This window comes from Artemia franciscana, chromosome 3, assembly GCF_032884065.1.
Source record: "Artemia franciscana chromosome 3, ASM3288406v1, whole genome shotgun sequence".
In the NCBI taxonomy this organism is placed as follows: Eukaryota; Metazoa; Arthropoda; class Branchiopoda; order Anostraca; family Artemiidae; genus Artemia; species Artemia franciscana.
Genome location: NC_088865.1, coordinates 10,264,263 through 10,372,602, shown reverse-complemented (window position 1 = coordinate 10,372,602; position 108,340 = coordinate 10,264,263). Strand labels below are relative to the sequence as shown.

Below are 108,340 nucleotides of genomic sequence, written 5' to 3'. Positions count from 1 at the left end.
ACGATCGTATATTTTAATTCCTAAGTCTAAGTCTTGATAAACTATAGAAAAATTCATTTTATAAGCCAATAAAAAACTTTGGTACTAAAACAAACCGAAATTAATTTTAAACAATTTGCACAAAAGATGTTATTCAAAAAAAGTAAAGAGCCATATGAAACTCAATACCGGCAGGAATTAATTCCTAATATAGTTTAAACTCAAAATGACGAGAAATAACTATTAAATAATAAATAAGACCCAAAATAGACAAAAATTTAAACTAACAATTATAGAAAACTTAAAGATAAAGGGTGCAAATATACAAGAATAAACAAATATTAAATAGTGTATATACTTTACTATTTATTTAATGGAAAAACCTTTTTTCCCAGAGGCATTTCATACAAATGGGATGGTCATATGAACTTCAGCGGGGGCTCATTCAATTAAAAATTGGAAGTTCTAGTACCCTTTTTAAGAGTCAAAAATGAAGGAGGATAACTAGCCCCCTTCATATCCTCTTTTACTAAAAATGGATCCGATCAAAATTTTGAGATAGCAATTTTGTTCAAGATTGTCTAAAGTTCAGAAATTTGCCTCTGGGGTTGACAAAACCCACCCCATCTCCCCGACCAAGGGCTATAAGTTATGCAAGCTGTCCCTTGTTAATGTATAATGTTTTTATGGAAAAAGTCTTTGTGTAGAATTTCGAGAAGGTTCATTCAATTTCAAATCGAAAGTTTAGTTCTTATTTTAAGAGTCCAGAGTGATCGGAGGACAACCAGCCCCCGAGGCCTCTTTCCCCCCAAATGCTTCCGATAAAAATAGTCCAAAAGTCAAAAGTTATAATTCAGGGGTTGACAAATCCCCCAAAGCCCTGGGGTAAGGAATGAAGCTTATATAAATTGTCCATTATTAAAATATAGGGTTTTTGGAAGAGATAGTGGTATTAATTTTATCAGGGGCTCATTTGTTTGAATATACAAAATTCTTGTTTTTTTTTAAGACCAAAAAATGATCAAAGGGCACCAGCTTCGGGGAGGTACTGTAAGTTATGGAAGTTTCTTAATGTTGCTTTTATACTTTGTTCATCTTGATATTTTGATGTTTTCTTTACTTTGACTCTTTGTTACCTTGACATTGTTACTTGGATGCTTGTTTTCATACTTTGAAGAAACTTTGATGTTGAAAAAAACTATTTGATTCTAAAATGGGGAAGATTGAAAAACTTGAAGCTTTGGTAATAAGAAATAATATGAAATTATTTAAAAATATTCCAAACAAAAGTTTTTCCAAGAAAAGTGAAGGCATATTAAACGTTTGACCAACAGAAAGAAATTTTCATAATAATTCAAACTCAAAACTATCAGAAACTAATATTAAAGAATAAATGAGACTCGAAACGAACGAAAATTAAGTAAGCAATCATAGCAAAGAAAGATATAACATGTGCTAATATAAATGAATAAATAAACCTCATAAGGAGTAAAACTCAAATCGAATGTGAAAATCAAGCTTAAAACGATCAAAAATCACTACAATCAATAGATTGGCTGCTGCCCCTTCCCTGACTATAAGACTCTAAAGCTCCTTGCGTCATTGTGACTTTACTAAAAGCTATTTGTGTCATGAATAGTCTTGGAAAGAACTAATAAAATGAAAATGAACAGTTGATGTATAATGATATTAATTGTTGGAATCTAATCAATTCAAGATTTTATTTCACTGTAATTTCTATTTTTATTGTCAGTGTTGTAAGTAAAGAATAAAATACTTATAATACAGTCAGTTTTCAGTAAAGCATCAATGACACAGAGGGTATTAGACTTTTATAGTTATGGAGGGAAAAAGTAGCTAAACTCTTGCTTCTAGCAAGTTTGATTCGTTTTACGCTTGATTTACGTATTCAATTTAATTTTTAACTTGTTTTAAGATTCTTTGTTTCATTTATATTAGCACCTGATGTATGTTTGTTTGCTAGTATTGTCTACTTTAATTTCTGTTCGTTTTGGGTTTCGGTTACCCTTTAATGTTAAGTTCTGGTCATTTTAAGTTTGAATTATTATGTGAACAATTTTTCTACTGATCTCAAGTTTAATATAGCCGTCACTTTTCTTTGAAAAACTTCTCTTTCTGAAAGTTTTTTTTGAATTAATCAACAATAAAAGTGTAATTGACATCTAAAGTTAAAATTGGTCATTTTATTTTTTTAAGATTTGTCCCTGAGACGACAGGCGGGATAAAAAAAAGGTGTATAGGTGATCTAAGCTCAAATAATATCCGCGCGGAAAAACTCAAGAAGGTTCACGCAGATTATAGCCAAGGTCTCTCAAAGACAGCACAAACAAGATTGCATTCCTGTCATCCATAATTCATAATCATTGACATCTAAAGTTAAAATTGGTCATTTTATTTTTTTAAGATTTGTCCCTGAGACGACAGGCGGGATCGAAAAAAAGGTGTTTAGGTGATCTAAACCCAAATAAGAGCGGAAAAACTCAAGAAGATTCACGCAGATTACAGCCAAGGTCTCTCAAAGACAGCACAAACAAGATTGCATTTCTGTCATCCATGATTTGGATGACTTTTCAAAATCTCTCCAGACTACAGGCTGACACATGATCAACAGAGCTTCGTCTTCAAGGAAGAACTTATATTCAATTGCCTTAAGAACAATAAGTATACTTCAATGGAACCATAGAAACCACACCCAAAAACAGAGTAAATACTATACATTGTAATTACTTAACTTTTTACAAAAAGTTAAGAAATGCTTGAAGATTAGATGAAACCCGAAATGAACATAAATTAAGTAAACAATCATATCAAACAAACATAAAAAAGGTCCTAGTATCTAATCACACTAAAAACAAACAAAAACACTACAAACAAGAATTTGGCTACTGCCCCTTTCCCTTTCCCCTAACTGTAAAAGTCAAAAGCCTACTACGCTTTGCTTTGCTTAAACAATTTCTTAGACCGCACTGCTTTTCTTTTCAAAAAAAAAATTAAGATAAAAAACTAGTTTAACTTAAATAAAGTAGTTCCACTGCTTTATTCTTAAACCTTTTTTTCTCTCTCAATTTTCTGTTTTGGTTTACTGAAAAGGAATTATACTACAAATAAATTTCTTATGTAATTAAAATTATACCAAAGAAAATATATAAAATAATAGAAAAAATATAACAGATAGTACAAAACAAAATATCATTATATATCAAATATTTACTTTGCCTTTATTAATTATTTCCATGAACAATTCTAGACATATAGTTTTCAACAAAACACAAATGACGCAACAGGCGTTACACTTTTACAGTTAGGGGAGCGAAAAGGGGGGAGTAGTCAAACACTTGTTTGTAGTGATTTCGAAGTTTGATGTGAATATTCATTTTTCGTTTAAATCATTTTAGGAATTATTTTTTCATTTATATTACTGCCTGTTGTATGTTTGTAGGCTAAGATTTTTTATTTAATATCTGTTCGTTTTGGATTTTATTTGTTCTTTAATATCAATTTTTGGTTATTTTGAGTTGAAATTATTATAAGAATTCCTTTCTGCTGAACATCAGTTTAATATAGCTTCAACTTGTCTTTGAAACACTTCATTTTCAGAAAGTGTTTTTAAATATTAGTTTCTTTTGGTTTTTGATTGCCAGAATTTCAAGTTTATCAACATTCCCCATCTTAGCACCACAGTTATTTTATGTCAAATTTGTATCCAAGAACTGAAATATCAAAGTGATGCTTTTTTCAACATTAAAGCTTCAAAGTTCAGCATCCCCCTCAAAATTGCTTGAAAGTATTTGCAAATGGATGTAGTAGAAGCTTCAAACAATCGGACTACAGGTTTAATAAGCGATTTCAAGTTAAAATGCTTACCAATTCCAAAGATATTGCAACTACACCTCTTTGATAACTTGGATACATAAGCTTCTTTTGATTTAGCTCACCAAACCCCTCAACATTCCTCAAAATTTTGCCTCAATACCCATAGTATTCTTTAGTTCATCATCGTTCTAAGATCTTACAGCTCACTGATGTTCGCAAAAAGTGTGAAGAATGCTATTTTTCTGCCAGAACAATGATGAGAGAATTTTGATGATATATTCGTCATTGTTCTCAGACCACTGATCCGTACAAAATTATGAAAGATGTTTGCAAAAGAAAAGCCTAAGAAGTAAGATCTTAGCCCTAAGATTTTACGTTTAAGGATTCTTTGTAGAAAGATGTAAGAATTTAGCACAATCATGAGCAAAAAACAGCCTTTTTGTTGTGCTACAATCTCTTTCATGACATCAAATTGGCAGTGATGTGATAAAACGAGAGCAAGAGTTCCAAAAATTATGTATAACAAATTGCCCCTCCCAACTGGCCTTCTGTCTTATTTCCTGAATTTATAGGTACACTGTTTCAATTAATCTATACTCATTGGATTCCCTGTAAATTATTAATTTTGACAGATATTTACGAATTGTTTATTCAGTGTCTGCAGTATCATTATCCTGTATTAGTAAATTGTTCGCTTAGCAATAACCTAGAGTAATTGCTGGATTAATTTCCAAATAAGGATTTAGTAAATAAACACGATAAGCCGATAATGGCCAAGAATCGATTCTTATCTACTTACAAAGTTTCTTTATTCTTCTGAAAATGAATGATGGTAACAGCTACTATTTATAACTATCACTACTAGTATATCAGTTACTACTACTGAATGTTTTTAATAACAAGTATTGCAATTTTGTAAAAATAATTAAATAAAAATACAACAAAGACACAAACTAATGCTCAACATGAAGTAACTATAACTTGATAAGCCGTCCCTTTGTGTGTACACCTAGTACCATGTTGTTTGTAACTAGATTATTGTACCTAAGAAACTATGGTATTTATTACCAGTGCTGTTTCCTTGCCTTCTGCACATTTACCAAATCTGAGATATCATTTATGATTTATTCCTATTTATATCAAATTGGGCATTGAAGTCGCCTGATTCACATAATCCTTTGTACCAGGGATGTTGGCTCGCTTTGCTCGGGTGATTGCTCCTGTATATGTCCTTATATTTTAATGTTCCGTTAATTAAGAGTCTAATCCAGATTTCCGTCATGTTTTGTTTTTATATTGTATAATATAATCGCAGAAAACTGCAAAATTACATCTAAAAAGAAAAACTTGGGTGATCAAATTGGTTGTTCTATGAAAACTAATGCCACGTTTTTCCTTGTTTTTCCAATTAGCTATGACTTAACCTGCCCACAACTATTCCATTTTTAATTCAAAGCAGGTGGATCCAGGTGGGATTGGTGGGATTTTATTGGCAAGACGCCGAAAATATTTTTTTTGTAATATTTGCAAGTAAATTTGAATTTGTGTTCAAATTCTTTGACTTTATAAACCGCAACTACCCTGAGGATATCTGGTTCTAAGGGTATATACGAATGCATTTATTTATTTGAACGTGAAATCTACAAGGATGAGTATGCAGTTGGTGGATTCTTGACTTGGGCAACTTCCTCCCCTCTTCAGAAAATCATAAATTTCATAGAATTTCTGACTCTTCTTATTCGAATCATCCAAAAAATCGCGTCATAACCCCCCTCCCACCCAATTTTATTATCCTTCCTCTCCCCCCTCTATCTCATCGTTTACAGAAAGCAAACCTGACCTGACGTTGGCTAAAGTTCATAAAATAAACAGAAAGGAAAATAAAATGCCGATAAAACTAAATTTAGAATCACCATTATAAAATGAAAATATGGAAAGAAAGTAAAACACCCGTACTTACTTATAAGGTATTCCAGTGCTCCAGTGTTATCAATGTCTTCACTTGCCTTATGAAAATTTGTTCCATGGCTGTTCCCTCCTCAACGCTCCGCTCTTTAAACTAAAGTTTTTTACTGTGTTAAAAAGTAGATTTGAGAGAAAGAGGCAAGCATTAGCGTAAAGAGCGGTACGTTGAGGAGGGAAGGAGCCCCTTTCATATACGGAATAATTTCCCGTAAATACCAAACGGCACTTGGTATTTACTAAGTCTGTCGATAATAAAGATCCACAATTTATGAGTGGTTTATTTTCTTCCTTGATTTTATCGACACATTTTAACAGAAAATTAAAATAGCAAGAAAAGCTTGTATCAACACTAATTTATTCCTAATGTCTACACAGCCACATTTTGTATCTGTTACCGGTTCTTGTCACAATACAGGAAAACTACTACCTTAAATTTCCGTATTGTTCGTAATAACATAAAATACTTCTTAAATATTTACTCGGAATGGTTAATCACTAATTTTACACTTAAAAGTTGATCGACACTCAACACACCAAATTATAAACAAGATATATAATTAGGGCTTTAATCTGGCGTAATTTCGCTTTCACTCAAAAGTATGGCTATAACGTGGCCCGTGCATAAGATCCAGCCGTCATAGATGATGAAATTTGGCTTATTTGAATATAAAAATTATCTAATGTGAGGAATCATCCATAATGGCTCCTCTTATAGTCCTAACGCAGCCGGCTGAACTTGAGTTTTGCTATAATTAGTTTTAGCTTAACAATTATTGTTAACGGGTTCGGATTCGACAGAACCCCGAAGATTTAAATAGCGAACATCAGTGTTTGCTAAAAAGTGTCCGAGTATCAGATAAACAATTATTGTTAACGGGTTCGGATTCGAAAGAACCCCAAAGATTTAAATAGCGAAGATCAGTCTTCGCTAAAGAATGTTCGAGTATCAGCTTAACAATTAATGTTAACGGGAGAACCCCAAAGATTTAAAAAGTGAACATCAGTGCTGGGTAAATTGTGTTCAAGCATCAGCCAAACAATAATTGTTAACGGGTTCGGATTCGACAGAACCCGTTCGCTAGAGAGTGTCCGAGTATCAGCTAAACAATTATTGTTAACGGGCTCGGATTCGACAGAACCCCAAAGATTTAAATAGCGAACATCAGTGTTTGCTAAAGAGTGTTCGAGTATCAGCTAAACAATTATTCTTAACGGGCTCGGATTCGACAGAACCCCAAAGATTTAAACAGTTAACATCAGTGTTTGCTAAAGAGCGTTCGAGTATCAGCTAAACAATAATTATTAACGGGTTCAGACTCGACAGAACCCAAAAGATTTAAATAGCGAACATCAGTGTTCGCTAAAGAGTGTCCGAGCATCAGCTAAACAATTATTGTTAACGGGTTCGGATTCAACAGAACCCCAAAGATTTAAATAGCGAACATCAGTGTTCGCTAAAGAGTGTCCGAGCATCAGCTAAACAATTATTGTTAACGGGTTCGGATTCGACAGAACCCCGAAAATTTAAATAGCAAACATCAGTGTTCGCTAAAGAGTGTTTGAACATCAGGTAAACAATTATTATTAACGGGTTCAGATTCGACCGAACCCCTAAGATTTAAATAGCGAACTTCAGTGTTCGCTAAATAGTGTTCAAGTATCAGCTATGCAATTATTGTTAACGGGAGAACCCCAAAGATTTAAAAAGCGAACATCAGTGTTTGCTAAAGAGTGTCCGAGCATCAGTTAAACAATTATTGTTAACGGGTTCGGATTCGCAGAACCCCAAAGATTTAAACAGTTAACATCAGTGTTCGCTAAAGAGTGATACTCGAGTATCAGCTAAACAATTATTGTTACCGGGTTCGGATTCGACAGAACCCATAAGATTTAAATAGCGAACATCAGTGTTCGCTAAAGAGTGTTCGAGCATCAGCTAAACAATAATTGTTAACGGGTTCGGATTCGACAAAACCCCGAAGATTTAAATAGCGAACATCAGTGTTCGCTAAAAAGTGTCCGAGTATCAGATAAACAATTATTGTTAACGGGTTCGGATTCGAAAGAACCCCAAAGATTTAAATAGCGAACATCAGTCTTCGCTAAAGAGTGTTCGAGAATCAGCTAAAGAATAATTGTTAACGGGCTCGGATTCGACAGAACCCCAAAGATTTAAATAGCGAACATCAGTGTTCGCTAAAGAGTGTCCGAGTATCAGCTTAACAATTATTGTTAACGGGAGAACCCCAAAGATTTAAAAAGTGAATATCAGTGCTGAGTAAATTGTGTTCAAGCATCAGCCAAACAATAATTGTTAACGGGTTCGGATTCGACAGAACCCGTTCGCTAGAGAGTGTCCGAGTATCAGCTAAACAATTATTGTTAACGGGCTCGGATTCGACAGAACGCCAAAGATTTAAATAGCGAACATCAGTGTTCGCTAAAGAGTGTTCGAGTATCAGCTAAACAATAATTGTTAACTGGTTCGGATTCGACAGAACCCCAAAGATTTAAATAGCGAACATCAGTGTTCGCTAAAGAGTGTTCGAGTATCAGCTAAACAATTATTCTTAACGGGCTCGGATTCGACAGAACCCCAAAGATTTAAACAGTTAACATCAGTGTTCGCTAAAGAGCGTTCGAGTATCAGCTAAACAATAATTATTAACGGGTTCAGATTCGACAGAACCCAAAAGATTTAAATAGCGAACATCAGTGTTCGCTAAAGAGTGTCCGAGCATCAGCTAAACAATTATTGTTAACGGGTTCGGATTTGACAGAACCCCAAAGATTTAAATAGCGAACAGCAGTGTCCGCTAAAGAGTGTCCAAGTATCAGCAAAACAATTATTGTTGACGGAAGAACCCCTAGCATTTAAATAGCGAACATCAGTGTTCGCTAAAGAGTGTTCGAGCATCAGCTAAACAATTATTGTTAACGAGTTCGGATTCGACAGAACCCCATAGATTTACATAGCGAACATCAGTGTTCACTAAAGAGTGTCCAAGTATCAGCTAAACAATTATTGTTAACGGGTTCGGATTCAACAGAACCCCAAAGATTTAAATAGCGAACATCAGTGTTCGCTAAAGAGTGTCCGAGCATCAGCTAAACAATTATTGTTAACGGGTTCGGATTCGACAGAACCCCGAAAATTTAAATAGCGAACATCAGTGTTCGCTAAAGAGTGTTTGAACATCAGGTAAACAATTATTATTAACGGGTTCAGATTCGACCGAACCCCTAAGATTTAAATAGCGAACTTCAGTGTTCGCTAAATAGTGTTCAAGTATCAGCTAAGCAATTATTGTTAACGGGAGAACCCCAAAGATTTAAAAAGCGAACATCAGTGTTCGCTAAAGAGTGTCCGAGCATCAGTTAAACAATTATTGTTAACGGGTTCGGATTCGAAAGAACCCCAAAGATTTAAATAGCGAACATCAGTGTTCTCTAAAGAGTGTTCGAACATCAGGTAAACAATTATTGTTAACGGGTTCGGATTCGCAGAACCCCAAAGATTTAAGTAGCGAACATCAGTGTTCGCTAAAGAGTGATACTCGAGTATCAGCTAAACAATTATTGTTACCGGGTTCGGATTTGACAGAACCCATAAGATTTAAATAGCGAACATCAGTGTTCGCTAAAGAGTGTTCGAGCATCAGCTAAACAATTATTCTTAACGGGTTCGGATTCGACAGAATCCAAGAGGTAGTGTTAAAATAACGAACATCAGTTTAAGCTATTGGTCAGGTGAATTTACCTTTTCCGTTGGCACGTACGCGGGGGGGGGGGCTTCGGAACCTCCCACCCCCACCCAAAATTTTGTGAAATGTTTAATTTCCCCATTGTTTCTTGGGATTTCTGGCAAAAGTATGAGATTTTTTAGGAGTCTAGATACATGTGTGAAGCTGAAAACTGCATCGCACTTGCGCAATTGCATCGCAGTTGCATCACAGTTGCAAAACTGCATGCGCACTTTATCGCAGAAAACTGCAAAATTGCATCTAAAAAGAAAATCCTGGGTGATCAAATTGGTTGTTCTATGAAAATTAATGCCACATTTTTCCTTGTTTTTCCAATTAGCCATGACTTGACCTGCCTACAACTATTCCATTTTTAATTCAAAGCGGGTGGATCCAGGTGGGATTGGTGGGATTTTATTGGCAAGACGACGACCAATATTTTTTTTTTGTAATATTTGCAGGTAAATTTGAATTTGTGTTCAAATTCTTTGACTTTATAAACCACAACTACCCTGAGGATATCTGGTTCTAAGGGTATATACGAATGCATTTATTTATTTGAACGTGAAATCTACAAACATGAGTATGCAGTTGGTGGTTTCTTAACTTGGGCAACCTCCGCCGCTCTTCAGAAAATCCTAAACTTCATAGAATTTCTGACACTTCTTATTCGAATCGTCCAATAAATCACTTCATAACCCCCCTCCCACCTGTTTTTTTTATATCCTTCTTCTCCCCCCTCTCATCGTGTACAAAAACAGATCGTGGACCTGACGTTGGCTAGAGTTCATAAATTAAACACAAAGGAAAATAAAATGCCGATAAAACTAAATTTAGAATCACCATTATAAAATGAAAATATGGAAAGAAAGTAAAATACCTGTACTTACTTTTAAGGCTCTCGAGTGCTCCAGTGTTCCAGTGTTATCCATGTTTTCACTTGCCTCATCAAAATCAGCTCCATGGCTGTTCCCTCCTCAACGCTCCGCTCTTTACGCTAAAGTTTTTACTGTTTTAAAAAGTAGATTTGAGAGAAAGAGTCAAACATTAGCGTAAAGAGTGGTACATTGAGGAGGGAACAGCCCTTTTCATATACGGAATAATTTCCCGTCAATTCCCGATAAGATGAAGAAACGCTCCTCATTTCAATTTCATATATATATATATATATATATATATATATATATATATATATATATATATATATATATATATATATATATATATATATATATATATATATATATATATATTGAATATATCTAAATGGGTACCTAGAAAAATCTTAGGAAGGTAAACAGGAAGGGTGTGCGAAAGCACAGGATGGCTGGCCCCCGACCCCCCATTGCACTTCCTGGCTGAAGGGCCAAGAAACGGAGATCAGCACCGCCGGCACGGACTGTAAAGTCTAATGCTGTATCTTTTACCTTTTTTTTTTTACCTTCCTTAAACACAATCACAGGACAACAGTATAGACTACTTTGAATTCAAATCAAATCACAATGCGCCTACAGATTCTTTTTTTGAACTCTTGGCAGTCAAGATGAGGTTGATAATGAAATAGAACTAGAACAACTTGGAAACAGAGCCAGTAGAAATATATAAAAAAGATTCTTTTGTAGTTTTACAATGAGTTTCGTTGAAATAAAACATCTTTTAGTTTTATACAACATTTTAGTTTATCACAGATAAAATCATTTTGGTTAGGACAATTGTAGAAAACGGTGTAAGTTTTTTTATTTATTTTTATATATTTATTTACTTTTTATTTGCAATAATTTTAAACATACAATCATAAGCAAACACAGGAGTCTCTTGGATATTTTTTTTTCAGTGGATACACCTATCTTCACTTTCCCACGTAGTTTTGGGAAAGACAAGAAAACGATTTCTCAGTATGATTTGAAAACTAGATGTTTAAGCTAAAAGTTAGGATCAACTTTTAAACTTCAAACAAACAGAAATTACTCTGTATTTAAGGGGGGTGCCCTTTTTACTCTCACTTTTTACGGTGAAGGTTGACTTTTTGTCCTGACTGTTTAGGAAAGACTCTTAAAACACAAGGGGCGTTCATATTAAATGATAGAAAATTTTTAAAGAGCTTTAGGAATTTAGCGTAAAGAGCGATGGTTGGAGATGGGGCAGCTCCCTTCATATACATACAAATTTGTGCTCTTTTTACTGACAGTTTTGCTGCTCACTGACAGTTTAAACGCTTGTTTTCTTCTTTTTTTTTTGATAAAAATAACGGGCTAATTAGAAGCTTAAAGTCAACAAAGTTACTACTTCGCGGCTTATGCAACATATTTTTAAAAACTGTCTCGTAACTTTTTTTTTTTGTATTTTTAGAATTCTTAGTAGCTAACTCTTTATCGAAAGTTCATTTTCTTGGGAGTTTTAAGGTTAAAATTAACCTTTGTGAAGTTCTTACACAGTTAAAATCGTGTCGTGTAAGTTAGAGATTTCCTGACCGTTTCATGAACTTTATATTTCTCTATTATATTTTCTACTTTCTATGTGGTTTCTCTTAAGTAAAACATCCTTTGGTTTAATACAATACAATTGGTTTAATACAAGTTGATAAGGAGAGTGATTGATAAGGAGGGTGCAGGTAAAACATTTCCCGAATTAAAAAAAATAAAGCAGTGAAATAAAAAAAGGGATATCATTCAAAAAGGCTTCCCACCCAAAAAAAAAAAAAAAAAAAAAAAAAAAATAGGTCGTTGGTGGCTTGGGTGGGAGGATGCTGTAAAAAAGATTTAAGGCAAATGTAAACTTCCTTGGAGGGTGTAAAGCCTCAGGTAGCGTGGTGCTGCGGTGAGTTGTTAGTAGTAGTACTTAAGGGTTTTATTGTTTCGATTTTTGTTTTGTTGCTTTGTTTCTGAGTTTTTAGTAAAGTGGTAGTTTTTCAGAATTCCACAAATAGAACAAAGTGAAACCTCAGCCACAAACTGGGATATAACTTATTCAAACTTCAAATCAAAGGTGTAAAGGATGTGGTTATGAATCCTCATATGAAGAGACAAAACTAGTAACTTCTAAAAATATTGAAATTTGTATTATTTTTTGTTTCTTATTTTTTATTTCTGTTCCTTAGGCCTTATAAAAAGACTTATTTTACGAACTTGTTTAGTACTTCATTTATTTCTCTTAGGTTGCAAACTTAAATCTTGTTTTCAGGGTAGATTGGAAAATTATGAACAAGGTACCGAAGTGTATAAAGTAAATAAAGAAATATCTTGGCGATTAAGAGCTGCAGAATATTTCAGCTTCCACTAAACCGATTTGTTTCCCCAATTTTTATTTCTGATATAGTATCCATAACAAATGATGGTAGGAATAAGGAGAAGGCATATTGGGTCACCAATGAAAAGTTCTAGCGTCTTCTCTTCTCATTTTGGAGCTTAATATTACTCTTTCTTTTCATAATAACAGCGTAGACCGGAAATATTCCCAGAAATATAGAGCAATTAAACATCAGTTTCACATTTTGAAGTAATTTTTAAAGTTTTTTTGCACCTCCCCCCCCCCAAATAAAAAGCTCCTCCCCCAAAAAGCTCTGGATATGGCCCTATGGAATATAAATCAATTTTCACCCGTATCCTCCCCTTGTCTCTCCCTTAGAGCCAATTCTGTATTTATTTTAAACGCTCAATGAGAGTTGGGATGTTTTGGCATTGAAATGCTTCCTTTAAGGTATCTCTGTTCCTACCTTACTACATTTGATCTCTCTTTATTTCTGTGAGATATTTCTGGTTTATGCTGTTATTATGAAAGTAAAGAGTAACATTATGTCCCAAAATGAGGAGAATTTATTCTGTATAGGAGGGGGCTTACCTTTCCCTATCTCCACCTCAGTGCCACAGAAACTTTAGACAGTGCTCATTACATCAAAAATTGAGAGTTGTAGTCCTTTTTTTGTAAGTCAAAAGTGGCTGGAGACCATCTAAGCAAAGGAGAAGGTATTTTCCGGAGGTTTAAAATCCAGCTCCCAAGGCCAACATCTGGTCATGTGTTCTCAAAAATAAGAAGCACATAAGAAACATGAGTCAGCTCACTCATGCCTCCTCCAAACTAATGTTTGTACTATAGCATTTGCAGACTTGACGACAGATCCGATGTTTTAATCTAATCCAAGAGTCGTAAATAGTGAGGGTGACCAGTGAGAATATTTGCTGAATGAACAAGGAGGAAATATATTATATTGGTTTTATGTTATATTTTTAATTCATAATCGCTTCTGCTTTTATGATATTTTTCTTATGGAAAATTTAAGCTTCAGCTTTAAATTTGCTCTTTTATTTACATGAATTAACTATGTCAATTTATTTAACTATATTGTCAATTTATTAAAGGTAATGATTTTGATAAGACACATTATATTTAAGTTTGTAAGATCCGTATCAATAGTAATCAAAACAGTAAAAGCAAAATTTATACAGCAATATATGCATCAAAGGATTTAAATCAAAGGAAAAACATAAATATTAGCAAGGAGAAAAAAAAAATTTACTCTGAAGAGGAAGCGAAATGATTCCAAGATTTCTAAGAATCTAAGGAAGCAAAAACTAACTTATCCGTGGTGGCAAATATTTTTGTCAACGAAAATAAAAGTTTCAATACCGTTTTTATTCTTAGAATTTTATCTATGTTTATTTACAACTATTTACTAACATTCATTTTTATATTTACATTACATTTAAATTTATGTATATTTCGGTCAAAATTTCATTATGTTATAGTTTTCTTGATGGCTTTTGTAAAGTTATACCTTTCAAGTAATCTTCTTTGCGATACTGTTTGTGGTAACGAAGGAGCTACATGGGCTAAGAGAAACAGTAACCTACAAAAAGGGTGTTTTAATAACAATACATACATCAAAAGAATCGTCTTTTAATGGTGATTAAATAAAAAAACAAGTTTTTTTAAATGAAAGTAAGGAGCGACATTAAAACTTAAAACGAACAGAAATTACTCCGTATATGAAAGGGGCTTTTCCTCCTCGACACCCCGCTCCTTACGCTAAAGTTTTTTATTGTTTTAAAAAGTAGAGTTGCGAGAAAGAATCAAACTTTAGCGCAAGGAGCGGGGTGTCGAGGAGGAAAAGCCCCTTTAATATACGGAGTAATTTCTGTTCGTTTTAAGTTTTAATGTCGCTCCTTACTTTCATTTAAAAAAACTCGTTTTTTATTTAATTTCTGAAAGTTTTTGAATTAATATATGTCTGATTTTGGCTCTCCGTACATAAATTATAAAAATGAAATTTGCATATTAATTCTTTTTTTGGCTAAATGGCTTTCTCTTAGTTTTGATCAGACGATTTTGAGAAATAAGGGGTGGGGAAGGAGGTCTAGTTGCCTTCCAATTTTTCGGTTACTTAAAAAGGCAACTAGATCTTTTATTTTTAACGAACGTTTTTATTAGTAAAAAAAATACGTAACTTAAGAATTAACTTACGTAACAAACTTTTATATTCTTATATTTTTGATTATATATATGAGGGGGTTGGTCCCCTCGTTAATACCTCGCTCTTCACACTAAATCTTGTTTTATCCCAATTCTTTAAGAATGACCCCTGAATGAGAAAGGCCGTAGAATAAATAGTTGAAATTATTTTAAAAATTTTAGCATAAAGAGCGACGTATTTATCTCCTCCTAAATACCTCGCTCTTTATGCTAGAGTATTTTTAGAACCCCTTATATGCGTAATAATCTCTGTTCGTTTTAAGTTTTAATGCTTCTCCTTACTTTCAATTGAAAAAACTTTTTCATGTTTACATTTTCATTGTTTTTTTTTTTATAGTAATGCTAGAAAGTCCTGCGCCCTTTTCATTGAATTTCTCTTCCCCCATGAAACATTCCTCCAAGGAAAGATCCTCCCATATAGCCCCCTCCCCTGAACCCCACACCCAAACCAAAAAATCCCCCTGATAACGTCGGTACACTTCCCAGTAACCATTACTGTATGTAAACATTGGTCAAAGTTTGTAACTTGCAGCCCCTCCCCCAGGGACTGTGGGGGGTAAGTCATCCCCAAAGACATAGTTATTATGGTTTTCGACTATGCGGAACAAAATGACTATCTCAAAATTTTGATCCGTTGACTGTGGGGAAAATATGAGCGTGGGAGGGGGCCTAGGTGCCCTCCAATTTTTTTGATCACTTAAAAAGGGCACTAGAACTTTTCACTTCCGTTAGAATGAGCCCTTTTACAACACTCTAGGACCACTTGGTTGATACGATGACCCCTGGGGAAAAAAAAAACAAAAAAAAAACAAAAAAACAAATAAACACGCACCCGTGATTTGTCTTCTGGCAAAAAATACGAAATTCCACATTTTTGTAGATTGGACCTTGAAATTTTTTCTATAGGGTTCTCTGATACGCTGAATGCGATGGTGTAATTTTCGTTAAGATCCTATGACTTTTAGGGGGTGTTACCTCCTATTTTCCAAACTAAGGCAAATTTTCTCAGGCTCGTAACTTTTGATAACAAAGACTAAATTTGATGAAACTTATATATTTAAAATCAGCATAAAAATCCAATTCTTTTGATATATCTTTTAGCATCGAAATTTCGTGTTTTAGAGTTTCGTTTACTATTGAGCCGGGTCGCTCCTTACTACAGTTCGTTACCACGAACTGTTTGATTTCGAATAAAACAGATTGATCAAGGTTCAAATTTATCTATGAAATTTTCTTGCTATTGTGTAAGCTGAGGGGGGGGGGAAGGGTGTGTGTGCTTGATGTCTTTAATGTGCAATTTTAGGTCTAATGTTTTTGAATTCTTTAACCTTCAACATAAAAGAGGGTTTGAAAAGGGGTGGTTTAAAAGATTTGGTTTCAAACATTTGGTTGACTTATTAAACTGCTTTCATTTGGACTTTACCAAAACATAGGTGATGTGTGGTGATAGCTCCCTTGTTCTAGAAAAAAAATTTCTTTGCTACTCAGGTTTGTATTCATATACTTGCCGGTACAAAAGGTAGAGAGGACTGTCGTGAGGAAATTTACCAGAAAGGGGGAACCAAGTGTTACCAGACACCTTTTTTTCATCGATGATTAGATGAAGATATTGGGTTTTGTATTTACTTTTGTATTTCGAGCAATTTTTGAAACAAACTATATGTAAGGAATGACTTGTGGCAATAGCAGCCAAAACTCTAAAAATAACAACTAGAAACTCTAAAAAGGAAACAAATATATACACTAATGTAATTAGTTTTTTATGATAATTATAAATCTGCTAGATTTAGACGAGCCTATATATATACAATTAAGACCAAAATACACGAGTCTTTGGAAATTCGTTTTATCTTCGAAAAGAGGGAAAACATTTCTAAAAGGAGGGGGAAAATTGATTTTTTTTAGAAGGCTGATGACACCTGCCTGTTCATTTGTTAGTGTTTTTAGGGCTCATCGTATCGAATCGTTGGTTGTAAAATATTGGGGGTAATCTCATTAGACAGAAAAATTGAAAGTTTCTCTGGCGTTTTTCAACATACAAAATAATTTTTGCCCTGGCTAAGTGTTATTTCTACTATTATGTGGGGAAAACAACAATTTTGGCCAAATGGGTGCCAAAAAGCAGTAGACTGAAAACTCTGAGATGGCCAATCGGTTTTAAGTTCCTGAATAACTTGTACTGAGTTTTTAATTTTTCGCTGAAGTATTTGCTGCTGAAGATGCACGTAGTCTTTACTAAGTAAACTATTGAGATAGTAATTGATTTCACAGTCTCATTTTACTAAGTTTTTTATTTTAATCTAGATATAAGTACTTAAAATGGCGTATAATTGCGCATCAGCCATCATGGAGGGTGCAGGTGGATCTTTGTATAAGTTGAAAGAGTGTACCAAATCTTTTAACTCCTGAACTTTCAGAAAATATATAAGGAGATTCGGTGAGAGGGGTAGGGTAGAAATTAGCCTCTAATCCCTTTTGATTTTTAGGATTGTTTTCGGCTACATCATCAATGTACGTGCTGGGGTGATAGCTCCCCTCCAACTGCATTCAAATATTTCCTATGTAACATAAAAGATCACATTCACGTGCCAACGGGACCATAGGTAGCGAGGTCAAAAGAGGTGCTGCTAGAAAATATCTCAAAGAGAGGAGAGTAAGAACTGCCAAGAGCTTCGTCTTCACTAAGTTTGAAATGAAAAAATTTTTCATTTTCCTATATATATACATTGTTTAATGTTTTCTTATTTACCAAGGACTTTGCACCAATGAGGATTATTCATATAAAAAAGAGCGGTTCAAAGAATTTGCCTTGAAAACTATGTAAATGATGACCTGCGTAATTAAATTTTGATATTTCACCCATTCCACCTTTCTATTTAATATTTTGAGGGATATATATTTTTTCAGGGGTGATTGTCATTCTCGAAGAAGTATTTTATATATATTAAATGTACTGACAAAGAAAAATCGGTGGAATTTTTAAAATTTGGCAGTGCTGATAAATTTTCTTGATGAAGGTTTTGATTCATAGCAATGGAACTCATATATATTGAAACCTATATTTTTAAAAAGTGCCTGAAATTTCACCACTGGGATACTGTAATAAGTAAAAATCCAACATTCTCAACAAAGGGCCATAGTTGGCTGTCTCTTACATGATTATATCAATATTTCAATTCAGCCCCTTAAGTTTAAATTTGTCCCAAAACTTTTATTGGACTATGAGAAACACATTGTCTTATGCGTCCCTGTACATCACTGAATTGCGTATTGGTAAAACTGAATTTTTTAGTTTTGAGTCTCTTATTATGCTGCTATGTAGTTGACAACTTATTCTTCCTTTTTGAAACAACCACTTATTAATTACTAGTAGGGCCTACTAGTAACAACTAGTTAGTACCACTTATTAACTTGACAATTCAGTGAAATATTCTGCGTAACTCAACGGATTGCAATAACTTTTTCGGGGGCTTTTCCAAAATAAATATTATTTACAAGGGCTATTTGACCAATGGTTAGGGTCAATAGCCCTATTTGACCAATGAAAATTTTGTTAATGACATTTTCTTCCACTCTCTTTCTTTCTCCATTCCTTTGTTTTCCTTTCTTTTTTAATACAGTACACATGTTCTTGACATTGATTGAAGAAATTATTCGGAGTAACGTACTACTACAGTAAGATTTATACCAAATGCCAAACAAAAATTCGTTGTTTTACTGCCATTTATGACTTTTTTTTAGCAACGCCCTGAAATTCGTCCTAAATGAAGATTTAATACAAATCTTCGGTTAAAATAGAATTTAACCTTGTTTTGCTATTGTTGTGTCATATAGGGTTTTAATAAAACTGTGACGATATTTATTATCTAGTATATGAAAATCAAATTTTTTGTAAATATTGATTTTATTTAAATTTTTTTCATTACAAAAGCAAGGTAGATGTGAAATATTCCTGATGTTAATAACATAAGCTAGTACAGTGTTATAGAAAAGTGTAGTTTTTGTACAAAATTGATTTTTTTTAAAATTATTTTTTTAATTATACAAAGTTTTTAAACTTATCAGTTTCCTTTAAAATGAGCCATTAAACAACTCTCTACGATGTTCCAGTGCTAAGCTATCTGAGGAGAAAAAAAGAGAAAGAAAAAAAAAGATGCCGTATATGCAGAATATCGTTGTTTCAGTCACTTATCTTGATTTTCAAGCCAATTTGTTTCCCTCGTCTTTCAAACTAAGGGATAGTAAGTTTGATATCCAGGGGTCTCGGGTAAAGTGGTTCCATGGGATATAATATTTCGTACTGTTCTTCATAGGTTGCTAGGTATGGTGTTGAATGGAAGTACACAAGATCAATTGTTTGCAGGAACCAAATAATTTTCAATAATCAAATAAATAAAAATAATTTCAAAAAAAGGATAAATTACTCACAAATGAATATAAAAAGGCTAAAATCCAATCTTAGTAATTTACACTGGGTTGGAATTATTCAAAAAGTGATGATTGTTATGCTCTAGATAAATTTCACACAGGTGTGGATTCAGCGAGGGAGGGCAAGGGCATCTTCATACCCTATAATGTTCAAAAGTTGCACTAATTATGGTGGTTTAGAAATTAAAAAAAAAAAAAAACTGGGGGAGAACAATTTTAGCTGGAGCGCACCTCTCAAGCATAAATTCTGTATCAACTCCAGATTTTTTAATATTTTTACGGAGAATCTTTATTGCCCTTATAAAACTTTGCATCTAAGGACTAAAATCTAGAAAAAAAAAATCAACTTATACAATAAGCACAAGATACCCTCTGTAATAGTGAGTTTCAAACATATAAAATATGCAAAATAAAATTCCTATAATAAGTGAAAAAATCTTTAATAAAAACCAATTTGATAAACCAAACTTACTTAAAGCTAGCTTAAATTAATAAGAAACAAACGATGATACTTGACAATAAATAATGGTGATGCTGAGTTATAAAAGAGCAATAGTATTGCTGAACTTCTTTGACATTGCTTTCCTAGTTTCAGGTCACATATTAAAGTTGATTTCCTTGAAAGACCATATTCGAAAAACTCGTGGTAATGAACTGTAAGTAAGGAGCAGCCCGGTTCAATAGTGCCCAAAATCCTAAAAAACAGAATTTTTGTATCAATAGATACATCAAACAATTTGTTTGGCATGCTGATTCCAAATATATAACATTCATCAAGTTTAGCTTTACCCATCAAAGGTTTCGAACCTGAGATATAACAAAACAATTTTCTTATTATGCTGATTCCAGAAATCTAAGATTCATCAAGTTTAATGTTACAAATCAAAGGCTTCGAACCTGAGAAAATTTGGGGTGGTGCTACGTTATAGAAGAGCAATAGTATTGCTGAACTTCTTTGTCATTGCTTTCCTAATTTCAGGTCACATATTAAAGTTGATTTCCTTGAAAGTCCACTTTCAAAATAATCGTGGTAAGGAACTGTAAGTAAGGAGCAGCACGGTTCAATAGTGCCCACAATTCTAAAAAACTGAATTTTAGCATTAATCTATGTACCAAAACAATTTACTTTTCATGCTGATTCCAAATATACAACATTCATCAAGTTTAACTTTACCCATCAAAGGCTTCGAACCTGGGATATATCAAAGCAATTTTCTTATTATGCTGATTCCAGAAATCCAAGATTCATCAAGTTTAACTTTACACATCAAAGGCTTCGAACCAGAAAAAATTTGTGTAATTTTGGAAAAAAGAGGGAAACATCCTCTAAAAGTTAAGAAATCTTAATGAAAACCACAATATCAAACCCAGCGTATAAGAGAATACTGTTTAAGTAGTTTTAAACTCGAATTATCAAAAATGCAGAATTTCGGATTTTTGGCCAACACAGATTACTTATGCGCCTTTATTTGTTGGTTTGTTTACCCCATGGGTGATCATATCGAACCAATATCCCTAGAACATTGAAAAATGGTTAATTTGAACCAAAATTAAAATTTCCAGTGCCCTTTTTGAGCAGCCAAAGAGATTGCATGGCAGCTAGCCCCCTTCATCACCCATTTCTCCCCCAACCCGTTGGATCAAAATTTTAAAATAGCCATACACTGTTGAAAGTTTGAATTACTATGAATAATTCTAGTTGAAAGTTCAATTAACTATGCCATTGGAGACAACATGACCCCTCGCAGCTCCTGGGGAAAGATTTTTAAGTTATGAAATTTGCCCATTGTTTATGTATAAAACTTGTTATTGAGAAGTATGCATACATTTCTGAGTGGGGGTAGGATGAATTTTGTATTTTGGGATTACCCACGGGGAGAATTTCACATAGGGAGATAAATTACTGGGGTAGGGGTTGATCTTTTTAGGGGAAATCTTACACCCGGGGAATTTGCCAGAACTCCTAAGTGAGTTTTTTGTTATTTGTCTTACTTTCCCTTTGCCAACTCAATTGCACACGAAGAAATGTTAATGATAATCGTTAGGGATAAATTTTGACCAGGATTGAGCTGTCTAAAGGATCTTTTCCAGGAGAGAGAACCGGATATCCCGGCATTATTTCAAAAATGATTTTTTTTTTTTTTACTTTTGTCCCAATTCTTTAAGGAAAACTCCTACAACTCCTCTAGAGTCGTTTAAAAACTCCTCCAGGGTTGTTTAATTAGAACAACAAGAATTTTCTTTAAATACTAAAAAACTTCAGCATAAAAGGTGAGGTATTATGGAGGAGAATGCCCTTTAATGTGCAATAATTTTTGTTTGTTTTAAGTATTAATATCGCTGCTTACTTTGAGTTGAAAAACTTGTTGTTTTTTCTTAATATTCCTTTAAACGCATCTTTCACCATATGAAAGCTTTAGAATCCACCTATCACTCCTAAACAACTTCTGAGTGCAATAATGAAGTTGAAAAGCCAAATTCTCTTAGGTCTAGGCAAGCTCATAGAAATTGATTTATGTATTTTATTTATTTGAAAACCCGTCAATAATACGAAATGAAATAGACGGAGCACGAACATATAAATATAAGAAAATATATAAGAACATATCAGAAGAGTCATAACTAGAAAGAGACTTAACTAGTAAAAGGGCAAACACAATAGCACTAAAATGAATAAAACGAAATCAGATCTATTGTAAAAGGAGATTATACCAAGCGTAATCTACTATTTTAATATTGTGTCTTTTGATTAAACTTTCAGCTGCAACTTGAGGGTCGGTTATGTGATACTTTTTAATGAGGATTGAGTTTCTGTACCAGGGAGGAAAACGTAGGAGGTATTTAGCAAAACAGAAGAAAAGTGCACGGATTTTAGACAATTCAGCCTTCGAGAATAGTTTCCAAAACTGTGCCAGGTAAATAATATGAGGTAAAACAGTAGTTATATAGTCTGGCAAGGAGGAGGCGGCTAAAACGGAATTTAGCAGAGACTATGGAAGCATACGAGCCGGATATTCTTCGATTGAGGTGTTTGATCAGTAGAAGACGTGTATGCCCTAGAAACGAGCCAATAAGGACTCCGAGGTAATTTATGTGGTCAGCAGTATTCACGAGATTTTCACCAAAAAGGAGTGAAGGCATGTGTGGTGTTTTTTGCCAATTGAAGAGAACTATCTCGGTCTTCTCAGTGTTAAAACTAAGGCCAAGTTTTAGATATTCGGTTTTAAGCGTTTCAAAATTGTCAGAAGCTTTTTGCAATGTTCTACTTAAGTTCAAGACGTCATCGGCGTAGCATACTAAGGAGGCGTCTATAGAGGAAAGAATGCATGAGGTTGGGCCTTTATCTTGTGATTGAAGAACATAATTATTGAACAAATGAGGAGAGGAGACAGCTCCCTGGCGGGCATCTTTCAAAACAGGGATCAATTTTTCATGAGGCCGGGGAGGCAAATTTTTGTCGGGAGGAAGCTTTAGGCGAATGGACAGCCTAGAGTACATATCACGTAGGGATCGAACTATGCAGGGATTCAGACCTCGTTGTGAAGCTTTTAATAACATTGCAGCGTGTATGAGTGAATCGAATGAACGGCTGATGTCATAGAATAGTTTACATAAGGATTTGACGACTGTTATGGGGTGGAAAGACGAGCATTTGATGTCATTTTTCCCTTTCTTCGGAATGGGGGTAAGATCCCCTACGCAGAAGGATAAGGGAACAACATCTTGTGTGAAGATCATCTGCATAAGAAGCGAAAGATGCCTAGCGAGAACCGAACCACCATGTTTAATATGGATAGCGCTAACACGGTCAATTCCGTAAGAAGACTTATTTTTCAACCGACAAACTGCTTGAATAACGGAATCTAAACTGACAACAAAATCACCGTGCGGAAGCTTATCAAGGAGCTCATCCAATTCTCTCTCGTACATATCTTCAAGCTGGGGTTTAGGAGCAGCAAATTCACTCGTATAATAAGAATACCAATCCTCGACAGGGATTTCAGACGGCGACAACAGAGGGGTAGGCTTTGCCAAAGATACAGACTTGAAAAGAAAATTTCGATCGTGTTTTCCACGGGCGGAATAGCTATCAACGAGAGATTTGCGGTGGAGGGAGAGCTCCTTCGAGAATCAACGCTTCGTAGTCAGTCTGATGCTATTAATGATACCAGATCTTGGGCACCCACAGTCTATCCATAACGAAAACCAGAATTTCGCTCGATGATGAGCGGCTACCAGCGAATGATTTTCGGGCCATTTTTGCACCATCCCTTTACGAACTTGTACTTTAGGTACCACCAACCTCTCAGCATGAAGGAGAGCGTGATAAATTTCAGTACAATAAATATTGAGACAAATTCGGACTTCTTCTTTAGAGAGATCTTTCGGTTTTTGGAGATTAAAGGGAATACGGATTTTATTAAGAATTTCTTCTGTCGCCAGAGAAAAAACTTGCTTATCAGCCTTAAGCCAATGAAGACGAAATTTAGGCTGTTGAGTTTCCTGGCGGGTTTGGTGACAATTTGAAGAGACAATATGTACAGAAGACGAGAAAGGAAGGTCGTCAGAAATTTGATAGTCCGTTACTACCCTAAAATTTTGAACAGTTAAATTTTGAGAAATGGCAATATGGTCTAGGTTTGACACACTGGAGGAGCTGTGAATATATGTAAAATCCCTATCTTTTCCTACCTCAGCTAGGTAATCACCAAAAAGATTCTTAATCAAAGAGGTACGAGATGATTGTAGAGAAGAAATCTTAGAAAGGTTGCAGTTGAAATCTCCAATTACTACACAAGAAAAACCCTGGCGCTTCATTTTAGGTATACAAGAATTTGTTTCTCACAAGAGAGGGCAAAAAGACGTTCTGAACGCTCATTTTTAAAATCTGTTGGCAAATACACGTTAATAAATACACAACTTTCAATTCGTAGTGCGAGAAAATTTTCAGACTTTTCGAATAGACTGGACCGAACACATAATCGAACAAACGTAGCTAGGCCACCTGAAGGTCTTCCTCGGCTGTAGCTCTGTTTAGCTGGGACTATGTAGGCTCTCGTGGTATTATTCAGTTCTAGCAGATTTTCACTTTGCACGGTAATAGTGCTCTTGAATGAACACTACATCATGTTCGACACTTAAATCACTAAGGATCGGGAGCTTCTCAATGAACGAGCCATTGATCTTCTATGAGATGAAGCTATAGCACTTGCTCTTGATTTCCGTAGTTGCCTGTTTTTGGGACAACTAATACTGTAGCAGGTATGACCCGGCACTTTAAACTCTACACAAAAAGGAAGTTTTGAGCAGGGAGCTTCGTGCGTGGAAATGTGCTCATGCGAGCCACATTTTGAACATGTTGATTTATTTTCACAGTTGGAAGTTAGATGGCCTATCCTGTGGTAGTTAAAACAACGGCTCGGAAGGAAGACCAATTCTTCGGCTTGTAATCGTTTGTAGCCAATTCAAACCGAGTTTTCAAGGAAAACTTCAAGATCACTCCGCGTCTGAGAATATACTTTATATGTTCTCGACTTTCCACACTGGGTTACCTTCGTACATTTTGGTATTAATTATTCGAGCTTCAAGTGATCGATATCCTCCGGCACGCGCTTGACCACGCCGATATAAGCAGATTCTTTTAATGAGGCATTTAGACTTGGGCTTGATGTTTTCATAGTTTCAACTATTTTCGTGGCTGCTGTCTTAGTTCGAACGACAAGTTTCCACTCCCTTTTGGTGTGCTTTAATTCCGTAACGTCCTCCACAGAGTTCTGGCATATGGAGTCCAAGAAAACCTTGCGTTTGTTTGGGACTTTAAGGTCAGTTGGTGGGTTTTTCACTATAACAGCGTATGACGGCTTTGAAGGGGGTGCACAATTTAAGGATTGTTGAGAGGGCTTAGGCAGGCTCATTTGAGGGTGGGTTAGCGTTGCTAGAGTACCGTCCAACTTCCTAGACATTTCGTTTATTTTAGATATAGCTGCGGCGCTAACGGCATCGCCTATTGCGGGATTTTCACAGGGGCTGAATATCACAAATTTAGGAATGTTCACTTTTTGCTTCGCGGCGTTTACTAAAGTTTTCGACATTCCGAGAATATTGTCCTCATGGTTGGCACGGATTTCTACTCTATTAGGCTCATAAAGTTCTGTATGGAGAATTCTTTTAGCTAGTATGATTGTCTCATGGTCATAGTAGCCTACCACTGATTTGATAATCAGTGATGAGTCCCAAAGACAATCCAAAAGCATAGTCTGTTAAACGGGTTCTGACGTCAAAATCTTGATAGTTTATTGTAGGTCCGAAATTCACTGTAGGTATTACCAAGTTTAAAGTCCCATATTTAAGTATTGATTTCAAATTCACGTAGTAAAAATGTCAATAGCAAATAAATCCAAACAATCGGATAATAATGTCTCTAGGGAAATCACACAGGTTGAAGCCTTATAATACTTAAGAGGATCATATATTTGTAATTTGTGTCTCATCGCTTCATATTTTTAATGCATCAATAGCACTTTGAATTTTCCCAGAAAACTAGAAAAATGACCGATTTGATTCAGTTTATAAAACAAGACCTAAGCAGCTATTCAACCTGTTTCAATTTATAAAACAAAGAGTTTAAAAAACACGCTTATATATTTTATAAAATGTGTCTCTAAACACGTATTTAGATTTAGGTATGATCTTTCAATCGAATATTCCTTTTCAATCATGATTCTCACGTATTAACGAATAGAACCAACCTTGTAAAGAACGAACCACAGACCATCTTAGCAAACAATTAAAAATGCATTAAAAAATTGTTCAATGAGAAAACATTTTCATTTATAGCGGATTTAGGAAATGTAATTATCATGTCGATCAATCTTAACTGTAAAACGTTATTTTGAAAAGAAAAAACAACAAATGAGTTTCACGAAGAGAAATACAAATTGCAACAAGTTCCACGAACAATCTTCAGCAGGCAACACCTTTTATGAATAAAAATCCACAAGCAGTAGGTCCCATGAACATAGTCGCTTTCACGAGGAGAAAAATCATTGTACAAATTTCAAGAAGTGAAAAATCAACATGCAAGCAGTTTCACAAACAAAAAATTAGCATACAACTTCCATGAGCAGAATCAGTTACACGATTAAAAAATCAATTTGCAAGTCTCACAAGGGAAAAATCAGCACACAACAAAGCTCACGAACTAAAAACTTTTTTTCATTGAACTTGTTGCATCCTTATTTTGTTCGTGAAACTTGTTGCAGGTTGATTTTTCTCTTCAGGGATCTTGTATTATGATTTTTCTCCTTGCATGCCGAATTTTTTTTCACGAAGAGAAAAATCAATATGCAACTAGTTTTGCGAACGAAAATTAACATGGAACAAGTTCCTATAACAAAAATCAGTACGCAACAAGTTCAACGAACAAAAATCAGCACACAACAAGTTCCATGAACAAAATTAGTTTCATGAGGATAAAAATCAGTGTAAGAATTTCACGAAGAGAAAATTCTACAGGCAACGAGTTTCACGAACAAAAATCAGCACGCAACAAGTTGCACGAGCAACAATCAGGATGTAACATGTTCCATGAACAAATTCAGTTTCACAAAGAGAAAAATCAACATACAACAAGTTTCGCAAACAATAATCAGCACGATATAGTTCTATGAACAAAATCATTTTCCACGAAGAGAAAAATCCATGTACAAGATTCACGAAGAAAAAAACTCAAATACTAGAAGTTTCACTAACGAAACTCAGTACGCCATAAGTTCCATTAACAAAATCGACACGCGACAAGATCCATGAACAAAAACCGTTTCATGAAAAGAAAAATCAATATACAAGATTTACGGAGAGACAAATCAAAATGCAACCAGTTCTATAAAAATATTCAGCACGCAACAGGCTCTACGAACAAAAAACAACCTCTAAAAAATTCCACGAACAAAATTAATTTAACAAAGAGAAATATCAACATGCAACAAGTTTCACGAAAAAAATATCAGCACACAACAAGTTCCACGAACAACAATGAGAATTCAACTAGTTCCATAACTAAATCAGTTTCACTAAGAGAAATCAACATGTATTAAGTTTCATAAGAAAATATTCGGCACAAAAGAAGTTTCACGAACTCAAAAACAGCATACAACAAGTTCCATGAACAAAATGGGTTTCACGAGGACAAAAGTCAATGCAAAGGAATCATGAAAAATATTAACATATAACAAGTTCCACGAACAAAATCAGCACGCAAAGACTTTCATGAGCAAAACATAACACGCGACATTTTCCGTAGACGAAAATAGTTTAACGAGAAGAAAAATCAATGTCAAAGTTTTTAAAAGAGAAAAATCAAAATGCAACATGTTTCACGCGCAAAAATCAGCATACAGCAGGTTCCATGAACAAAATTTGTTTCACAAGCATAAAAATAAATTTATAAGTTGCACAAAGAGGAAAGTCAACATGGAACAAGTTTCATAAAAAAATTACCACGCAACAGCTTCCACGAACAAAATTAACACACAACAAGTTCAGTGAACAAAATCAGTTTCACGAGGAGAAAAAAACAATGTACAAGTTTTCCGATGAGAAAAATAACATGCAACAAGTGTCACGAACAAAAATCAGCAAGCTCCACGAAGAGAAAAATTGTTCAAGTTCCATGAACAAAAACAGTTTAACGAGAAGAAAAATCAATGTACGTACATGTTTTACGAAGAAAAAAATCAACGTGCAACACGTTTCACGAACAAAAATAAGGATGCAACATGTTCAATGAAAAAAAATTGAAATAAAAAAATAAATATATAAGTATAAGGAAGAAAAAAAATCAACATGCAACACGTGTCACGAAAAGACTACGCACACAACAAATTCCAAGAAACAAAAATCAGCAAGCAAAAAGTTCCACGAATAAATTTAGTTTCACGAAGAGAAAAATGAATATAAAAGTTTTATGAAGAGCAATAATTAGTAAGTAAGAAGTTCTAAGAACAAAAATTGGAACGCAACAAGTTCCGTGAGCAAAATTGGTTTCACGAGGAGAAAAATCAACAAGCAACAAGTTTCACGAACAGAAATCCACACGCAAAAAGCTCTATGCACAAAATCAGTTTCACAAGGAGAAAAATCAATGTACAAGTTTCAGAAAAAGAAAAATTAATATGCTACAAGTTTCACAGACTAAGATGAGCATACAATAATTTCCACGAACACAAAGCAGCACGCAACTAGCTCCATGTATGAAATCAGTTTCACGGGGAGGAAAATCAATATACAAGTTTCAAGACGAGAAAAATCAGTATGCAACAAGTTTTGTGAAAAACAATTAGCAGGCAACAAGTTCCATGAGCAAACTCAGGTTCACGAGAAGAAAAATTAATGTACAAGTTTCACGAAGAGAAAATCAATATGCAAGAAGTTAGAGCAAAGAACAACACTCAACAAGTTACATGAACAATATGAGTTTTGTGAGGAGAAATATTAATGTACAGGTCTCACGAAGACCAAAAATAATTTGCAACACGTTTCACGAAAAAATCAGCACGGAACAAGTTTCATGAGCAAAATCAGTTTTACGAGAAAAAAAATCAATGTATAGGTTTTACGAAGAGAAAAAGAAAGATTTAACAAGTATCACGAATAAAAATCAGCACGCAACAAATTCAATAAACAAAACCCAGTATGTAACAACCTCCAGGAAGAAAATAAGTTTCACGAGCATAAAAAATTGATGTTCAAGTTTTACGAAGAGTGAAATCAAAATGCAACAAGTTTCATGAACAAAATATCAGCGTACAGCAAGTTCCACGAACAAAATAAGTTTCACGAAGAAAAAAAAAATGTATAAGTTTTGCAAAGAGAACAAAGAACATGAATAAGTTACATGAACAAAAATAAGTTTCATGACATAAAAAATAAACGCACTATAAGTTTCTGGAAGAAAACCTATACAACAAGTTTCACGACTAAAAAATTAACATGCAACAGGTTTCACGAAGAAACAGTCAACATTGAACATATTTCAAAAAGAAGAAAAATCAACGTACAACTATTTTCATGAAGAGAAATAAAGTAACATATAACAAGCTTCACGGGAAAAAAATCAATGTGCAACATGTTTCACGAAGAAAAAAAATTAACATAAAACAACTTTCATGAAGATAGAATGAAAATAAAACGAGTTTCAAAAAGAACAAACAATTAACATACAATCAGTTTAACGAAGAATAAAATTGACATACATTGGCTTTGTTTGAAAATTATGAGATAGTCAATTGATTTGAAAAACTATAGATACATTGAGCTTTAAGTTTCAGAGGCTTCAATACCGTACGGTTGCGCATCGGTTTTAATAGGTACAGGTAGGCCTACAGAATTTTCTGGTAACATAGAACTTTATTCTAGCCAAAAAGACTGTCCCACAGCAAAGTGGCTTTTTCAGCCATTGTGTGGTGTAAAAGAAAAATTCTAGCCAAAGAAGTCTAAAATGCTATTTTGGGAAATTTTGAGATAGTCAATTCATTTAGAATTATTAAAAATCCACACTCATATTGAGCCTCGAGTTTTGGAGGTAGCAATGCCGTACGGTATTGCATTTGTTTTTAAAAGTGCTTTTGGTCCTAAAAGATAACGGTTAAAATAGACATGTATTTTAGCCAAATAAACTGTCCAACAGCAAAGTGATGTTTTCAGCCATTTTGTGGTGGAAAATGAAAAGTCTAGCCAAAAGAAGGCCAAAATGCCACTCCGTGAAATTTCAGAGAGAGTTTGTTGTTATAGAATGATTGAAAATCTATGCGCATAATGAACCCTGAGTTTCAGAGGCAGTAATGCTGTACGGTGATGCATTCATTTTTTAAAATTGTAGGTAGTCATATGTAATACTGGCTAATCTATATATTTATAAGCCAAAAACATTGTTCCTTAGTAAAGAAGTTTTTTCAGCCATTTTGGGGTGCAAAACAACAATGCTAACCGAAACAAGGTCAAAATTCTATTGTGTAAAAGTTCTGAGTTTGCCAATTGATTTAGAGCTGAATAGTACAAATTTCACGAAGAGAAAAATCAACGTGCAAAAGTTTCATGAACAAAAATAAGTATACAACAAGTTCAATGAAAAAAACTTTTTGAGATAAGAAAATAAATATACAAGTTTCAGGAAGAGAAAAATCATCACGCAACACGTTTCACGAACAGACTGCGCACACAACAACATCCAAGATAGAAAATCAGCAAGCAAGAAGTTCCATGAACAAAATTAGTTTCACGAGGAGAAAAATTAATATAAAAGTCTTATGAACAGTAAAAATCAGCTTGCAACAGGTTTCACAACAAAAAATTAGCACGCAACAAGGTCTAAGAACAAATATTGGCACGCAACAAGTTCCATGAACAAAATTAGTTTCACGAGGAGAAAAATCAACATGCAACAAGTTTCACGAACAAAAATCCACGCACAACAAGCTCCATGCACAAAATCAGTTTCAAAATGAGAAAAATCAATGTACAAGTTTCAGAAAAAGAAAAATCAACATGCTACAATTTTCACAGACAAAGATGAGCATACAATAATTTCCAAGAACAAAAATCAGCACGCATCTAGCTTCATTTATGAAATCAGTTTCACTAGGAGGAGAATCAATATACAAGTTTTATGACGAGAAAAATCCATATGAAACAAATTTCATGAAAAACTATTAGCAGGTAACAAGTTCCATGAGCAAACTCAGTTTCACGAGAAAAAAAATCAATATACATGTTTCATGTAGAAAAAAATCAATATGCAAGAAGTTTGAGCAAAAAACAGTACTCAATGAGTTACATGAAAAAAATGAGTTTTGTGGGAGGAAATACTAATGCAAAGCTTTCACGAAGACAAAAATTACCTGCAACATGTCTCACGAAAAAAATCCGCACGGAACAATTTTCACGAGGAAAATCAGTTTCACGAGAAAAAAATATTCAAAATACAGGTTTCACTAAGAGAAAAAGAAAGATATAACAAGTATCACGAATAAAAATCAGCACGCAACAAGTTAAAATAATAACAGTTAAATGAAGACAAAAAAATATCATATAACAAGTTTCACGGGAAAAAAATCAATGTGCAACATGTTTCACGACAAAAAAATTAACATAAAACGACTTTCATGAAGATAGAAAGAAAATAAAACGAGTTTCACAAAGAACAAAATATTAACATGCAATCCGTTTAACGAAGAAAAAATTGACATACATTGGTTTTGTTTGAAAATTCTGAGATAGTCAATTGATTTGAAAAACTATAGATATATTGAGCTTTAAGTTTCAGAGGCTACCACGCCGTACATTAGCACATTCGTTTTAAAAGGTACAGGTAGTCCTACCAAAATATTCTGGTAATATAGAACTTTATTTTAGCCGAAAAGACTGTCCCACAGCAAAGTGGCTTTTTCAGCCATTGTGCGGTGTAAAACAATAATTCTAGCAAAATATGTCTAAAATGCTATTTTGTGAAATTCTGAGATAGTCAATTGATTTAGAATTATAAAAAATCTACAAGCATATTGAGCCTCGAGTTTTGGAGGTAGTGATGGCGTACGGTTGTGCATTTGTTATTAAAAGTGCTTGTAGTACTACAAGATAACGGTTAAAATAGACATTTATCAAGGAGGCACACTCGTGCCTCTATAAAGAGGCGAACCACGACAATGTTAAGCGATCTTCGGTTCCAGTGGTCGCAGAGGGATGGGGAGGGATGCTTTCCCTGTTTTCCAGAAACCACGCATAGCCACTTAATGTTCATTTAATTTTTTTCTAGACGCCTACAGGTCACAGCCGACATCGGATCTGTGTGTACGAAGACTCATTTGACGCGGAATTCTCCGAGTAATTTTCCTGGAAAGTTTCGTAGGAAAATCTTAACCCCCCGAAAGTTTCAACCCCCCCCCCTTTTAACGTTGTCCGATCGGGCTGAAACTCACAAGTTTAGGTCCCCTACGGCCGAAATACTTATCGGCGAAATTTCAGCTCGATCCGATAACTCCTTCCCTGTTTTCCAGAAACCACGCATTAGCTACTTAATTAACGCATTTCTCCATAAGAGCCCATGTTAATTTGAAATTTTTTAAAGTTATTTAGAAGTTATATTTACACACATGCAATTGATTAGCTCTGTTGGTAGAGCGTGGGACTTTTAATCCTCGGGTCAAGGGTTCAAGTCCCTTACGGGTGGTTTTTTTTCACAACATCAAAATAAAAGTGTATAATTTTGATAACACCTGGACAGCTTATCATTTGAGAGATAACAGAATATTAGCTTCTTATGAGCAAAAGAAACATTTCGGTCATTCTATCTATTTTTTTTTCTATTTTATACAATGATTTAAAAGCGGGGGGGGGGGGGTTGGGGGGGCGGCAGCCACCTAACTTCCACTCCTAATTCCTGTACGAGGAGTACAGGAATTATTAAATTACATCCACCATGGATTGTAGAAAAACCTACAGAAATAATATGAAAAAAACTTCGTTTTCTTAAAGAGTTAAAGAGGCTGCGTCCCAAAGTCGAACCTTAAAACGTACAGGAATTAGAAGAGGCAGTTGGGGGGCTGCCGCCCCCCCAAACCCCCCGCTTTTAAAGACTCTTTTGTACAGGTTTTTTCTTTTTTTGCTAACCCCCCGCTCTTGGCTTCGGAAAGGCCCTCTTTTAATTAACAAAAAATTGAAATGAATGAATAATGAAATAACTTCGAAAAATGTTAAACACAAGAGGACAGGAGAACCATTGCGCTGAAACTAGTAATTAGTAACAATGAAGTCCCCCCACAAAAAACCTGTACGAAAGAGTCTTTAAAAGCGGGGGGCTAGGGGGGCGGCAGCCCCCCAACTGCCTCTTCTAATTCCTGTACGTTTTAAGGTTCGACTTTGGGACGCAGCCTCTTTAACTCTTTAAGAAAACGAAGTTTTTTTCATATTATTTTTTAGCCAAAAAAACTGCCCCATAGTAAAGTGACGTTTTCAGCCATTTTGTGATGGATAATAAAAAGTCTAGCCAAAAGAAGGCCAAAATGCCACTCCGTGAAATTAAAAAGTGTTTCATTTTTAAAAAGTGTGAGCAGTCATATAAAATACTGGCTAATCTATATATTTATAAGCCAAAAAGACTGTTCCTTAGTAAAGCAGCGTTTTCAGCCATTTTGAGGTGCAAAACAACAATGCTAGCCGAAAGAAGGTCAAAATTCTATTGCATAAAAACTCGAGTTTGCCAGTTGATTTAGAGCTATTGGAAAACTCTTCTCAAACCGAGCAACAGGTTTCACAGGCAGTAATGCCGTACGGCAATGCATTAGTTTCTAAAGTTGTAGGTAGTCCTATAAAATAAACGACTAACATAGACATTTTTTCTAGACAAAAAAAAGAAACTGTCCTAGAACACACACGCGCCCGTGATCCTCTTTCTAGAAAGAAAAATGTAAAATTCTCTATTGTTGCCTATAGGAGCCTTGTAAAACTTGAAATGAAGCGTAAATAGAACTTTACTTCTAATAATAACCCTCCTTTTCTGGAATTGCTTGCTAGGGTGGGCTAGTCACATATTGTTACGTTGGCGTGAAATAAGTAAGTCTAGGCTAAAAAAAACGCGACAGTTTCATTAAAAGCACTCAGAAAACAAGCTCTTAATAGGGCTTAATTTTATTTTTAATTTCACTCCCCCCTATTGAAATGTTTGCTAGGTTTTTAAAATTTCTTTAATTCATATTTTTTCGCTTATATTTTATGCTTTATAAGCTTTTTCATGTTTTTTTTTCGTCTATTATGGCTTAACTGTGTTTTACTAATGTTTTGGGAATTTGGTTTTATTCATGATATTTGTATGTATAGAAGTCTATGTCTGTTAGATTTCTTGTTTTAGGATAAAATTTCAATATGTAATCGCTTACACAATTGAAGCAACTTGTAGCCCTTGTACATTGGTATACTCGTTCAAGATTTTCCGCTAATATAAGTGCTAAATTTTGTTAATAAATGAGGGCAAGAAAGACTTTTGAAGGTATAAAAAGGTGTACCATATTCCAGCTATAATGATACTCTTGCTTTTATTTCACCGCTGATAGTACATTCAACTTTCAATAGTGAAATAGACTCTATTACAAAAAAATGTGCAACCCGTAATATTACCTGAGGCACTGAAAAAACACAAGTCACTTGTGAATGCGCCATCCTCAATCCGGAGCGTTGACAAAAGTAAACACTCCCAATTATGTAAAAACTAAAGAAATCTTAAAACGTTTTGAAAAAAAATCTTAGAAATGTCTTGCAAGGTCTTGAAAAACGTCTTTAAAGTCTTGAAAATGTCTTGAAGGAAAATGTCGTAAAAATCTCTTGAAATATATTGAAAAAAAATCTTGAAGAAAAAGTGGCTTAATAAGACTCGCCCACTTGACTAGTGGACTCTAATACGTCCTACCATGTACCAAGCAAAGAAATTTGACTCTCTTTGGTCTTTTTAACTCTCTCTATTCAATAACATGCAAAGATTATGACGTAACATGAAAAAGTAACATTCCCTATTACGTAGCCTGCACCTGCATCTTGAAGAGATTGAAGGGGTACCAAGCTGCTTGTATGGACACCATTGGGCTTGTAGCTGGTTGCATTATGGGGCCAAGGCTGAATCGGCAGGATCAAAAATCGTTGCAATATTTCTTAAAAAACCTGTCACCCTCCGTCTCTGACAAGTTTAATTACCTGCATTGATTCTCTTCCAATTAACAGTTTTGGTAAGTAAATAAATTTAAATTCTGTTAATTCAGAATTTTGAGCATTGTATTATTTTGAAGTATTCATTTCTAGATATTAACGTCATGAAGAAAGACGAAAGTATTTAAATATGACAAATTTGAATTTCAATTTTCAACTGTTGTTAATTCAAATAAATTTAATATAATTCCTAATTTACTCTTTAGTAAGCATCACTGCATAAGTGGTGTAATTTTGTCAGAATCCTGGGGGGGGGGGGAAGTTGGAGACAATTTCTCCAAATCAAGTGAAAATAACAGTAAAAACTGAAAAATGAGCCATTTGGTACCATGAAAGTATTTTATAGTACTATAAAGATGCTCTTTAGTGCTATAGAAGTAAATATAAACTAAAGAAAAGAGACCTGTTTCTGTTTATCCTTGAATTATACAGGCTTATGATAGTTTTAACACAATTTTGAAGAAAATAAATTTCTTCCAGGGGGAGGGGGCAAACTCATGACTGGGAGAGGATAGGGGGGCCGAGGTCAGGGAGGGGCAATTACCCCCCTGCCCCATAGCAAATTACGCCCCTGTAATGTATAACAAAGAATCTTTGCAGATTCACTGTATAAACTTACAATGGAATAAAATCGGGGCAGTAAGTAGAGGCAACAATCTGTAGACACATTTAGAGAAAAAAAGACCCCCCCCCCCCCGAACCTAAAATATGAAAGATAAAAAAACTGAAATTGATTAGCTGAAGAAGTAAAAATGATTATTCCTCCAACAAAATAACAATAATAGAGTACAGAGTATATGACAACAAAGTACACGTTATTTAGGTGCTAAAGACCCCAGCAAAATATATTCTTAAGGGGATTTCTAAGGGTAAATTGAACCAAAACTTCTAATATATGTCAGCGAACAAACTTTTACCCCTCATAGCTTTATATTTTGCATAAACCCAAAATAACTTCGGTGAGTCATTAAATAAATTCATTTGTTACCATAGAATCTAGGTTTAGTAATTATCATCAATTTATCAATTATCAATCAACTCATTAATACTAAAAAAAAAAAGAACAATTAAAAACTTAAAGCAGTTACTAAGCCCAAGAAGGTTTGCCAGTAATTTGCTTGTAAACCATGATTTTTAATTTTTATTAAGAGATAAAATAAATAATTAGTAAAATTGTTGGTCTGAAAATTAGCTCATCCCTCACAGGCTCCCATTTTATAGACACCTAAAATGACTCTAGGAAGTCATCAAATTAAAATAGACATTTAAATCAATGATTAATAAAATTAATTTTAAATTCTAAAAGTGAATCACATCGATTAACAATTCATTGGTCTAATAATAATCTAAGATAATCATTGCTCTAAGGTGATATGGTATCCGTTTTTGTAAATATCTAGAATTCCTTAGAGAAAATAATTTATTAAATACATAATTAGTTAATACAAAAATAATCTGCCGATGAGTGCTTGGCTTATGCAGAGCCTCTTAAATAAATAAAACTACAAAAACAACTAAACAGTAACACATACAAAAATAACATAAACATCATCTGAACATATCTGAAAATACCGGATAAACATATCTGAACATAAACATCAAAAGAAAAAAGAAACCAAATACAACTTGAGAATTCATAACCCAAGCATTGTCAATACTTTATCATCTGTTTGTAAAACATTAATAGCATCAATAATAATGTGTTAATATTAAAATTAATAAAATGTGTTAAAATGATAACACGCTTTTGAGATTTAAGACAAGATTTGCCGTCAAAGAGAAACAACAATCGCAAATAATATCTTTCACAACAAGAGCCTTCCAACAGCCCCAGGAAAATCACCGTATCTTATATCCAAGATAAATAACAACTGTAGTTGCGGTCTAGAAAGGTTTTCGATGACCCCCCTCCCAACCTTGTCTGAGCAATTCAAAAGGCAGCATTATACCAGATGAAATATTTATGGGAGTTGAAAAATTGAAATAAATGTGCCTCGTTTTTTTTTTATGTCACTGGTACATGGAAGATTACGTTAGCGCATAAAATGTGGCAAAACCAGTTTTGATATGAAAAGGACCAATTATTTTTAACTTTTATTTTTACTATTATATTTAGAGAAAAGAGAAAACCAAAGTACTTTGGATAAAAACGAATTCAAGCAATCATCAACGCTAATTGAGCACAAAATTTGCTTTCCAAAAAATTAAAAAAAAACATAGCATCTTTTGATTTATAGCAACCTCCCTTACCGGAGGCTATTTTGCAAGTTCACTGCAGCTAGTTTCTTCCTTATTAAGGATTTTTCAAACTCTTGATAGTACCGTCGCTATGAGCGTTTTTTTTTTAAAGTTCAAAACCCGTTTCTTACGTCTACATTTGATTGAGAGTTAAGTTGAATTTGCTCTCATTTTGAACTATTTTTGCTGTCGGTTTAACTGATATGAATCTAATCTTAGGAATAAGTAGATGCGTCATGACGTTGCGCATGCATAAGTCACCTGCGCCAATGCAAAAAAGCGTGAAATAATATTATTCTAAGCGAAAGATCTGTACTCCATCTACTCATCTACATCCTTCTACATCAACAAAAGTGATGATTTTCCGAGTCGAAGGAATAAAAGAGGCATGGTTGTTACAGTAAATGAAGCAATTGCAAGTCGCATACAGAAAAAGAACCGTTTAACCCAGAGTAGAAGGACCCTGTTCTAGTACTACTATACTTCTTTCTCAGCTTTAAGATTCTAACAGAAGCAAGTTTCTAAATCTCATAAAAGTAGAAAAAAAATAAAAGTTTTAAATCTCATAAAAGTAGTATGAACCACGTCAGCCCATAGATACGCCCTCACGACTTTTAATAGTGGACTTGAGTCCATTGAGATTAGTACCAGAGTATCTAGTGCGATACCATTTCAAATCCCACATGGACTTGTGCTTAGAAATTTAAGTAGGAAAAGTAAATTAAAGAGAACAACTATTTAGAAGCGGATATCCTTAGGGGGTCAGTTCAAAGACAATTCAAGACTTATTGCAATTGTCAAAGGAAAGGCACACTTTTGCTCAAATAAATTGCATATTGTCTACACCTACCTATGCCATAAGGGAATAATTGGTGTGAACAAGATTTCGATAAATTATTCTTGTCACCTAAGTTCAAAATTTGTATTCTTCTAAGTCACACGCTTTTAATTGACCAATTTTATGCTGAATTTGAAAATTCAACAAAACCGTCGCTTAACGTAGGATATATTATCAGTATTTCTTTTACTTTTTTTTTGTATTCTTGGCGAAAATCAATAACTCGAAGGGAGAGTACCACTTCAAGAGTGCATCCATAGGACTATTTTAATCGTTCTCCAAAAGGTAGTGTTCAGACCAACCTTGGAGGGAAATTAGGAGGAAGACTACACTGCTTTCCATCATACAAACCAAGATAACAAGTCCTGGCTGAGCTTCTGCAAGGTGAGGAAGCGGAGACTTTTATAAAATTTATTTTATCGACAAGATTTTTTTTAAAGATCGCAGGGGTAGGTGGGGGGAAACAGAGCTCTTACTTCTTTCAAGGGAAAAATAGACATATTTTGGCCACCATTTTTTTTTTTTTTTTTTTTTTGAGGGGATGGAGTTGAAACAGACCATCATCATTAACAAAAGAGCCTGACCCGTGTGTATATGATTATGGTCTTGAAAAATACCAAAAACTCAATTCAGGCGTCTTCCACTCAAGTTTGTATGACAGTTAGGCATTGTACTCACAAACGCTGAGTGAAGCTGAAAACCTACATCAATTAAGTTTCCTCGACATGAAGAGTATACATCGTTCAAACAATTATTCAAATGAATTTTATTTTGTATTTCGCTGATGACGGCTGTTGGATATTTAGCCAAAATATCCTCTTGGGTTTGAATACACTGCGTTATTTACGGCCTTTACAAAATTTCTTCGTCATCTTCTCTTGTCTTATATAGCCTTGGAGGGGTTCCCGTCCACCCCTTACCCCTATATGGATCACATGAAAGACAGCTGCAGTGAAAGGAAAACCGGCAAGCTCATCTCAAACTAATAACACTAGCATGACTCTTGTTCTAATGGAAAATTTAATTCTTTCAGCAAAAAACCTCGCCTCTATAACAACTTCTTTATATAGCAATAATAACCAAATATGATAATATATAAATGATATAGGTTAAACACAAAGACACATAAATAAGGTTAAGGCGTATCTAATTACACATTCCCACTATCTAACCAAGACAAATCAACAAAAGTCAAACAGACGAATCACAAACATTTTAGTCTGAACCAAAGACAATCCAGACTAATATGATGGCCGACTTTCATTGGTCTCTTTTAGATCAACAATATGCTGCCATCTATCAGTAATGACTAGAAAATATTCAATTTTTTGGTAAACTCTCTGATGAAACCCGGGATATATACTGAGTCCTTTATACTTTCAAACATTTCTTGATGAACAGCCAAGATGCTTTAAATAGCTTAGCTCTTAAGAGTGCATTCGGACCCTGTAATACGGTAGTTGAATGCAGTTCAATTAACTATAGTAGAGTCAACTATAGTTCGTACAGTATACCTGACAAGGTCCGAACGTCGAAAGTTTCCTTCTTTGTCAGTGAGACAATTGTCAAAAGCACAAGACAAAATTTTCAAAGGAACTTGCATTACTTCTTAAATACCCTAGATTTAACTTTGTCAAAAAGTCTAAAAGTTACAAGCAAAATTCGCAACACTTTTAAGTGACTATACGCTGACTTTGTTCAGTGACATAAGTTATAAAACGTCAACTTTGAGGTAAAACGCTAGAAATTGACTGCAATTCAACCAATACCAACTCAAGTCCAAGGTCCGAATGCACTCATAGTCAAAAATTGTATACAAGAAAATAGATGGCAGTGGGTTTTCCTTTTCTTGGCTGAAAAATACTAGAGTGGCAAAACTTCTTAGTCTCAATAATCTCTGGTTTGAAACTGAACGACTAAAAATGATATTCTTAGCCTGTGACGTTATGAATGCTACAGCCTCCAGTTGTCACCATAACAAACAATCCACCACCTCGAAACCCTCTAAAGCAGGACATATGCAAGCCTATAGAAAAAAAACTCCATTAGTAAATCATAAAAACGACAAAAAACTTGATTAATATTATTATTTTTATTTTATATATTAATATTATTTTTACGTAAAACAATTCAGTTGCAATGCTCCAAAAGATGTAAATTTGTATGGATTTTTTTTTTTTTTTTTTTTTTTTTTTTTTTTTTTTTTTTATCAGGTAGGTGGATGTTTTATGAAAAGGAAACGGTGCTAGGCTTATTCCTCCCTCGAAAAATTCACCCAAAGGTAAAATTGAACACCCATAGCGAAAGTATGACAAACAAAAGTAATGAAGAAATAAAGGAATTTTGGGATATTCACAAATTTTGAAAAATAAAGGAAGAGTGGCGTACAGGGGTTGACAAACTATGAGCTACGGGTCACCTCGGGTTGACTCACAATTTTTTATTTTTTTTAGGTTTGGAGGATTTACGGCTCCAAGTTTCAAATTAATAAACATAGTTTTGCAGAAACACGAAAAAAATATAATAAAAGCAAATACTATGGGTTACCCTGCACCATGTATTCTACCTATATTTGGTAGATTATTACAAAATTGTTTTTTTTCCTTAATTGTTTTTATCTGTCATACTTTCTTTATAGCTTCCCAATTTTAAACATTGCGATTTTCCACGAGGAGGTTTTCTGGGGTGAATTTTCCAGGGTGAATAAACCTGACTTAGGATAAAACTTAGATTTACAGTCCATTCTCTCAAACTAAGCAAACTCCATCGATAACACACTTTTTTTTTTTTTAAATGAATTATATTCTCTCTCGCTTACAGAACATATCGTCAGTCGGGTATCAAAATAACGTATCTCCATAGCAAAAAAAAAAAAACACAGCGCAACTTTTTTTTATTTTTCCTCCGATAACCGTGAAACAAAAACGGACTGATATGTAAAATCAATATATGTCATTCCTTTTTTGTTTTACGGTCATCAGAGGGGGAAAAAAGATGTAAGGTCTTGATTTTGCTCTTTTGAAAATTTACAATTATAGAGATATGTCTTTTTGATACTCGACTGACGATATGCAAGCCTATGAAAAAATAAATTAATAAATAACGGAACAATAAGAAGAAAAACATGAAATAAAAGATTAAAACTACTTATATTTAGCACATTTCAGCTGCAATGGTTGATGAGATGCAAATTTGCGTGAAAATTTTTTATCTAAAGTTTGAAGATTTTATACGGATGAAACCTAGGTTTACAGCCAATATCCTTAAAACTAAGCAAATCCATCAATAGTTCAAGATTTTATTGCACTTTTTTTTCCAAAATGGATTACATCCACAATTACTTACAGATATGGAGCTTCTCATAACCCATTTTGGATAATTACGAACTTCCATGATTGGTCCTTAATAACAGGAAAAAAGACCACAGGTCTGGGGACTGGCACCTCGTCAAAATGACCTTTCATTCAGTGTCATTCCACTGCAAATCCGAATTTATTTACCTTTTTAGACAATTTTAGCCAATATTCTTTTGTTCCTTGACGAAAAATGTCATTTTCTTATATACTTACTTTTCCGTACTCACTACTGTAGCCACTATGATATAATATTTCAACTATTTTGTTATACCCTTTTAGCCCGCATTCTTATGATAATTGGCTAAAAAATAATGTGCTATTATTCTCGTTTTTTCTAAGTTCTTTTACCACGCTTCTTACCCAACATTCTTTTGGTGATTGGCAAAAATTTTGTGTTTTTACCATTTTTTTTTGTCGTCACCGTTTTGCCAACCATGATATGATGCCTTACCCCTTTTATTATGACTTTGAAGCAAGCACAATACTATTTATTGGCAAAAACTAGTGTGTTCTTTAGTGTTAGAGAATGAAAAGTGTCAGCCGATTTTTATTATTCTGATCAGATAGCATTAGAAGCATCAATGAAAAGAAGAAACGTAGATGGCACTTTCAAACAAATTTAATTCAACATTTCCATTTCGTTCAGCCATATAATGGTTGAAGAGACGGCTACGACCAAGTAATGAAGAAACTCTAGTCAACAGTGACTAATCGTTAACAGTGACTATTCGGTTGAAGAGACGACTACGACCAAGTAATGAAGAAACTCTAGTCAATAGTGACTAATCGTTAAAAAAACGAACGATAAAAAGACAACTATTTTCAAATATACACTGAAACACAACCCTCAAGCCTAAGTCCGACAAGGCTAGGAACACCCATTATATAGAATTTTATCCAAATCATTGATTACATTTCATAAAACTTTTGTATCGCAATTCCAACGATGAGATCGGGACAGTCCTGAGTGGACTGCTTTATGATAACTCCAGCGAGGAGTAAAACACAGAAAGGAATATTATGGAAACGGTTTATGTTCAATAGAGAGGAAAGGGGGCTTGTATAAGAATTATCTAAGTGATAGATCATATGAAAATAAGAATTCAAAGAAAGTGGAGAAGGCATTAATACATGAACTAAGGAGGTGTGAAGTGGAGACTATGGATAAAATTGGCGAGGACCTGGGAGATACAACTAGACAACATAATTGGTAAGATATTGCACTGGCAGGTTGATAAATTGAGAGGAAATTGTCAATCTGGACCAAATCTTCACTGTTGCTAATTACCGTAATTACCTTAAGTCGCCATTCCCGGATCAGCTGCAAGTAGATATACTTACTCACTTTTCAGTTGTTGTTTTTTTTTCAAAAAAATAAACAGAAAAACATGTTTTTCATTTTGCCGTCACTTTTTTGTGCACTATATGTATTTCAGTTTGATAAATCGACAAAGGTTTGTCAATTATCTGAGACAAGCCCCAATGAAGTCCCATTGAGATCTTAATACTCCATTATCAACTCTTGGCTACTACCTTCTCCTATACTACTACTCAAATTCGATAATGAGCTTGATTCATTACGTACGTGCGTTATTTTAGCTTCGCTCAACAAAGAAGATAGTCAAATGCATGTAAAATTGTCGATCCCCTCTCAAGAGAATACAAATCTTACACAAGTTATGACTCTGTAAAAAACGAATCGGAACGGGAATTGAATTCACTCTAGAATTTCTCAATTCAATTGACACTGCAGATTTACCAGTCCATGACTTGAAAATAACGAACTTTTTCATTTTCCTCTATATCTTTTTCGTTTGCTCTATCCTTTTTTAAGCATAATCTCAAAATGTTCTGCCTATCTCCCTTTACCTCTTTCCTTATTACTAATTGTGGCCTCGTTCCAATCTTTAATTTTGATTACACCATCTAGACGGATCTTCCAAATCCTCAGCAATTTAATCCAAGGTCTCCACTTAATGCTTCCTTAATCCATATTTTAATACTTTCTCCACTTTCTTTACATTTCTCTTATTTTTATATGATCTATCACAAGAATAACTTTTGTACAAAGTTACAACCCGTCCTCTCAATTAAAAATAAAGAATTTTCACTAATATTCATAGCTGCGTTTTATCAGCGACTTCACAAACTATTTTCCTAAAATTATTCCATCCTCCTTTTATATTGTCAAAATTTAAACTTTCCAGTTTAGTATTCAACTGTTCCTGGAAATTTTCTCTCAAATTCTCATCCAAGAATCTACCTAAATCATAACTTCCCAGAGGGTAGTTACTCTTCCCAAATTTCAGTTTTAACCCTAGACACTACTAGATGGGGATCTTTAATTTAAGATAGATAACAGGCCTCATATATGCTCTAGTATCTTGTGCCGATCCCGCCAGTATTCGATTTACACTAGCAAAATAAATAAGGTTTGCTGTCTTACCATCACATGAATACCATGTTAACTTATGGGCCATTTTATGACCATATACTGTATTGATTATAAATAGATTGTTATATCTATAGAATTGCAGCAGTCTCAAATCATTACTGTTTTCTTTTCCTACACCAAATTTACTTAGGCTAGGATACCATCCACCCCTATTTCTACCAACCTGGGCATGAATAAGCCCTAATAGAAATACCATATTACTATCTGGGACTCTGTCTACTTGATCCTGTAGCTGTAAGCCAAACTCATCCGAGTCATCAGTCAGTTATCCTGGGACATACACAACTATGACTGCTACCCTGCACTTTTTAGTCATGAATGAGCAACTAGTATCTTATTATCAATACCTGCTCAGCCTAAATAAGACTTGGCAGCTTCCTTGTTCATCGCGATCTTCCTCATTCACCCTAATCCATAGCTATGCGTCACATCTTTCCTGTCTGTGTAAATAAATTCTATATCCTAAATTCATATTTTCTACCTCTAGGATATGAGCTCCCGAAACTCTTAATAAGTCCAATTCGAAACAGTGGTTGCAACAATAGCTACAACCTAGTAATAGACGAACTATGGTCCATAGTAACCAAAAATTTAAGAAATACTTAAAAAAACTGTCAAGTGAGAAAACTTGTAAACTGAGAAAGACTTGTAAAGGACTGCCTGGTCTCGAATCTTGGTCAAAACAATATTGTTGATTTCGTGGACGTCTATATTTTTGGGTGCGAGAATCGCTCTTTCACTTAGCCATTTATTATTTTTATAATTTTTTAGAATATTCGGAAATACTTTTTCAATCAATTCATTTTTGGACGTCACTAAATTACAGAAATCAGCAGGTAGTTGTATACGTCCTGAAATTAAGTCTACTGGGAGCTTTCCGTTTCCCATTGCCAGCAATTGATCTGAAAATGTTTGACCAGAGTCATCGTTTTGCAATCGGACACGCATATTTGTAGTTAATTTTAATGTTTTTACGTGTGCCCATAAATTAGAATTTTTCAGGCAAGCATTCATTTCGTCTGCAGGAGTTGATCTAGGTATTATAGGTAATGTTTGCCTGAAATCTCCCGCAAGCAATATTAAGGTGCTGCCAAAGGGTTTCGACTTCCCTCGCAAATCTTTCAAGCATTGATCCAGAGCCTCGAGCGATTTTTTGTGTGCCATTGTGCACTCATCCCAAATAATAAGTTTGCATTGCTGCAATACTTTACCCATCCCAAACATTAATAGATTTCTACGTGAACATATGTCTTAAATATCTTGAATGACGTCACCGTCAAAGCAAAAATGACGACAACTAATTTCATGACGTCAGCCGACACAGAAACATGACGTCACCTGATCCACAGATCCACAGACAGACAACTTATTTTTATATATATAGATATATATATATATATATATATATATATATATATATATATATATATATATATATATATATATATATATATATATATATATATATATATATGTTATATGTGCAGCCAAAGAAATGACACAGCTGTATTCAACTTGACAATCATTAATTTTTTAGAAGCCAATTTGATTCAATGTCCACACTCAAGCCAATAGTTTTCCACAGCCAATAGCCAAAACTTGTATGTACAAGCCTTGTCCATAACCAAAAGCCAATAAAGAAAATGTCCATAATCAAGCCAGTGTGATCCAAACCAAAAGCTTGTCTTCACTCGAATTCTTTGACAATAGGACATTTTTCTTTCTCCAGGTGATTGGTGCACAAAATCACAAACAACAGCAGATCTTTAATCTAGAATTTATTGTTCTGTTTAATTTTTGTGGACTTGTTCAAATTGGCTTCCGACTCGTTTAATTTTAGAGAGAAATGAGGTAGATGATAATAGAGAAAAAAAAATACAATCAGAAGATGTATAGGAGCTTAGAAGTCCAGTTAGAATGGTTATTCTATTTTTAGTAATTTTGTAGAAATTAAGCCATTCTTTCAATCGTTCTTTTCAATTTTATTTTGTCCATGAATAAATTTTAATCCGTGCAATTCGTTCAAACTTTTTAAATCATTCCGTAGAACATCAATTTTCATTCGTCGAACCAAAGTTGTCGACAATTTCTAGTAAACCGTGTCTATTCCAAGTTCTGTCCTGAAAGGTACACTGACAAAATTTGGGTCTCCACAGACCGTGATATATCAGGGGAGCTATAAATTAATGGTGCACCACTAGAAATTCACTTATTAAAACTAAGAGGTACATCTACTCTTGAAAAAACGAAAACTTTTGAAATTATGGAAGAAAGACCTTGCTTGTTATTCCACAAAAGTAGAAAACCATCTACATAGGCTAGAAACATGTGTGAGTCTAATGATTTGAAAAATAACTCATTTAAAATTTCATGAATATGCACTTGGAGTATATGTATGTGTGTGTATATATGTGTAAGGAAGTATACGTAAATGTATAAGCATTCGAGGAGTAAATTCTATTCATCGAGAATTAAAAAAAAATATAATAAATTTCAGTTATCGTTGAGCATTCATGCAGTGTGGTTCTCCGCCACTGTTGCCAGATTGGCTTGTTTCAAGCTCCGGTGGCTTATTTCTCTGGGCTGGGGCGGGTGTTTTTTTTTTTTGCGGGCTTGGGGCGGAAAACTGGCCTTATTATTTTTTTAATTTGGCTTGTTTTGGGCTTTTTTCTGCTCCAAAAAATAATATTTCTTATTTTGTTTTTAAGATTTTTTTTTCAAGGTCAAGTCCATTCTTTTACAAAACTTTCGAGGAAAGAAAAGGAGCGGATTTAAGGAAAAGTTTACCCTACGATTCACTAAAGAAGAAGAAGAAAATAAGTAATATGAATCACATGGAAATATGTACTGCAGCAGATTACTAGTTACAATTATTTAATAGAAATGTTTCATCTACAAAACATGGATAAAGGTAAGACTCCAAATACGTTTTTCTTGAAATTGTGTTTGAAATAGATTGAGATGGACTTCATAACCCCCAAGTATGGAACACTCAAAATGTTACAAACGAATACCTTGCAGTTCTACTTTTGTCCTAGGTCATTCTGAATGTCACATTCATTTTGAATGTGAATATAGAGTGTAAGGAGGCAAAGGCCTGAAGGCCGAAAAGATCCATATAGCCTCAATCTTCATTACATATTCAGGGCCTCTCTACATGCAGAACTAGTAGCCTAGACTGTGGTTTGTCAGCTCAAACGATTGAAGTAAAAAAAAAATATCACAAACTGGATGTTACAATCTCAAAGCTTTTTATTCAAAGTCGATACCTGAGAGTATGAGGCTTTCCTCAACCTCAGCCTGTAGGGCGTCTTTACCCTTGCGTTAGATGCTTATCCAAAGCTTGCACAAAAAGTCAGTTTAGTCTTCTTCCAAATTATTTCTCACTTTTCAAAGTGAGTAACTGTTGAAAGCAGTGCAGGAATTATTTGACACTTTGCAGATTAACCTCCTTAATTAAAACCCCATTCTTTTCTTAAGAATTACTCAGCTTGATGTCAAAGCACGAAAAGCAGAACTGATTTTGGCAGCACATGTCGCGAGTCATTCATCGATTATGACTATTGACCACCTATCCACCATTATCAAGAGTGCTTTTCCTGGACCAGTTTCCGAGGCAACGAAATTGAAGAGAACAAAATGTTCAGCCCTTATCAAGAATGTTCTTGGACCAGAAAGTCTCCAAGAGATTGTTGCTGATGTTGGTGACAGCAGATATTCCCTTATTCTTGACGAATCGACCGACGTTGCCACCATGAAATTCATGTGTGTTTGTGTGAGATACTATAGCCCCAAGATGAAGAAAGTTCTTTGTGCTACTTTGGGCCTGGTTGAAGTACCTTCGACCACTTCTGTGATTTTACATCAAGAACTGAAAGACTTCTTAGCTTTATGTGGAATTCCCCTAAAAAATCTGATAGGTATTGGGACAGATGGAGCAAACAACAGGTGTGGTGGGAACCATTCGTTGTTCACGTTATTACGAGATGACGGGTTGCCTCAACTCCAACTCTTCAAATGTGTATGTCACTCTCTACATTTGTGTGCTTTCGAGGCTGTTGGAGAGCTTCCAAGCAATTTGGAGTTCATGCTCTCAGAGACTTACAAGTGGTTTATCGTTAGTCCTTTACGAAGAGAGGCATATCAGCAAATGTTCCAGCTCATAAACGATGGGAATACCCCGTTGAAAATGATTGCTCCTTCCAATACCCGTTGGCTGTCTCGATATAGAGCAGTCGTTCGCATACTCGAGCAGTATTCAGAGCTGTCAGTGCACTTTCGATTAGCGAAGGAAAAGGAACGTTGCTACACTGCCCGAATGCTCCATGATATGTACCTCGATGAACGAAATAAGGCATATATTGTTTTCTTGAAGCCATTATTGGCCGAATTTCAGAAAATTAACCTCCTTTTCCAACACACTAACGTAGATCACTTTCGTTTATTTCAAGAGCTAAAAGAGTTTGTATTAAGTCTTCTGCAGAGAATATTGCACACGTCTGCAGTGTCATTAACAGTGAATATGGACTTCGAAATTTATTACCTTCCTACAGCCCAGGTTGACTACGGATACGAGTTCAATTTGGAGCTTGAAAGATCTAAGCTGACCAGTCATCAAAAGGAAGAAGTAAAGCTGCGTTGCCTCAAATTTCTCAAGACAGCAGCTAGAGCAGTTTTAAAGCGCTTGCCCCCAGCTCTTGATTCTCTGCTGAAACTGAAAGTGCTTTCTCCGACCATTTGTTTGTCGCAGTTGCGTCCTTGATTTAGTGATTTGCCTTTGGATGTTATTCCAGTGCTGAATATTAGTGAGTTAGAGAGTCAGTGGAGAAGACTCTTGGTAGTTGACTGGGCATCAGCTTGTGGCGGAGAAATTCCAAGTGACTCTTGTGAATTCTGGGTCAAGATCCTGCACCATCTTGATCCAGCTGGTGTTCCTCCATGTCGTGACTTAGCGAGGTGGGCATTGACCCTCCTCAGCCTGCCAATAAGCAATGCTGTAGTTGAGAGGTCATTTTCATGTTTGACTTGAGAAGTCAAACAGACAAATCACAAACATTTTAGTCTGAACCAAAGACAATCCAGACTAATATGATGGCCGACTTCCATTTGTCTTTTTTAGATCAACAATATGCTGGCATCTATCAGTAATGACTAGAAATATTCAAATTTTTGGTCAACTCTCTGATGAAACCCGGGATATATACTGAGTCCTTTATACTTTCAAATATTTCTTAATGAACAGCCAAAATGCTTTAAATAGCTTAGTTCTTAAGAGTGCATTCGGACCATATAATATGGTAGTTGAATGCAGTTCAATTAACTATAGTAGAGTCAACTATAGTTCGTACAGTATACCTGACAAGGTCCAAACATCGGAAGTTTCCATCTTTGTCAGTGAGACAATTGTAAAAAGCACAAGACAAAATTTTCAAAGGAACTTGCATTCCTTCTTAAATACCCTAGATTTAACTTTGTCAAAAAGTCAAAAAGTTACAAGCGAAATTCGCAACACTTTTAAGTGACTATACACTGACTCTGTTCAGTGACATGAGTTATGAAAAGTCAACTTTGAACTAAAATGCTAGAAATTGAATGCAATTCAACCAATACCAACTCAAGTCCAAGGTCCGAATGCACTCATAGTCAAAAATTGTATACAAGAAAATAGATGGCAGTGGGCTTTCCTTTTCTTGGCTGAAAAATACTAAAATGACAAATCTTTTTAGTCTCAATCTCTGGTTTGAAACTGAACGACTAAAAATAATGTTCTTAGCCTGTGACGTTATGAATGCTACAGCCTCCCGTTGTCACCATAACAAACAATCCCCCACCTCGAAACCCTCTAAAGCAGGACATATGCAAGCCTATGGAAAAAAAACTCCATTAGTAAATCATAAAAACGACAAAAAACTTGATTAATATTATTATTATTTTTACTTTATATATGAATATTATTTTTACGTAAAACAATTCAATGTTTCAAAACATGTAAATTTGTATGAATTTTTTTTTCAGGTATGTGGATGTTTTATAAAAAGGAAACGGTGCTAGGCTTATTCCTCCCTCGGAAAATTCACCCCAAAGGTAAAATTGAACAGCCACAGAGAAAGTATGACAAACAAAAGTAATGAAGAAATAAAGGATTTTTGGGATATTCACCAATTTTGAAAAATAAAGGAAGAGGGGCGTACAAGGGTCGACAAACTATGAGCTGTGGGTCACCTCGGGGTGACTCACAATTTTTTTTTCTTTTTTTTAGGTTTGAAGGATTCACGGCTCTAAGTTTCAAATAAAAAAACGAAGTTTGCAAACACGAATCAATCTTATAAAAGCAAATACTATAGGATACCCTACACTATATATTCTACCTATTTTTAGTAGATTATTACAAAATCGTTTTTTTCCTTAATTGTTTAAGGACTTCCCCTATGAGTCGTAGAACTTCATAGGGGAAAAAATGCTGGGGGAAATCTTGGAAAAACACTTGGAGTGGAGGAATCGGGATGAAGCTTGGTGGATAGAATAAAGAAATGTCCTTGATACGTGATTGACAGAATGGTACTGGATTCGATCTCTTTGGGGGAGTTGGGGGGAGGGGTTCAGTGATTTGGCGATTTAGGGGGTTCTGGACGTGCTAGCGCGATAAACATTGGTAGGCGTGTCAGGGAGCTACACGATTTGACTTAATAAAATCGTTTTCCCAGATTCGACCGTCTGGGGGGCAAAAGGGAGAGGAAAAATTAGAAAAAATTAGGGATTTATAACTTACGAGTGGGTGATCGGATCTTAATGAATTTTGATATTTAGAAGAACTTTGTGACTCAGAGCTCTTATTTTAAATCTTGACCGGCATTAAGCCCCTTCTTTTCCTTTTTAAATCAATCTATTGATTCATAGAATTTTGTTAGAGCTCATACCATATGATCTTTTGGTTCTTAGCTCTTCTCGCCTCGTCACAAGTGCCATATGAGCTCCTAGCTCTTGTTTATATTGCCTAAGCGTAAACTAACTAAAGCAGCACATAAATCACTAGATTATTTAAAAAGAAAGAAATAAATCGACCAAGAAATTACTAATATCTAGTAATTTCTTTCCTCACTGGAAGGGTGGGGGGCAAGAAACCCTGGTAGTGGCTTGTTATGAAAATGGAAAGGTTGGTATCACTTATCACTCCTCCTTGGAGACGGGAAAAACTTCAAATTGTCTGTCGGTGGATAATTATTTGTGCATCTTGTTTCATTTTGCATCTGGCTAGAGAAAGCTTGCCGTAGTAAGTGCCATTCTATTTATTATCAAAGAATGAAAGAATGAAGCGAATTTTTCTATATGTTTAATACTTGTTTATGTTTACTGCTATTTATTTAATACTACGTGTAAATGTTTACAACTTGATTCAGAAGAAGGAATAGTATATGGGACGAATGAATTCTGGTATTTTTTAAGTTTCATCTCTGCTTTGTACAGCAGGTACTTACTATTTATAGTAGTTACTATGGTTTATTTCTCTTTTTGAAAGTTTTTACAATAATTTGTAAAAAGATTTTTAAATTACGCATTTGAAAGTGCGTTCCTGGGTTGTGGGTGGGGTTGAAATCTGAGGAGTGAGTTACATTGCAGCAGCTTCTACCTGAAATTTCCAGAACTTTCGACAGAAAGAGTGTTTCAGGAACAAAACTGGTCAAACTTAATCCGACCTTGCAAGGTTTCTAACGCCTTTGGGTCATTCTTCTGAATCGATCTATCTGTTGTGAACTTAAGAAAAAAATAATAATCCTTTTCAGTATGGCCAACGGGAGGACTTCAATTAACAATATTGTATTCAGCCATTTTATTGTGGTGAATAAAGAGCCAAAGTGGTAAAAATTTTAGTTCTGAGTGAAGGCCACATTATAAAAGTAACAGTGGATAAACTAAACTACTGGCGCCCAGGCGGGCAAACCTGGCAAATCTCAACATGTGCCTACCATTATCTTTTTCTTTTCCCTATTCATTTTGCATTTTTTTTTAAACAAGAGCTGTTAGCATCATTTAGCTGATTTTTGCCGGCTTAAAAAACAAACTGGGCTTGATGGGTATTAGCAGAATCTTAAAAAATAGTTTCAAATAGAAATTGTACGCTTTATTTAACTGATTCACTTTGACATAAACAGGTTTGATCCACTTTTACTAATTAATAACGAAGTTGAGGGTTTTTTTTCTTTAGGCCCTTAGCTCAAACATAAAATTTTGGCCTAATAAAAACTCTTTCTCTCCCAACCCATTTTTTTCTACCCCTGCCTTTAAAATTGGCTGCATCAAAAAAGGGTCCAAAAACAAGTTTTAGGAAAATCTCTTAAACTTTTTAATGAATTCAAATGGATGGTATATCCGCTGTATTAAGGGAGCAATAGCAGATTTTCTGCTTTTGAAAAAGCCGTTCTATAACTACCATCTTAATCAGATTTTAGTCATTATCGAAATCGATAAAGATTTTCTTCCTTTAGATTCTTGGGAATTATAGCAAAATCCACACAAAATAAAACCACTATCGTGTTCAAAAGAAGTTGAAACTAATTATGTAATATATTATATATATAAGCTCTGGAATTTATGATGGGTTTTTACATGTAGGGAAAAATAGAATTCGGAAAAAAAGAAAAAACGAAGTATTTTTAGCTTACGAATGGTTCATTAGATCATAATAAAATTTGATATTTGGAAGGATATCGTCTCTCAGAGATCTTATTTTAAATCCCAACTGGATCTGGTGACATTGGGGGGGGGGGAAACGTAAAATAATGGAAAACGCTTAGATTGGAGGGATTGGGATGAAATTAGGTGGGACAAATTAGTAGAAGTCTCAGATACGTGAATGACATAATTGGAACAGATCCGCTCTATTGGTGGGGAGGGGGGGATTAATTCAGAAAAATTTGAAAATAGAACGTATTTTTAACTTAAGAAGGGGTGATCAGATCTTCATGAAACTTCATATTTAGAAGGACCTCGTAACTCAAATGTCTAATTTTTAATCTCAACCGGATCCAGCATCATTGGGGAGGGGGGAATCTGGGGGGGGGGGGCAGGAATCTTAGAAAATACTTAAAGCGGAGAGATCAGGATGAAACTGGATAGAAAGAATAAAAACAAGTCTAAGATACGTGACTGACATAACCGGACCGGATCCGCTCTCTTTGGTGGAATTGGGGGGGGGGGTAATTTGGAAAATGAGGTATTTGTAACTTCCGAACAGGTAACCAGATCTTAATGAAATTTGATCTTATTTTACATTCTGACCAGATCCTGTTATATTGGGGGGAGTTGGAGGAGGAAACTGGGATTCTTGGAAAACGTGAAAATTGGAGTAGTTTTATCTTACGCATAGGTGATCGGATCTTAATGAAACTTGATATATAGAAGGATCTTATGTCTCAGATGCTCCATTTTTTATTCAAATTGGATCCGGGGACATAGGGAGCTGGAGGAGGGAAACAGAAATCTTGGAAAACGCTTAGAGTGGAGATTGAAATTATTGGAATCACTCTTCGCTTTGGAGGAGCTGGGGGGTGTTAATTTGGAAAAATTAGAAAAATTGAGGTATTTTTAACTTAAGAATGGGTGACCGGATCTTAATGAAACTTGATACTTAGAAGGAATTCATGTTTCAGAGCTTTTATTTCTAATCCCGGCCAGATCTGTTGACATTGGGGGGAATTAGTGGGGGAAATCGGAAATCTTGGAAAGCACTTAGAGTGGAGGAATCGGGATGAAGCTTGGTGCATAGAATAAGCAAATGTCCTAGATACGAGATTGACGTAACCTTACTGGATTCTATCTCTTCAGGGGAGTTGGGGGAGGGGTTCAGTGATTTGGTGAGTTTGGTGCTTCTGGACGTACTAGGACGATGAAAATTGGTAAGCAAGATTCAAAATTTATATTTAAACTTCTGTACAACACACGCAATATAAGAAAAGGGTCAAGCCGGAGACACAAGATCGATTGACAAAGACCCAGTATAACAATATAGCACACCTATTTGACAGAAAAAAAGAAACAAAAACAAATGCATAAAATAAATATAAACAAATCCATGACTCACCACTAGACGGGAACCCAACCACAAAACAACTGACACTCGGCAAATATCAATCCGAAAAACAAAACAAAAACAGTGTGCAAGCGAGGGTGACCGATAACCGGCAACTTATTTGAAAAAATAAAATGAGCCCACCTTATCAATATCAAACAAGCAACTATTCACTTTAAGATTTTTTCTTATCACTGATTCTTGAACTTATTTATAAGGATAGAGTGAAGTTGCTTTTTAATATGTGGGAGAGATTTACTGTAGTCAATATATGGTAGATAAAGATGCCATGAACCCATGATCGAGAAATATGGCGAGAACCGTGATCTCTCAGTGGTTAATTTCAGGTGCTGCATTCTCCATTTATTACGGGTTTCATAAACATGGTCAGGCTGCTCAGGGAAAAAATTTCTCGTACGAAAGTACGAAGGCAGTTCTGAGCAGTTTTATTTTACCTTGAATAAAAAAAGAATGAAGAGTGAATAATTCTGAAACAGGCAAAATATTAGTTAATAAATATATAGTTTCAGTTTTAGATTTATTTGGATAGGAAGAAGGCAACGGTAAATATCTTTGCAAAATTCGAAGAGCCCGGTTTTGAAGAGTCTGTATCGGTTTTATATGATATTTGAAAGTTGCTAAATATATTAGGGGACAATACGTAAGATGGGAATGCACCAAGGCAAAATAAATGAGTCGTAGAACTTCATAGGGGAAAAAATGCTGAAGCCTTCTCATTACACCAACTCCTTGGGCGATTTTAACGCGTGATCTATTACAATGTTCTTTATAAGATTTTCATCAATAGTTATACCAAGATACCGGACTGAAGTTACCCTTTGAATTCGAATATATGTAGCCTGATCAATTATAGTTGAAATTCCTTTTGCTTTGTGTCCAAGTTTACTATAAATGATGAATTTCGTTTCGGCGGCATTCAATGACAAAAGATCAGCTTTTAGCCATACAATCAGCTGGGAAAACAGGATTTGCAGCTTCTCTTTGACATCGTCTTCCAACTTCCCTGCAAGTGTTGATCCGGTATCATCGGCAAAAAGGACATTCAGGCTGTTGGTTTCTGTTACTGATGGAAGGTCATTTATGTATATTAGGAAGAGCAGTGGTCCCAGAATTGAACTCTGAGGAACACCAATATTGGGCAATAAGCATGGATCCGAAACTGTTTTATTGATAGTTGTTACTTGGGATCGACCTGTTAGGTAAGATGCGATAAAATCGTGGCCTGGTCCTCGTATCCCGCCATGGCTTAATTTAAATAACAATATTTCGTGACAAATCGTGTCAAATGCCTTCTCAGATCCAAAAAAAAAAATATACTTGCCGGAATCATTTTTTTACCAAGACATTCGTGAGTAAATTGGACCATTGTCAGGATAGCGTCTTGCGTACGATGTCCCTTTCTAAACCCATACCGATTTTTTGAAAAATAACCATGCGAAATAATGAAATTATAGACTCGATTATAAAAACATCGCTCCAATAATTTAGAAAAACCTGAAAAATTAGATATCGGTCTGTAATTCGTGCAATTACTCCGGTCAGAGCTATTATACTGTGGTGTCACCTTTGCTTTCTTAAATGAATCCGGAAAAGTTCCCGAATGAAATGACAGATTTATCAAATGACACATTACTTTATTAATACTCGGTAAAATAACTTTCACAATGTTCGTAGACGATTCATCAATCCCCGGGGAATTCCCATTCTTTAAAAGCTGACCAATATTGGCAAGCTCTTCCTCTGTTACCGGTGTTAAAAACATAGATTTTATAGGAGTCTTTACAAGGTATGTACGATAATCACATTGACCATGGAGCAGTTTATGTTGGAGCTTGTTGGCTACCGATTGTCAATTGACGCGAAATGCAAATTCATGTAATTAGCTATTTCTAGCTCCCTTTCAATTATATGACCATGAGCGTCCTTTATTTCTGATGGTGTAGAAGTTTTTTGCGATCGATTTAAGCATGAATTGATTAGCTCACAAGTTTTCTTTGGTGACTTACTTACTTCTCTAAAAGAATCAAAATAAAATTTTGTTTTATCATTACGTATTATTTTTGAAAGTAGATTTTTGTTTTTTTTAAAGTTGTTTTATTTTCTTCGCTTGGGAATGATAACAATTTTTTATAAAGACAGTTTTTTTGTTTTATTGAGGTCAAAAGGGAGGGCGATATCCACGGTTGAATAGGTTGATTATATTTTCCTTTCCGTGTTTTTACTTTAGGGCATGACTCATCAAAAGCAGCGTTAAATTTTTCGGAGAAATGAGCCATTGCAGAGTTTACGTCTTCAGCATCAAATACACGAGACCAATCGATAATATTCAATTTATCCTTTAAACAGTCCAGATTTTTTTTATTGATGATCCGGTGTGATATTTCTGGTGCTTTTTTGTTTGAAGCTGATATTTCACATCGGAAATTAACAAAAAATGATCAGAAAAATCCGTTAAAACAACTTGTGAAGACGTGGCTGGTGTTGTTAAAAATATGTTGTCGATGAGAGTTGCACTAGGGAGTGAAACCCGCGTTGGGATTGTATATGAGGGAATCAGTGATTTCGATGTCAATTTGAGAAATAAATTCGGTTGTTTGAGTATTTTCATCATATTACAGTAAATTTATATTAAAATCCCCCATGACCACAACATCTTTATCGTCTAAAGATGCTAATAAGGATTTCAAAGATTGCAGAAAAAACGGGATTGGTGCCAACGGATGCTTATAAACGACACAAATTTGTAATTTCTTGGTTCTGGCCCGGCATTCAACAGCCAAAATTTCACACAATTTTTCTACGTCATATTTTTCGAGCTCTGGCAGACGTTTAAAATGCACTCCTTCTTTCAAAAATAACCCGAGGCCACCTTTTCCATGGTTTTGTCTACTTTTTTCAATGAAATTATATCCCGGAATTTTAACATTATGTTTTGTCGCATCACTGATGAATGTTTTCCCAGATTCGACCATCTGGGGGGCTAAAGGGAGAGGAAAAATTAGAAAAAAATGAGGTATGTATGACTTACGAGTGGGTGATCGGATCTCAATGAATTTTGATATTTAGAAGGATATCGTGACCCAGATCTCTTATTTTAAAATCCTGACTAAGTCTCTGATTCTCCTGTTAAATCGATCTGTTGATTCTAAGAATGTTGTTAGAGCTCATATCATATGAGCTCTTGGCTTTTCTTCTTTCGTCACAAGTGCTATATGAGCTTTTAGCTCTTGTTTCTCTTAATTTGCACAATAATATATGATTAAATTGATATTTTTTTTTAAGTTATACCAGAAAACAAACACTAAAATCATTAATTCTTGGGAATAAGGTGTTTTGTAACTATGTGATATTTTGATCCAAAACCTGGTATTACACCTTTTTAACTTATTAGTAAGTTAGTTTAAGTTAACTTAAGATTTTTATCACCTTAAGGTGGTGATAAAAATATATCAAAGATAATTACTACATGATATAATCACAATTTATCTATTAGTGTTTTTTTTATTATAACAGTGGTATCACAACAGGCCTTACTGTTGCCTATGTTCTCTCTTCCAAGAGAGACCACTAGGACCTACCTGACTTAGTTTGATTATATCGTGTCATAATTATTTTTTTAATATATTTTACCTTGCGTAAAATATTAAGGTTTTTAAAATTTTCGAAAATGAAAAACACATGGCAAATTGGATCAAAAACAGATATTTTTTTTTTTACACACGATGGACCCCAACTAGCGTCCCATGAATTGCAAAAATTTGCCACATCTATTGCAAGACTTGTTTTAACTTCTTTTTGTGTAATGTTACGTGGACAGTATACCCGTCCTTAACACACCTGTTTTGAGCCAAATTCTAGATGGAGGGGTAATTTCCCACTACTCCATCCTAACATGGCCACCTCTCCAAAATCAAGGCTCTGGATCCATGTCTGGCTGATGACACTTACGTAACGAGAACAGATCGATCTAGAAAGTATAAAATTACTTCTGACTTGTCCCAAAAACAGGACACTTAAGAAGTGGAGGTGAGGGTAAAGATGTACGCCCTGGAGCCTAGGCCTCAAAGGAGCCGTTTTTTCATACGTTAAAAATGTAATTGTGTTTCCTATTTAATTCAAATTAAAACATTCTTTACTTCAGAACATGCCACGATTTGTTTTTATTTCATTAAGTAGAGAATTGAAAGTCAAAACGTGTTTACTTTCAATGCTAAAGTGAACATTTAGGCTAAAGCACAAGACCCGATGATATCGGGCAGGAGATGAGCAATTGCAGGAGAAGACCAAAAGAGTGGCTGGCCCAGCTTTTTGCGTGCAACGCCTAGAGTCACGGCTATATCACTTCAAACTCAACTTGATTTGAACCATATTACCAACAAAAAAGAAACAAAAAAGGAGAGATATATAAAAGATTTATCTAAAAATCGAGCCTGTACATAAAAGTAAGTACCCAAGGGTGAGTAATGTCACTCAACAGTCCATGCCAAAGGGCCCTGCATAGCAACATTACTCAGCACTTAGCCAGCCGTAGTCGAGGGCAACTATCTATTCAAGTAGTAGCAACCCAGACGCAAAATATGCAACATAAAAAGTTTTTCAAAAAAGGAAAGGGCCATATTAACACCTAAAATGAACAAAAACAAAATCATATAATGATCCAAACCTCAAAACTAATAGAAATTGACAACGAATGAAAAATTTATACCCGAAACGAAAAAAAAAATTAAAATGAGTAATCATATAAAACATAAGTATAATTATGTAGGATAAAACAAAAGGATATAAAGGAAAAAATATAGGAAAATAAACATAAACATACAGAATGTAGGAAAAAAAAGGATAAAAAGGATATTAATCAAGGAGGCACACTCGTGCCTCTATAAAGAGGCGAACCACGACAATGTTAAGCGATCTTCGGTTCCAGTGGTCGCAGAGGGATGGGAAGGGATTTCGTAGCCCGAGCCTCAACTAAGAAACCTGCCAAATTTCATCCCCCTCCAACTTTTCCTTTATGGGGAAAGTCTGGCCGAAAATTTCGACCCGTCAACCCCAGCCCCCCTTTGACGTTGTCTGATCGGGCTGAAACTCACAAGTTTAGGTTCCCTAGGGCTCAGGAGCTTATCCGTGAAATTTCAGCTCGATCCGATAACTGCTTCCCTGTTTTCCAGAAACCACGCATTAGCTACTTAATTAACGCATTTCTCCATAAGAGCCCATGTTAATTTGAAATTTTTAAAAATTATTTAGAAGTTATGTTTACACATATGCAAGAGATTAGCTCAGTCGGTAGAGCATGGGACTTATAATCCTTGGGTCAAGGGTTCAAGTCCCTTACGGGTGGTTTTTTTCACAACATCAAAATAAAAGTGTATAATTTTGATAACACATGGACAGCTTATCATTTGAGAGATAACAGAATATTAGCTTCTTATTAGCAAAAGAAACATTTCGGTCATTCTATCTATTTTTTTCTATTTTTTACAATAATTTAAAAGCGGGGGGGGGGGGGGTTGGGGGGCGGCAGCCACCCAACTTCCTCTCCTAATTCCTGTACGAGGAGTACAGGAACTATTAAATTACATCCACCATGGATTGCAGAAAAACGTACAGAAATAATATGAAAAAAACTTCGTTGTCTTAAAGAGTTAAAGAGGCTGCGTCCCAAAGTCGAACCTTAAAACGTAGAGGAATTAGAAGAGGCAGTTGGGGGGCTGCCGCCCCCCAAACCCCCCCACTTTGAAAGACTATTTTGTACAGGTTTTTTTTTTGTGGGGGGACTTCATTGTTACTAATTACTAGTTTCGGCGCAATGGTTCTCCTGTCCTCTTGTGTATAACATTTTTCGAAGTTATTCCATTATTCATTCATTTCAATTTTTTGTTAATTAAAAGAGGGCCTTTCCGAAGCCAAGAGCGGGGGGGGGTTAGCAAAAAAACAAAAAACCAGTACAAAAGAGGCTTTAAAAGCGGGGGGTTTGGGAGGCGGCAGCCCCCCCAACTGCCTCTTCTAATTCCTGTACGTTTTAAGGTTCGACTTTGGGACGCAGCCTCTTTAACTCTTTAAGAAAACGAAGTTTTTTTCATATTATATCAAACATAAGGATTTATTTCATTTTGATTCTGCTTTTTAAAAGTTTTTCTTCAATTCTTTTGAATTTTCTTCAAATTCTTTCTTTTTCTTAGTTCTTGTTACAAAATTTTGATGCCATCATTTTTAAGTTTTTCTTCAAGGCATATTTTCAATGAAATCCTTTCTTTTTCTTAACTCTCGTTACAGAATTTTGATGCTATCATTTTTCACGAGCCCCCCCCCCCCTCATTATTTCTAGCATAAAACCTATCTTTGAACAAAGACTCTGCTTAATCATCGTTTGGCTTCAAATTATGCCTGCTTAAAAAAAATAATAATAATGAAGTTCTGTATCAAGTACTTTCTACAATGTTTTTATTGGGTAGTTAAGACTTAGGCCAGGGTATCCTCAATTTTTTGCATCTTTAAAAAGCTCAAACTGCCTCTGGAACTTGGGCTTACGCTAGTAACACACAGATGGAGAATTTTGTAGCTTTAATTTGAGCAAAACTGACGTAAAGTATATTTCAAGATCAAGTCACATTTGAGCATACTCAAGGTATATTATGTTGGACGTTAGACTAAGAGAGACGCAAAAAAATACGCCTAATTTCTGACGTCACCAATCTGCACGATCTTATTTTTTTCCTTGGCCCTTTGAACAAAAATGGTTCTCTTGGTCATGTCTAAATATATCTTTAAAGTCGATCTGGAAAGGCTTGTCATAGCTTTTTTTCTGAATATAAATTGAGGAACTAAGTATTTTGCTCTCTTTTTTGGGGCTATATTTGACCAAACACACTTTCTTTTCATACAGTAGGTCCTTCTTGGTACAGGGACTTGAGGCTATAAGTTTCAAACTGATCAAAGGCAAGAAGCTTTATAGGGACTGTTTTTTTTTCTTCACTGGGTTCTTTTGGCCCAAATCATTAACGACACAAGTTATGAGCTGATTAGAATTGTTTTGCCCTTTTTGGACCCTATTTTGGGGGAGAGAGCCCCCCAAAATGATTTCTATTCATGCCACCCTCCCTGGAGACACGTCATTGCAAGCTTGAAACTGATCAAGGACAACAAGGTATTTGGCAAACATATGGTTGCCTTATTGCCCTTTCCCATCAACCAAGTTTAGGGTACCCTTGGCCGAGGCTAATTCAAAGTTTCGAGGTAATCAGAATTTTTTTTCTTATTTGGACCACAGTTTCGAGGGAAATTGCATCCCTGAAATAATTTTTTTGTATATTAGGTCCAACTATATACAATTTTAATTTTCAACAAAAAAAGAAAAAAGGAATGCTTCAAAAACAATTTTATTAGCTTTTCCAGATATGTTTCAAGCAAAAAAAAAAAATATCTTCTGGCCCCAGTTTAAAATTCTTAACCCACTATTTATTAACTTAAATAAGATATTTACTTAAAAAGCAATTTTAACAATCCAAATTGGGTCAAATTCGTCTCTCAATGCAAAAACCAAAAACACAACAAAAAACACAGAAACAACTTCATGAAAAAAAACTTCATATAAAACTAGTACAACGCTACACTAAATAGTAAAAAAGAACCCTCGCTCATTGGTTATAGGGTAAAGCCGCCTATTATATCATGTAGGTTAAATTGGCCTTAAAGAGTGGGCAGATCCCCCCCCCCCAACAAAATCCATGCATTGGGATTATCGTCTTCCTTTTTTATGTTTGTCACAATTCATCTAAATTGTGACACTATTAGTGCTAAAACTATACAGCCGTTCAAAAACCTAATGAAAAAAGCGTGTCTTACATTGCACTATACAAGCTTTCCGATAGCATTTTGACTGTGTCTGGATGCAGATCCATTGGAGAACCAACGACTCGTGCGTCCCCAATTCCGAAGATGAACGACTTCAATGTCATGAATTTTTCCGGGTCCGACATAAACAGCCCAGTGTTTATAACGTCCTCGTTCAAATTCTAGCAAATCTCCTATGAAGAATGCAAGCCTTATTAAAAAATAAAATTTAAATAGACATTTCTAAAAAAAAAAAAAGTTCGAGCCGTCATAGAGGGAAAAGAGTCTCGATTTGCCTGTGTGTGTGCTTGAGGAGAGGTTTATATAACTTAAAAAAAAAAAAAAACTCGTTCTAGTCCTAAGTAATTTGAAGCTCAATTTGTTCCGAACGGAGTTTTTGTCATATTTTTCGAATTCGAACATTTCTCTAGAAAGCAGTTTTTGTCACACTTTACTCGTTATTATTACTTAGTAGCCATGGGATGCCTGAAGCATTAAAAAGAATCATTTAATGTCTTAGTTCATGTACAGTTAACTGATTAAGCTAGAGAATACCGTTATGTCCTGTCATAAATGTCGGTAATCAGTTGGAAATATCAAAGAACCCAGTTTGCACCTTAGAATCTAAATTATCTTTGAAAATTTCTGAAAGGTATCGCAATGAGAGTGATGCCGTTGAGACATCCAACTTTCGTCATAACTAACCAGCAATTCTACAGGATTTAATCCTTATTTCGCTGGACAATCCGATTTGAGGTAAAAAAAAAAAAAAATTACGGTGTACCAATATCACCTATCTTTTCCAAGACTAGCGGTAAAAAAGACGGTGTCATCGCATTATGAAATATAAAAAATATCTCACTTTGAGTGCGTTTTGCAAGTTGATGATAACTAGCGGTAAGGGCGCGCTTTGATTGAAATCTCTCACCCTGCCCGCAGTATTTTTGGCAGGTAGATTACTTTTGGATAGCTGACCATGATTGGATAGCCTTCAAGAGTTTTGAAGCTATGATCAGCTGTCGAATCAAAGCCAGCCATGCTGCTGGCAGGGTGAATGATGTCAATTAAGACGAAGCTGAAGTAACTATTCACTAAAAATAAATTTAGTTCATTCTTAGAATCACAAGTGCTTAAAGTATTAATGTCTTAGCCTCTTTCACTTTTTGAGCCAACAAGGAGCTGAATTTATAGCTTCCTGCCATTTTAGCATGAGAGCAATAATTACTTCAGATAATTGATCTCTGGAACGCAACCTAAATTAGACATTCCTCCGATATTATTCAATAATCCAGCTCAAGATAGTTGGACCAATTTAAAGGCTAAACTAAATCCCATCAACATTTATATCATCTTAAAACTGCTATTCAATGAATGGTAAGCCCCTCGCCCCACAAGAGTAAGTTTTCAAGCATGGTATTGTGCCAAATAATAGAACAGCCATAGCAATTATAACGTTCAAAAGTTAACAGATCGATTGAAGTTATAAATTATTTCGAGTTAGTTAGAACTTAGCTTTAAATGTGTGATTGTACCTTAGGGGGAATAAAAGTAAAATAAAACTAATTATTTTTCTAACACCCCAAGAACATATTTTGCAGACAAAATATCGATTCTACGAGACCATTTACAATAGTAAAAATATACAGTCAAATAATGATAATACTAAATGTAAAAGCAGGCTAACAAACAACCTCGGTATCTCCAAAAAACAAAACAAAAAAAAAACACAAAAGTAAAATATTGCAATAAATAGACACAATGCAAAGAAATACCATCGTCTTGGGCCCACAGGCATTAATTTATAACTGACAACTTGGTGACCTGGGCAGTTTGACCTCTACCACCAAATGTTGCAATACTGCTGGTATTCTCCAATCATGATACTTTTACCAGTCTCCGCTCCCAGAAGTTATTTTTGTAACAAGGACTTCCCTTCTGGTTTTGAGTTAAAAAAGCAGAGTTAAATAAACTCGTAATAGAGATTTGATTTTGATTGGTTGGTTCCAAAAGGAACATTTCTAGTATTTGTATAACTTGTGTTCAAAGGTACGTAGACCACAAAGTACTGAATAACTGCTAAATCCCAGATTTTATAAGACTTAACTTTTAAATCTTTTTCTAATTTGAAATTTACTAAAGGGGTATGACTGAGAAATTTAGGCCTGAATTTAAGGGTTTCTAAAGGAGTATGGATGAGAGATTTGGTCCTGTATTTTAAGAATTTCTAAGGGGGTAGGAATGAGAAATTTGTTCCTGAATTTTATAGGTGAGGGGGGGCTGGTCTATATGTTACAATATCCTGATTTGCACTCTTTGCAGCGGCTCTGCTTGTCAGTCTTTTTTGGACAGTAATCAAGTCCATCAGCTTGAGCAGATATTGCCGGCCGAATTCGGTTGCGACTTCGAGTGGGGCTGGGACTTGCTTTGACATCTGCGGATGGTCTACCATGTTTAAGTTGGGGCATCACACGCGCCGAGACATACAACCCTGCAGCAGCTTCAGACCTGAAGGATCTCAAGATTATCGGTTCGTCTCTCCTTAAAGTCAGCGCTTTGACGTCTGACCTGAAAAGAAGCCAGCTATTGCAGACTTCTGTGTCAATAAGCCACCAGAAGATTCTCATATACCATTTTCGAGTCCGAAGATGAGTTCAGCACATCTCCACCAGCATGCCCGCTAAATCTACGCCACCCATATGACGGTTGTACCCATAAACAATGGCTAGCCTTGAAACTTTATCCTGGATTTATCTTTGACGTTCCAGCGTCTGCATGTATCCTGTGGTGTTATCCCTGTATACGTCAAAGCCAAGCAAACCGTGTTGTTATCTAACCATTTCACTACTATAACGCCAGAATGAATATCAGTCCTGTAATCTAAAGTTCCTCTCTCTCGTTTTTTCATTTTACCATCTTTGAGGAGCGGGCAGCCCTTTAGTCGTGCTTTGTTCAACGTACCAATACAAGGGAATCCTTTGATTTTGAGCAAACTCATTAGTTTCAAGTTTGAAAACCAGTTGTCAAAATAAATCTTGTTCTTTATTTTCTCTGGCAAGGTACTTACCAGATGTAAAACTATGTTGCCTCTGACTCCAAGATCTGGCTCTATATCATCTTCAACAAGAGTGCCCTTCCCTTGATAAACTTCAAAATCATGTACAAAACCTGACACACCAGCTCTTGTGAAGACTTTTATTCCCCACTTCGTTGGCTTTTTCGGCAGATATTTTCTCATGGTGTTTCGCCCCTTGAAAGGAGTCATTTGCTCGTCAATTGAATGGTGTTCTTTGGGACTGACTTCAAGAAACTTGTAACGGATATGACCCAGGACGGGCCAAATCTCGTATAGCTTGTCAAATCCTTGTTCTCTAGGTTTCTTAGCTTTACTGTTGTCATTGAAGTGAAGAAAACGTTTGATTTTATCAAATCAGATCAATTTTTTCTATCTCTACTTTTCTCCAGCCGAATTTTTCTTGGACTTTCGATTTCTTCTTTGATTTTCCAGGACTTGCTGTTCCAGTTTGCTGTTGCTGAATGGAGGGTGGAGTTTCCACCGAGTAATCGTCGCTGGGCTCAGTGTTAGCCTCCACGGTATCCTGTTCTAAAGAGAAGTGGGGATTGTCCAGTAGAGGCTTATTTCCAATTTATGGCTTAGAAATCGCCTACCTTTTCATTCGTTTTTCTTATCCTTTGGTTTAGTCACTAGCTGTTTGGGCCAGGCGTCACACAGCAGCTCCCCGGAGGCATCAATCGACTACCACCTTTCAGCAAAATCGAAAGATGTTGCTAAAAGCAATATTTTTTACGGCAAGATGTCAGTCTAAGTTCAAAGAGTACAATGTTATTTTCTACATCAGTTGTCTCTATAGGGTTAAAACCATATACTACAGGTTATCTGCTCCCCATTTCCTTACATAGATTTGTATTAAAACCGCACAATCCAGGGTTTCCATCTCTAGTTTCCCTACATAGACTAGCATTTAAACCATATGCTCCATGGATTCTTTTCTCATTTTCATTACACAGACTACCATTTACTCCAGGGTTTCCGTTCCTAATTTCCTTAAACAGACTTGTATTAAAACCACATACTCCAGTTCTATATACTCAAGGGTTTCCGTTTCTAATTTTTTCACACAGACTTGCATTAAAACCACCTACTCCAACTGTCTATATTCTAAGATTTGGGATCCTAATTTCCTTACACAGATTTGCATTCAAGCATATACTCCAGTTCTACATTCATCAAGGTTTCCGTTCCTAATTTTCTTACACAGACTTGGACTACAACCACATTTTCCCATTGTCTATATTCCAGGGTTTTTGTTCCTAACTTCCTTACACAGACTTGCATTAAAACCATATACTCAAAGGTTTCTTATCCTAATTTCCTTACATAGACTTGCTTTAAAACCATATACTCCAGTTCTATATGATCTATGGTCTCCATTCCTAATTTCCTTTCACAGACTTGCTTTAAAACCATGTACTCCAGGGTTTCCCTTGCTAATTTCATCACACAGACTTGCATTGAAATCATATACTCCAAGGTTTCTGTTCCTAATTTCCTTATAAAGACTTACTCTAAAACTATATACTCCAGGGTTTCTGTTTTTAATTTCCTTATACAGACTTGTATTATAATCATTTACTCCAGGGTTTCCGTTCCTAATTTCCATGCAGAGACTTGCATTAAATTCATATACTCAAGGGTTTCCGTTCCTAATTTCCTTGCACAGATTTGCATTAAAACCATACATTCCAGGGTTTCTGTTCCTAATTTCTTTACACAGACTTGCATAATCACATACTCCAAGTTTTTCGTTTCTAATTTTTTTACATTGACTTGTATTAAAACCATATACTCCAGGGCTTCTGTTTCTAACTTCCTTATACAGACTTGCATTAAAATCATTTATTCCAGGGTTTCCGTTCCTAATTTCATTACATAGATTTGCATTAAAACCATACACTCCTGCGTTTCCGTTCCCAATTTCCTTACACACACTTGCATTTGAGCCATATACTCCAGGGTTTCCATTCCTAATTTCCTTACCCAGACTTACGTTAAAATCACATACTCCAGCTTTTCCGTTCCTAATTTTCTTACGCCCACTTGCAATAAAACCATATACTCCAGGCAGTCTGTTCCTAATTTCCTTATACAGACTTGCATTAAAATTATTTACTCCAGGGTTTCTGCTCCTAATTTCCTTACACTTACTTACTTACTTAAACTTAGATCTTCCCGCGCCTGAGGGCGCTTAAGGCAGCAACAGTGATTCGCCAAGACGACCTGTCCTGAGCCCTCGACCAAAGCTCCTCCATCAGAGACCTCGACTCCTTCTCCAACATCCTGCCAATGGTCATTTCGGGTCTCCCTGACTTGCGGAGGCCAGGGAGTTTCCAACACCATATGTCATGAGGTAGTCTTCCATCACCCATTCGCACCATGTGCACCCAATACATCCATCGTCGTTTTCTAATGGCATCAAGGATTTGGTATGATTTGTTATGGTATAAATATTATCATTTCTTATTCTCTCAGCCCAATTTATATTCAAAATAGATCTTTGGCAGTTGTTATCGAATGTCCGTAGTCGTTTTCCTAGTTACGGAGTGATGCTAGAAGTTTCACACCCATATGTAAAGACGGAGAGGACATTGCTATTATAAATTCTGAGTTTTAGCTTCTGGGAATATTTGTTATTTCTCCAAACATTTCTGAGACAATTGAAGGCAGAGCCAGCCAAAGCTATTTGGCACAAAATTTCTCTTTCAGGATTTGCATCTTGCGCAAGAATGCTGCCGAGATATTTGAACTCTCAGAATATCTCCTTACACAGACTTGCATTAAAATCATATGCTCCAGGGTTTCCGTTCCTAATTTCGTTACATAGATTTGCATTAAAACCATATACTCCTGGGTTTCCATTCCAAATTTTCTTCACACACTTGCATTTAAGCCATATACTCCAGGGTTTCCATACCTAATTTCCTTACACAGGCTTGTAGTAAAACCATTTACTCCAGGGTTTCCGAAACTAATTTCTTTACACGGATTCGCATTAAAACCACATACTGCAGTGTTTCCGCTCCTAATTTCCTCACAAAGGCTTGCAATGAAACCATATACTTAAAGGTTTCCGTTCCTAATTTCCTTATACAAACATACTTTAAAACCATGTGCTCTAAGTTATCTATTCCTAGTTTCCTTACACAGACTTGCATTAAAATCATATACTTCAGGGTTTCCCTTGATAATTTTCTTACAAAGACTTGCATTAAATTCATATACTCCAGGGTTTCCGTTCCTAATTTCCTTGTACAGACTTGCATTAAAATCATATACTCTTGGTTTTCCACTCCTTTCCTTACACAGACTTCCATTAAAATCATACACTCCAGGGTCTCCGTTCCAAATTTTCTTACACAGTTATGCATTAAAACCATATACTCTAGGGTATCTGTTCCTAATTTCCTTTCACAGACTTGCATTAAGACTTTCACAGACTTTCTTTTCATGCAGAGTTTGTTTGACGCCTGGTCTGAATGTGCATGTCGAATCAATAACTCATTTGATGAAAAAGCTCAACCTTTTGCGTGGCACGAAGTACGTGAAAGGGCAATACGTTGTACCGTTGCTTCTAGAAAAGGTATTGTTCTAAATGTATCTGTAATTTAATTGATTCAGTCTGAAGGAATTTTGAAATTCACACCTTGTCGTGCAGAGACACAGCACCGTTGGTTTACTTTTCAGTTAAATTCAAGAGCGACTAGCCGCAAGTTGTTGTTTTTTTTTTTTTTTTTTTTTTAAGAGTGACCAATTGAGAGGTGACTGGTTTTAACCAATAACTTGTTCAGAACAAAAATGTTTGGCAATATAAGTATTGTATTCATCGAACTCAAATGATGAAAGGTTTAATTGACTACCTGTAATTAGATGTGATGATTAGGTTTAAGTAAACTTAGAAACTTTAGATTAAGTAAACTTAGTTAGCTTAGAAGTAATTGAGAAGTAAAAAGCACAAATCTGAGAAATCATGGGAGTTTTATGCACAATTTTTTGCTTATTCTTGTGTGTTTTTATGCTAGTAATTTTTCCGTGTTATACTTTAATTATTAGCTTTACACTATTAGGGGAATTATTGAAGCAAACATGTTAACTGAAAAATGAGTAAAGGTGTTCACTACTTACCATAGTTCTATAGTGACTCAGTGGTGGTTCTTGCCTTTTTCCCCGGGGAAAGATCTTGATTAGCGTCCCCTCCCCCTGTCTCTCAAAATTTTCATGCCAAATTTTAACAAAATTTTATTTATTTATAAAATTCGAATACAAAATATCACAAAAAATTAAATTAATTAAATTCAGTTTACTTTTATTTTCAAGAAGCGATGATGAAAATATGAGAAAAATGAAAATTTAGGATCCAACTTGGCTGTGCTTACTATCAACTGTGCCCCTTCTTTATTTTAATAAAAATAAAATTTCGAAAAATTAAAAAGCGATTGTAATTGTTAGATTGTTTTTCTAAATTTTGTACCCCTAAAATCTCTGCGCCCAGACAAGTGCCCCCTTTGTCCCTCCTCTAAAACCACCTCTGTAGTAACTATAAATTTGTCAACAACATGTTCTCTAAAATAAGCTCATTTTTATGCTGATTTGTATAAAAGTTCTCTTGAAACGTTTGCTAACGAAAAAGTATTTGCATGATTTAAGAAGGGATGGGGGGGGGCTCTGTACTTCTTAAAACTGATATGATTTTGATGACATTTCACCAATAGATTTTAGGTTCACATAAAAAAGATCCATTAAAATCCATATATATTTTTGGATTTGTCCCCCCCCCCTCGCAGTTTTTATGCCTATTATTGTCTTTAAAAACGTTTGATTGGAGAAATTATAAATGAGTTATATAATAAACGGTAATTAACTTTTGCCAATAGTAACCGAAAATTGTAAAACCGATAAAATTGTTTTACTATATTATAACGCAAATAATATAAGTGATGTTAGGAATAAGTAAACTTAAGCTGACAATAAGAATTGCATGGGGATTACTATGCACTACCTGTTTGTTTTTTTTTTCCTGTGTTTGTGCTAGTTTTTTTTTTTTTTCATTTTACTTTTAATAATAGCCTTACCGTAGGGGAATTATGAAACCATTCATGTTAATTGAAAGAAGAACTAGTTAAAAAGAAAAACTAATCTATTAAGGAAACAAATATATGGAACCAAATATATGAAATGTTTTATCCATTAAGCTCTAAGGAGCCTGTGCGGCTACAATGCGCAATAAAACCTTTATAAAACAATCAAAAGGCAAAAAAGAAAGAGAAAAAATATGTTTGCGTGAACAATCGCACACAGAGTTAAATAATTATTTTCCTTCTAAGTCTTGCAAATACATAAACTATATTCACAGGAGGATACGAAGAAACAATTAAACAAAGATGATTGAAAATGGCAAATGATAACCGAAGCTCTGTATTTTAGCCAATAATTTGTACCCTGAAAAACCCATTTTGTAGAATGATTTCAAATATGTAAATGCATTGAAATTAAAATCTACTCATTAGTCTTTATTAGCGAAAAAGTATTTGCCTGATTTTAGAGGGAGGATAGTTCTCAAAATTGGTATCAGGGCTCTATAACAGAAATTTCTCGTAAACTCCAATTTTTCCTGCATATCTCTCTTTTCTTTGCGAATTTTCGCGTTCACTTCCCCTTCCTTTCAGTAAATTCATTGCTTTTATTTTTATAAATCGTATTTCAATTGGGGAAATTATCAAATGGGTCATGGTAAATAAATGATAACTGTAGATCAAACAAAGGCGGATCTAGAGCAAAATCTTGGGAGAGTAAGATCAACCCTGGTCAATAGTAACTAAAATCTGAAAATCGATAAAATTAATTTTAATTGTTATTTTCATTTTTTAATTTTAATTAATAGATAGATCATCTTTAAACATTTTGTGAAATAAATTGTTTTTTTTGTGGTTATGAGGGTAAAATTTATTTCGATTCCTAGCAACTGAGTTTTGGAAAGCTGAAGTATTTATTGTCCTATGATTCGTATTTGAAAATGAACTTGTGTAACTAAAATGTACAAAAAGTGTACTTTGGACAATAGTAAAAGCATCCAAAGAAGCAAATATTAACGCTAATTCAACTAATGGAAAACCTAATATGTTTAAAGTTACTTTTTAAATATTGTAAGTTTAGGATTGTTCACATAATTTTAGATGGGTAATTCGATGGCATACTACTCTCCCACCCTCCCTCTCCTCTTCAAATCATTATAATTTTATTCATAACCTGTCAAATAAGAAAATTGGGCTGGCTCAGAAAAGAACGAGTAAAAAGAAAAACAAAATGGAACAACGAGAACTAAAATATACTTGAACAAACAGGAAAATGGGCGAACAGAAATGATCAAAGATGGAAAGACTCTTGCCACTCAGACTAACATTTATTTTTGTCTCAACACTGCAAATTTCCTTCCCATTCTGGGAAATTTGTATGGTTTATTTTAGTGTAGTTATGAATTCTCCGAATAAGTATAAGATTCTAGTCAATGGTATGTGGAATTTTTTTATTGATTTTCTTTGGGAAATTGAGTTAAGTTCGATTCGAGGATATGCACAAGGAAAACTGTGATAAAAGCTCACTTTTTATCACATTAATCAGTGAATGTAAGCTCCTCATAATAATTTTTCCGTGGTAATTTTACTAATAGTTGTACAATTTTTCTTAGAGTTATTTATTGCTTATTAATTTTATTTGAAAAGATATTTTATTAGTTTAATATTGCTCCGTTACTGTAAAATGTATGTAATTATATTTTTGATAACAAAATTGGCCAAACAGTGTTAAAAAAAAGTCACAACAAATATATACAATTACTACTTTTTTGTACCAATTAACTTAAAAAAATCATTACAATTTGACTTTTAAGGATTCCGATATTTTGCTAATACCTGTTTCAAGGAATATTAAAAGATTCGAGTTTATTTAAATAATTTGCGATCTGTTAACGCTTCTGAAATTTTGTTTGTCAATAAAAATGTAATTTGCATATTTAGCATATTACGGGAAGTTTGGACGCTGGTGGTTTAGGCGGTTGGGCATGTTTTGGGTAAAATTCTAGATGAGCTACTTTTTCCTATCTTGGAAAGAAGTTAGATTAGGAAAATGAAACTTTCAGGGATTGATCTACAGACTAAAGTATGACCCGGGAAGGTATTTTGAAGTGCGTTCCTACATTCCTTCTCCCTCCAGAGGGCACTGGCCTTTGATGACCTTTAAAATGTTCATGTTATGAAAGTGAAACCTTGCAGAATAGATCTTCCGCTTAAATGAAGTAAGGGGAAGGTATTTTTAGCTTCACAGCTTTGTTCAATCCCAACTTTGGAAGTTTCTAAGGTCTGAAAATACACTTCCTAAATTTATGGAAAATCCTTAGATATGGCTTAAAATTGGAAATTTTCTGCCCCTAAAACTTCTGCGCCCCGGCAAGTGCCCCCTCTGTCCCTCCTCTAAAACCGCCTCTGTAGTGATTGTAAATTTGCCAACAACATGTTCTCTAAAGAAGCTCATTTTTTATGCTGATTTGTATTAAAGTTAAAAGGCACTCTTCAAACGTTTGCTAGAGAAAAAGTTTTTTGCATGATTTAAGAAGGCATGGGGGGTGGCTGTGTACTTCTTATTTTGATGAACTTTCACCAATAGATTGTATTCTTGACGGCCACATAATAATAATAAAGTTTTCGACAAAAAGAAACTGAAAACTCAAAATTGAGGCATAACATTGTTTTGTCAAAATTCCAGTAGGTCAATAGGTCAACCTGTCAGGTAGTTAAATTTCTAAGACTTAGAAATCAGAAAAGGATTAACATATTACCTTGGAAATACTTTCCCGGAGTATGTAATTTGGCCCTGAATTCATTATTAAAAATTTCATTTTCCAAGCTTAAACACTTTCAAAGATAGCGAAAAGTAGCTTTTCTGGAATTTTACCATGTTTCGCAACAGAATTCAAACACATGATTTAAATCCAGCGGCCCCTGGATAAGACAAAAATACGTTGATATGACCAGTAAGTGTGGATAGGTCCATTTTCCTGACCCTGGTAGTAGATCAACATATTGTTTTGGCTTGCTACTGCATTGGCACTATTAATGCTTTTGCGTTGATTGTTTCACAAAAACAACAACTTTTTCTTCTGAGCAAGATAAAGAATAGAAGGACAAAGTTTTTTTGTAAATAACTTCCAAGTTTTGTCAGATTATTTGAGTTTATTATTTTATTTCTGTTGTCAAAGCCCAATTGATATATCAAGTCTAAGGCATGTCCCCTTTGTCTCCTTGCTTTATCATATTTTTACTTATTTTTATTACTATGTAATGCCATTGACACCAATTTAGTCATTTCTGGGAATCTAGCGTGAATACCTTTACGTCTGTTAAATTTATGAAATAAGATATAATATTGATATATGGTAATAAGCTTACCTACGCTATGGATTTCAGGTGATTGATTTTTTAAAACGATAATTTCGACAGGACCTGTGCCTGTCATCATCAGATTCAAATTGAAATCTCTTGTCAGAAAATAAAATCACTAAATGAATAAAACTAAAATCACTGAAAAATACTAATAATGAGCCGAACCTGAATTATTGTTGTGACATGGTCCGAATTTTGGTAGAGGCATTGATGGCCGCTATCCTAGTAGATCTTAAAGAGGTTGGGCCCATAGGAGAGGGGTAAATTTTGTTTGTGGGTTTTCAGTCTGTTGATAATGGGTTCCCAAATTTCGCTAATTTGGAACTCACCATTGTCTTTATTAATAGCTGTTTTTTTTGTTTGTTTTTTTTGTTTTTTTTTTAGCAATTTCCAGAGCTTTTTTGATTTTCTGCTTTAAAACTTGTGGAACAATAGCAATTGGGCCTGGTCAAACTTAATGAAGTGAGAAGGGGTTTTCCAAAATATGATTGGCCAATACATAAAAACTATCTTCCTCCTTAAGCTTCGTCTTTTTAATCCAGGCATCAATGGAATCAGCATGTTCTTTTAATCGGTAATATAGAGGTCTCATGGTACGGCCTATATAGGTATCACCGCAGATGCAAGGAATCTCATATAATGCAATTTGAAAACAGAGAGTCAATGGAGCACAAATCCCTTCACTCTACCATCTTCTTAAAACGGTAGGAGCCTCTTTGAGGTACCAAAAGAGATGAAAATTGCGCGATAGTGAATCCGAAATCTAAGGAGGATGTTCACGTTTTCAACTCATCTCTTATAATCTTCAGCATATCATCCTGCAGTGTGGAGACCTTGGGGAAAGTGGAGAAAGTGACCTCTCGTATCGTCTAGACACGTCCTTTGTGACAATGCGCATTTGTTTGCGGATATGGCCTTGGATATATGCGAACGAAAGTCAAAGTAAGGTCAATGCTGCGAGAAGTCAACGGACTGCTGCTAAACTAGCAAATGAAAAAATCCATTTAATTTATAATTCCCACACACGACCTTGGGTTTTCGTGTTGAAAGTGTCCTCTCGTATCGTCTAGACACGTCCTTTGTGACAGTGCGCATTTTTAGCCTCGTTCGCAATGCCACTGTAGTGTATTACATTGTTGATCTGCCCATCGTACAAAAAAAGAAACATACACAAAGCCCATGAAACCAATGCAAGTATCTGGCCAGCTGAAAGTCGAGTATGAACTGTCATGTGTACAACCGCCTTACGGCCTTTTATGAAATGCTACAGCCAGACGAACACGTGGCCTTGGCTATACTTGATACCCATCATTTTCATTAACCTCTGCAAAATTTTGGCTGGTTTTACTTTCTTGTAAGCCAACAACTGTCTATAAAAATAATTTTATTTTAAATAGAGAAATAAGCTATTAAATAATTTTGATCTCTGGTTTTATGTTTTTCTTCTTTTTGTTGTATGATGCATAGTCTTCTTATTTTATATTATTTTTTTATACAGGCTTGCATATGTTCTGTAAGTGAGAGAGCAAGGATATAATGCATTTTGAAGAAAAACAAACACAAAAACATGTATTATCGAGAGTTTGCTTAGTTTGGGGGGATGGGCTGTAAATCTGAGTTTTATCTATATTCAAGTTTCCGATAAAAAAAAAATTGACAAACAAATTTTGTATCTTCTGAAACATTGCAGCTAAAGGGGTCCGTTACACAGTGAAGCGGTGAAATATAATTCAGATATCACTTCTTAGTACTGACTGAATCTTAGAGGAAAGATTGGCCACTGCCACTGCTCCTGGCCTGCCTATCTAGCCATGGGTGAAGACATAATTGACGTTTGGGGGGAACTAACAAAACTTGCTTGCAATTTTGGTGTTTTTCGCCCCTCGATCGCTATGATCACTGCGACTTTCTGGGGGGGGGGGCGTGCCTCCGAAACCGCCTCCTGAATCTGTCCCTCTATCTAGCAAAGTTTTGGGGAATGCAGCAACAAATCCTTGGTTTCCTTGTTGGTGTTTTAACCCCTTGACTTCTATAATTTTTTCAACTTCCTGGGAGGAGGGGCAAGTGCCACTGAAACCACTCCCTGGATCCGCCCCTGTATCTAGTAAACGTAGGTGTGTTGACCTGCCCTTTTCAGGAATATACACTCTACTAAATTAATTCTGATTATTTTTGATCCGGTCTCATCTACCCAATTCAGTCCAGATTGAGGTGTCGACGATTTCAGAAGTTGTTTGTCAACACTCATTTTCTTACACTTCGGTTTGCTAACACTTTGGGTATGATACAGCTAAAGAACAGTATAATGTTAAAAACAATCTTCTAAATATATTAAAACCAACCTGTCTTATGTTGTAGCTTTTTTTGCATTCAAATTATATATTTAATAATTTTACTGTAGACTTTTAGTATTTTCACAATTATTTGTAATTAAACCTAACATTTCTTTTAATTACAGAATTCGAAAAATATCGTCTCCTCACTATGAACTGTGAGCATTTTGTGCATTGGGTTCGATACAATTATGCAGAAAGTCTACAAGTTCAAGACTACATTGACAGTTTTATGTCTGTTGCAAAAGTAAGCAATTTTTTCTTTAGAATTTCTTTTTCTTGTCTGAGCAATGACACCTAAATAATGACGTATTTTTTGACTCGACTCAAGTTCTGTCAGGTCTCTTTGGCTGTATTGGGGATTGTCTCTTCTGGAATTTTATGAAAGAGACGGTGATATTTCTGATTATCTTGAGATATTCTGATCAGTCATCAGTCTGGCACTAGGTAATAGATAATTAGTCGTTCAAAGTATGACACATTTACTATGGCTTCAAAATATCTGAAGATGATGAAATGACGTCGGTATGCAACTTCTTTTGGGGGATGCAAAAAAAGTGAATTCTGTGTAAAATATAAGTGGTTGTAATGGATCAGTTATAAGTTCGAATGGTTATGTCGAGTTGGAGGATTTTTTTTTGAGCTGGTTAAATGTGAAAAAATACAAAAAAAATATAACCATGTGAAAAATGTTGGAACTCGTAAGAGGAAATGGTTAAAGAAAAAAATTCAAAGGAGAGGGGAGTAGAACCAAGGTACTCCTTCCTCAAGTTCCTCTTTGCGTGTAAGTATATGTCAACATTACTTGGCCTTCTTTCACCTTGGATATAACTTACTTCCTCAGTGTTGCTATTCAAAATATTTGATATTTACTGCTTTTAATATTTATTTTGAGAGAAGAAATTTGATCTTGCGGTTTGGAGACAATTTGAAAAGTTTTTATGGCACTTGGTATCAACCAAGTGACATATAGCAATCGCCAATTCTGTCGGTCTGTCGGTCCCGGTTTTGCTACTTTAGGCACTTCCAGGTAAGCTAGGACGATGAAAATTGGCAGGCGTATCAGGGACAGAACCAGCTTAAATTAGAAATAGTCTTTTTCCCAATTTGACCATCTGGGGGGAGTGGGGGGCAGGTTAATTCGGAAAAAAATAGAAAAAACGAAGCATTTTTAACTTATGAATGGGTGATGGGATCTTAATGAAATTTGATGTTTGGAATGATATAGTGTCTCAGAGCTCTTATTTTAAATCCCGATCGGATCTGATGACATTGGGGGGCGTTGGAGGGGGGGGGAACCTAAAATCTTGGAAAACACAGAGTGGAGGGATCGGGATGAAACTTGGTGGGAAAAATAAACACAAGTGCTAAATAAATGATTGACATAAACGGAACGGATCTGCTCTCTTTGGGATAGTTGGGGGGGGGGGGGGGTTAATTCTAAAAAAATAGAAAAATGGGGTATTTTTAACTTACGAACGGGTTATTGGATCTCAATGAAATTTGATATTTAGAAGGATATCGTGTCTCAAAGCTCTTATTTTAAATCCTGACTGGATCTGGTGACGTTGGGGGAAGTTGGGGGTGGGGGAACCTAAAATCATGGAAAACGCTTATATTGGAGGGATCGGGATGAAACTTGGTGGGAAAAATAAACACAAGTGCTAAATAAATGATTGACATAAACGGAATGGGCCTGCTCTCTTTGGGATAGTTGGGGGGGGGTTAATTCTAAAAAATTAGAAAAAATGAGGTATTTTTAACTTACGAACGGGTTATTGGATCTCAATGAAATTTGATATTTAGAAGGATATCGTGTCTCAAAGCTCTTATTTTAAATCCTGACTGGATCTGGTGACGTTGGGGGAAGTTGGGGTGGGGGAACCTAAAATCATGGAAAACGCTTATATTGGAGGGATCGGGATGAAACTTGGTGGGAAAAATAAGCAGAAGTCTTACATACGTGATTTACATAATTGGAACCGATCCAATCTATTGGGGGGGGGGGGGTTAATTCTGAAAAATAAGAAAAAATGACTTACTTTTAACTTACGAAGGAGTGATCGGATCTTCATGAAACTTCATATTTAGAAGAACCTCGTAACTCAGATCTCTTATTTTAAATCTCAACCGGATCAAGCGTAATTGGGGGGGGGGGGACCGGAAATCTTAGAAAATACTTAAAGCGGTGAGATCAGGATGAAACTGGATGGGAAGAATAAAAACCTATCTAAGATACGTGACTGACATAACCGGACCGGATCTGCTCTCTGTGGTGGAATTGGAGGGGGGGGGGGTAATTTTGAAAATTGAGGTATTTGTAACTTACGAAAAGGTGACCAGATCTTAATGAAATTTGATATTTAGAAGGGTCTTGTGCTTTAAAGTTCTTATTTTAAATTCCGACCAGATCCTGTGACGTTGGGGGGAGTTGGATGGGGAAACCGGAATTCTTGGAAAACGTGAAAATTGGGGTATTTTTATCTTACGAATAGATGATCGGATCTTAATGAAATTTGATTTTTAGAAAGAATTCATGTCTCAGAGCTCTTATTTCAAATCCCGACCAGATTGTTTGACATTGGGGGGAGTTGGAGGGGGAAATCTTGGAAAAACACTTGGAGTGTAGGAATCGGGATGAAGCTTGGTGGATAGAATAAACAAATGTCCTTGATACGTGATTGACAGAATGGTACTGAATTCGCTCTCTTTGGGGGAGTTGGGGGAGGGGTTCAGTGATTTGGCGAGTTTGGTGCTTCTGGACGTGCTAGGACGATGAAAATTGATAGGCGTGTCAGGGAGCTGCACAATTTGACTTGATAAAGTCGTTTTCCCAGATTCGACCATCTGGGGGGCTAAAGGGAGAGGAAAAATTAGAAAAATTAGGTATTTATAACTTACGAGTGGGTGATCGGATATTAATGAATTTTGATATTTAGAAGGACATCTTGACCCAGAGCTCTTATTTTAAATCCTGTCAGGCATTAAGCCTCTTATTTTCCTTTTTAAATCAATCTATTGATTCATAGAATTTTGTTAGAGCTCTTACCATATGATCTCTTGGCTCTTAGCTCTTCTCGCCTCGTCACAAGTGCCATATGAGCTCTTAGCTATTGTTTTATTCGTTTATTTCCGGCTAATTTGATCGATAACATAAACAGATATATATATAGTTTTCATTGGAAAGACTTCCTCCTGAAATCATGGTTACCATTCCCGGATCAGCTTCTAATGGTCTTTTTTTCTCACTTGACAGTTTTTTTAAGTATTTCTTAAATTTTTGGTTACTATGGACCATAGTTCGTCTATTACTAGGTTGTAGCTATTGTTGCAACCACTGTTTCGAATTGGACTTATTAAGAGTTTCGGGAGCTCATATCCTAGAGGTAGAAAATATAAATTTAGGATATAGAATTTATTTACACAGACAGGAAAGATGTGATGCATAGGTATGGATTAGGGTGAATGAGGAAGATCGCGATGAACAAGGAAGCTGCCAAGTCTTATTTAGGCTGAGCAGGTATTGATAATAAGATACTAGTTGCTCATTCATGACTAAAAAGTGCAGGGTAGCAGTCATAGTTGTGTATGTCCCAGGATAACTGACTGATGACTCGGATGAGTTTGGCTTACAGCTACAGGATCAAGTAGACAGAGTCCCAGATAGTAATATGGTATTTCTATTAGGGCTTATTCATGCCCAGGTTGGTAGAAATAGGGGTGGATGGTATCCTAGCCTAAGTAAATTTGGTGTAGGAAAAGAAAACAGTAATGATTTGAGACTGCTGCAATTCTATAGATATAACAATCTATTTATAATCAATACAGTATTGGGTCATAAAATGGCCCATAAGTTAACATGGTATTCACGTGATGGTAAGACAGCAAACCTTATTTATTTTGCTAGTGTAAATCGAATACTGGCGGGATCGGCACAAGATACTAGAGCATATATGAGGCCTGTTATCTATCTTAAATTAAAGATCCCCATCTAGTAGTGTCTAGGGTTAAAACTGAAATTTGGGAAGAGTAACTACCCTCTGGGAAGTTATGATTTAGGTAGATTCTTGGATGAGAATTTGAGAGAAAATTTCCAGGAACAGTTGAATACTAAACTGGAAAGTTTAAATTTTGACAATATAAAAGGAGGATGGAATAATTTTAGGAAAATAGTTTGTGAAGTCGCTGATAAAACGCAGCTATGAATATTAGTGAAAATTCTTTATTTTTAATTGAGAGGACGGGTTGTAACTTTGTACAAAAGTTATTCTTGTGATAGATCATATAAAAATAAGAGAAATGTAAAGAAAGTGGAGAAAGTATTAAAATATGGATTAAGGAAGCATTAAGTGGAGACCTTGGATTAAATTGCTGAGGATTTGGAAGATCCGTCTAGATGGTGTAATCAAAATTAAAGATTGGAACGAGGCCACAATTAGTAATAAGGAAAGAGGTAAAGGGAGATAGGCAGAACGTTTTGAGATTATGCTTAAAAAAGGATAGAGCAAACGAAAAAGATATAGAGGAAAATGAAAAAGTTCGTTATTTTCAAGTCATGGACTGGTAAATCTGCAGTGTCAATTGAATTGAGAAATTCTAGAGTGAATTCAATTCCCGTTCCGATTCGTTTTTTACAGAGTCATAACTTGTGTAAGATTTGTATTCTCTTGAGAGGGGATCGACAATTTTACATGCATTTGACTATCTTCTTTGTTGAGCGAAGCTAAAATAACGCACGTACGTAATGAATCAAGCTCATTATCGAATTTGAGTAGTAGTATAGGAGAAGGTAGTAGCCAAGATTTGATAATGGAGTATTAAGATCTCAATGGGACTTCATTGGGGCTTGTCTCAGATAATTGACAAACCTTTGTCGATTTATCAAACTGAAATACATATAGTGCACAAAAAAGTGACGGCAAAATGAAAAACATGTTTTTCTGTTTATTTTTTTGAAAAAAAAAACAACAACTGAAAAGTGAGTAAGTATATCTACTTGCAGCTGATCCGGGAATGGCGACTTAAGGTAATTACGGTAATTAGCAAGAGTGAAGATTTGGTCCAGATTGACAATTTCCTCTCAATTTATCAACCTGCCAGTGCAATATCTTACCAATTATGTTGTCTAGTTGTATCTTCCAGGTCCTCGCCAATTTTATCCATAGTCTCCACTTCACACCTCCTTAGTTCATGTATTAATGCCTTCTCCACTTTCTTTGAATTCTTATTTTCATATGATCTATCACTTAGATAATTCTTATACAAGCCCCCTTTCCTCTCTATTGAACATAAACCATTTCCATAATATTCCTTTCTGTGTTTTACTCCTCGCTGGAGTTATCATAAAGCAGTCCACTCAGGACTGTCCCGATCTCATCGTTGGAATTGCGATACAAAAGTTTTATGAAATGTAATCAATGATTTGGATAAAATTCTATATAATGGGTGTTCCTAGCCTTGTCGGACTTAGGCTTGAGGGTTGTGTTTCAGTGTATATTTGAAAATAGTTGTCTTTTTATCGTTCGTTTTTTTAACGATTAGTCACTATTGACTAGAGTTTCTTCATTACTTGGTCGTAGTCGTCTCTTCAACCGATTAGTCACTGTTAACGATTAGTCACTGTTGACTAGAGTTTCTTCATTACTTGGTCGTAGCCGTCTCTTCAACCATTATATGGCTGAACGAAATGGAAATGTTGAATTAAATTTGTTTGAAAGTGCCATCTACGTTTCTTCTTTTCATTGATGCTTCTAATGCTATCTGATCAGAATAATAAAAATCGGCTGACACTTTTCATTCTCTAACACTAAAGAACACACTAGTTTTTGCCAATAAATAGTATTGTGCTTGCTTCAAAGTCATAATAAAAGGGGTAAGGCATCATATCATGGTTGGCAAAACGGTGACGACAAAAAAAATGGTAAAAACACAAAATTTTTGCCAATCACCAAAAGAATGTTGGGTAAGAAGCGTGGTAAAAGAACTTAGAAAAAACGAGAATAATAGCACATTATTTTTTAGCCAATTATCATAAGAATGCGGGCTAAAAGGGTATAACAAAATAGTTGAAATATTATATCATAGTGGCTACAGTAGTGAGTACGGAAAAGTAAGTATATAAGAAAATGACATTTTTCGTCAAGGAACAAAACAATATTGGCTAAAATTGTCTAAAAAGGTAAATAAATTCGGATTTGCAGTGGAATGACATTGAATGAAAGGTCATTTTGACGAGGTGCCACTCCCCAGACCTGTGGTCTTTTTTCCTGTTATTAAGGACCAATCATGGAAGTTCGTAATTATCCAAAATGGGTTATGAGAAGCTCCATATCTGTAAGTAATTGTGGATGTAATCCATTTTGGAAAAAAAAGTGCAATAAAATCTTGAACTATTGATGGATTTGCTTAGTTTTAAGGATATTGGCTGTAAACCTAGGTTTCATCCGTATAAAATCTTCAAACTTTAGATAAAAAATTTTTACGCAAATTTGCATCTCATCAACCATTGCAGCTGAAATGTGTTAAATATAAGTAGTTTTAATCTTTTATTTCATGTTTTTCTTCTTATTGTTCCGTTATTTATTAATTTATTTTTTCATAGGCTTGCATATCGTCAGTCGAGTATCAAAAAGACATATCTCTATAATTGTAAATTTTCAAAAGAGCAAAATCAAGACCTTACATCTTTTTTCCCCCTCTGATGACCGTAAAACAAAAAAGGAATGACATATATTGATTTTACATATCAGTCCGTTTTTGTTTCACGGTTATCGGAGGAAAAATAAAAAAAAGTTGCGCTGTGTTTTTTTTTGCTATGGAGATACGTTATTTTGATACCCGACTGACGATATGTTCTGTAAGCGAGAGAGAATATAATTCATTTAAAAAAAAAAAAAGTGTGTTATCGATGGAGTTTGCTTAGTTTGAGAGAATGGACTGTAAATCTAAGTTTTATCCTAAGTCAGGTGTATTCACCCTGGAAAATTCACCCCAGAAAACCTCCTCGTGGAAAATCGCAATGTTTAAAATTGGGAAGCTATAAAGAAAGTATGACAGATAAAAACAATTAAGGAAAAAAAACAATTTTGTAATAATCTACCAAATATAGGTAGAATACATGGTGCAGGGTAACCCATAGTATTTGCTTTTATTATATTTTTTTCGTGTTTCTGCAAAACTATGTTTATTAATTTGAAACTTGGAGCCGTAAATCCTCCAAACCTAAAAAAAATAAAAAATTGTGAGTCAACCCGAGGTGACCCGTAGCTCATAGTTTGTCAACCCCTGTACGCCACTCTTCCTTTATTTTTCAAAATTTGTGAATATCCCAAAATTCCTTTATTTCTTCATTACTTTTGTTTGTCATACTTTCGCTGTGGGTGTTCAATTTTACCTTTGGGTGAATTTTTCGAGGGAGGAATAAGCCTAGCACCGTTTCCTTTTCATAAAACATCCACCTACCTGATAAAAAAAAAAAAAAAAAAAAAAAAAAAAAAAAAAAAAAAAAATCCATACAAATTTACATCTTTTGGAGCATTGCAACTGAATTGTTTTACGTAAAAATAATATTAATATATAAAATAAAAATAATAATATTAATCAAGTTTTTTGTCGTTTTTATGATTTACTAATGGAGTTTTTTTCTATAGGCTTGCATATGTCCTGCTTTAGAGGGTTTCGAGGTGGTGGATTGTTTGTTATGGTGACAACTGGAGGCTGTAGCATTCATAACGTCACAGGCTAAGAATATCATTTTTAGTCGTTCAGTTTCAAACCAGAGATTATTGAGACTAAGAAGTTTTGCCACTCTAGTATTTTTCAGCCAAGAAAAGGAAAACCCACTGCCATCTATTTTCTTGTATACAATTTTTGACTATGAGTGCATTCGGACCTTGGACTTGAGTTGGTATTGGTTGAATTGTAGTCAATTTCTAGCGTTTTACCTCAAAGTTGACGTTTTATAACTTATGTCACTGAACAAAGTCAGCGTATAGTCACTTAAAAGTGTTGCGAATTTTGCTTGTAACTTTTAGACTTTTTGACAAAGTTAAATCTAGGGTATTTAAGAAGTAATGCAAGTTCCTTTGAAAATTTTGTCTTGTGCTTTTGACAATTGTCTCACTGACAAAGAAGGAAACTTTGGACGTTCGGACCTTGTCAGGTAATACTGTACGAACTATAGTTGACTCTACTATAGTTAATTGAACTGCATTCAACTACCGTATTACAGGGTCCGAATGCACTCTTAAGAGCTAAGCTATTTAAAGCATCTTGGCTGTTCATCAAGAAATGTTTGAAAGTATAAAGGACTCAGTATATATCCCGGGTTTCATCAGAGAGTTTACCAAAAAATTGAATATTTTCTAGTCATTACTGATAGATGGCAGCATATTGTTGATCTAAAAGAGACCAATGGAAGTCGGCCATCATATTAGTCTGGATTGTCTTTGGTTCAGACTAAAATGTTTGTGATTCGTCTGTTTGACTTTTGTTGATTTGTCTTGGTTAGATAGTGGGAATGTGTAATTAGATACGCCTTAACCTTATTTATGTGTCTTTGTGTTTAACCTATATCATTTATATATTATCATATTTGGTTATTATTGCTATATAAAGAAGTTGTTATAGAGGCGAGGCTTTTTGCTGAAAGAATTAAATTTTCCATTAGAACAAGAGTCATGCTAGTGTTATTAGTTTGAGATGAGCTTGCCGGTTTTCCTTTCACTGCAGCTGTCTTTCATGTGATCCATATAGGGGTAAGGGGTGGACAGGAGCCCCTCCAAGGCTATATAAGACAAGAGAAGATGACGAAGAAATTTTAAGGCCGTAAATAACGCAGTGTATTCAAACCCAAGAGGATATTTTGGCTAAATATCCAACAGCCGTCATCAGCGAAATACAAAGTAAAATTCATTTGAATAGTCGTTTGAACGATGTATACTCTTCATGTCGAGCAAATTTAATTGATGTAGGTTTTCAGCTTCACTCAACGTTTGTGAGTACAATGCCTAACTGTCATACAAACTTGAGTGAAAGACACCTGAATTGAGTTTTTGGTATTTTTCAAGACCATAATCATATACACACGGGTCAGGCTCTTCTGTTAATGATAATGGTCTATTTCAACTCCATACCCTCAAAAAAAAAAAATGGTGGCCTAAACATGTCTATTTCTCCCTTGAAAGAAGTAAGAGCTCTGATGCCCCCCACCTACCCCTGTGGTCTTTAAAAAAAATCTTGTCGATAAAATAAATTTTATAAAAGTCTCTGCTTCCTCACCTTGCATAGGCTCAGCCAAGACTCATTATCTTATCTTGTTTTGTATGATGGAAAGCAGTGTAGTCTTCCTCATAATTTCCCTCCAAGGTTGGTCTGAACACTACCTTTTGGAAAACGATTAAAATAGTCCTATGGATGCACTCTTGAAGTGGTACTCTCCCTACGAGTTATTGATTTTCGCCAAGAATACAAAAAAAAAAAAAAATACTGATAATATATCCTAAGCGACGGTTTTGTTGAATTTTCAAATTCAGCATAAAATTGGTCAATTAAAAGTATGTGACTTAGAAGAATACAAATTTTGGACTTAGGTGACAAGAATAATTTACCGAAACCTTGTTCACACCAATTTTTCCCTTTTGGCATAGGCAGGTGTAGACAATATGCAATTTAGTTGAGCAAAAGTGTGCCTTTCCTTTGACAATTGCAATAAGTCCTGAATTGCCTTTGTGACCTCCTAAGGTTATCTGCTTCTGAATAGTTGTTCTCTTTAATATACTTTTCCTACTTAAATTTCTAAGCACAAGTCCATGTGGGATTTGAAATGGTATCGTACTAGATACTGTGGTACTAATCTCAATGGACTCAAGTACACTATTAAAAGTCGTGAGGGGGTATCTATGGGCTGACGTGGTTCATACTACTTTTATGAGATTTAAACTTGCTTCTGTTAGAATCTTAAAGCTGAGAAAAAAGTATTATAGTACTAGAACAGGGTCCTTCTGCTCTGGGTTAAACGGTTCTTTTTCTGTATGTGACTTGTCTGTGCTTCATTTACTGTAACAACCATGCCACTTTTATTCCTTCGGCTCGGAAAATCATCACTTTTGTTGATGTAGAAGGATGTAGATGAGTAAATGAAGTACAGATCTTTCGCTTAGAATAATATTATTTCACGCTTTTTTGCATTGCCGCAGGTGACTTATGCATGCGCAACGTCATGACGAATCTACTTATTCCTAAGATTAGATTCATATCAGTTAAATTGACAGCAAAAATAACTCAAAATGAAAGCAAACTCAACTTAACTCTCAATCAAATGTAGACGTAAGAAACGGGTTTTGAATTTTTTAAAAAACGCTCATAGTGACGGTAAACCCTTAATAGAGTTTGAAAAACCCTTAAAAAGGAAGAAAGTAGCTGCAGTAAACTTGCAAAATAGCCTCCGGTAAGGGAGGTTGCTATAATTCAAAAGGTTTTGTGTGACCGATTGTAATAAAATGAAAGCAAATTCAACTTAACTCTCAATCAAATGTAGACGTAAGAAACGGGTTTTGAACTTTTTAAAAAAACGCTCATAACGACGGTACTATCAAGAGTTTGAAAAATCCTTAATAAGGAAGAAACTAGCTGCGTTGAACTTGCAAAATAGCCTCCGGTAAGGGAGGTTGCTATCAATCAAAAGATGCTATGTTTTTTTAATATTTTTTGGGAAGCAAATTTTGTGCTCAATTGGCGTTGAAGATTGCTTGAGTTCGTTTTTATCCAAAGTACTTTGGTTTTCTCTTTTTTCTAAATATAATAGTAAAAATAAAAGTTAAAAATAATTGGTCCTTTTCATATCAAAACTGGTTTTGCCACATTTTATACGCTAACATAATCTTTTATGTACCAGTGACATAAAAAAAAACGAGGCACATTTATTTCAATTTTTCAACTCCCATAAATATTTTATCTGGTATAATGCTGCCTTTTGAATTGCTGAGACAAGGATGGGAGGGGGGGGGTCATCGAAAACCTTTCTAGACCGCAACTACAGTTGTTATTTATCTTGGATATAAGATACGGTGATTTTCCTGGGGCTGTTGGAAGGCTCTTGTTGTGACAGATTTTATTTGCGATTGTTGTTTTTCTTTGACGGCAAATCTTCTCTTAAAGCTCAAACGCGTGTTATCATTTTAACACATTTTATTAATTTTAATATTAACATATTATTATTGATGCTATTAATGTTTTACAAACAGATGACAAAGTATTGACAATGTTTGGGTTATGAATTCTCAAGTTGTATTTGGTTTCTTTTTTCTTTTGATGTTTATGTTCAGATATGTTTATCCGGTATTTTCAGTATGTTCAGATGATGTTTATGTTATTTTTGTATGTGTTACTGTTTACTTGTTTTTGTAGTTTTATTTATTTAAGAGGCTCCACATAAGCCAAGCGCTCATCGGCAGATTATTTTTGTATTAACTAATTATGTGTTTAATAAATTATTTTCTCTAAGGAATTCTAGATATTCACAAAAACGGATACCATATCACCTTAGAGCAATGATTATCTTAGATTATTATTAGAGCAATGAATGGTTAATCGAGGTAATTCACTTAGAATTTAAAATTAATTTTATTAATCATTGATTTTAATGTCTATTTTAATTTGATGACTTCCTAGAGTCATTTTAGGTGTCTGTAAAATGGGAGCCTGTGAGGGTGGAGTTAATTTTCAGACAAACAAATTAATTATTTATTTTATCTCTTAATAAAAATTTAAAAATCATGGTTTACAAGCAAATTACTGGCAAACCTTCTTGGGCTTAGTAACTGCTTTAAGTTTGTAATTGTTTTTTTTTTGTTTTTTTTTTTAGTATTAATGAGTTGATTGATAATTGATAAATTGATGATAGTTGCTAATCATAGATTCTATAGTAACAAAGGAATTTATTAAATGACTCATTGAAGTCATTTTGGGTTTATGGAAAATAGGAAGCTATTGAGGGGTGAAAGTTTGTTCGCTGACATATATTAGAAGTTCTTGTTCAATTTACCCTTAGAAATCCCCTTAAGAAGATATTTTCTGGGGTCTTTAAGACCTAAATAACGTGTAATTTGTTGTCATATACTCTATACTCTATTATTGTTATTTTGTTGGAGGAATCATCATTTTTACTTCTTCAGCTGTACAATTTATCAGTTTTTTTATCTTTCATATTTTAGGTTCGGGGGGGGGGGGGGGTCTTTTTCTCTAAATGTGTATATAGATTGTTGCGTCTACTTACTGCCCTGATTTTATTCCATTGTAAATTTTGTTCTACAATGTTTTCAAATTTGATACAGGGAATCTTCAAAGATTCTTTGTTATACATTGCAGGGGCGTAATTTTCTATCGGGCGGGGGGGTAATTGCCCCTCCCTGACCTCGGCCCTCCTATCCCCTCCCAGTCATGGGTTTGCCCCCCCCCCCGGAAGAAATTTAATTTCTTCAAAAATTGTGTTAAAACTATCATAAGCCTGCATAATTCAAGGATCAACAGAAACGGGTCTGTTTTCTTTAGTTTATATTTACTTTTATAGTACTAAAAATCATCTTTATAGTACTATAAAGTACTTTCATGGTACCAAATGGCTCATTTTTCAGTTTTTACTGTCATTTTCACTTGATTTGGAGAAATTGTCCCCAACTTACCCCCCCTCAGGATTCTGACCAAATTACACCATTTATACAGTGGGATTTACTAAAGAGTATATTAGGAATTATATTAAATATATTTGAATTAACAACAGTTGAAAATTGAAATTCAAATTTGCCATATTTAAATATTTTCGTCTTTCTTCATGACGTTAATACCTAGAAATGAATACTTCAAAATAATACAATGCTCAAAATTCTGAATTAACAGAATTTAAAGTTATTTACTTACCAAAAGTGTTAATAGTAAGAGAATCAATACAGGTAATTAAACTTATCAGAGACGGAGGGTGACAGGTTTTTTTAAAAAATATTGCAACGATTTTTGATCAGATAAGATACTAACTAGCAACGAACCCATAAAACTATTCAGACGCAAACAACAAGAACTTAACTAGGGGACTCAATCAATTAGTCAATCTTAAAAGGGTGGCTTTTCTGTCGGTGGCTTTTTTTTCTTTTTTTAATCCTTAACGAAAGATCACTTACTGGTAAATAGGGAATCAATGAAGCAACCACACACTGCAATGATGCTGCAAGTACTGGGTCTTTATGATTAGGGTTACATTGTGGAGATCCGAAAATGCCCCACCCAGATCATGCTGACTATGATCAAGAGCACTGCTCACCTCACTGGTTCTTTTCACTGTATTTTTCGATGTAACTTATAAGAAGACCCCTTCAGCTAATAGGGTCAATACAATCACTGTAGGAGTGTATGCTTGTTGTTTCCCAAAAAAATTCTTTTGTATCGTAGTAGTTTATATGATTTTATGGAAAAACTATTATATCAATCTGAATAGTTGTTTTTTCTATAAAATTTACTCTTGTTTACTGTGACAAGAGTCCTAAGCTATTTGACTTCGAACGCACTGCCCTTTTTCACTCTGAAAGTGGGCAATATTTACACAAGAATCTTAATTCGACTTGGATTTCATTGCCCTTTTTCACTCTGAAAGTGGGCAATATTTACACAAGAATCTTAATTCGACTTGGATTTCATTGCCCTATTTCACTCTGAAAGTGGGCAATATTTACACAAGAATCTTAATTCGACTTGGATTTCATTGCCCTTTTTCACTGTGAAAGTGGGCAATATTTACACAAGAATCTTAATTCGACTTGGATTTCATTGCCCTTTTTCACTCTGAAAGTGGGCAATATTTACACAAGAATCTTAATTCGACTTGGATTTCATTGCCCTTTTTCACTCTGAAAGTGGGCAATATTTACACAAGAATCTGAATTTCAGTTTGGACTCATGCACGAGTCACAATTTTGCATATGTCAGGATCGAAGGGGGGGACTTCCCCAAAATCTCAAAACTATCACAAGTTTTATCGGTTCAAAATAAAAAATATATATATTCTTTTCATCTTTGTGACATCTATGGTGACAAGATATACTCCTTCTCTCTAAAAAAAAGCTCGTGCAATGAAAAATTGGAAATAACAGAAGTTAATGGGGTTTTGGGTAAAATTCTGCAGTGCTAGTGCTAAAAAAATAGTCGAGTCAAAACTGTTGGCAGTGTTGCAAAAATTACCAATACAATCCAGAGTTTTACGTTTCTTGGCGTTTTCTAGTGTTATAATTAAAGAAGATTATTTTAAACAAAGTAATTGGTAAAATTAGTGTTGTAATTGAAGTCCAATCTTAATCTCTGGAAAAAAAACTGTGAAGGTTGAAAATATGCTAAAAAAAAGTAAAAGGGCTTTTGACACTAGCTCAGTTTCCACTCATACAAGTCACTAGTATCCTTTTATTAGGGCCATGATAAAATCAACTACACTCACTGATATCTTATGTTAATATCAAGCAAAAAATTCCTATGATTTCATATTACAAACAGTCTAAGATGGTAAAAATAATAATACACATTTAAATTATTTTCAAATTTATTATAATTTTTTTTTTATCCTCGATGAATAGAGTTTACTCATCGAATGCTTACATATTTATGTATACTTCCTTATACATATATACACACACATACATATACTCCAAGTGCATATTCATGTTATTTTAAATGAATTATTTTTTAAATCATTAGACTCACAAAGGTTTCTAGCCTATGTAGATGGTTTTCTACTTTTGTGGAAAAACAAGCAAGGTCTTTCTTCCATAGTATCAAAAGTTTTCGTTTTTTCAAGAGTAGATGTACCTCTTAGTTTTAATAACTGAATTTCTAGTGGTGAGCCATCAATTTATGCTCCCCTGATGTACCACGGTCTGTGGAGACCCAAATTTTGTCAGTGTACCTTTCAGGACAGAACTTGGAATAGACACGTTTTACTAGAAATTGTCGACAACTTTGGTTCGACGAGTGAAAATTGACGTTCTACGGAATGATTTAAAAAGTTTGAACGACTTGCACGAAATAACATTTATTCATTGACAAAACTAAATTGAGAAGAACAATTGAAAGAATGGCTTAATTTTTACAGAGTTACTAGAAATGGAATAACCATTCTAACTGGACTTCTAAGCTCCTATACATCTTCTGATTGTATTTTTTTTCCTCTGTTATCATCTACCTCATTTCTCTCTAAAATTAAACGAGTCGGAAGCCAATTTTAAAAAGTCCACAAAAATTAAACAGAACAATAAATTCTAGATTGAAGATCTACTGTTGTTTGTGATTTTGTGCACCAATCACCTGGAAAAAGAAAAATGTCATATTGTCAATGAACTTGAGTGAAGACAAGCTTTTGGTTTGGATCACACTGGCTTGATTACGGACATTTTCTGTATTGGCTTTTGGCTATATTGGCTGTGGAAAACTATTGGCTTTAGTGTGGAAATTGAATAAAATTGGCTTCTAAAAAATTAATGATTGACAAGTTGAATACAGCTGTGTCAGTTCCTTGGCTGCACATATAACATATATATATATATATATAACACACACACACATATATATATATATATATATATATATATATATATATATATATATAACAACATAACATCTTTATGTTAACATAACATATAACAACATAACATGCTTTGTGTGGTCGGAGACGAAGATACATCACTGGCATAAATTAAAAATTAAATCTTCGAGCAGAGGGAGTCATTTTCCAAGAAACAGCCTAGGACGGTAAGAACTATAAAAAACAACTAAATACAGGGTAGAATTGGACCAAATTGAGTGATAGGCGATTTGGAAGTAAGGATAACATGGTATGTAAGATCAAAAATGCTCATATTCATAAACAAAATTTTATATTTGGAACTGCTTTAGAGAACAAATCAATATTAGTGGGCAAAATTAAGTTTATAGAGGCAAAAAGAGGCGTGAAGGGCACAAATATACCCCCTCCCTCTTAATCACGGTAATTTACATCCAGGGAACAGATAATATCATAAGAATGGGTGAAGCAAAACCCCTTCAAGACAATCTACGATACAGATCAGGCGTATATATCTACGATATCTATCTACGATATCTACTATATAGAAGACGCTAGATGGATTTGAATAGTCGTTGCCAGCTTTCCAGTTCCTAAGTTAATAACCAATTGTCAATTTCCATCTTTTTTTCAAAAATATTTCCTATCTCCTTTTCAGAAATGCGAAATATTAGGAATTTTGAGCTTTTGTAATCAACATTCTGTTGGTTTTGTCTTGAAGTCTGGATTACACTCTTTCTTGTTTGGAAATGAGAATCAACAACTAACCTTATTGGGTTCTTATTGTATTTAGGACTTTTAATTTCTATAATGTTCTATCTTAAGTAGCTCTAGGATACCTAACTATTACATCCAGACACTTCTTAATACCACTCGAAAAAGCCAAAACGATGTTCCAGTTTTCCGCTATTAATTTTTTATAGCAGAAATTGTTTTTTGCGTCAACTGGTTACTAATTCTTATATTTTATGATTCTTTACTCTCTTTTCTTTCTTTGGATTCTCATCAGGGGCGTCGTTTGAAGGAGGGTAGCTCCGCCAAATAATTTGAAGAACAAAATATTATACAGCCCATGCCCCTTGACTATCCAGATATTAACCGCTCCTGCCACCACCAATAAAAATGCTGGAGATCAAAAATGATATGAGAATGAAATGAACAAAAATGAATATAAACAAACTTTGATGTATTTTTTTAAGTTTTTTGTAACCCTCCCCCCTGCCAAAAATCATGGATATGAAAATCAGGGGCAAATCTCCAGCATTTACATTGGTGGGAGCAAATGGGTTTCAAATCCGGATAGTTAAGGGTCTTTGACATGGGATAGTTAAGGAGCAGGGTTAAAAAAGCACATCGAAATTTGTTTATATTCATTTTCGTTCTAATTACAAATTAGAAGACACGTACATATATGAGAATCAAGGGTGAATCGCAAGCATTTTCATTGGTGGGAGCAAGAGGGGTTCAAATCCGGGTAGTTAAGGGGTATCGGCATGGGATAGTCAAGGGGCAGGGGTCAAGTACGTTGATTAAAATGAATATAGGCGGAGCCCAGTAGCTTATTTTAGCTTACTCTTTAACACCGTATATGTGCTAGGGCATTCGGCTGCCTAGAAACAGGAAATTTGGATGAAATTTTTCTCTTTATTGTGTTGTTTTTTCTTGTAGGCTATAATTCTAAAAACGTTTAGTTCTTCGACTGCTTACAGCACAAAGAAAAGTGAAAACTAGGATTTTTTTTGTTTATGCGAAAACTTATAAGACCATACATGTCTTTGAAAATAAGAAAAATAGTTCTAGAAAGGGAGATCGAGCCGCACTTATCATGCACCTTTTTTTAATTTACGGTCAGCAAAGATCCTTGCGTAGATTTATAATTTTAAAATCAGTTAATGGTTTTAGTGTGAAAATAAAGTCGTAATACGAGTATACATACTCCTTTATACGTACACAGTTACAAACTCAAGGAAACCGTGGAAAATTTATGTGATATTCTCAGAATTTTCATTAAAGACAATTATCTTTTGTTTTGTTTTTGAATCATAGTCTACGCGTTCGATTATACGTTCAGGGCAATGTGTTTCCTGTGTTCGGAATTTATTTGCTTGAAAGTATTTTATTTTTTTTCGGATTAACCAAGTTTGTTTTTATTTGATTTTTGTTTTTTGCTGTTCCTTGTTTTGTGGATGATTCTGTTTTGCGTAATCAAGAAACATGGTATTTTATCTAAATTTGGAATGTTTTATTGAAAAATTATACCTTGGAAAAACTATAAAAAGGAGAGAGAGAGAGAGAGAGAGAGAGAGAGAGAGAGAGAGAGAGAGAGAGAGAGAGAGAGAGAGAGAGAGAGAGAGAGAGAGAGAGTTTATTAATATTAAATAGAAGACAATACAAAATACAATTCAAAATTTAATTACAATACACATAATTCCCCTCGAAAGGCTCCATGACCAGGGATAGAAGGTGAATAAAAAAATTATTATACAAACAATAAATTCAATATAGGCAATCATATATATCAGTTCACAGGCAATATATTTATGGGGGATATAATATAAGCAACAACTAGAAGGAGAAGAAAAAAAAACATAGAGAACATACCTGAGGCCTGGGAGCAAAGCGCAGAAAGGAAAACCACACACCACTAACAAAATACAGGGGCCCTCAACTCCTCAGAGGAAAAAAATAATCTGTTTGATTCTTTATTAAATGATCCTTAAGAATCCTTAAAAATCCCACATGAGTGGCATTTCTGCACTGAAGAAGATAGTGAATTCCAGACCTGTTGACAAGCAATGTGGGGATTGAAATCTGATCGAATAGTAGGGGTAGGCGGAATTTAGATATTATTTAAAGAACGAACGGAGTCAAATGTTCAAATTTTCAAACTACTAATAAAGATACCTGAGGCCTGGGAGCAAAGCGCAGAAAGGAAAACCACACACCACTAACAAAATACAGGGGCCTTCAACTCCTCAGAGGAAAAAAAATAATCTATTTGATTCTTTATTAAATGATCCTAAAGAATCCTTAAAAATCCCACACGAGTGGCATTTCTGCACTGAAGAAGATAGTGAATTCCAGACCTGTTGACAAGCAATGTGGGGATTGAAATCTGATCGAATAGTAGGGGTAGGCGGAATGTAGATATTATTTAAAGAACGAACGGAGTCAAATGTTCAAATTTTCAAACTACTAATAAAGATAAAAATATTCCCTGGAGGACTCATATGTAGCCCTGATTATAAAATGGCTGTTCAGGGAAAATTTGTTGGTAATGGACATGGATTAATATCGCTTGCTTCTGTATTTTTTGTGGTTTGCTTTAAGATATGATTTATTCACGATAAATACACATGCAACAATACATTATATCACCCCGCCCCTAAAATCTCCTTGGCAGGTAAAGAGGTGGGACGACATACGAGTCACTCAGAAAAAAAATTATATTTCAGAGAGAAGAGAAAAAAATCGTAGAATACAAAATCAAATAGATTAGTTAGATTGAATAGATTAAATAAATAATAAACGAAATTGCCTCTTTTTTTGTTTCGTTTTATGTCTGAGCATACTCATTTTTGGAGCTGGGAACTGGGCACGTTGACAAACAATGTATGTTAGGATTGTAAATTTACAATCAGTTGGGGTCTAGTTATAATTAATATTAATTTTATTTAAAAATGTACGGGTATAAATAATAAAAACTAATTTAAGTATTATAATTTGTTCTTGTAATTAATTGTAATTAAAATATTAAATTGCTTAAAGATATTATCGGTTTGCTAGATTAAATAGACTAAATAAATAAAATTGCCTTTTTATGTTTGTGTTTTGTTTTATGTTTGAATATATTCATTTTTGGAGCGGGGAACTGGGAAAGTTGACGTGAAACATGCGTTAGGATTGTAAAATTAACAAAAAGTTGGGTCTAATTACAATTAATGTTAATTTTATTTAGATATTTACGGATATAAATAATTAAAATTAATTTAAATATTATAATTCGTTCTTGTAATTAATTGTAATTAAAATATTAAATTGCTTATGGATCGTATCGGTTTGCTAGATTAAATATATCAAATAAACAAAATTGCCTTTTGTATGCTTGTGCTTTGTTTTGTGGTTGAAGATATTCATTTTTGGAGCTGGAAACTGGGAATGTTGACATGAAACATTCGTTAGGATTGAAAAATTTACAAAAAGTTGGGGTCTAATTATAATTAATATTAATTTTATTTAAATATTACGGGTATAAATAATTAAAATTAATTTAAATATTATAATTCGTTCTTGTAATTAATTGTAATTAAAATATTAATTTGCTTAAGGATATTATCGGTTTGCTAGATTAAATAGACTGAATAAATAAAATTCCCTTTTTATGTTTGTCTTTGCTTTATGTTTGAATATATTCATTTTTGGAGCTGGGAACTGGGAACGTTGACGTGAAACATGCGTTAGGATTGTAAAATTTACAAAAGTTGGGGTCTAATTACAATTAATGTTAATTTTATTTAAATATTTACGGGTTTAAATAATTACAATTAATTTGAATATTATAATTCGTTCTTCTAATTAATTGTACTTAAAATATTAAATTGCTTACGGATCTTATCGGTTTGCTAGATTAAATAGATTAAATAAACAAATTGCCTTTTGTATGCTTGTGTTTTGTTTTGTGGTTGAACATATTCATTTTTGTAGCTGGAACCTGGGAATGTTGATATGAAACATGCGTTAGGATTGAAAAATTTACAAAAAGTTGGGGTCTAATTATAATTAATGTTAATTTTATTTAAATAATACGGGTATAAAGAATTAAAATTAATGTAAATATTATAATTCGTTCTTGTATTTAATTGTAATTAAAATATTAAATTACTTACAGATATTATCGGTTTGCTAGATTAAATAGACTGAATAAATAAAATTGCCTTTTTATGTTTGTCTTTGCTTTTTGTTTGGATATATTCATTTTTGGAGCTGGGAACTGGGAACGTTGACGTGAAACATGCGTTAGGATTGTAAAATTTACAAAAGTTGGGGTCTAATTACAATTAATGTTAATTTTATTTAAATATTTACGGGTTTAAATAATTACAATTAATTTAAATATTATAATTCGTTCTTGTATTTAATTGTAATTAAAATATTAAATTACTTACAGATCTTATCGGTTTGCTAGGTCAAATAGATTAAATAAACAAAATTGCTTTTTGTAAGCTTGTATTTTGTTTTGTGTTCGAACATATACATTTTTTGAGCTGTAAACTGGGAATGTTGACAAGCAACATACGTTAGGATTGTAATCAGACCCCAACAAAAAGTTGGGGTCTGATTATAATTAATGTCAATTTTATTTAAATGTTTACGGGTATAAATGATTAAATTTAATCTGAATGTTATGATTCGTCCTTGTAATTAAAATATTAAATTGCTTACGAATATTATCGGTTTGCTAGATTAATTAGATTAAGTAAATAAAATTGCCTTTTTATGTTTGTGTTTTGTTTTATGTTTGAACATATTCATTTTTGGAGCTTGAAACTGGGAATGTTGACATGAAACATGCGTTAGCATTGTAAAATTTACAAAAAGTTGGGGTCTAATTATAATTAACGTTAATTTTATTTAAATGTTTACGGGTATAAATAATTAAATTAATTTAAATATTATAATTCATCCTTGTAATTAATTGTAATTAAAATACTAAATTGCTTATGAAAATTATCGGTTTGCCCACATGGCACTTAGTTAATCCTCTTTTTTTATTATTTACAAGTGTCACAATTTAAGAAGACACCTACTATATTTTTGCAACGATAAGAATGGCAAAAATTGTTAGTTTTTCTTAGAACGGCTCTTATCAAAAAGAAAAGAATATACATAATCACTGATTCTTTGACATTTAAGTTTATCGGTTTACTATATAGCGACTATCCTACCATTCCATTTGCTTAGTCAATGAAAACTCTGATAGATTTTTCTACTATATTAGCTTGTAATAGAAAGACTAATTTTTGTGCTTAGTAGGCTTATAAGACTTATTATTTTAGCTGATAAATCAGAAAAGTGAGTGGATTTTATTTTTGTTAATTTTATTTCTTTACGTTTGCTTATTAGAAGAATATTAGCCAAAACAAAATTAATTCATTCATTTTGTCCAACCATTTTAACCTTCTTATATACTTAGTCAAAGTGAATTAGTGAAAGATAAGGGTTTTTTTTATTTCATCTAACCGTTGTAACTAGGGCTGTGTTCAGGGGCGGGGGTTACTGGGTTGGAGTCTCCCCCGAAATATTTTCTAATTCGTAATTTAGTTTTGAAAATATAGGTTAAACCCTTAAACCCCTACCCCCGAACTAAAAATATTTTGGCAGCCCTCTTCCCCTGCCGGATAAAAATTCTGAACGTTTCTAACCGTACTTTTTTATTTGCTTAGTCAAGGAAATTAATCAAACACAAATATTTAATCTTTTCATTTCATACAACCTTCCTAGCTATTTCATTCACTTAGTCAATTTTGAAAGTAATCTATACCTATTTGGCACCTGTAATAAAAATAGCGACGAAGACCACACTGCCTTTCCATCAAACAGTTCGTGGTAACGAACTGTATAGTAAGGAGCGACCCGGCTCAATAGTACAAAATATGATGAAAATATAATACGTTATTAGGAAATTTGTAAAATTACCATATAAATGGTATTCTACTGTCAAGAGACCACGTATTTAGACACAAATTAACTTTTTTCAAACATGGCCTATTGTAACACTTCCAAAAATGTCCCTTCTCGTAAGTGTATAAAGTCATGTTGTGTCCATTGACGCACTGTTTTGTTGTGGGCAACAACCCCTTATCCTGAAATAATATAATTGCCTCTTTTTCATTCTTCGACATGTCCCAAATCTTCATTTCAAAATCCATGTTCAGATACTATCTTCTATCACTATGCGTAGCCAACTAAATTGAGTTTTGTCTTTGTGGCTATGAAACTGGATTTTCTCAGCAAAATTTTTGAGTGTGTTTTGAATAATAAACAAGTACAAAATATTTAATTACAATGTACATGCATCGTAGTTTGTTTCACGAAAGAACCTAGCTTCACTTATTGAGTGTTTTCTGAATTTTACGAAAAATGTACATGTGCGTACAAATACGAAAAATACGGAAAATAATACGAAAAGTACCGAAAAATGTTTGATTTTCATGTCCGTGGTTTTTAAGACTTTCATCCCGCCTGTAGAGTTCATAGCATGTAATGTATTGCCTGTTCAATTGTCACAGACAATTTTTACAATAATAAGGAGAGATTGAGGGATAAATGCTTCCCCAGCCTCTCATCACCAATTCACGATAAAATATCAGTTTTATAGGTAGCTAGTCTTCTTACTCGATTATCAGTCCAATGTTGTAATACTTAAAAGAAAAACTCTATCTTGAGCTAAAAAGAGTTAGCTAAGCCAAAATATAACCAACAAATAGCTAGATGGTTATCAGAAATCTTTTGATGTCCATTTAAGAAATTAGAAAGCTTACATGTACAAGCATATATATATATATATATATATATATATATATATATATATATATATATATATATATATATATATATATATATATATATATATATATATATATATATATATATATATATATATATATACTGTAAGAGTACCGGATTAGAAGGATACAGCATTTGAGCATTAGTATTTATGTTCTTTTTCACAGGAAATATTTCAGGTATATTTAAATTTTTAATATTTTTTGTAGGGGAATTATAGTACAATTATATACATATGTACAAATTTCAGTGAAAGAGTATATTCTGTTAGAGTAGGCCTACTCTTTGATTTCTGTTTCTGCTCTATGATTGTTTTCTGTTAGTTTTGCTCATATTTGTCATTTTCGAAAAACGTGAAATATTTATCAAGTGATTAATTAAGTCGCATATTACTAAGCAGTTATAAAATAAGCATAACGTTTTGGAATTTAAGTCACGTGCTCTATTATTTAAAACACAATTAAGAATTTCATTAGTATTATTTGAACCACGTTCAAAAGTATGTTTCGGAAATGGCACTTTGACCGGGTTTGGCTGGAAAATCGTTCATTTAAATTTTCTGACATATTTCTAAAAAAAGAAAAATCTTGTTAAGCCAAAGTTATTTGGGCGAACAATATGGTTAATCTGTCCCTACCAAAAATTTTGGAGCTACGCCCCTGCTCTCAAATGAAAAGGAAAGAGTTCAGAAAGGACAGAAAATACCCAATCCCCTTCCGAACTAACAACTCAACACACCACCAAATCGCCTTAGTCAAACACATCAACGAACAAAAAAAAAAACTAATGAAACGAAAGAAACAAGCCAGAGACAAAATCTTATATGGTAAGAACTATGGTCAGTTAAAACATATGGTCACAAACGTAAAAAAGATCCATCTACAAGAACCCATCTAGGGATTGTCTCGCTGTGCCTCTAAGGATGTGATTCCTAACGTGAGGCGTAGGCTTCACCGGGTGGGCATGGAAATATTTTGGTGGGTCAAGGGTAGGACGTGCACCTTCCGGCTGACTATACTTTAGGGGCTTAATTTTGAAAAAAAAACGTTTTAATAAAAAAAAAATTCATGTGAATGACGTCACATTAAATGCATTTAAAGAGTAGAAATAAATATACATAATAGTGTTATAATGACTTTAGAATTGCATAAAAGGTGCTGCATTCTCATAAGGTTTTTCGTTAGTATAACCTAGGTCTAGAGGACGACCCGAGAAAAAATACCAAGTTAATAGCCTTTTGAGGTTCCTTCAGGCGAATACACATAAATCTTTAACAACAAAATCATAATATTGAGGGGAAATATTTGGATTTTAGAAAAGTCTAGGTGAGGCATGGCCAAAATCGGCTGAGACCCACTGCTCTAAAGGGAAAAAAAAGAGTATCAAGATATACACTGTTTGTTTATATATCATCCAAAAAGGAAGAAAAACATCTAAGCCTTCCCAAATGTCTTAAGCCCCAACCCCCTTAAAGAATGAAAGTTCTGGGTAAGGCTTAGATCCTCCCCTTAAACTTTCGGTTGTTTACAAAAATATATGGACAGTTTTCTATTAGAATGTACAAGGGACTAGTTTCGGTCTTCAATACATCAGACATTTTGCGCCATTTCTATCTTTTCAACATACAAGACAAGGTTCAAACGAATTATAAATGTTTTATCTTATCTCTATTACACAAAAATGCAAGGACGACTGAATTAAGACATGTACTAAAAATAAATTCTTAAACAAACCTTCTCAAATTGATAAAATAATTACATGTATTGCGGATGAACTAAAAAATAAACTATATAAAATAAACCCAAATATAAGACCTGTTTACCACTATAATAGCACACCTAGCACTATTTCCACAATGACAAAGACTTACTTTAGACTTATGAAGACCTACTTACATAATGACCAAGACTTACTTCCAGAAAAGCCCACTATGAATTTGACTCTGAATGTGGTCCATACAATAATAAAGCCAAAGACCTTTAAATAGCATAGACACCGAATAACGCTATATTTGGTGATCTTCAAGCGCCTTTTCTTTGTGGATAGAATGCAGCACCAGTCTGGATTACAAACTTCCAGAATAGCCCACTTAGCATTTGACTCTGGATGCAGCCCTCAGAAGAATTAAGGAAAGGACCTTAGGATGGTAGAGACAACAAAGATCACTGTATTAAGTGACATCAATTACACTTTCCTCAGTTGGCAGATTACACCTTATATGGTAAATTTTGCGAAATATTAGGTGCTTTCTTTCGACGATTTGGAGTATAAATTCGTTATTTAGATCATAAAAATACACAAGGAGAGGGGGATTCGGTGCCTGCTCTTCCCTCGGGCATCCTAAACTTTCTCGGAATTTATACACTTATCATCTTTCGTTATTGCCCCTTCCTCCCTCCCCCAAGCAGAAATCCAATGTACATGCTTTACCTAAATCACACTTTCTATCCCCAACTTTCTAGATCAATGTTTCCCAATATTTTTTACTTAAGGCATGATGCCCTGGAGCATATAAAATCACAAAACATGCGTGGTAAAATTTATATAAAAATACATTTGAAAGTCTCAAGGTAGAAAATTTAAGCATAAAAGTTGAATCATTAAAAGACATATATATATATATATATATATATATATATATATATATATATATTGTATATATAAAATATATTGTATATACAAATACTAAAACTTTATTTGTTAGGATCGCGTTTAAAATATGTTTGGTCAGCTGCGAACCTAGCCTTTGGTCAGCATGAATGTACATGATTGAGGGAATCCTCCCATAAATGGGCACAATCTTACTACAGGTAACATGGAGGAAGGTCAGTGGATTGCCTGGTTAGATCCCTTTTGGATTAGGATTCTGGCTACGTTGTGGATTATGGCTATGCTGTTCGACCTATGTAATTGGATGGATGAGTAGGGTTAAGGCCTCGCTCAAGTACTGATCTATATTAATTATTAAAATAGGAAAACAGTCTTTCTTTCTCTTTCTGTCTTTCTTTTTTTATACGTTTTTTTTTTTGGTTTCATGATGTGCCTTTATTTCTGTATTTGTGCTGTTGTACTGGTGATATGTTTTTTCCCTATAAAATTTATGTTTCAGAAATTGAAGAGGCAAAATAGTTAAATAAAAATAAAGCAAATTCAAATAAAAAGAAAAGAGTAAAAACAATAAATAAAGCATTTGATCATTAAACAGTATAACAAAACAAAAAAGGACTCAAAAGGTAGGTATGTAAATAAGGTATATCAATTCCCGTGCTCCTCATTATAAGGTATAGTTTTATATATTTCAGATGCAGGGGTGGACTAAAAAGGTTCATGAAGGTTCTTCTCTCAAAGAGTAAACTGAAAATGAATTTAAACTACATAATAAACTAGACTGTAAATAAAAACTAGGGAGAAAGAAGGAAATGAAACAAGATCAATGGATCGGATCAAGCAATTCAGCAATTCGGGACCAAGATTTTATAATACTTTTCTGCGAGGCTGTGGAATGGCGGAAAATTATGAGAATAAAATATGGAAAATTATGGAATGGCGGAAAAATTGTGAAAAAAATATCAAGGAGGTATTGGCTATAGAACTCAGACGAAAAAAGAAAAAAAAAGACCTCTTAACCATCTGCAGTGGACATCATTTCGCTGTCATGAAACATCTTCACGAGTAAATTATACTTAACTACCTCCCTTATAATAATAATGTATTTATAATGTTTACGCTGTTATAAAATGTAAATATAATTTATGTATAATAGGAATAATAATTTATAGCTACCATTTAATTATACATGTTTCAAGTTTCACATACTGGAAAATTGTCCCCTTTTCTGCTGGATTGGAAAATAAGGGCCAGCCTATTAAATGGTCTCCAGTTTCCTTTTAGGGCTAAAACTAAAAAGGACTAAGTAGGGCTAAAGCAAAGATACCAGAGATAGGACAACCATGAAAGGCAAATTGTACCGAGAGCCGAGGGCGTATTCAGGATTTTTGTTCAAGGAGGAGTGATTTTCGTTGGGAGGATGGGGGGGGGGTAGAAAAACCTTCACAGATGTGGTAAAAAATCTATAGATGTGCATTCTTGCCACTTTCTTTTTACGAGTCGGACAGAGTTCCAGGGAGAGAGGAGGTTAAAACCATGTTGCTTTCCCCCGTGGATATGACCTAGTCAAGAGCACAGTGTTCTGAGAAACATTGCGACCCCAAGGTAAACTTTTCTAATTTGAATAATTCAATGCGCGGTTGCCTAAAAAGTGACCTAATGGTGCAACCGTGGCAACCTTGAATTGTTTACTTGAAGTCAGTAAGAAGATAACCTCATTTCTGATTGGTGAATTACTCTGAGCTGTCCAATCAAAGACCATTTTATGTACTTAAGCTCTTCAATGTAAGATCTTATGTAGCATTGTGGAAGGCCTTTCACTAGTGTTTCCATAAATTCAGAAGGAGAAACCAGCTCGTAAAATAAATGTATTTGAACAGACCTATCCAGTAGCTAATAACTTCAAATCTAAACATGAGATCTGGCTCCAGCTTCTCGGCTTTATTTACCTAAATTTCATCCCTCTGTCGGCACATTTGAAACCAACCTTCGATTCTATCAACCCCCTTAATGAAGCAATTGAAAATGTGTACTCAGATTTTTGAAGAATACCCGCTAAATTCACTGCTTTGTGTCCGGTGATATGTCAGCGTCAACCCTGATCGTGTCAGAGATCTGTTTGATTCCCAGAAGAAGGAATTTGAGAGACACGTAACGTCCCTTACCTGCAGGTCTCTTTACACGCATCGCTGCTTGGAAATATTAACATATCGTAAATCTTATGAACGCTTTACCAATTTGGGTAAAAATAAAATAAAAAAAAAAAAAAAAAAACGAAGAAATGCTTAGAAATCAAACGACTACAGACATAATTCAATGCGCCATAATAAAATATGATAAGCGAAAACTGTGTACAAACGTCTAGAGGTTCATGTGATAAAGCTACGAATCGAAGACAATTGAATTTATGTCCTCTCCTCTGACAACCACAGGAGGCAACCTCTGTGTCACGACATTACCTTTGAGTCAGGATACGGTTTCATGATAAGCTTTATTGAATTTGAAATATATGTCAGGAAGTAAAACCACCTTTAGAAGGACAGTAACCATTTGTTTCTCACCATACAAATACCAGCCTGTTACCATGATGAGTTGATTGGGTTATTTTTGTGATATTTTCCTGAGTTTACTTGTAGCCCGGAACGGTAAGGGATACTTGCCCCGAGTTTGATAAATTCTGGAAATTTTTTCTTAAAGAAACAACACAATTGCCCGGGTTGTCACTGTTTTACATAAAGGCCTATATTTAAAGCTGCTTTCAAGCGACGAATAAGCCAACAAACTAAAAAGAATGGAGTTATGAGCAAATTTTCTTGGGCGGGGGGGGGGAGATTAAAGAGAAACGCAACAAAATGAACGAATTATGTACAAAATCTGGAATCTATGTGTAAATCGTAAGAGTTTTTTAGGTTTTTAGAGGTGACATTGGCTTGAAGTCCCCTATTTCTGCTTACTGCTTTACTGATTTCTGCTTACTCTGATATAGTCAATATTTGTTATGGGAAGTAGCCCAGCTAAGTGGGATCCGGTATATCTGCTACAAATGAAGGCAGCAATTCTGAAAAAAAGTATATGCTTTTTTGGAACATAATAGCAACAAAGAGCAATCACCCTTTTATTTTTCCAATCCTCTTATATTTAAATCGGCTATTCCTTCCAAAAAGAGGATCCTGGTTACCTGGATGCAAGACCATTCCTTCTATACGTTGAGGGAGCCGCAGTGATGCAGTCTTAATTTATTTGTATCAGTAACATCCCTTCTAATATTGCATTTTCAATTATTTAGATTGACATGAGTACCATGGTATGTACCTATGTATGGAGCAAAAATCTTCAAAAATTGATACTCTCTACCACAAGCAAATAGTCCATCTTCACGTCAAAATGTCAAAAATAGTTCAGAGTTAAGATGAACCACTTTCCAAAATTATCGGAAATCAAGAAGCGCAGAGATAGAGCTCCGCTTACCCTCAACCAAATGGTGTCCCTGGATCCCTCAATTTTCACTGTAGGAAGTTTCACGACCAGGAGAAAAGATAAAACTTCAGATAATCGTAACCCAGTCCCCACTACTCATCATCTACTTTTGAAAGATTTGCACTCTGGAGAAACTGGCTTACCTTACGCTCCAACATATTGGCAGAGGGGAGTATAAGATCTGGTCTGGTAATCCTTGTCTTATTAAGACAGCATCAGGCAAAGTTTATGGCCAAGTTGTTGATGAAGGACAGTAGTTATCCTAATTTTGTTTGGAAAGTGATTAAATTATCCCTGCCCAAAGTTTGTGAAACACCAAAAATTGGTACTGGCCAGTGACTAAATAATTTTGAGCTTAATTTGTTGAGTCCAATCCAACTATATAGTGAAAAATCTAGCGATCTATGTAGTGAAAATGAAAGGGAGCTTGAAGATTGATTGCCTGATTCAAATTTTGAGTTTAGTTTAATCATTAAACGGTCTGCAATTCAGATGTGTATGTTGCAAAAAAAAGATATATCGTGGTGCTGACTCGATTTGTGCTAAATATTTCGAGTCCGGTTCTGCGTTGTTAATTGAACACCTAAATATTCGATCCGGTTTTGTGCCTGATTTGTTCAGAACCAGAGCAAGAACTCCAATTTGAAAAAGGGAAAGCCAGCTAACCAGTGCTTGTCTCTTAGGCCTATTACCGTCTCTTCAGTCCTTTGTAAAGTTTTCAACTGACTGACCGTGGTTTCTGAAGTCTGTACCAAGTGTTACTCTCGAGATAACCAGTTTGGTTCTAAGTACGGTAATGTTCGTTACCACAGACATCCCCTGATGGCTAATCTGTTACTGCATGCCACTAAAATAATTATGTTCTTTATTTTGCTGGATTGGACATGGCTAGAGCCTTTGATTCGGCTATTCGTAAGCATATTCTTTTGATGGCCCATAATGCTCGGTGTTCTGTCGTTTTTGCCTTGCGTGATATGTTGAAGAAATTGCATGAGAGTTTTAAGTTTACTGTTTTACCTCGTAAGGTTTAGTTTAGCGCGCCTGTTACAGTTGAGAAAGACATTAGACAGGGGGCACCTATTTCACCTTCTGTGTTTAACACTTTTGTAGAGCCGCAAGGGGAGGTTTTAACTAACCGTATATATTTGATGTTTCTTCGGCAAATTTTGCAGATCTACCCGAAACATCACTACTACCCGAGCCAACCTTTCTCAATAGTCGAACTCGGTTACAAAGTAAAATTCTATCCCTAAAGTACGAACTAATCGTTACGGCAACTCATTTGTGCCTTTCTTTATATCGATTTTCAATCCTGAGCCGTAGTTTGTGATTTTTGTTTAAATGTAAGAATTTGTAAAAAACTGAATTTTGCTATACTACGATAGTTTTTAAATATACCGATATCTCTCTCTATCTCTCTCTCTCTCTCTCTCTCTCTCTCTCTCTCTCTCTCTCTCTCTCTCTCTCTCTCTCTCTCTCTCTTCTCGTTCACGTTGAATTCAAGTTTGCGTTTTAGTTTACGTTAAATTCAAGTTTACGTTCTAGTTTACATTGAATTCAAGTTTACGTTTTAGTTCACGTTGAATTCAAGTTTACATTGAATTAAAGTTTGTGTGCGGTTGTTTTTTTGGGGAAGGCGACAGAAGTTTTTTTTTTTCAAGTTCTTAAATTGTGATGGGTGTTTGAGAATACTGTTTTATATGGCCTTATTCCGCTTATAAAAAGTCTTATTGTTCTTAAAGCTCCATATTAGTTGAACAGATCAGTAACTGAAGAAACTTTTAGGATTATTCACAATGAGCTTCAGCATGTTGGTTTTCGATTCGATAAGAGTTTTTGGCTTAAAATAGCCACTCCGATTGCTTGTTAAATGTCCAACTAGGTGAATATGTTATAGCACAATATTCAGTGAAGTATCTTAGCGTCCCAATTGGGTCAAATCTTTGTGCTGCACAGTGACTTTTAAAGGAATTTCTTGTTAGTAAATCCTGGAATTGGTATGGTCTTTTAGTTGCGCACATTGATTGTAACACATTGATTGTTCCCCATTTGCTCACTCTTGTACCATTTTATTTTTTTTTTGCTTTTTGACATTCAATTCGTCCAAATTTGCTTCTATAAGCATACGATATATTGTCCTTGGGTGCCTCCTAGGACTAGCAATAATTATTTTTCATTGCTATATGGTGTTGCTAAATCTATGATCATGGTGCAAAATAGAAATGAGAGGTAATGGAAGCAGTTTAATGATGGTCACCTTTGAAACTAATCTATATTGGAAGTATCATGTTTTTTACGTAGTTCTAAAATTGATTGCACTTGTTCTATGTTTTTTCCCTATTGATTAGTTCTGGAAGCGTGAAATTAGGGGTAGAATTTGTACAATTTGTTTACTCATGCAGGAAGGATGGGGTACATAGGCAGGAAGAAGGGCTCATGATGAATAAGGAAGCTACTAAGTCTTGTTTAGACTGGGAAGGTATTAATAATAGAATATGCTCATTTTATGACTAGAAAGTTCAAGGTATCAGTTATAGTAGTATATGCTCCTATAGAATCGACTGACAGAGATACTAGTGAGTCAGATGAATTTTACTTACAGTTACAGGAGCAAATAGACAGGGTCCCAGTTCGAAATGATGTATTTTTATTGGGAGAATCTAACGCCCAGGTTGGTTGAAATAGGGATAGATGGTATCCTAGCCAAAATTTGGTGTAGGAAAACAAAACAGTAATGGCTCCTGACTTTTGCAATTTTGTGGGTATAACAGTCTAGTTATAACCAATACGGTGTTTGGTAATATATGACCCGTAAGTTAACATGGTATTCAAGTGATGGTAAGACAGCAAACCTTATTGATTATGTTGAAGTAAACCGAAGACTGGCAAGATCAATACAAGATACAAGGATATATAGGAGTGCTGTTATTGATGTTAAAAGTAAAGATCACCATGTAGTTGTGTCCAGGGTTAATTTAAAACTGAAATTTTGGAAGGGTAACTACCTCCCGGGAAGTTATGACGTTTGTAGACTCCAGGATGAGAGTTTGAGAGAAACTTTCCAGTAACAGTTGAATATTAAACTTGAGAGTTTAAAATTTGACAATGTGGAATATGGTTGGAGTAATTTTGGAAAAACAATTTGTAAAGTTGCTGATTATGTCTTAGGGAAGAAAGATAGGACTACAGCTAGAAACATTAATGAAAAACTTTTATGCTACATAGAGAGGATTGTTCTGGGTATCCCGCTGAGTGACCGTATTTCAAACACTAGTCTGTACG

At 34.6% G+C, this 108,340-nt stretch overlaps 2 long non-coding RNA genes across 2 annotated transcripts; one reads left to right on the top strand and one right to left on the bottom strand.

Moving 5' to 3' along the window:
• Window positions 1–19,639: 19,639 nt before the first annotated feature.
• On the bottom strand, window positions 19,640–73,566 carry LOC136024866 (uncharacterized). Its single transcript, XR_010616941.1, has 3 exons — window positions 73,487–73,566; window positions 61,985–62,166; window positions 19,640–20,110 (listed from the first exon to the last, which is right to left on the bottom strand). It is a non-coding gene; the product is annotated as an uncharacterized LOC136024866 (long non-coding RNA).
• Window positions 68,508–84,011, top strand: LOC136024865 (uncharacterized). Its single transcript, XR_010616940.1, has 3 exons — window positions 68,508–68,628; window positions 75,939–76,060; window positions 83,463–84,011. It is a non-coding gene; the product is annotated as an uncharacterized LOC136024865 (long non-coding RNA).
• The last annotated feature ends 24,329 nt before the right edge of the window (window positions 84,012–108,340 follow it).